Source organism: Bombyx mori, chromosome 5, assembly GCF_030269925.1.
Source record: "Bombyx mori chromosome 5, ASM3026992v2".
In the NCBI taxonomy this organism is placed as follows: domain Eukaryota; kingdom Metazoa; phylum Arthropoda; class Insecta; order Lepidoptera; family Bombycidae; genus Bombyx; species Bombyx mori.
In genome coordinates this window covers 9,487,892-9,614,163 of record NC_085111.1, presented here as the reverse complement: position 1 = coordinate 9,614,163, position 126,272 = coordinate 9,487,892, and the positions used below count along the sequence as shown (strand labels likewise).

Below are 126,272 nucleotides of genomic sequence, written 5' to 3'. Positions count from 1 at the left end.
ATTAATTATATATCAAATTGAAGCTAATTTTTTTCTATTAATTATCATATATGGTTACCTAATTAAATCTAGCCGCAAATAAGGGTTGCTGGCTGTTAAAGATGATAAATATTTAAGGTAAAGTGAAAGAGAGTTAACGCGTAACATCATTTGTCAGACGAGGATAGCGATTGCCGGCCGTGCGACGGTTTTGCGTTGAATGTTATGCGGAGTTTACATTACGAAATTAGTGTCATGCATGTTGAACTCGGTTTCACGAAAGTAGTTTCGATATATGCGAAAGTAATTTCGTTAAAAAATTAGTGTCGCGAAATCCACAGTATCGCAGTAACCATGGCGCCATCAGCATCAAAGCTATAATTTCCTATATTCAATGTAACTAAAGAAATGCTTATATACCTATAAGGGTAAGGCCGCCAAAAAGTAACCATTTTGATGGATGACTCCGCGTCCGGCATCTTTTTTAGAATAAATACAATAATACTATCATGTTTTATTGTTTTCCTGGCAAAAGGCATCCTTTCTACAACTGTTACAAATACGCAAACATCTGTAAAACTACTTCTTTGTATTTAATTATGTAGTTTTTACTACGATAATACGAATTGCTAGAACAATTTCAAGTGTCCCAAATGATCCCCCATCATAGTTGGAATTAATTATATAAGTTTCAGTTTATTCCACCGGCAATAAAAAATTTTTTTTTAAAGGATCATTTATGTTAGGCAATATTTAATTCCTTCACAAAAATCTAGCTATTGAAATATCAATTATTTTCGAATTTTAACATCACGTCCTAGTATTTTAAGCTTTTATGCTACTGATTTTAAGTTACCAAAATTTTTACAATAATTTAAGAATTGAGCAGTAAAAATATGTTTTATAATTGGCCACGCCAATATCTAACTTACTTATGGTATGTCACGTACTTATCGGCCATTAGTGAGATGATACGTGAGTTAGTTTGGTCCGCATCGTGTTTTTGTCCGACAGAAAAAAAGTTTTTACTGATTTTAAGGTAAGTTTGTATCGTTTTGCTTAAATCGAAGGATAATTTAGTAAGTTTAATGTTTAAATAAGAGCTCTAAGCTATAAACGTTGTTAATTATTCATCATAGTGCCCTAGGTTCGAGCATCTTTTGAAAAGAGGGTAGGTTTAAGTTACTTTTATGTTACTATTGTTGTTAATTTTTAGTTACGTAGCATAAAAGTGATGTAAAGCTTAGAACACATTTGGAATTGTAGAACAAAGCTTTAATAAAATGATAAAATTATAAATTATACATTCGAACACATCAACAACTTTTAAGTTATCTGGTAACTTAAGCTTTTATGTTACATGAGTCCAATCTAACGGCCTTACCCATAAACTTAAAAAAAGACTATCAAGAAAAAAAAGATGGTAGATTCAAGGATGGTCAACAAGAAGGCATTTAGGTGCAATGAAGTTAGTCTCTGAATTAGCAGATGAAGATCCTGAGAGTTATAAAAACTATTTTCGAATGAGTGAAGATAATTTTGATTTTTTACTGTAGGTGTTTCGGGACCCTTGTCATTGATATTCATTAATAAGATCTATATTTTTTTCTGTACTCCATCGTTGGTTTGCCATTTTCAACGCTTGAAGCGCGTCCGACCTAACAATACACACGTCCGCACAGCGCAGGCCCTTTCGCGACATTAGTTTCACGTCGCGTCTACACTATGAAATTAGTTGCATGACACTAATTTCACCAAAAAATCGCGCAGGGCACGAAACTAATTTGCATGCATGAAACGCCACTAATTTCGTAATGTAAATTCGGCTTAAAGCGGCTTAAAGCCGAATTTACATTACGAAATTAGTGGCGTGAAATTAATTTCGTGACATTAGTTTTCCCAACAGTTTCACGTGTAATTTAATACTTTCGTAATGCATGCATTAATTTCATGTATGCAAATTAGTTTCGGGCCCTGCGCGATTTTTTGGTGAAATTAGTGTCATGCAACCATAGAGTTACTATTCTAACTGGAGTGCTTACTTCGTTTGACATAAAAACTAAAAATATACTTTATCTCTATGGCTTAAAGTTTATTTTTAAATAGCAAAAGATGTAAGGAAAAACGGTCTGAAAAGAGAATGATTATTAAGTGGTGGTGTCCCTCTCGCACATTTTACAAACAAAAAGCAGTGTTGCTAGCTTAGAGGATTTTCCATAAAATCTCGGAATTTGGACCCCCGTCTTAGTTATCAAAAATGGCTTTTAGTGGTTAGTGGATTTTTTAGTAGCTTGGGCGTTGTTGAAAATTATTGAAAAGGTTAAAATCAATCCACTTTACAGGATTTTAAACATTTTATGACAATAATATATCTAAATACATATTATTTAAACGATGTGACTTAAACTTAACTAGAAAATATTGCGACAATTTAGAATTTCCATCAACGTCAAAAATTAAATTGGTTCAACATAAACGTACAAAGTTATGGTGAATTTAGTTTCTGATGATGACAATTTATTAAAATAAATTATATAAGAAGTATTGATTATATGATATATATTGATTTTTAATAGAACATCATGTATTAATAAAGCTCATTAACAAAAAAAATATTGTTCTATATTAATAAGAACTCTGTTTAATGGAAAATTTAATGGTAGGTACGTAGATTTCTGATGGTTTTCATGTTGAATTTGGTGGGAAGCCAGATTAATTGTTGGCATCACCGAAAAAAAGCTATGAATGGATTAAAAGGAAAATGGCGTCTATTTACGTTTGTAGTGCGAAGTTAAAATGGCACTGATACAGCTTGTGGCTTGTTTTTTTTTCGAAAATCGTGAAAGTTTCCGTGTAATCATGGTGAACACTTTTAATATAAGTGGTTTTAAGCGAGAATCCTCTCCAGTTTGTGGAATATCCTTCCATATGTCAGATTCATTGATAAATTTTTACTAGTGTGAGCATATATTTTTAAAATGTGAGATATTTTTTCTCATTATAATATTTAATACCATTTGTCTTGTAAATTGTACTTAATCTATGTCATATACTAAATTTGAAAAAACAATCGTGAAAACTATAATTTTGCAATGTATTTTTCATATTATAAGAGCCATCACGTGGTATTTCTTGAACTTTTTTTATTGTATTGAATAGCGTCGCACGCAAGCATGTATATCATTTGCCTGACGTTAAGCGAACGAGGAGGATCTTCTAGTAAATATGACATTGGAATTTCTGGAAAATGTCCTTTAAAAAGGTCAAACAAGAAGAATCAAGTACTCAAACGCAAGAAATAAAAAATACCCCGAGAAAAGCAAAATTACGACAAGATGTTAAGGTATTGAAACAAAAACTTAAAAGTCGTGAAATAGTGATTGTAAATATAAAGTCGATTTTAGATTTATTAAAGAAAAATGAAAGATTTTTAATTGAATTGAAATTTAAATTGCGAAATTTTAATGATACTCATGGTCCACTTAGATATTGATTAAAATAAATTATGTATTTCGTTGATAAAAAAGAATTTACTTAAAAATAAATAGAGGAAATGTTATATTATAAGATTACAGAAAATTTACTGAACTTAATAATAATAATATAACCAATATTTTGTAAATAGAGATCAAGTACTATGTGTATTGTGTTATGTGTCATTTAAGAGTTATTTAATTGTCTACATATAACAAATAAATGAATTTCAGTTCATTTCATTTTATTACCCATTGTGTTTTATTTCCTAAAATGTAACTACTAGTTAATATACTTAATGTAACTACTAGTTAATAGACTTAATATACACGTGTCATGAAAATAGCACAGAAGTAAAAATACAAGTAATTTTAAATCAATTGAAGATGTGAATGTAGGAAAAGAGCACCCGATACGCGCAGACCATGTGTGTTGCAGTGTCTCACTCAGTGTGTCAAATATTAATTTGCACGGCCCACTTAGCCAGTACACTAAAGTAGGAATTGCGTAATTAAGTTCAACATAATATTTAAGTCGCGGTTGAGTATTCGGACGTTAAACAAGAGTTTGAGGAAGTTTAAGTAATAGCACTGAGGTAATGATGTTTGTAATAAAACTCAGTGCTAGATTTTCGACAACGCAGCAACTTCCAAAAAAAACCGTCGAAAAAAGGCACCATGACGACGAAGCAATGTTTAGAATTGAATTTACATAAATAAAACGTTGCAAGCACGTGTTTTGTATTTACATAGGGTTACACAGAATTACTTAAGGTAAATTCAAAACTGATGCATGTGTATAATTTTATCCTATAAATAAATTTTATATGGTCACCACATTAGACAAGGACACCGCGACCAAAAAGTATTCTCTTTCGAGACCGATTTCTCGGCATCAGACAGCACTCCAGTTGTAGGTACTTATTAACTCCATGCATGCAACTAATTTAATAGTGTAGACGCGACGTGAAACTAATGTTGCGAAAGGGCCTGCGCTGTGCGGACGTGTGTAGGTATTGTTAGTTCGGACGCGCTTCAAGCGTTGAAAATGGCAAACCAACGATGGAGTACAGAAAAAAATATAGATCTTATTAATGAATATCAATGACAAGGGTCCCGAAACACCTACAGTAAAAAATCAAAATTATCTTCACTCATTCGAAAATAGTTTTTATAACTCTCAGGATCTTCATCTGCTAATTCAGAGACTAACTTCATTGCACCTAAATGCTTTCTTGTTGACCATCCTCGAATCTACCAACTTTTTTTTTCTTGATAGTCTTTTTTTAAGTTTATAGGTATATAAGCATTTCTTTAGCTACATTGAATATAGCAAATTTTAGCTTTGATGCTGATGGCGCCATGGTTACTGCGATACTGTGGATTTCGCGACACTAATTTTTTAACGAAACTACTTTCGCATATATCGAAACTACTTTCGTGAAACTGAGTTCAACATGCATGACACTAATTTCGTAATGTAAACTCCGCATAATGGAATCATTAATATCTAAAAATATGAAATAATTCATGGTTTTAAGTAATAATTATTGTATAAATATGGAATTGAACAAAAATAAACTAAAAAGTTTGAATTATTACCATTTTTTTTTTATTTATTACTTAGATGAGTGGACGAGCTCACAGCCCACCTGGTGTTAAGTGGTTACTGGAGCCCATAGACATCTACAACGTAAATGCGCCACCCATCTTGAGATATAAGTTCTAAGGGTCTCAATTATAGTTACAACGGCTGCCCCACCCTTCAAACCGAAACGCATTACTGCTTCACGGCAGAAATAGGCAGGGTGGTGGTACCTACCCGTGCGAACTCACAAGAGGTCCTACCACCAGTAAAAAGCTAATTAGCATTTTTTTTTTATTTGTTGTTCAAGTCACAGACAACTCTTTCGTGTGGCAGCTTATAGGTTTACTATAAGGCTGTATGGGCGAAGCCCTTTGCTTATTGGCGAATTTAAAAACTATGGCACTCAGTTTTGGGATGTTATCAAATAAGTAATTTATTTTTTTGTAAAACAATGCCAGGATGAAAGAAATGTTGATACATAAACTAAACAACGTGAAAAAATAAGGCATAATTTTTCAAATACAAATAGTTTAGACATAAAGTTGGCCCACTTTTGGGCATTGTCCTTTGGTTTTTAGCAAATAACCGATGAGCGCATTAATCCCGCAGTCGGATCTTAGACTATAATTAAAATTCACTTCAAGAGGTTTCATACACACGTTAGTATTAAAAAATATCATAGATGGCACTGTATTAAAAAACACTAAACCGAGAACGTCTAAAGCGCCTTATTCACGTTCCATCTTGCTGTACGTTCCGCCAAGGCCATGCGCGATGCATTTAGCGCTTTATTCACGATCCATCACGGCTCTACGTCAGCTCAAGGCCGCGGTGCTGGATGTATCAAGCGCGAACAGAATAAATCGAACGAATTAAATGAGGGTTTTAATTTATTTAAAATTACAGCTGTTTTATCAAAACGCCAAAAATGGGAGTCCTTCTGATGTTGTCAGCAGCAGCAGAAGAGAGGCAAAAAATAGCAAGAGGTTTTGGATGATTTTTTTAAACGTGCAGAGTATACTCAAATAATTAATATCATTTTTTACGCCCGCTATCAATCCTTGCAGCTTCCCCTAAAATGGGCTTAAAAAATTGTAATACGTTTATTATTTTTGGTTTATTCATATAGTCTGCGCTTGAGACATTCCACAAACATGTGGAATTTATATCTTTTAATAAATCTTGAAAGTGTTTCACGATCCATTTTGACGTGCAGTCTCCTCTCGAAACAAGCTCTAAATGTTAAATCTGCTGTACAGCAAGTCTATACACGATCAAGCACGCACGGCGCAGGAGCGCTCTGACGTACGTCAGCGTTATTCACTGTCTATCTGCACGACGTACGCGGTGGTGGGGGCGCTCGCTGGGTGCAAAATTGGTCGTGCAAATCCAGCAAACAATTAATAATAATTATCGACGTACGTCAAGCCTATTCATGATCCTTTTGCATCGTGCATCGTGCATGGCCTTGGCGGGACGTACAGCAAGATGGAACGTGAATAAGTCGCTTAAGTTGAGGAAAAAATGCTACCAACAAAACAGAAATGGAACCTCTGTTAGTGGCGCATGTTAGCACGCACGCCACGCCGCGGCGCCGCCTCTGTTCCTTGTGTATTTATATTTATAATACTTATCCATATGCTTTGAGTTTCTACATTTAAAACACGTGTTTTCATAATTTTTTTATTGCCCTTGTAGGCAGACGAGCACACGGCCCACCTGATGGTGAGTGGTTACCGTCGCCCATCGACTTTAGCAATGCCAGGGGCAGAGCCAAGCCGCTGCCTAAATACTTGCATGCCCTGTCTAGCATGACTTGTCATTTAAGAATTATCTAATTGTCTACATAATATAACAAATAAACGAATTTCAGTTCATTTCATTACCCATTGTGTTTTATTTCCTAAAATGTAACTAGTAGACCTAATCTGCACATGTCATGAAAATAGTACAGAAGTAAAAACACAAGCAATTTTAAATCAATTGAACATGTGAATGCAGGAAAAGAGCACCCGATACGCACATACCATGTGTGCTGCAGTGTCTCACTCAGTGTGCCAAATATTAATTTGCTTTTAACTGTGCACGGCCCACTTAGCCAGTACATTTAAGTAGGAATTGCGTAGTTAAGTGCAACATAATATTGAAGTCGCGGTTGAGTATTCGGACGTTAAGCATGAGTTTGAGGAAGTTTAAGAAATAGAACTGAGATAAGGATGTTTGTAATAAAACTCAGTGCTAGATTTTCGACGAAGCAATTCCCAAAAAAAACCGTCGAAAAAAGTCACCATGACGACGAAGCAATGTTTGGAATTGAATTTACATAAATAAACTTTTGCAAGCACGTGTTTTGTATTTACATAGGGCTACACAGAATTACTTGAGGTAAAAACTGATGCATCTGTATAATTTTGTCCTATAAATAAATTTTATATGGTCACCACATTAGACAAGGACACCACGACCAAAAAGACCAAAAAGCTTTCTCTTTTAAGACCGGTTTCTCGGCATTAGACAGCACTCTAGTTGTAGGTAGTACTTATTAACTCCATGGAGATAACCATCGGAGCACAGAGTTAAGTAAGGAATGTAGATCTGCCAAAGAGCAAAGAATGAATCTTTGATTTCTCCTTTTACATAATGCCGCCAAGACGCTGCAATTAATTACCTATAATATGTTAATTACGAATTCATCATTTAATACCAAGATTATTAGAGCGCATTGTTTTTCTATTTAATGATTAATTACATGTGAATTCTTTATTTATCAAATCGCCAACTTGGGTTAAGAGTAGGAAAATCTGCCGAAGCTGTTACTGAACTCACTGAACACTTAAATTGGTTGTGGATAAGGTCGGCAGATAGTTCGTATTCCTATGGTTTTTAATTATATTAGGAGGTCCTTGGTTTACAAATGTATTCAATCATTAATAATATTGTATGCTGATAATACTGCGTGTCATGTGTAGGTATAAAGCTGATATTTTTTTTTTATGATTGAAGGATTACTGGTAGCCCGGAGGCCTTTCCAGTTTCACCAGGACAGGTGGGCGAGCAAAGGCTCACCCAAGAGAGGTGGGATTTGCTAACAGCTACCCGAGAGCCTCCGAAGGAGACCTAACAGCTCAAGAGCAGCTGCTTCGCGAATGAATCTACTACCGGATTGGAATCGCGACCCGCTGAGAAGATCCGGCGAGAAACTCAGCGAGTTGATTCATGGGTGAGGTTGCACGGCGAACTCTTTGTCGAGTTCGACGAATACGGTTACCGGGGTCCCTAAGCCTGCTTCTAGTGTTAGAGCTGAAGGCGTCTAATGCAAAGGTTATTGGATCTGATTGATCCGTAAGGACGTGTCTAGGGCGTCGACGGTGACTGGCTCCTGCATGATCAGGATTCGGGGAGTAGTTAGCGGCGGCAACGATAAGGCGATTATCATGACGCATAGCCTTATTGAAGTACCGTTCCGACGCTGACTTCATGTATTTCTGGATAGATTCGAGGCCCAAGTCGTCGTGTAGGTCAACGTTTCTCACGAACCACGGAGCTCCTACGGCTAACCTGCAAAAAGCGGGATTGTAGAGATTGGAGGGTGTCTATGTGTGTGCGGGCCGCGTGATAATAATATGTAGCGTTGATACAGCTCACGAAAAATATAGGTGTGTTAAAATTTTGATTTATATATGAATAAGGCGTTAGTTTTCACCATCCAAATCACACGCATACACTTTCAGCATAATACTCAAAGAGGAAAAAGAAACATTTTGGATTTTTTAATGTATTTTATACCATAATTTCATTATTTTTTTAGACTGACGATCTTGTAGATCGTTTTGTATGTAGCACAAAATTACATTCTTATAAGTAATAGTGAATTATTATTTTTTACAAATATGCTGTGGAGTGGGTGTAGGAAGTTAAAAAACCTGAATATTCATAGTATTTTATAACGTGACTAAAACGTGACAGCAATTATGGTTTGCAATATTATAAGCGGAGACATTTTTTGTATTAACCTGAGTTTATTTCTTTCTCAGGTGATTTGAAGACACATTGCACTCTTATGTTTTTTTAGTATTAGTTTTATAGTGACCCCTCCCTTATTAAGCAGAAGTATTAACTTCAACAGATTTCTTTTCACCCGATGAATTCAAGACAATGGATTCATTATTTTCACTCTCAATATTCTTAGCTTTTTTGGTATCGGTTTTTCGGAACTTTTCATATCTGTGAACATAAATAAGAGATAAGAATAAAATTAGCTATATTTTTACTACATTGTGCGCTTTCTATGATTCATATCTTATTGTTTGTATTTGGCGCTAATAATAAACATTATAATTAGATTATTGTGACCAGTGTTGTGGGATACAATTGATACAAATATATACACCATTATAACACCAAGGACAGGAATGGGCAACTGTCACCAATTTACTATCCTGTGGGTTAATATAATTATATGCTCTAATGAATAAAAAAGTGACCTATTTTAGTTTATGCCATCAACTGCTAATAATTTATGTTTATATGTTTACAATCACACTAAGAACATGGTTTATTATAGAAGCTTAAGAGAGGTTCATCTGTTAACATTTATTTCTTTTTTCTAAGATTTTTTAAATTGCATTACCTGTCTAGGTCCTCTTCATCATCAGTTCCTTCATTTCCTTGTGGGTCCACTTCTCGAAGAAGTTCTCCAATGTCTTTATCAACATCAGCCCACAATTTGTCTTCATTTGCTGAAACCGCAATATTATTAAAGTCAAATAATTTTATATTAATCTTTACAAATTTAGTATTTGCATTCTCATCTTTACAAAATCAGATTATTTTAGTTGTGTATTCGTAAAGCAATAAGACCTCACCCGACATATTTGAAGTTTCAGTAGTATTGTCCAGTTTTTTCTTAACTTCATCAATAGTTTCCTCTTTTTCTTCTTTACCTTTAGCAACAACATCATTTGCAGATTCTTCCACATCTTCTATTTTTGAAAAACCAACATATGGTTATTATATTTCAAAGCTTTATAGCTTTATACATATTATTAATAAATCATATATAAAATGTACAGCATTAACACCCTGAGACTACTAGAGGTTTTTATGAAAAATTTAAATGTTGAAATCTGTAATTGCGAGGAACTACTTTGTGCTACTTTTTATTGTATATATTTTATTGTAACAAATTAAAATTGAACATTCTCAACATACGTTTCTGCTGATGAAGCTGTCGATGAATGCGCTCAGCATGCTTCCGAAGCGTGCGAGTGTCACGGTACTGCACATATCGCCCGAGATGGAGACGAAGTCGACAGTGGCGCCGCACAACCTCTGTCAGTTCGGCACCACCGGTCTCGGCGCGCGTTAGATATGTGCGGCAAAGCTCACACCACCACACCTAAATAATATAACAGAACACAATATTTGAATATTTTAAAACTCATTTTATTTGAAAACTTAATCTGCATTATAATATTGACAAATTCATGTAGAGTTAATAGGTACTAGGAGCGAAATTTACATTCTGATGGCTCGAAATAAGGAAATATGTAAGATATGTGCGCGTTTTCAACAATATACTACCTGTTCATAGATTTAAAAAAGTAAGTATTATATACGTTTACTATATATTCGTTCTTATTTAAAAGGAGTAATATTACTTTTTAGGACTTAATTACATTATAATTATTTTGAACTCAAACATAAGAGTTAAACTCAAAATATAAGCTCTTAAGCATTCTAAAAACTTGCAATAAGAACATTCTGAATTTCGAATCAAGGATTATTGTCTGGCCATATTTCGAAAGAAATTCTAAATAATAACAGAAACAAAAATCTTACCTCCAACTTCTTAATGTGTTCACTTCCAATGTTAATTTCTGCTTTTGTTTTTTTTGGACTACCTTCATCTTTTTTTTCTGTTCCCGAGTCATCATCCTCGACTTCTACAAATAAAGTATGTTTCACAAAAATAAAATAAGACAACTTTAATGAAGTTGAAAAAAATTAAGACTTTACTTTAATTAATTTTATTTCACTAAAATGAGTCATACTTGTTACGAAATTTTTTGTTTTATTTTCCAAATATACCCAACATAACATTAAATGAACTCACCATCAACATCACCAACAGAATCAAGTGTCATGAAATTATCCAAATCAACATTCATGCCCTCATCACCACTACCCTCAGCTTTTGGACTCGCATGGCGTAAAGACTTGTTTGCTTTTTTCTTTAAAAATTAATTCTAAGATTAAAAAAAACACAAATCAGCTCAAATACTTTGTCAATAAAGCGAAAATTCAAGCATACCTTAAGATGTTCGAGCGAACATATATGATGTTCATAGATCATAGGCGAACGATATGTAGTGCGACAAATTCGACAGAAGGGCATAAGGAAGCGCTTCATAGCTCGATGAGTATCGGTGAGGTTGTGAGCCTCGCGCGTGGTGCGATGGTTGAGGCGACATACGGGACAGAATGTCGTGCGCTCGGCGAGATCAGCGCCTGCTGCTGCTTCCAGTTCACGTTGAGCCACGCGTTGGGCCACGCGCATGCGGAGCAGCTGAGTCTTGTGGCGCCGTGCCACCACACCCATCGCTGCGCGGTGTCTCACTGACACCAAATGTTTTGTGTACCTCTGTAATAATTGCAGATTTTAGATATAAGAGGTGTCTTAATAAGAGTGTACCGTTTTATCTAAAATTTAACGACTCGTTTTTGAGCAAGATGTGATTTTTATTGCATTGTAAAGTAGAAGTGTTCCCATTAAGTAGATATGAAATAAAATATTGCAAATGACCACCATGGCTCTGATAACACACACCTTGACATAAAATTGACATTGCTCTGGACATAAAATTTTTGGATCCCTACAAATCGTTCGATTTATAATGGAAGTGAAGTGAATGCCTATTATTGAAGAAAGTCGTCTTCGCCTATGAGGTGCATTTCCATCCGAATAGCTTCGTGAACAAAATTATCAGATAGAGAAACATATGCGTCCAAAGCGGGAAACGGTTTTATATGAATTTTTTTTCCAGCGGCGTGGAGCCCTCTTATTTGAGTTCAGTTTGTATTGGGTGCGAACGGCATTATTTATGGGAAAATGCTAACAGTTATTGTGGCCTGTGGGAAAGTCTATCATAAAATTCATGTTTTTTTTTAAAATAGTAACTGATATATTGCATAATAATTAAGACAGCTGTTATGAATAATTTAAAACTAATAACTCACTGCAACTTCGACGAATACCTACCGCAAAAGTGGGGCATTTTTCTTTGCAGTGAACACACATAAGATTAACAAAGGGCCGCGTCGCAGTATCGGAGGCGGCATCGGGCTCCTTATCTGTATCATCACCAGCAACTCCACCGACAACAGCAGCTTCAGCATCAGAATCTTCTGCCTCCACCTGTATATATGTAATTAAAAAGTTGCACTCATACAAAGCATCAGTTATTGATGCTGTTTAATGAAGGGGTTCCTTGAATAATCAATGCATAAATAAAGCTTTAATAATTATTATACTGAATCTGTTTTTACACATGAGTCGTCTATTATCAAAGGTGGCAATCTGTGCATTTGGACAATTTTTTTTTATTGATATGTCAATTCACTTTGATTTGAATATAATCGTCTCCTTCAAAGAATACAGTTCAAAACCTGCATTAAATAAAGGTTAATAGTTAACCTGTTATTTATATAAGATGTCGTTCCGAAGAGTTTTGTGACTGCCAATGGAATACAAAGTCAATAATTCGTTTTTCTGATTTACCAATCATTGTCCAAAAGTCAGATTGCCGGCTTTGATAATAGACGACTCACATATGAGTGTAGGATGAGGTGTGAATATATAAGTAATGTTTTAAATTAATAAATGCTTTCAAGAAATCCCCACAAGTCCCACCATAAGCTTTATAATTTTTAACAATTCCCGTATGCAGTCAATTTAGATTAGTTTACATTATTTTGTTTTGAATACAATTGAATCATACTCAGTTTTGTAATTTTGTGTTAATAAATTATATTTTTTTAATTATTCTGACTGACTCGATGGTCCTGTAGTTAGCGCCCCTGACTGTTGCCCCACATCATCCATGTAATGAACAGCTTTATTAGGACTATATACATATCGCTCATTTGGAGCGACTGTGACACAACTGTAAATTTGTAAATTTTACACTATGCCAGTTTTCGTAATACTAATGAAGTTTCTAAATATTTCTGACAGTTAATGACTATCTCTATTATTTTACTCTTGTAGTTTGAAGTCTAGGCTTGAAAGGAGACGAATTTTTTAATAAAATAATAAAACCATAACTAAGTGGAAAAAATGATTTTTTTTGTGGTATAATTAAATAAATTTTACATTTTTTTAGCAATTATGTCACTGTCGCTCCAAATGAGCGATATATATATTTAAACGTATACGAGTATGTATCTAGGATAGTCTCTAGTATGCATAACACAAGGAATCGTAATTTAAGGCCGGATGACCATGCCTTTTGTTCCTAGTTTTATTATTATTATTTCTGTAGTTAATATTGATATAGATTTAAACAAATTATAATATCTTACAATAATCAAAATATTATTTATACTATTACTATTTATACTATATACTAATATTTTTTTATCCTAACCCCTTGTGGTCATAAGACTAATGGAAGACTAAATAAACTATATATATGTTCAATACACATTGACCCTAGATCTCAGGGTTAACAATTTTATTAGTTGAACTTTTAAAATTGGATAAAAAAAATTTTATAACCTTTATGTTACTATTCTTTTAAAGAGGCCCCAGTAGAACAATTGCATGGGTAACTACAAAATGTAACATTTACATAAGAGTGAACGGTTATCTCATTGTGGCGACGATCGAAATGTCGTTAGTATTTAAAGTCAAAGATACGACTATTCATCATCTCGGACTTGTGAGCTTCCAACAATCAACTCTCGATGCAAGTTCCCTTACTCACATCCCAAAAACGCAACGATTGCCAGCAATTTGCATAACCTACCACTGTTAGTGGAAAGAATGATACTATGACACTACAACAAGATAGAAATTTGAGAGCGAGAGCAAGGCATTTTAATTGCTTTAGATGGGCAGACAACGTTACAGTCTTTTAAAAGATTACAAAGTGAGTGTTACATAATATTGAGATATAATCTAGAAGTCACAATAGTAATATATAATACGCTTTTGACTAGAACGCACTATTTCGCAACAGAAATTAATAAAATTGTGGTATCAACCCTTACAGATTTTTACGCATACTTTACTGTTATCCATTGAAGAAATGGCTACTGTCACGAATATAATAATATATATGAAGATAGTTTGTACTACTACCAGAAAGAGATGATGTGGACAAAAGTAGCAGTAACTTGATATGGTTGATGACAGTCTTCTAATGAATATCCACAAACCATGAAAAACTTGGCTGACAAGTATGATAGATTTGATACATCCCTATTGTCTACGAATAATTAAACTATAGAAAAGTAATTACGCTTAAAAAAGGGTTCCACGTAAATAGCTACCGCGAAGGGCGGGGCTTAAAATAGCTACAGAACGGTGCGCCAGTTCGCTGTGGCACTCGTGTCGTGCGGTCGTGTTGCGTCAGTTTTCGGTTGACCAGATAATTATTATTTTGCGCTTTTTAATTTTGCAAGTATGCAATCGTGTGTCGTGCAATGGTGTAAAAGCCATACAGATATGAAAAACAGTGGAATTATCTTTCATAAGTAAGTATACAAACACCGTAAAATTTTATACTATTGATGATGGATAGTGTTATGCGATATTGTTATGTACGATTACGTTTTCTATGCAGTAGTAGTTCTTTATACTGCTCAGATAAAACATAGGTTTTATTTAAGTAATAACTATGATATTATGCAGCGATAACAAATGATTTTATTACTGCAGATTACCGACAAATGAAATTTAACGTAAAAAAAAAATTGTGTGTGCAAGTCACACACGGTAGAAGTGAAAAAATAAGAATAATCGCAAGGTTCAACCACCAACCACTCCGCAGCGCAATGGAGTAGCCTCACCCTGGGGGAACCGCCTGCATGACCACGGTATCATGGCTAAGCATGATTTAGCAAGAGAAATACGAGAACCTCTATCAAATGTGTAACATCTCGTCATCGCGATTCAGGAATTGTTGAATTTACGTGCAGCGACATTTGTTGATAGCAAACTAAATAGAAATAATTGTAAATCATCTTTTATAGTATGAGGTAACGCCCTCTGTGAATTGATATTTTAACTTCACGTTTAATTTTTTCGTTTCATCGAGTTTGAAATCACATTACAACGATTCTACAGAAGTTTCACTTAAAAAATGGATAGCCGCTTGTGATAGAAAGCTAGCTTGGAAAGAAATGAAACAAATTGGACGCATTGCAAAAATAGCACAATGTACAGCATACACTTTCAAAAAGAGGCCATGTACATACTTGAAAGTGGAAGTCGTGTGCCTTACACCTTATATACTAGTAGTAGTCGTCGTATTGATTTTAAGTTTAATTATCATATTTTCATCTTATGTACTAACTTATAAACTGCATTTATTTTTATTGCAGTAATAAAGTCATTTAATAAAAAAACGAGAAAATATTTCATGAATTCATTACTACTGCATAACGTCATCGTCATAAGGGTGCGCTGGGTGGCGCTTGCGAACCGTGACCTTGGCGTGACTAATCGCGTGCAAGCGTTTGTTTATGAAAGAGTGTGAGTGTTCGTTGTATTTGCTTTTATTTGTGTGCGTAAATGGAACCATAATTTAAAGTGCAATTGAAGGCGATTTACTGTTCTATAGTTTTATTATTCGTAGCCTATTGTAATCGCCAGTTTTTTTCCCTGTAAATAATGAAGGAAGAAAGTTGTGTAATAATTTGTCTGCCGAATTTACAGTAAATTAGGGTAAATCTTAACTCAATGTGGGCTATAAACATTCTACATCTACCCGTCAACATAAATAAAAAGGAAACATGCTCACTTATATTAATTTTTAGCAAACCATTGACGTGCCAACTAGTCAATTTGTTGATTGTTTGAGAAATGATATGGCGACACAAGTAAAGCAATGTCGTCAGATAACCGAAAGGGATATTCAAACAACTAAAAACACCCCTCGATTACCCTAAAAAATCTCGAGAGGGAGCGCATTCCATAGCAGAACAGACTGCACGACGAAAGAGCTATGAACCATAAGTAGAGCTATGTGTGGGACAACAAATTAATAGGCTATGGAGGGAACGTAGGGCTCGCTCACGGCTGGAGTAAAGACATTGAAAATAGGGAATTAGATAGGAATGAGGTTAGGGAGACATAAGGAAGGAATGTAAAGTCATCAGTGCAAGCAAATTACGACGCTGGCGTAAGATACTTGAGCTCTCCAGTCGAGTCGAGTCCTATATAAAGGTGTAGGTTCTTAACCACCGAACTTAGGAGAATCGCTGTACCATTATAGATTACTGATGGGAGTAGTAGTTCAGCGGTGGACAATACGAAGACTACCCAAAATAATGGCTTGACATTTCGTTGGCATTTAATGATCTTTAATGATGATAAAGTCAATCAAAATAATAAAAACATTATTTTAAGTTTTTTAGCATTGTGCAACCTCCATTAGCTTAGCTTAATGAATAGGTAATTTCAATAAAAATTCATAACTTTTTGTTATTACAGTAGTTAGTAAAGGGCTGCGCGAGTTTGGCGCCTATGCGACATTTGACCAGAGCGTTGGCTTTTTTTTATTTTGTTGCAAATTTATTGTGACAAATTTTTTAGGAAATTATTGTTTCATACAGCAATATTAACAAGGTGGAGCATGAATTGTGTCTAATAAATCTAACTTTTTTCCATCATGTACCTATGGTATTTTTTACCTATCATTAAATGTGTTATAAGTATACTATCATCTGTCTGTCCATCTATGTATAAATATCATGATAATTATCATTAAAACGTGGGTTTTAAAAAAATCTTACCTTTGGTGACTTATTTTTTGGTTCTTTCTTTTCTTCAGTTATTTCTTCTTTGTCGTCAGCATCCCAATCTTCTTCAGTTGAGGATGCTTCTTCTTTGGATTTGATGGAACTGTTTGATGTTTTGATGACACATTGATGAATTTGTATTTAACATGTACAGAGAAAATATTTAAAAATATTTCACACTTCAATAAATAAATAACTTCTTGAAGTCTATTTGAAGAGAGGAAAAATAATATTTACTTTGAGTATGTATATCTGGTTTATAATTCTCATACATGAAGCTATTTGAATTGGAGGATGAAGTAGATAGTATCTTTGTTTAAAATTCAGTTACAAATCTCTTTTATTCCTATTGGTAAAATTTTATGTATGGTAGATGAAAAATTTATACACATTCGCTATTTTTCAGATGTGATATTTGCATTTTAATATTTATCACCCATTAATGATGGTATTACATCCGTTACCAATCATCATCATCCAGCCGCTAAGCACTCATCTCATTCACGAGTTCATCGATGAGCTCATAGATCATTATCAGATCATCATTATCGTTCTAAATAAATATATTTTTTATCATCTTTTCAATTTACCTGCGTCCCTTGACGCTTCTAAAGGCACGGTTGTAATTGAGGGTTCTATCAGCGAACCGCCTCGTAAAGGAGGCACGCGAGCGCGGTGTGCCGCGATAGGATGCTCGCGAGCGCAGAGTGCGGCCACGGAAGGGGCGGCGCGGGCGGGTGCCGATGCGCGGCTCTCGCGGGGGGCCCATACCGCTTGGTTTGCGGTAGCTTTCTCTGGCGGGCGATCGTCTTCGTTCATCCCCACCGAAGGACCTCCTTTCGCCTCCGTAATTTTCCTGCCTTGAGCTGTAGGACCCGCCGTAATGACCGCCGCCGCCGTCATGGCTACGTCTTTCGGCTGGTCCCTGTACATAACTCTCTATGGTTCCCTTCATCTTTCTTTTTTTGTGAACAAACTAAATTTAGTATTAAAATGTGACAAAATTTAAAGTCTTCTCATGATGACTTTTTTAAGATCCTTCTACTGGCCCCTGTTCAAAATGAAACTATTTTTCACTAGTCATTGTAGTTGATGTATTGCCAAAATTTCATTATTATTTTTGACAATTTCTTTAAATTAGATTGAATTAAGTTTGCAATAAAAAGGCATTTTGGCATATTACACATTTCATTTGAATACCATTACTTATTTAAAACCTCCAATAAAACAATTTGTGAATTTTTGGTGTTTGCTATATTCCTGAACCGCCAGTGGCTATTATGTTTTATTTTTCCTATGAAGTAGAAAACAGTCCAGATACATGAATTCTTAAAATTTGAAAACTCTATTTCATCTACATATTTTAGAAACTTATAATATTCTTTATTCCTTACTTCTGGTCTATAGTTTGTCTTTTACAACAATCTTGTTTCTAACATTTAAACTTCAATGGTTATCTCCACTTATGTTACATGATAGATATTCTTTTCTTAACATGCTTTCAGTGTTTCAAATATACTCATGGAATACAGCTGCTGGCTGATAATTTATTAAGTTTTGCAATTCATTTGGGCTTCATATTGCAGCTAGCAAACAGGCTTTTAAAATGAGTAAAAATATGTGATCAATTTTACAATTTTAATCTTTACTAAAATTTACCTCCATCCTCATTCTTTTTCTTTCTGGTGATCCTCCTCTACCTCCATACTCTCTGTTTGAATAGTTAACAGAGCTTTCCTATTAAAACAGACATTCATTATGAAATGTTCCCATTGGCATTCAAATAAGTTTTTTTAAGAAAACTTACATTTCGATATGTTTTTTTGTAAGATTCATCTACTCTGTCACGACTGGTGTTGTAACTCCTTCCACCGCTATTATAACGAGTATCATTATTGTATGATGAATAGCTTGCGCCACCACCACGGCCTCCACGGCTTTCATAACTGCCTCGATTGCTACTGCCTCTATAAGAACCTCTGTATCCGCTACCTCTACCACCACTGTAGCTCACTCGTCCATAATAACCACGACCTCGGGACGACATCTAAAAATTTAAAGATCCAACATTTAAATAATTTCTTGTACATTTATGGTACCTGGCTGTACTGTGAATATTTTGAATGGTATGAAACAAATCATCTGTTAAACTGTGCATCATCTACGGATAGCAGTACTATGACCAAGAAATTATCTGAATTGGTAACACCACTGTAAAGTTTCAAATTAATGAGTGCCACATAATCGTTTTACATTAATTATTTGTTGATCATAATATGTCAATGCAAGGTTAGTTTGGTATTACGATCTATTCTTCTCTGAGAGACAAGCCCTTTGCCAAAAAATATAAGAAATATTTAGATTAGAAAAAAAGAATGCTATTTGTTCTGAAGAAACTAAAATGAACGATATACCAAATTTTTAAATTTTCTTTTGCTCTTTCCTCATTTAAGAGTTCATAGTTTCATTTAGTTTACTTATAAGCTGGTAGTAATATAGGTGATAACCGATGACGCTACATACAGCAAAATAACCAAGTACTATTTTAAACTAACAATAATGAAAACTCGTCTTCGCTTAAAACTTATTTCGGTAACAAATTTTAATAATTATTTTGCAATGATTATGATTTTTGTCTGTTGAATCAAAAAATCGCAGTTAAATGCTCCACGTTACTGAGCAACAAAAATGGCGGTAGCGGCATCTTAGATGCTGGACTTTCGCCGGGTGGCGACAAAACAGTATTTTCTCTCAAATTTGTCATTTATTTTCTGCCTATTTTCTTTTCGAGTCTTTTAGGTCATTAAACACATTAAACGTAGTTTTAATAAATTTATTGCGTAAAAATACTTACACCTCAAAGTTCCTCCTACGGGCAATAATCACGATTGACCATAGATAATGGTAGATAATACATTTCATATTATGGGATTTTATGACCTGGTAACTAAGACTTTTAGGTCAAGTCTTATTTTAATTTATGTTCTTATTTTTATGAAAAATGATAATATGCAGTGAAATGAAATGAAATGAAATGAGATGAGGTGATATAGATGAGATATAATTTCAGTATAATGGTGGTCATTTACTGAGACTTTTTCAGTGAGCTTTTTGGAGGATCCCGAGAAGTTACGTTCAGTGGCTTTGTTTGATTTTCCCACATTTGTGCACTTTCACAGATACTAAGGAGTTAATAAACTACCGTTATTACACACTAAAACCTGAAGAAACCCTAAATAGACAAATTAGAACAAAATACACAACTTCCCTCCTCGCGTTCCCGTTAAAAAGTCCCATTTAATATTAGTAACATAATAGGCACAGATTATGAACGGGTAAACAGTTTGTCACATTTGAAAGTGCACGAAATGGTTAAAATCTTACTGGTGGTAGGACCTCTTGTCCTCTTGTGAGTCTGTGCGGGTAGGTGCCACCATCCTGCCTATTTCTGCCGTGAAGCAGTAATGCGTTTCGGTTTGAAGGGTAGGGCAGCTGTTGTAACTATACTTGAGACCTTAGAACTTATATCTCAAGGTAGGTGGCGCATTTACGTTGTGGATGTCTGTGGGCTCCAGTAACCACTTAACACCAGGTGGACTGTGAGCTCGTCCACCCATCTAAGCAATAAAAAAAAAATCACTGAAGTATGAAACCTATATAATAATAAGTGAATAATCTATGGTAGGTACATACATAGTATGTACCGACTTTTTTTTTGGCGGGAACGCGAGGAGTGGAGTTGTGTGATTTCTTTTATTTTGTCAATTTAGTGTTTCTTCAAGTTTAAATGTGTAATAACGGTAGTTTGTTAACTGTTTAATATCTGTGAAAGTGCACAAACGTGGAAAAATGAAACAAAGCCGCTAGACGTAACTTCTCGGGATCCTCCAAAAAGTCAATTGAAAAAGTCTCAGTAAATGACCACCATTTTACCGAGATTACATTTCATCCCATATCATCTAATCCCATTTCATTTAATTTCATCCCGTTGATTAATGTCTCAAATTAATCATCTTCATTCATCTCATTTCATTTCACTCCATATTATCATTTTTCATAAAAATAAGATTATATGGACTTAAAGGTCTTAGTAACCAGGTCATAAAATCCCTTAAAAATTTTTTACTTCATATAAGACTTTTTGGCGGGAACGCGAGGAGTGACGTTGTGTGATTTTGTTTTATTTTGTCTAATTAGTATTTCTTCAGGCTTAAATGTGTATTAACGGTGGTTTATTAACCGTTTAATATCTGTGAAAGTGCACAAATGTGGGAAAATGAAACAAAGTTGCTGAACGTAGTTTCATGGGAACTTCCAAAAAGTCTCAGTAAATGACCACCATTTTACTGAGATTATACTTCATCCCATTTAATCTCATTTCATTTCATAATAATATATTTCATATAAAAAAGTTATCATTAAAATTAAAATAAGACTTGACCTAAAGGTCTTAGTTACCAGGTCATAAAAGCCATTAAAACCTACTTCTAACTAAATATTATTAATGTATATGTAGGTGTAGGTAGGTATTTATAGTAGGTTCATTTTATTCGTTTAATAGTTTTTAACAGTTTGAGACTTGTTTGGGGTGAAACAAATTTTGGTATTTATTTCTACGGTTGTGAAATGCAAGCGAAACGACGATACCTACTACTTTTCATGTCTTGTGCTTTTCTTTTGTATTGCTACTACGGAAATACTAGTTTCAAGTCAGACACTTGTAAATCGAAATTAAATGAATTGCCATCTTTTGCAACACTTGATGATCTGCACCTTAAACCATCTAGACAAAAACGCAATCCTGCTTCTGCAACACAGCCTTGTCGTATGGATACATGTTTCGACTTTTCTAAATGTGGAAGTGATCCAAAAATTTTTGTGTACCCAAGTGATGGGACTGTCAGTGCTTCATATAGGAAGGTATTATCAGTAATAAGAGAGTCCAGATATGTAACTAGAGATCCAAATGAAGCATGTTTATTTGTGCCAGCTATTGATACACTGGATGCTGACCCCTTGTCATCAGAACATGTATCTGATGTCGCTTCACGTCTATCGAGATTACCTTATTGGAGAAATGGTAGAAATCATCTCATATTTAATTTATATGCTGGCACTTGGCCAGACTATGCTGAAGATTCTTTGGGATTTGACCCAGGTGAAGCTATATTGGCCAGAGCAAGTGCTTCCGAAATAATGTTTCGTGAGGGATTTGACATTTCATTGCCATTATTTCATAAAGAACATCCAGAGAAAGGAGGAGTTCCACCTGCTGCTACTGTCAACCCATTTCCGGCTCAACGTAAGCATTTGGTAGCCTTCAAAGGAAAAAGATATGTACATGGTATTGGTAGTGAAACCCGTAATTCTTTGTGGCATTTACATGATGGAAATAACTTGATCTTAGTAACCACTTGCCGTCATGGAAAATCTTGGAAAGATTTAAGAGATGAAAGATGTGAAGAGGACAATAAAGAATATGACAAGTAAGGTTTTTTAGTCTGTTAGTAGCTAGTGTTGTTAAAATGTTATGTGCATTTAGAATTATTTGAAGTATAGATATGATATTATTAACAGACTTAATTCTCAAATAACTACTATCAAACCTTCAAACTGGAACATGATTCATTTATGGCCGAAATAGGCAGAAGAATATAAATACTGAACATGAATTTGTAAAATCACGAAGGTGATTGATGATTCTAGTATTATTTTAGTAAATTAACATTTTAGTATATTATATTTATAATTATTTTGAACAATTTACATTTATAAGTTAAAATACCACTGACGTATTACTAATGTGTCAAAACATATTTTTAATAATTTGTAGAAAAATATGATTTGTCTCAAGAATTCTTTAAACAAAATCTAAAATTGATCAAAGTATTGCAAGTTTCTTAGACTGTCTAGGTATCTAATTTCTAGACTAATATAATTTGAAATGACTTTATTATTTTAAGGGAATGATTTTTTTTACTCTAAATACATAAACTCAACCAAAACACAACACAAAGTCAAGGCAGCACCAAGTTGTCTCGCCGGGACGCCTCCCTGGGACCTGGAAGCGGAGGCGCTTGCTGCGGATTACGCGTGGCGATGTGATCTCCGCTCCAGGGGGGAGCCGCGTCCCGGCGCGGCGGAAGTTCGAGCGCGGAAGCTTCAATCTCGGCGTGCCGTGCTCGAGGCGTGGTCTCGCCGCCTGGCGGACCCCGCCTACGGGCGACGGACCGTCGAGGCGATCCGCCCGGTCCTCTCGGACTGGGTGAATCGCGACCGAGGACGTCTCACCTTCCGAGCGACGCAAGTGCTCACGGGACACGGCTGTTTCGGTCGCTACCTGCACCTCGTCGCCCGGAGGGAGCCGACGCCGAAGCGCCACCATTGCAGTGGCTGCAACGAGGACACGGCGGAGCACACGCTCGCGTGCTGCCCCGCTTTCGCGGAGCAGCGCCGCGTCCTCGTTGCAAAAATAGGACCGGACTTGTCGCTTCCGACCGTCGTGGCTGCGATGCTCGGCAGCGATGAGTCCTGGCAGGCGATGCGAGTCCACCATCTCGCAGAAGAAGGCGGCGGAACGGGAGAGGGAGAACTCTTCCTCCCTCTCGGCGCCGTGCCGCCGCCGTCGAGCCGGGGGTCGGAGGAGGGCGTTTGTCCAGCTCCGGCCCCTATGAGGAGGCAGTCTCCTCCCGGTGATGGTCACGGGGCGACCTAAGGGGGCTGAGACTGCGCCGCACGCTACCGTCACTCTAGTGCGCTGGCACCAGGAGGACGGGACGACGCGTCGGCGGCTGCGGACTGCGATGCGGTCCGCATTTTCGTCGTCGCTGTCGTCGCCGAACATACTGTGGAAGAGCAACCCGGTCAGCGGTGTATCGTGTTCCGACCCGGCAGGCTGGTTCTGGCCCAGCGGGGTATCCCGGAACACCAGCGGCATCGCCCGGGCGGCCTGAAGGGCCGCCGTATCGCAGAGACTGACGTCGACTATCGCCTCGACGACCCGTCGGTCGGGCGTCCTCGGGGTGGCGCCGCGTGTCTGGTTGTAGTGTTGACCGCGGGAACCCCCCTACTGTGACCGGGTTTTGACCCCGGACGGAGATCGGACGCCGGGCGTAAGAGTGCAGGGGAGTCGTTTAGTGGGTGGGCCCTAAATTCCTTGGGCCCGCGGTCTGCTCTCAACACCTGCAGATCGTTGAGTCTCACATACCTCGCGCGCCCCCTAGGCGCGGGGACCTCGTAGGAGGTTCGGCCCTCGGCCCGGAAAAAAAAAAAAAAAAGCACCAAGCTGTCTATCATAATTAAAGTACTTAACATTATTTTAAAGTGGAAAAAATTACAGTATGAATAGAAAATGGTGAATGAAAACTGTTTTTTCTCCTACCTACGCTGAAAGAAGTCGTCGTGGCCTAACGGATAATACGTAATAAATGAAACCCGCACAATTATAATTTGCGTAATTACTGGTGGTAGGACCTCTTGTGAGTCCGCGCGGGTGGGTACCACCACCCTGCCTATTTCTGCCGTGAAGCAGTAATGCGTTTCGGTTTGAAGGGTGGGACAGCCGTTGTAACTATACTTGAGACCTTAGAACTTATATCTCAAGGTGGGTGGCGCATTTACGTCGTAAATGTCTATGGGCTCCAGTAACCACTTAACACCAGGTAGGCTGTGAGCTCGTCCACTCATCTAGCAATAAAAAAAAAAAGTTCGGTTTTCCTCCCGCTGTACAGGGAAGAAAGTCTAACTTTTCCTCCATGGGTACAAGTGCGCATGTGCATTAGTGTTTACGTCTGCTCTCACGCCCCTAAAATTCTCTGCCATTGTTGTGCTCGGGTAATTTGCAATATTGTGTTTAGTGTAAAAGTGAAATATACAAAATGCAATAAAATTTAATATTGAAGAATTAAACAAAGATGAGTTCATCAGACAGCTTTTATTCAATTAGTAGCAGTTTATTTAAAAATTAAATAACAGTTAAATTGTTTTTTTATGAGTATGGGGGGGCTCCGCCCCCCCTACCCCCTGCCAGAGCTTCGCCCCCCTACCCCCTGCCAGGGCTTCGCCCCTAGACCCCGGCCTGATTCTCCACGAACTTTCGGCCTGGTAAGAGAAGAAATAGTATGTGAACCGCGGGAAAAAAGTAGGACATCTCATCCCGCGTGTTTGCCATTTTACAATGTACTGTTTCTTAATTACTACCATTATCGCTCACCTGGTAGTGAACAGTCACTGTTGCCCAAGGACATCAGCAAGGCCAGGGCCATAGAGGACTCTTGACAAATCATATTTCAATAGAGCACTTTACCATTTAGGGGACAAAAATCATGTCATAGAGATCAGGAAACACTGTGTAGGGAAGCTCATTCTAAACCAGATAGTGAATTTCACAAGGTTCACATATTCAATGAAGTCGTCCTTGGGCTTTACAACACTCATGCGCCTATCAGAAAAATTTAATTGAAGCGCGCTCCAGCTCTTTGGATGAGTCAAAGTATTCGGATGGCTATGAGGCGCCAGGATCGGGCTTTCCGAAAATTCAGGAGGAATCGGTGTGATGATAGCTGGACTAAATTTAAGGTGTCGAGGATTCGGTGCAATCAGATGATACGTAACGTTAAACGACGCCCCGTTCTAGAAAACATGAATTCCGCTTCATCTGCTAATATTTGGAAATGCCTTGGAACTCTGGGTATTGGTATACAGCCTTACTCTGATTTTCTGATAAGTTTGAATGACATCAACTTTCATTTCTCTTCTACTACACCACAATAATCAAACGAAATGACCTTGAAAGAACCTTGAATAATCGGAATGGTTTGTCTTCACTGAACATTTTCACACAATTTTCTTCGTTTGCTGTAGATGAGATCAAAAATATTATCCTGTCCATAAAATCGAACGCCGTGGGTTGTGAAAATATAAGTCGCCGTATGATCGTCACAATCCTGGATCATCTTCTGCCAGCTATATGGCACATCACAAATTTCTCCCTATCTTCAGGCTCTTTTCCGTCATTGTAGCGTAAGGCCTATGTTATTCCTTTATCTAAAATTCCTAACCCTTCCCTTCCAAATCACTTTAGGCCCATATCTATTCTTCCCTTCCTATCTAAGGTGGTCGAGGCCTGTGTACACAAACAATTGTCATAATCATAATAATGATCATAATTATAATAACAGCAAAAATGTGATACTATTGGTGCATGAAATTTAATAGAAATAAAATGTTGCAGGTTTGATTATGAGCAGTTGTTAGCTAACTCAACTTTTTGCATTGTTGCACGAGGAAGACGATTAGGATCCTACAGATTTCTTGAAGCCTTAGCAGCTGGATGTATACCAGTTTTGCTAAGTAATGGATGGAGATTACCTTTTGATGAAAAAATAGATTGGAGGCGTGCAGTTATTTGGGCAGACGAACGCTTATTATTACAGGTAAATACACAGTCATTTTAGCCAAAAATTGATAATGATTGAATCATAAATAGAAATTAATCATCTTATTCATGGGTAAAGTGGGTGATAGATTTTGTTCAATAACTTAAATGCAGGATTTCCTTAACCCGGCGTCATGGGGGTGAAAAACGACTACACGGACACGGGTGGGTCATAACTACCCGATATTTTGACTTAAGATGTTCCAATAATTATTTATTATTTTATGGTAATTACTTTATTGTCTTGTGGTTTGGCAAATAAATCAATAATTTGTATTGCAGAATATTGTAATTAAATCTTTAAACCTTCCAAAACATAAACACGTAAAAATCAACAAAATTTGTGTTCCTTAGCCTAATCTCACATGAATGTCTTCGCATTAATTAACAGTCTTTAATTATTTATAGCACTTTTTATAAACTAAATTACGATATATTCAGATAAAACTTACTTAAAACTAATCAGAACCGTTGTGAGTGCAAACACTGCCGAAAGGTTTTTTTTTATGATTGAAAGATTACTGGTGGCCCGAAGGCCTTTCCAGTTTCACCAGAACAGGTGGACGAGCAAATGCTCAGCCAAGAGGTGTGGGATTTGCTAACAACCGCCCGAGTGCCTCCGAAGGAGACCTATCAACTCAAAAGCAATTGCTTCGCGAATGAATCTACTACCGGATCGGAATCGCTACCCGCTGAGAAGATCCGGCGAGAAACTCAGCGAGCTGATGCATGGGTTAGGTGCCGAAAGGTACGACATGTTCAAGTCAGATAAATTTGTTGCAACCATAACATGTGTGGGTTGTTTTGCGGTTTTTCTTCGCAGGACATACTTTGACTATTGGGTCTGTAAACTGGAGGCTCCTCCTAATCTTCGCTAGCAAATGGTCCTATTTTTTTCGCATTTCTCGAGCCCAACCTGTCACATTCTGGCGGACTTTCAAATGATCACTCACAAGGGCAAGGCCTAGTTTCTTCAGATAATGTCATCGCTTTTATTGTTTTTCGACTCATTATTGATTCGATATATTATAATAAATGATATATTATAAAAAATTCGATATCCGTTGACAGCAAACATGTTCGAAACGGCGTAGAAAACTGTGAAAGATCAGTTTTTTGAATTGCGACACACGTCATATTATGTAGCGTACAACTCATCAGCCACATCCACTCCACATTTTGTTGAGTTGTAATACGTATTGATTTCCAACTTTTGCTTTTCTTCAGTTGAATCATCAACACTGTTGTCATGGTGCAGACTTGACATCAGCGGACTCCTGATCAGATGACATGACATCCGAGTCATATTCTTTAAAAATGTATAAAATACGTTCTCGTTCTCCTTCGTCTCGGTCCATTTTTTCGATCTACCCATAAAAAGATAATAGATTAGTAAGAAACGATAAATCAAACATAAAATGTAGAGCAACAACACTTAAAGCAATGAAAAAACATAAAATCCATATTTGGAAACAATGTTGCAAAATTGTTACACCTAGTATGGGGATGAGTCATATTTACCTTTTTTAACATTGGTCACAGTTAGCTCCAAGCATGGTCGCAGCACAACTGAATATTTCTAAACAATGCTTAGTGAAAGTCATAAATTCCAGCTATTGAGAGGTATGGCATCTGTAAGGTAACAAAAACTTCTCAGGTCATTTTGACCCAATGACATTGTCATTAGGATGAGCCTGCTATAGCCACAAAATATTGTCATTATCTTACAATACAGTTAAGTCTGTCCTCATGCCCCAATGAAGGTGACAATATTCATGTTGTGATGTCCATGGAATCCGGTGCCACAGAGAGTAATAATTAATAATAAAATATAAATAGGTATGTGTATAATACTTTTTACGGCGTCAATAACTCAAATTTTAATAAATCAAAAATTTAAAATAACAGGTTCCAGAGCTTGTACGTTCAGTACCACCGGAACGCATCCTTGCACTGAGACAGCAAACTCAGTTTTTATGGGAGCAATATTTTTCATCAATTGAAAAAATCGTCTTCACAACTATTGAGGTATTTACAGGTTCACGCATTTTGAAAATTTCAATCTCATAACGTTTTGATAAGTTCAAAAATGTATTATATATTTATAGATTTTACTGGAACGTGTTCTCGCTCATCGAGTTTCAAAGCAACGAGATCTTCTAATTTGGAATGCTTCACCAGGAGCCCTCGGAACACTGGCTGCATATGGCGATTCTAGATCACATTACCCTATTTCATCTCCTGTATTAGAAGCGCCCTCGGCTCCTTTTACCAGCCTCGCCCCTCTTCCTGTTCCATCAATACCTCAGATGGCACCTCCTCACACTCCTGGTAATTCTTTTACTGCACTGTTATATGTTCAAGCAACATCACCAGCTTTACACAAACTCCTTGCTAATATTGCCAGTAGCGAGTTTTGCGAGAAAGTAAGTATAATCCCTTATATCTAATCTATACTAATATATAAATCTACGGTGGTTTTTACGGTTGTTCCGTTATAACTACTGAATCATGCATCCGATTGTCTTGAAACTTGTTATCCATGTAGAAAATACATGTACTTAATGGATATGCTAATATTTATATAAGTGTTAGACTCCCTACACCAGTTGCAAGGGCGTTAATGATGAGAATCTTTGTTGGGGTGAGAAATAATAATGTTAATTTTAAATGCCCAGCGAAGCGGACGGGTACGGCTAGTTCTTTTATAAAAATGTTACGTATTTATCTTGCCCAGCTCATGAACACCACGATGTGAGTGTCGCCGTCCGCCTTGAGACGTGAGGTTGAATTCTGGTACGGCCCAAATGATCTCTAGTACTTTGATTCGCTCATTGACTTCAACTATGCCAAGGCCAAGCATTTGCGTACCGATAATATCAGCTACTAACACTATGAATCGGCAGATGGACTTGTAACGGATGCCACGACCAGTAATCAGGATATGAATTAGGAGCCGGGTTAATTAGAATATCAAACATATTTAAGCTTTCACAGCACAACAAAACTTAAAACAAAAATATTGTTTTTTTTAATGCCAATAAAGACGCGCTGTTCATCAATGTTATAAATTCTTAGTCCACTATGGGTATGCATAAAATCGCTATATTTTATAATACTAGGTAGTTCTAGTATGGGACAGTGAACGGGCTGCGCCTTCTCTGAAGTCTTTGTCACGTATGGCTGGAGACAGCCGGGATCCACTCCCAGTAATAGTTGTCGACGCTACCACTCACTACCCTGGGTAAGTTTAATACATTTTTATTGCTTTAGATGATAAGACGAGTTCACAGCTAACCTGGGGTCTGTAGATATCATGACGTAAACTCAATCAATTTAACCAATAATAAATTAGCAAAATTGATAGAATGGCCTTATTGACTCAGTCTTTTAAATAGCTTGGTTTTAGTACGTGATTTTTGGTTATATAGTCATTGAATAAATCGTTATTCGACATTTATCCCATGCATAATTTTATTGAATCAACTTTTTTCGGCTTTTGTTACTTCTGCAGTTTTTTGTCATCTTTGCATTATTATACATACAAGAATAAAAAGGCACGTTGTGGGCTAAAAAATCATTTCGAGAGAAATATCTCATAAAACATACAGGAACTACGGCCATACCTAACAAACTAGTTTACTATTTTTAAAGCATATTTGAAATAGGTTACGTTAAATGCACACACCATTATTTTTCAAGCAAAAACTGACGCATAAAAGTTTGTTCAACTACTACATTCCAATCAGACGGATCAAATTGAATCATTTCAGTCCATCAAACAGCCCTCTAGTCGAAATACCCTCCTCACCAGGTCAGGATTCAAGAGGTCTATCAAAGGATTGTCAAACGGAACTGATAATAAAACTATTCGTGTTCCAATTTTGGACCCTGTGTTAATTGTGGTTGGATCGTACTAATTCCAATTACTACAATCACAAATAATAGGTCTTGACCTACGTTGCCATTTTATAATACTGTCCCTGTTTTTCCTACACGACAACCCTTGACCTTATATGGCACAACAGACCGTCTCTAAGTTACAAGAGTAGAAGGTTTTGCGTCATCCACTATACTCACCAGACCTTGCGCCGACAAACTTCACTTTTCCAAAATTTGGAACTTCATGACAAGCAAAAAGTACAATACCCGAAAGATATTAAAGTATAAAAGGCCAAAATAGTAGTTCAAGAAGGGAATTGAAAAATGATCAATGCATCGATACCGTACAGATTGTTAAAAATAAAGAATTCTTTAAAAAAAATCTCAAAGTTTCTGTATATTAAACGGTAATTTCATAGGTATAGTAACCGGCAAACTTCTTGAGCAAATGACCTTGACTGCGCAGAACCGAATTTTAGATCACTTTGGTGGTGAGGGTGAGGCGCGACGGCAGGGGAAATCGTATCGAGCGCGTTATTGGTAGATCAGTTGAACCTTGCGCCCCGCACCGCGCCCTCGTTCCGCTTGCTCCCAAAAGTACGCTTGCGTACAGTGAAAAGCATAGATTATACACTTAATATATTCGAGTGAAAAGTCTATCGTTATTAATCGTTAAGTTATTTGTTATAATTGCTTGTTGACTTTGTTGCCATTGCTATTTGTTGAATGTTTGTTGATTTTTTATAAAAAGTACACTATGCCGCGACAAACTGGTGTAGTATACAAAAGAAAGGGTAGAAAAATTGTGTACGACGTATATTGCTTCATTATAAAACAGGGGAAGAATGATATGGAAAAAGTAAAACAGATTTCGGAAGTAACAAAAACATCAGTGAGTACTGCTAGGTGCATTATTAACGAAGCTAAAGGCTCTGGCTTGCTCGCCGTGTTTCGGACTCCGGTTAAGAAAAGATCAGGGAAGAAGAAAGTTACCGGAATGGATAGTTTCGTTCAATCTGTAATAAAAAGATGTAATCATAATAACTACATAACAAGCAGCGAAACTCCGTACCGTAGAAACGCTTCGAAAAATTTAAAGAAGATATAAATTTTAATGGCTCGGAATGATGTTTACGACGAATTATGAAAAAGCTAGGCTTCAGATGGAAAAAAAACAGAAAATAATCGGAAGCTGGTAATTGAAAAATGTTACATTCGATTACTACGAATCGAATATCTTCAAAAATAATTAATTATAGACAAAAAAGAAGACCGAACCAACCGAGTTGTAAACTACACCGATGAGCCCTATGTTGACTCATCACGATGATAGCGACTCGGGTGATGAAAACAGTGATGATGATGATGGTCAAGATTATGATAACGAAAAAAAAAATACAAATACCAGCTTCGCTTCAACTGAACCAAGACCTGGCAACAGGTCTAGTTTTGATTTAATAGAAGGAATATCTATTTTACCCCAAGATTGAATTATTACAATTATTAACCTATATTTTTTGGTGATGTTCCAATAAATATATAAATAAATGCATATGTTGATTTTAATAATTTAATTGCATTATGACGCAGAGTAAATAATGTTTTTGCACGTGAGTGTACCATGCGCGAACTTACCCCCACTACGTCAACAAATGCTCAAGAAGTTTGCCGGCTATTATAAAGAATTTTAAAGTTTTAATAGTTTGCGCCATTTGCCCTATTACTAGTATTTAGTGTTACTTTTGATCGAAGGCAAAAGCAAAAACAAGAAAAATAAATGCTTAGTAAAAAATATTCTCCATATCGGGTTTGTATATAACACTTTAAAAACTTAGAGCAAATCCTTGAATCCGACATGGGAAAAAAAATTCAATCCTTTCGAATATATGAAGGTTTCATCAGGGAGTAATTTTGAAATTTTGTTTTTGATCTAGTGAAGGTGTTTCTGCACGATGGCAGCCATTGTGGGCTGTTCCGACCGCAGCTGTGTTTTCATTAGACGGCGACGCTCCACTTCTGGCTGAAGAATTGGATTTTGCTTTTCGCGTATGGCAACAATTCCCCGAACGTATTGTTGGGTATCCAGCTAGAACTCACTTTTGGGACGAATCAAAGGTAAATAAAGTAATTAATATCACTTACTTATGTAATGTGAACGAACGAATAAAAAAAAATATATATATAAACTAGCGACCTGCCCTCGCTTCGCTTCGGAAACTATAATTTATTATTGATTTCTCCACTATTAAATGGATGTTATTATACATATAAACCTTCCTCTTCAATCACTCTATCTATAAAAAAAAAACTGCATCAAAATCCGTTGCGTAGTTTTAAAGGCTTAAGCATACATGTAGATATAGGGACAGAGAAAGCGACTTTGTTTTATGCTATGTAGTGATATACAAATTTGAAGCGAAGAGACAACATTACAGGTTTCGGAATGTTTCAGGGGTCATGGGGTTACAGCAGTCGGTGGGGCAGCCTGTACTCCATGGTGCTGCCGGGTGCGGCACTAGTGCACCGCGCCACGCTGGCGTTGTACGCGGCGAGCGGGCCGGCGCTGCGGCAGGTCGTGCAGCGCGCGCACAACTGTGAGGACATCCTGCTCAACTGTCTCGTGGCGCACACCACGCGCCGCCCGCCGCTCAAGCTGGCTCAGCGCCGCCGCTACAAGCCGCCCCTCCATCACAAGTAAGCTACACCATCCCTTTCACTTTGTTTAACGTCTCTGTGAAATATTCGACCAATCATCTGATGCGTCCAAAAAATTCTTGAGTAATGTACTTTCATGTATGGTACCATACATGAACGATAATGTGAATAACAATGCCGGCATTGATAAAAGAGCTCGAATATGAATTGCATTGGAATAATTGCTGTTTTACAAATAATTTGGAACAACGAGAAGATCCGAGTATTCGTCTTCAGCCTCCTCGGGCCCCTACAGCCACTACTGTCTCCCCATCATTCATCAGTAATATTAATATTTTCATTCAAACATATCCAATTTTCTTTATCATAAGATGTTCCATAAGAATTTTTTATCTTTAGTACGGGTAAGTTGTAAGTCCAAACTGGTTAGTACCACGAGTCTTTTAGTCACCAGTGAACTTTTTCTGAAATTGAAAATTGAAAAGTTTCAAAACGTCAAAGTCAAAGTCGGGAAGAAGTTTCTTGTCTCAAACGGAAAAAAAAACATATATATTATTTTCAGGTCGCTGTGGAGTGATCCTGAACATTTTGTTCAACGACAATCATGCTTGAACACATTTGCTACAACTTGGGGTTATATGCCACTGCTTCGATCGGTACTACGTCTCGACCCCATACTTTTCAAAGATCCCGTGTCTACCCTCAGGAAGAAATATCGAAAAATGGAATTAGTTTCATCTTAGAATATTTTGTTCTGTATGTTTATTAGAATACCAATGCGTCGATACGTAAGCTCGATTTATTATAATAAGAAATAACTTATTTATAATTAATGAATACCTACGTAAATAAATAAATATCTTTTATTCTATTTTTCCCTAGTTTCATTTAAATTACCACAACTTCGGGTAAAAGAAAAACATATAAAATATGTAAATCCAATCGCATCAATATTCATCAAAATCAAAATTATTTAATCAAAGCCTCTGATTTGGTAGTGATAGTATTTACATCGAATTCTGAATTGATAATTGGTGGATAATTGCCTAATATCAATTGCAATTAAATAGATGAAAGAGATACATTTTATACATACAGACATACATTTTATAACTATTATAATCAAAAAATACAGGAACCAGACCGGGCAGTGTGTTTGTCAGCAGTTCGTTTCCATTTTTTTTTGTGGACGAGCTCACAGCCCACCTTGTGTTAAGTGGTTACTGGAACCCATAGACATCTACAACGTAAATGCGCCACACAGAGATTGAGATATAAGTTCTAAGGTCTCAGTATAGTTACAACGGCTGCCCCACCCTTCAAGCCGAAAGGCATTACTGTTACGGCTCATAGGTATTTAAGTGCTAATATTGTTCGGTTACAGTGTATTGTATTAATAACTTGTAGTAATGCCGGCCACTCACATGCGCGCAAACATTCCTACATTGTACGAATGTTCGCGCGCATGTGAAGGGCTGTCAGACATTCATTCGCAAACTTAGCGGCTGTGCAAATGGGTTCGGTATTCAATTTGCGAACCCGTTTGCGCTTCCTCCTACACTTGTTTACGAATGTCTCACGAATTTCTCTTCTTTTTTAATTCGTCAATAGAACATTGAAGAGAAAAAGAGTTTTTCATTCTTTCCCAGGCGTCATTAACGGCCATTCTGTTTTTATGGGATTTCTTTTGAGGGTCCCATATGGTCGATTCATTTTGCAGGAGTTCAATGAACTCCATCACTTTGGTGTTGTTCCAATCCATGATGAAGGTACGCTACACAGTAGACGTCACGAACTATGAAAATGGCGAAACGTCCGTTACCTTCGCAATCGTGGGCGCAACTGGTCACACGAATGTGTGGGAGACTACGCGAAGGATCGCGGTTCGCGCGCTTTGATGTCCGTTAAAAAACACGACACAGCTTGGAAAACCACGAATGCAGCGAAAACTTTGCATAATCATTTGCAAATGTCGTCCTACACTTGTGGGTTTGCGTATTCGTGCGAATGCGAGTGACCGATATAAGAATTACTTCTAGTTCAGCGGTGGAGGTGGTTTTCGTGCATTATTTTATGGCCGGCATAGATAATACACAAACTAGATGGCCGTACAGGGCAGTCTCTAATACTGCTTTAGTGTGCCCTCGATTGTAATTATTATTATTTTTTTATTGCTAGATGAGTGGACGAGCTCACAGCCCACTTGGTTTTAAGTGGTTACTGGAGCCCATAGACATTTACGACGTAAATGCGCCACCCACCTTGAGATATAAGTTTTAAGGTCTCAAGTATAGTTGCAACGGCTGTCCCACCCTTCAAACCGAAACGCATTACTGCTTCACGGCAGAAATAGGCAGGGTGGTGGTACCCACCCGCGCGGACTCATAAGAGGTCCTACCACCAGTAATTACGCAAATTATAATTTTACGGGTTTCATTTTTATTACACGATGTTATTCCTTCACCGTGGAAGTCAATCGTGAACATTTATTGAGTACGTATTTCATTAGAAAAATTGGTACCCGCCTGCGGGATTCGAACACCGGCGCATCGCTCAACACGAATGCACCGGACGTCTTATTCGTTAGGCCACGACGACTTCAATTAGTCTTGTGTTTGGCCTCCCGACTTCACGTCATAGATTAGGGCCATTTTTTAACGTGTAAGGCTAAAGGCTTATTCTAATTAATTTGAAGTTTCAATAATATGCCAATGACCGAGGTAGTTACACCATAGACACCGTAAATTTACGAAAAAGAAATTTTAAGTTTCAACCAAATAGACTTTTGACTAGAAATCATAATCGCTTTAAATATTCTTGATCTTGGTTTTGACCGGAAACATTCTAGAGAACCCAAAACGCGGGTCTAAATTCACATAAACTTTAAAACTTTATTTTTGAGCGGCTTTATCTTGCGCGTACGCTGTATCACTAGTCACTACGATTTCAAATGACACTTTTAATTAGATTGATATTGATTTAACAAAAATACCGCCACAACCTTATTCAAAATGACAATTTTCATTTTGTTTGTAGTGATCTAAACTTGTAAAATGTTTGCGATTTTCAGTAGTTTGAGATTTTTCTTTTCGAAGTGGTATCCTCTTCTAAGTTTTGGAATAATACCAGCTTAAGAATATAAAAATTCCGATAAATTCATATAGGCAACATTCCAAATAATTCATGAATGCGTATTTTCTCTTGTTTTTACTATGGAAGACTACGCATTTGTATTGAATATGAATTTTTAATTAATTTATGTGCGTCACAACATCCATACTAATTAACGGTCACGAGTCACGACTTGCCCATAGTACAAAAAGGGTTGTAGAGCCAAACATCTATGAGCTTACCTGAATTTAAATGGTTGGTGTAACCTATAGAAAACGTGAACAATAATGTAATTTCCACCGACGATCTGACACAGACACAGCCCACTGAGTTTCTCGCCGGATCTTCTCAGTGGGTCGCGTTTTCGATCCGGTGGTAAATTCTGCGAAGCACTGCTTTTCCTAGGGCTAGTGTTAGCAACACCTCCGGTTTGAGCTCCGGGAGCTCACCTACACGCTAGGGTAACGCTGATATAGCCTCTGAAGACATTTTTTTAAATTTATTGCATAGATAGGTGGACGAGCTCACAGCCCACCTGGTGTTAAGTGGCTACCGGAGGCCATCGACAACGTAAATGCCGCAACTCAACTTGAGATACGAGTTCCAAGATCTCAGTATAGTTACAACGGCTGCCTAACCCTTCAAACTGAAACGCACTACTGCGTTTTCTTCCGCTTCAACTGCTGCACGGCAGAAATAGGGTGGTAGACGTTACCAGTAATCATAGGTATCATCATCATAGGTAGGGAAAAAAATTCGGACGATCCAGGAACATAAGGTGTCAGCTACATTTGAAGGCATACAAATATCTTTCGCGGCAAAAAATAACAGGATTGTGGTGCTATGCATGACTATATCAGTGTTTCCCGAGCGCTATGACATATCATTCTTCAAACGAGGCTTGTGGAGAGTATTAAGCAGTAGGCAGCGGCTTGGCTCTGCTCCTGGCATTGCTGAAGTCCATGGGCGACGGTAACCACTTACCATCAGGTGGGCCGTACGAACTTCTGCCTACAAAGGCAATAAAAAAGAAGAAAAAAAAAGAAGCCGTCACTAAGGGTAGAGCAGTCATTAAAACGTTATGTCGACGTTATGTCTCATGGTTGGGTTGATGGGTTTTACAATAAGTAAGTCCTGAGATCTTTCACCTAACTACTTAAGAAAAGCATGAACTATTACAAATTAAACAAATAAATTTTAAAATTAAAATATTGCGCTAAGTTTTACAAACTAGAATTGACGGGCCATCGAACTGCACTGCGGCGCATTGCATAAGTAGAACGCAATCTGACATAACGAATACCTACTTTGTGCGGCCTTGGCCTCGTTAGTGCTGTGGTAGTAAGTGGTGTGGGCTTTAACGCTGACGGATCAATATACTGCCAGTGCCTCCGATTGCTTTGCGTGTGAAGCCGGTGCGTCAGCGCACCTCCTAGTGCTGTTATTCAAGCTGGGTTTGTGCTTTAGGTAAACCTAGTAAATCTATCCGATGAAGTGAATTATATAAATCATATTGCATGTTTAGAAAATTAAATTGTTTTTTGCCTTCGAAATATATTGGAGCGCTAATAAAGTAAAACAAAAATTAAATAAAAAAATAATAAAAACAAGGAGCCCAGTATGTATTACAAAATAAATTATACTTTTAAGAACAAGGTGGGGATTAAAAAATCTGAGTAAAGAACTGACTAACCAGCTTACTTAGCATTTTTCATTTTCTATATAAATAGTTCCATAACAAAATTTAATATAACATATTAGACCAAAAATTTATCACCAAAATACTTTTTTTAAAGATTTAAGATTTTGGATTAAAAGTAGTTGAAACAAGTAAATACCTTTTGAACCAGAGTACATAATTAAATTATGTGGACACCTGTAATGCATAAGCAATGTAATCGTTTTCGTCATTTTTAGGAACTTGAATTGAATTATTAATTAGGTAACTGGTTCTTCAACATAACTCGAATGGTATTCTTTTTTTTTGCTCTATATCCTTAATTATACGATATTTTAAAGTCTGAAGTGTGAAGAGAATTAAAGCTTCTATTGTCAAAGAGGAAAAACGTCTGATGTAACGACCATCTGACGACTAGTATGACTATGAACACATGCTGTAGTCAAAAGCTTCAAAACGGTATTTGTGAAAACTGATCTTAAATCTTATTTGTCGATGAGAGCTTATTTAGCCTATATTTAGGCTTTTTTAGCCTAATCTTTCTCTTTGATGCTATTTTTACCTGCTAACCGAGACTATTCTTACTGCACTGTGTAGCAATGTATCATTCGTTACAATTTTGACCGTAAAATGCTACAGGATTTTTTTCTCAGATAATATAAAAGTACTATGTATTCATTAGTTATTACTATATAGGCATTTGTTAAGGTGGTTAATTATTATTAAGAAGGTACTCGTAATATCAAGAAACATCACAATATTATTTTATTAGGTAAAATAAGTCTAAAAATCTTCGCTAAAACATAGAGAACATCAATTAATTGTGAGAATAGACGCATCTTCTACATTAACAATTACAACAATATTTTGTAGCTAGATCTTTTGTATGGCCATGGTATTCATGAACAGTGAAACTATAGTAAAGGCAGGATGCCGCCTCCTGTTTCCTGGTGAGACTTTGGACCCCGTGTTTTAACTTATTTATAAGTACGGTTGAATATGTCCAGTGCTGGAAGTATAAATAATAGAGGAAATACTACAGTAGTCGTAAAATAAGATTTTTGCATGACGTATAAAACGCTATAGTATCAGAAATCACAAGCGGCAGATATATAGGTACTGTTTTTGTTTTATGCCATGATTCCTGTAGGTTCCCGGCGTTGTTCATTGAAGAGTTCTTTAAAAATTGCGATGAAAACACTTGACGTACGTTATGTTAATCGGATAGTTGTGAAATGTAAAATAACTACTATATATCTGACCTTGTCACAGTTAAGAGTACAAAACAACGTAGCGATTTTTTTCACAATGTTTATCCAAGTAATATTTTCACATAGGCGTAGCAGCGGAGCTTGCGAAAAAATCAGAATGGCTTTCCGGAACTTCGCACTAGTCGCCATTCTCATCGTTGCTATCATAGCTCCACACTTCACAGCACAACCAGTATGTAGCAACTTTTTTTTGATGTTATAACAGAACAAAACATCGCTTATGTGCGGGATCCGCGCTGTACTGAAAATTGGGGACGTCGACGGCTTACTTTAGTTTTTAAGAAATATAATATTGTTAGGCATTGAGGTTCGGGATAAATAAAATTCTACCCAATTACAAGTTAACACTGTATTAGCACTTAGAACACTTAAAACACTTCACAAACACTAAAATTCTCAATTCAGTTCTTCTGCTTCGCTTCAGGTGATCCGTTTGCTGTTTCGCTTCGAGTAGTTCCGATTACTGACTGACTGCGTGCCATCTCTGCAACGCTTTTATTGTCGATACGACATCCCTAGAATCGTCGAGTACATTCGGCGTTTCCGCTATTTGACAATAGATGGCGTTACTTTTTTATTGCTTAGATGGGTGGACGAGCTCACAGCCCACCTGGTGTTAAGTGGTTACTGGAGCCCATAGACATCCACAACGTAAACGCGCCACCCACCTTGAGATATAAGTTCTAAGGTCTCACGTATAGTTACAACGGCTGCCCCGCCCTTCAAACCGAAACGCATTACTGCTTCAAGGCAGAAATAGGCAGGGCGGTGGTACCTACCCGCGCGGACTCACAAGAGGTCTTACCACCAGTAACTACGCAAATTATAATTTTGCGGGTTCGATTTTTATTACACGATGTTATTCCTTCACCGTGGAAGTCAATCGTGAACATTTGTTGACTACGTATTTCATTAGCAAAACTGGTACCCGCCTGGGATTCGAACACCTGTGCATCGCTCAACACGAATGCACCGGACGTCTTTATCCTTTAGGCCACGACGACTTCAAACTCTTACTCCTACCAGTACAGTACAGTAGGTATAATGTATAAATGTACCACATTAAACGCAGAAAAGAAAAGAGAGAGAAAGATTATTGTTTCCTTAACAATTCGATTTTATGGTACCTACTGTAACCAATGTTAATAACCAGTAGATCAACGGGGCGACTTAAAATTAATAAATGATGAGTTCTTGATTTGATTTATAAAATATTTGCCGTGTGGCGTCGGCGGACTCGAGTAGCACTACCGCATATCTGCCCGTGGGTGATTAAGGGACTATGAAAAAGTACTAACTCCCTGTTAGTTTTTACCATAATATATCCATCTGTCCGAGTCTTTCCACAGCTGTAACCGTCTCCGTTCCAGTGGATCGAGAAGGACAAACATAAGTGCACTTATGTCTCGCGCGTAGGATATACACCTTAATATACCCTGCGCAACTGACCGCTTTTTTGTGCAATACTTACCATCAGCTGGTATGATCGTATTCGGAATACAGAAGTGCTACGGGGAGCTAATATCATGGAGATTAAAATATATATCATGTGACGGCAACTCCGTTGGTGTGGACACGTATCGCGGATATCAGATAACCATACAACAAAGTGCATCTTTTTCTCTGAACTTGAGGAAGGCAAGCGTAACCGTAGCGGATAACTCCTCAGGTACAAAGATGTGCTTAAGCACCACATGAAGAAGTGTAATGAATAATTTTGTTAGGAGATCGTACTTTGTGATTTTAGTTTGGCGAACGGTTCCTTTGCGAAAGTTATATCACCTGAATCAAGGTTGGATTTTTATGTGGCTGGGGCAGCTTCATATTCCGTCGCGCAAATAGGACCAGTTACGATGCCGACACCGTGTCCTCGTCGTAGCCACTGAAGTGATGGCAATCCCTTCAGATGGCTCCCTTCGGCCGACGTCGCGATTCACCAAGTCCGTGAGGACCGGGCCGATCGCTTCAACGGTCCGTTGCTCGTAGGTGGAGACCGCCAAGCGGTGAAATCACGTCTCTACCACGGCCCTCCTAAATTGGAGGCTCCAACATCTTCGGCCACCGAGGAGTACCTACCTAGCACAGATTATGAGTGCTCGCTAGGCGATAACTTTGCAGGAGGTTCGGTTCCGAGCCCTAAAAACAGAAAAAGAGTCGATTTTTAAAAACAATGCTGTAATCAAATCATAATTCGATCAGTCTAAGCCACGTCCATTTTCTTAACGCCCCGAACCTTCTATGATGTATGCATATATTGGCAATATTACTTGGACTGGTCTTTTTTAAATTTTATTTTTAAGTTCGAGCGCTCTTAATGAAAACCTTTACATAATCAATCAAAAATTGCTGAGTTTACACAGTAATATTGTTGGAAACAAGCATTATATCAGCAAAAAATACATTCTAATAAACTCAATGAACGTGGCTGTGCATTATGCCCTTATTAGCTTCAGGAATTGAAATGTTGTTGTTTAAATTATTTATTTAAATAATTTGGTTGGCAATGTAATAAGTTTGTATTTTGCGCTTGTATATAGTTATATTCTAGTAGTAGTCTAGTAATAGTACGAGTTTTTAGATGTCTTTGATTTTAATTTATTAACATGATTAAAGAATAAAACGAATATTTCTTTAAATTTTATGAAAAGTTTCGGGTTAATACCGCATTTATGATTTTTTTTTATCATTGCTTAGATGGGTGGACGAGCTCACAGCCCACCTGGTGTTAAGTGGTTACTGGAGCCCATAGACATCCACAACGTAAACGCGCCACCCACCTTGAGATATAAGTTCTAAGGTCTCACGTATAGTTACAACGGCTGTCCCACCCTTCAAACCGAAACGCATTACTGCTTCACGGCAGAATAGGCAGAGTGGCGGTACCCACCCGCGCGGACTCACAAGAGGTCATACCACCAGTAAGATTATGTGACATGACTATCTACAATATGTGAACGATTTTCAATATTTGTCATTTTTAAACGCGACCCTTCAAGAAATCATTTTTGAAAGATAACGTTGCTTGCTGACGATTGGTTCTTGCAACAACCACGGCTACTTTATTCGATCTTTATTATTTATGTACTTAATAGCTGCTTTCGTTTGGTATCATGCCCCTGTGTCCTGGATCGAATCTCGATCGAAGTCAGTACTTTTTTTAAACATATTTTGTATTTGTACAATGAAACGTGTTTTTGTTTTAAGTAATTGTTTTCTTGTTGCGCAGAACACCGCAGAAAATCGTAGCTTAATGCTGTTTAAATGCGGAACGTTTTTTTCTTATCAAACTAATCATACTAAAACAAAATAAATATAAAATCTTAAAGACTAATAAAGGCGCAACTGTTTTTTTAAGTTTGTTAATGGTCTTGTCTTCCTTTAGCCAACAGCAGATGATATAATAAGCAAGGACCGATATCAGAGACAATCTGCAATTAAAGCGGGTTACTCCATTGCAACGAAGCCAAAATGGGGTTTCTTCGGGACTGTATTTAATCTTATTAAAGAGGTAAGCCAATTAACATTTTATAAATATCCTGCTGCCTAAGGTACTGTATGTGGATTTTAAAAAAAAACATGAATATGACAGTTGTAGAACACAAAAGGTCATTTGTGGCCGTCAGCGCAAAAGTGACCTAAGCTTATCATAGTTAGTATGGAATTAATGAGATTTGAATTTACGTTTACACTACTTCGTAAGCAGAAACAATATGTGCAAAAATAATGTTTACAAAGGCATCTGTTATATATGGGTGGAACTAGGGATAGGCCGGTTTTGCATCAAATTTTATTAGGTTTTAAGTAAATTGCATTATATAAGCACAAATATGAAAACTGTAGGTAAGGCCACTTTTGCGCTGGCGGCTTCATTTCTGTCCCGGGCGGAAACCGGAAAACAATATGTTTGTATGGCCGAAACCGTGCTTTCTCATAATAACAATAAAAATCTTGTTTCAGCAAGTCAACGATACCAAAAGTGCATACAGTCAAATTTCTGATTTAGTCAACAATCAATTTTCCGATGGTAATGTAAGTGTAATATCATCAGGTTTATTTCTATGTAAGTAGATTAAGTATAGGAATAAAGTTATTCTATGTACTATTTAAACAATCATACATTTTTTAACGAAACAATCTAGAGCTTTTGACATTTGAGTTTCGATTTTAAACGTTAAGTTCGTCAAGGCAATTCTGGAATAACTTTAATTTTAGTACCTACTGTTTCCAGATACTTTACCGCTCAAATATAGATAAAATACTGTTTGAAAAAACTTTGAATTTTTTTCATTATTATTATTAACTTTATTATTATTTTTTTTACTGGTGGTAGGACCTCTTGGGAGTCCACACGGGTAGGTACCACCACCCCGCCTATTTCCGCCGTCAAGCAGTAATGCGTTTCGGTTCGAAGGGTGGGGTAGCCGTTGTAACTATACTGAGACCTTAGAACTAATATCTCGAGGTGGGTGGCGCATTGACGTTGTAGATGTCTATGGGTTCCAATAACCACTTAACATCAGGTGGGCTGTGAGCTCGTCCACCCATCTAAGCAATAAAAAAAAAAAAAAACTAGATTTTACCCGCAACTTCGTCCGCGTGGAATAGTTAGGTACTTTGGCATAACGCTAAATTTTACCCGCAGCTTCATTAACGTAGAAAGTGAAAATATTTTTGAATAATAGAATGTTAAGGAGCTATTTATTTAAGGTACCAAAATCTATCAATTCGACCACCATTTTTTATCTATGTATGTTCACCGATTTCTCGATAATGCTTGAACCGATTCTGATAATTCTCTTTTCTGTTTTTTGTTCGAAAGGGTAGACTTCGAATTGTTCTTTAATCATCAAGACCTGATGATGGGATCCTGGAGAAATCCAGAAAAATCTATAATTGTCGAAGCCTATCTTGAAGTGATTTGGGCGTTTCAATGTTGTAATGAATACGTATTTATTTGGATAAGGATTAATATCATCTTTACAAAAACACCTTCACAAATAATGCTTTGTTTTAGCACACATTTTGTTAGCATAAAAAACGTTATAGTGAACCAACCTTAACATATAGACATATGCTGTCAAGGACTTTTTTTAGATCATTTAAAGGGGAACAATTCTGTCACACATTATTTTAGCGAAACTTTAACCGTTTCCGCAGCGCACGCAACTGAAGCTCTCAAAAGGGAAAAAACCCCGATTTTGAAACATTATTTAATTTTATTGGTGCTCTTATCTTGACGTGATGTTATGTAGCCTATAACCTTCCTCAATAAATGGTCTATCTAACACTGAAAGAATTTTTAAAATCGGACCAGTAGTTTCTGAGATTAGCGCGTTCAAACAAACAAACACTTCTATAGTTACCAGAAATATTAGGCAGAAAACCAATATAATCTTGAAACATCACAGATTTTGTTCATTATTACAATATTCTGATACGTATATCAAAAATACGCAAATACCCACGAAAACCCAAAAAATATTTAACGATTATTTATTATGTATTTAACAACGAAACACCTTACGTTTCTGAAGAATGAAAATTCGTCTAAAAAACGATTACCCCTGCAACGGAAGACGTGAAACCACCTCTCTGGGGACCATGTAAAGAGGGTTTTTCTTAAATTTGAAGTCATTTGCAGACTGCGACGACAGAAACTATTGCTGTAAATGGAACTACACCAACACCTAAGATATCTAGAGCAGATTTCCTGAATATTCTTGATAGAAATCTGAAAGGTTTAGCCCGTCTTCGCGCATTAGAATGGCGAGAAGCAAAAAAGGTATTTCAATTTCATTCATTTACCAAAATCAGAATATGATGCTTTTTAACAATATATAGAATTTATAGCTATTCAGAATGGATGTTATTTATAAGAAATCAGCGATATACATAGTTTAAGATAAAATAATTTTTATTTGTTCAATTCTCAGGATTCGGCGGCAAATTTACGAGAGTACAAAGATGAAATATTTACCGGAAAACGATTAAAAAACAGTAGATAAGCCGGAAACTTACTTTATTCACCAATCAAATTAATAATTAGTGCTTATTTTCATCTCTGAAGAGAGACGGGGCTAGAAAACAACATTAAACCGTAACGTGATTTCAATGAGGTTTAAATGTTTGCTCTTTTTATTTTGTGAAACGAACTGCGTAATTAGAAATCGTTTTTTTTACCACCCTTAGGATTTAAGTACCTATCAATATAATTGTTATTAGATTTGTTGACAATCTGTATGTTCCTGTATATACCTATGCGATATGTATTTAATTCAAATAAAACATCCTGTTTAGTTTTGTGATTTATTAAAGTTCATATTATCACAATATTACTCAATTCTTAACAATAACTACGAAATAATGTTATTTTGTGTTATTTTAAACTTCTTCTACTTGTTTTTGTTTCTTATTCGTGAATATATGCAGTATGGCCCGACAACCCGGATACAATTCATACTTTTGACGTAAAACACCTCTCCGTGTCCACTTTTGTACACTTTCTTCGTTAAGCATGACTTGCAAAGCTCTTTCTTCGTGTAAATTATTAAGTTCAGCCGCTTTAATTTTTAATTCACATCTATCTGCTCCGTCTACCTGCAATTTAACGTTATACAGTTTTGGTGTAGGATGACAAAAGACCTCACGGCATCCGTATCTAGCGATGCACCGGTGTTCGAATCCCGCAGGCGGGTACTAATTTTTCTAATGAAATACGTACTTAAGTAATCTTCACGTTTGACTTTCACGGTGAAGGAATAACATCGTGTAATAAAAATCAAACCAGCAAAATTGTAATTTGAGTAATTACTGGTGGTAGGACCTCTTGTGAGTGCGCGCGGGTAGGTACCACCACCCCGCCTATTTCTGCCGTGAAGCAGTAATGCGTTTCGTTTTGAAGGGTGGAGCAGCCGTTATAACTATACTTAGACCTTAGAACTTATATCTCAAGGTGGGTGGCGCTTTTACGTTTAGATGTCTCCAGATGGCTCCAGTAACTACTTAACACCAGGTTGTGAACTCGTCAAACCAATCTAAGCAATAAAAAAACAGTGTAATGTGTTTACTGACGTGAATTTCACCACCCACTTTGAGAATAATATCAAATTCTGAATTCTACTGTTGAACGGCTGTCCCTACATGCCGAAACTAAAACCGCTTTGTGGCATAAATAGCCGGGATGGTGGTATGTACCCGAGCGCGCTTACAAATACGTCCTGTCACTAGTAGTTACGTAAAATTTGTATATTAAGCGAGTTTGATGGTTGAAAGATAAAAAAATCCTTCTTTGTGGAAGCTATTTGTGCACACGTATGTGACGGCACATATTAGATTAGACTTCTTATCCTTTAAGCTATGACTTAATTATAATTAGTATTTAATTTAGTAAATTAATAAATTAATAAAAATTTAGTAAATTAATTATATTTAGATACCCACACTTAACATTATTTTATTATTTATATCTGGTGGTGTATTATTGTGTCTAGTTGCGAGCCGGCAACATGACTTCTCATAATTAGGTTAGATTTCTGTATCTGTTTAGATATCATATTTTTTCATTCGATATTCCGTTACGATAAAATCAAACTTACTTTGCACAAAAATGACAATTTGTAGTGATCATCAACAACGGGCCAGTTCTGTTCTAATACATTGTTCTCCCAGTTAATTGTAGAATTATGTGAAGAGATTCGATGCGGAGCCGATAATAATCCAGCCCACAATTCAGAACAAAAGTGTGGAGTAATAGGAGATGCCATTATAATAAGAGCCGCCAAAGCTAATTCGAATTCCTTGCTTCTCGCGTACACTTCAGGTGGAATATTGTTCTGGAATTAAGGGAAAACACATGTTTATGCGGCGATATTAATTTAGTTAAAAGTTTTTTTTTTTTATTATACAGAATATTTCATTTATTCGTAGACTTTGCAGTAGACAGAGATTAGGTTGTGCCCCTGGCATTGCTGAAGTCCATGAGCGACGATAATCACTTATCATCAGATGGACCGTCTGGCTAAAAAATTAATAAAAGACGAAACAGAGTAATCGCATGAAAAGCACAGTATATTAAGCAGGCTATATGTGTGCAATTGTAAATAATGAGTGAAAACTGATCAGCTATCGTAATCAGCTGTCGCAGAAACGGAGAGTCCTATTGATCGGTACCGCCGCCAATACTCACCATCAATGCTTGCGGGATAGGACGTGATGAGATACTGCCTAGGTTTTAAAGTGGCATATAAAAACAGGTAAGGATACTTCTACTACAAGTAGGCGATAAGGAAATAGAGGCAATAGCTTGAGGTATATGTATTGGATTTTTTTTTATAAAAAAACCAATCTTGCCTTACCCGTAGAGTACTTGTTAAGCTTTGAAGTCGGGAAATGCCAACACTGAGTTTTTGAGTGTCCCTGAAATGATATGTAGTGGTAGCAGTAAAATAGTTTCGGTTTTCCCAGATTTTGCTCTCAATTTTTTTGAATTCTTCAGGACTCAAGCTATTACTTTCAAAGTTATTCGCACGATATTTTAGAAATTCTCTCATAGTCATCCAAAGACGATGTTGCCAGTTCAAACACCCAGGCAATGCTAAAAAATATAACAATTTGTGGGGTATTCATTTGAAATTTTTCTGATATTTAGATCTAAAATGAATGGATTTAAAAAGAAAAATAATATCATGAACTCACTTGCATCAGACCAACGCCTGGGTGTACCTGGTGGTACATCAGCTAGTATTAAAAGTCTTGTCATATCACAACCATAAGACTCAAGGAGTCTTTCAGGATTTTCACCATTGTATTTTGATTTGCTCATTTTTTCCCACTGAACTAATACTGGTTCACCTGTGCCTTTTTCTTTATAAATTTCTCCAAATTTTTCTACATTTTCAGGTGGTAAATACTTACCAGAAGATTTAACTTTATAAGATTGTCCCATTACCATCCCTTGTACCAACAATTTTTTAAAAGGCTCTTCAACATAAGTCATTCCCAAAGAATTTAAAAAATAACTCATAAACCGAGCATAATATAAATGTAGCACTGCATGTTCCTTACCCCCAATATAAATGTCAACTGGTGTAGAATTTTTCAATTTTTCTTTATTAAAAGGAGCAAATTCGTTTTTAGGATCCAAAAATCTATAAAAATACCAGGAAGAGTCAACAAATGTGTCCATTGTATCAGTTTCTCTTTTAGCATTCGAGTGACATTTAGGACATTTACAATTGACCCAATTATCTAATGATTGTAATGTTTGGATGCCTGAGTGAGTATCAAGTTCTGGTAATACAACTGGCAGATCTTCATAAGGAACAGGAACAATATTGCATTTGGGACAGTAGATTATGGGTATTGGTGTACCCCAGTATCTCTGTCTGGATATGAGCCAATCTTTAAGTTTGGAACTAACAAAGTGACCACCTACATTCTTGTTCCTAGCAATCTCTATAGCTTTTAAACTGTCACTTTCAATAGCTATGTCTTTTTTATTCTCTTGATCTATGGAAATTTGCAAGGCTTGTGCAATTTGATTATCTGTTTCATCTTGAGTTGGACAAGCAATCAAAACATCTCTACCTTCTGGATATTCAACAGTATCACACATGTAGACAGGCATTTCTGAGTCTGTTATTGGGTTTAGACAGGACAGGCCAGAGTTGTATGTATGCCCTTGTAACAGAGGATGACTACTTTTCATTACTATAAAAGTACCATGTATATATTTATAGGGATTTTTAGTCCATACATCAAATAGTTTCATGGTTCCATCAACATTTAACTTGAATGTTACTACTGTGCCATCACAATCACCAATCCAGTGTCTTTGCAAATTAATTATGTCCTTCCAGTTTTCTAAGCTTTTGTCTTTTAATCCATCTAATAATTTTTTGGCATACTTAGTAGTTTTGATAAACCATTGAGTCAGTAACTTTTTTTCTACTTTCACCCCAGATCTCCATGAACAACCAAGATCATCCACTTGTTCATCAGCTAATACTGTTTGATCTACAGGGTCCCAGTTCACTTCAGCCTGGAATTAAATAACCAATCTTACTGATCATTGTCAACACTGTGTATAAACTTGGTCCACAATATAACAAAATTATATTTAATTGAATTTTTTTCGTATTAGTTCTCATCCAAAAATATTTATTTTATATTTCTTTGGAAGATAAGTCTATGAATTTTTTTATTAAAGTATTGTGAATTTGGTTCTATTACGCACATTGTATTACTTTAAATGATTATAAGATGTGTGAGATTGAATTCTTTTAATATTAAGATACCTTAATTGAATAAGTACCTTACATTGATAAGCTAAGCCATTTTCCAACAGCTTCAAGAATATGTACTGTGTCCATTTATAATAATGAGGGTTACAAGTTGATATTTCTCTAGTCCAGTCAAATTCAAAACCCAACTGTAACAATTGTTGTTTCATCTTCTCTATATTAGATTTTGTCCATTTATAAGGTGGTATGTTCCTTTCGATTGCAGCATTTTCAGCAGGTAAACCAAATGCATCCCAACCAATTGGATGTATTACTTTGTATCCATTTAACTTGTGAAAGCGTGTTAATGCATCAGATATCGAGTACACTCTAACATGTCCCATGTGCAGGTTACCAGAAGGATAAGGGAACATAGGTAAAACATAGTAGACAGGATCGGCATTACTGATTTCTCTGTGCAACACTTCATTTGACCAATATTTTTCTATTTTAATTTTTATATCTCTGTTAATATCTTCATGCTGTAATATATTTAAAAAAAACTATTTCTATTTTTACTTTTTACTATTTACTTATGTTCTTAGTTCTTAGCGGATTTAAATAAAAAACTTATACAACAACAAAAAAATCCATTGCACTTTATTTTTTCGTTACTTAAATCATAGCAGTACGTTTCTATTTGTAGTTATATTTCAAAGAGCAAAGTAAAGGCTTTCAAACAAAATCTACTGTTATTTAATAAATGTTACACCACATCCATACCCATAATCCTAAGCTTGTTTTCCTTCTACGAAAGGTTATAGTTACATTGTGCATAAAGTTTGAGAATGTCCTAAAAAGTTTTAATGAATACATTCCGAATTAATATTGGTATTGAATGAATATTTATGTGTAATTTTCTTTGACAAAGGTTCCATTCACATTTTTTTAGATTTACTTCTAAGTTCTAAACATAGGTTCTAAATAATTTTTTTTTTAAGAGATTTTATGACCTGGTAACTGAGACCTTTAACTTATGTCTTATTTTAATTTATATTATTCATATTTTTATGAAAAATGATATTATGGAGTGAAATGAAATGAACATGATTAATTTAAGACACTAATCAACTGGGATGAAATTAAATGAAATGAATTGAGATGATATGGGATGAAATATAATCTTAGTAAAATGGTGGTCATTTACTAAGATTTTTTCAGTGGACTTTTTGGAGGATCCCGAGAAGTTACGTCCAGCGGCTTTGTTTCATTTTCCCACGTTTGTGCACTTTCACAGATATTAAACAGTTAATAAACCACCATTATTACACATTTAAACCCGAAGAAACACTAAATAGACAAAATAAAACAAATCACACAACTTCACTCCTCACGTTCCCGCCAAAAAGTCTCTAAATAAATTACTGTGTGATCAGCATAGATTATACACTTAATATATTCGAGTACACACGCTCGCGTACTGCCCCGCTTTCGCGGAGCAGCGCCGCGTCCTCGTTGCAAAAATAGGACCGGACTTGTCGCTTCCGACCGTCGTGGCTGCGATGCTCGGCAGCGATGAGTCCTGGCAGGCGATGCTCGACTTCTGCGAGTCCACCATCTCACAGAAGGAGGCGGTGGAACGGGAGAGGGAGAACTCTTCCTCCCTCTCGGCGCCGTGCCGCCGCCGTCGAGCCAGGGGTCGGAGGAGGGCGTTTGTCCAGCTCCGACCCCTATGAGGAGGCAGTCTCCTCCCGGTGATGGTCCCGGGGCGACCTAAGGGGTTGAGACTGCGCCGCACGCTACCGTCACTCTAGCGCGCTGGCACCAGGAGGACGGGACGACGCGTCGGTCGGGCGTCCTCGGGGTGGCGCCGCGTGTCTGGTTGTAGTGTTGACCGCGGGAACCTTCCTACTCTGACCCCGGACGGAGATCGGACGCCGGGTGTAAGAGTGCAGGGGAGTCGTTTAGTGGGTAGGCCCTAAATTCCTTGGGCCCGCGGTCTGCTCTCAACACTTGCAGATCGTTGAGTCTTAACACCTGTGGGCTGTCAGCTCGTCCACCCATCTAAACAATAAATTAAAAAAACCATAGCACAACAATATCGCACGCCATTGTTATGGACACGTTCACACTGTACTGTACTTTAAATTATTGACTAAGTATAGGCTGCTACACTATATGGCACTATAGTATAGCGTAGTCTGAAAGCAGCTTAAAAGTGCACAAATGTGGGAAAATGAAATAAAGCCGCTGAACGTAACTTCTCGGGATCTTCCAAAAAGTCCATTGAAAAAGTTTCAGTAAATGACCATTTTACTGAGATTATATTTCATCCCATATCATCTCATCTCACTCATTTCATTTAATTTCATGCCATGTTTCATATTAATCATCTTCATTTCACTTCATAAAATCATTTTTCATAAAAACAGATATATATATATAAAATGTGTGTGTGTGCAAGTCACACACGGCAGAACTGAAACTTATAAAAAATATAAAATATAAAAAAAATCGCAAGGGCAACCGCAACCCGGGAGAGCCGCCGCATGATCACGGTATCCCGACGCTAAGTAAGAATGTTTTAGCAAGAATTTTACACAATGTGCACAAATGTGGGAAAATGAAACAAATGAAATAATTGAAACAAACAAAACAAAAAAATGACCACTATTTTACTGAGATTACATTTCATACCATATCATCTAATCTCATTTCATTTAATTTCATCCCAGTTGATTAATGTCTCAAATTAATCATCTTTATTTCATCTCATTTCATTTCACTCCATATTACCATCATTCTTCATAAAAATAAGAATATATAAATTAAAATAAGACATGACTTAAAGGTCTCAAAAACCAGGTCATAAAATCCCTTAAAAAAAATATGACATGATAAGAAACGCTTTTGGCGAATGCGGTTCTGTACCTACGCGTTAACTTTAAAAAACACACCTAAATAATAAATATATAATCACCTCGAGTATGGATATGGAAATGGCAAAGATTTTTACTAATGTGCCAAAAAGTGCTTTTCAGTTATATATTAAGTTGTACTGCAATAGAAGGGCTCAAGATGGTATACCGGTAAGAAATAAAACATTCATTTTGGTACTAAGATTTGATGTAATGTTTATATTAGCATGTAATAACACTGTTTGTTCTACACACTTGGACTGTGGGAGATGTGCAAAACAACTGCTCTGACTCGGTGGATGTAGCACTAACATATATTGCTGTATTCGGTATATATTGAAGCTTCGGCGCTCGAACTTCCGCCACGCCGGGACGCGCCTAAGACCCCATGTCATAAGGGCTTAAACCAATAAGCACTACTTGTTCCTAACTTCATGGCCCATGTACCCTCTTCACACATATCTACAATAAATTTTTTGGTACTGATAATAGATTTCATTGTAGAAATCCATTGCCATGACTGAAGCAATCCAAACTTGGGTATCACTCAAAGAAACAGAGAAGTACCAATTTTTGAATAAATATAATGAATGTAAAGAAAGAAATATAAAAAAATTAGGGGAATGCATTAAACAAGCTGAAGTTTTTGTAAAAAAAAGACATCGGAAAAGGTACAATAAATTTTCATCAATGATTTTAGTTGACCGACATAAAATTTTGTGCAGTTTGCATTAATAATTTGGCATAACATGGTTTTTGAATACTTGATAAGGCATTGCTATGTAAAATAATCCTGCTATTCTTTCATAAGGATTTTGTATTCAAGCTACAGTAGGTAGGAGGCAATTATATTAATTCATATGAGTAGTTTTCTTATAAAGGGTTAACACCCATATTAAGAAAACTACTAAACACATTACATTGCATTTGCAAAGAAATATGTGTGGTCTGAGACACACATCAGATATGAAATTTCTTATTATAAAAAGTTTCATTTAATATTTCATGGTGGTGCAAAATCATTAACAAAACATCTGCCTAATAAATACGCTGCTAAAAAAATAACCACAAGATAATGTTCTTTTAGCAATCTTATTTACTAAATACAGATGATCCTGTTAATTTCTCAAAAAAAATATTACGAATCGGAGCTTTCATGCAAATGAAACTTAATTAAATCTAAATTATTCAACTTATTGCCATTTAAAAAATTGTGAACTTATGAACTTTTCTATTCACAGTAAAAGTTGTTATTATTTAATAGTTATTTATTATTCAGGTCACCGGATAACACAAATAATGAATCAAGTGTATCAAATATTCTAGAAACAAGTAATATTGAAGAAATCCATTTGAAATCTGCAGAAACACTGAAAGAAGTACAAATAGGTGATGTGGAAGAGGACAATAACCTGCAACTAGAGAGTATTATGCATGATGAGTAAATGTTAAATTAATTCACAAATAATCAAATAAACTGAGTAAAGATTTTATGAAAATGTGACTGCTCTGACCTTCTGTGTATATGTATATCATTAGAAAAATTGGTTTCTGCCTGTAGGATTTCAAGACTAAAATAGCATCTTTTGATCTGAGCACACTATCTTATTATTATCCTAGACTTCTAATGATTTAATATTTTTGCATACAAAGAGTTCATTGATATTATTCATTAACTGTATGAACAGTGCTAATTACAGCTTAAAAAATAAATTATTCTCACCCGATTTAGGATAGAGGAGTTACTTACAAAAACGAATGAGGAAAACCAAGAATTTTTAGAAGAATCTTCTTTAATGCCAAATCCAGAACCAATGCCGCCCACCATTAAGTAAGGGTTTTTAATTGTTATCGCATACCTAATTATTAAAAGTATGGCTTTAAAGCAGTGATTGGTAAAATTATTAATATCTCTCTTCAATTTATATCAGCCTTTTTGGTTTTGCCTTCGTCACAAAACTCAACTTCATTTACATCTGTATTGAATCATATACATGCAATTTTGGTCTGTTTGTTGTCAGAAAGCATCAGACCATTGCACTGTGTTTTGTCTCTACTGTGGGTGTAATCTAGGTCTATAATTCACAGTTCTCATAAGTAACTAACTCAATATCAGTCCATCTGATAGAATACAAAAATATTCTTAAATAAAAGATTAAATTTGTACGAAAAAGGAACATGTACCACATAATTATTAGTTATTGTATGCATTCATACGGTAAATAATAACTATTTAGTGTCATCGAATTACTTATAAAATAAAAGTTGTTAATTTTAAAACTGCCTAAAAATTACAGAATAAAAATTGTTATGTACCGTCCGTACCGTACCGTACCGTATTTTAGCAAAACAATAACACGAATGCCATAAGAAGAAAAAAGGCATTTTGGCAATATAAGCGATCGCGCAAAATGTTTAGGTACCTACTCAATATCATAAATATTTTCCTACTAAAATGAAAGGACAATGTTATCCTGAAATTTTTTCTCTTCTTCATACATACGGTACGTAGCGATTTAAAAGTTCTAGGGTTGTCACGTTTGAGTATACAGTCTTTCAGAGTAGGTGAGTAACAAAATCAATTTTTAAAGTGCAGTTATTTACTAAAGACTTCAGTCAATTAAAATCAAAGACTAATTTTTATAACAGAAGACGTAAAATCTGATAATTAGATTTAAAATTTGTTCTCGGGGGTCTACTGGATGCAAGCAGCACAGGACCGATCATTTTGGCGAGACTTTAAGGAGGCTTATGTCCAGCAGTGGACGTCTGCGGGCTGAAAGATACATAGGGATACATAAAATCTCAACAGTAGTAGTAGTGTTCTCAATTCTCAACAAACACAATAGACATATGTACATGAATCCTAAAAACATTACCGCCAATTGCACTTTTTGGTGTACAATAAATAATATTCTGTCTCTCTCTCGTGTCCTGTGATATCACATATCACAATATTTGATTTTCTACCAATGTTATAAATGCTGTCGTAAGTTTGGTACTTTTTACTATATTAGTAGATTTCCTTAGAAAGTGTGTTTTGGGCAAAGATTCCCCTCATGGCAAAGTTGGCGTATTTCTTCTTCCTATTCGTACACTCTTGACAGAGTGGTCGTGGTCATGCATCAGTCGGATCCTGCGATACCGATGCTCTCGCGATGCGACGCCATGTGGCACGATGTTTCGCAGAGTGAGAGCAAGCATTTAAGTTGGAGTGAGTAACAGATTTTATGAGGTCGGTCCATCGTGTTGGAGATCGTCCGCGAGATCTTTTGCCCTCGACTTTCCCTTGCACCACCAACCGCTCAATGGAGTCCTCATTACGAGTGATGTGCCCGAAGAATTTGAGGATTCGTAATTGGACTGTTGACGATAGTCTCTCCTTGATGTTGAGCTCTTTCAGGATCGAAATGTTGGTACGGTGCGCGGTCCACGGAATTCTGAGGAGACGTCTCCAACACCACATTTCTAGTGCGTCGATCTTACGACGGTCTTGCATCCTCAGCGTCCACGTCTCAGCCCCATACAGAAAGATTGGAAAGACCAGGCATCTCATTAACCGAACTTTTGTATTTTTGGTTATTCTGCGGTCTCTCCAAATCTTTGTTAGCCTCTCAACTGAGGATCTTGTCACGGCGCAACGTCTTCGGATCTCATCTTCGCAGCCTCCAGCGTTGGTGATAGTGGAGCCTAGATATACATAGCTATTAACTACCTCGCATCCCGCTATATGTTGGACTTCCGGTTGGTTGATGTTAGCACGATCTACGATCATCATTTTGGTCTTATCACGATTGATCGCAAGTCCAAAATCCAACGCTGTAGTCTCCAGCCGGCGAAGAAGCACCTCGATTTCGTCTCTGGTTGACGCCAAGAGGGTAGTATCATCGGCGTATCTCAAGTTTGATATTTTCCGACCACCAACGGATATTCCTTTATCCCAATCATCAAGAACTATCCGCATTATATACTCTGTGTATATATTAAATAAAAGAGGAGATAGTATGCAGCCCTGCCTAACGCCTGCCTGTGTGCTGAAGCGTTCGGAGTCAATACTGTCAACACGAACAGCGGCCGTGCCATCTTCGTACAGACGTCTGATGGTGTGTACAAGATGTTGCGGTACACCCATTTCCGTCAGTACCAACCACAGCTTCCACCACTTGACGGTATCAAAAGCCTTTCGGAAATCCACGAAGCACACATATAGGCTAATATTAAATTCTCTGGCCTTTTCTACAATTTGCCGCATTACGAGTAGTTGCTCTCTTGTGCCTCGACCTTTTACAAATCCTGCTTGCTCGGGGGCGATCTCTCGGGACAAGTAACCTTGGAGCCTCGTGTTAATTATGTGCAGCATGACTTTACTGGCGTGGGATACGAGAGAAATTAGTCTGTAGTTATTGCACTTCTTCGTTGATCCCTTTTTGTGAAGTGGAATGAATATCGAATGTGACCAATCGCTCGGCCAAACTCCAGTGACCCAAATTCGACAACAGATGATGTGCAGTATATCCACTCCGATTTCCCCCATGGCTTTTATTGTCTCGATGGGGATTTCATCAAAACCTACAGCCTTATTCCGTTTAAGGTGGTTGATTGCTGCTCGCACCTCGTCCTTCAAAGGCATCGGCTCCAGTTCCGAGGGTTCACTGTAGGTCATTGAGATCTTTGTTGTGGTGTCAGTAAACAGAGACTTGCAATAGTCTTTCCAAGCACTAACAATCTTTTTGATCTCAGTGACAGTATCTCCAGACGCATTCTCAATAGCCCAAGTCTTTGGCTTAAATTGACGGGTTATAAGTCTGATTTTCATGTGTAAATCTTTTGTTTCAAAATTTTGAGAATGCCTTTCAACCTCTTCACATATTGATTGTAGCGCTGTGTTTCGGTCACGACGGCAAGCAGCCTGTATGGCGGAGCTCATGACGTTCAACTCCTGCATTCTGACACCGCCAGCCTTAAGCTCTCTACGCTTCTCAATTAAGTCGTATTTAACGGTACATAAATGTTTCCTTACATAAGAATCCATCTATTTGTCGAAGAATCACAATGTCGGATTTTCTTTTCTTATGAATGCGGATTTTTTTTTGACCATTATTTCAAGAAACCTTGTCCTAAACATGGTCTATAATTGTCCATTATAAATAAATTAATATATATAATAATAATAATAATAATAAAGATCATTTATTGCCTTTCACATCATAAAATGAAATACAAAAAAAAAGAAAAGCAAAAAAAAGAGAAAAAGGCAAAAGGAGGTGGCTCAGCTATTGCTGTTCAAGGTTGATAAATTGAACTGCGCTGATTTTCAGTCACCCCCGTTTCCCTTTGGTTCTTTGCGGGAATGAAGACTCTGTACGTGTGTACATACTCAGAATATGATATAAATTAGTAAAATTAGTAAATTATAAAAATTTAAGAAAAAACAAAATAAAAATCAAATTAAATGGTGAACCCGAAAACAAAACCAAAAATTTAAGAAAAAAACAAAACAAAAATCAAATTAAATGGTGAACCCGAATACAAAACATAATAAGCACACAGTAATAACAACCTGTGGGCAGCTTAAAAAAAATAAAAATAAATAAAAATTTTATAAAAGGAAGTTTTCACAAGCAAGAATTAAACTAGTTACTATAAATACTATAAATTAAATTAGTTTTTGTGAATCCAAAAGAAATGTTTTTAAACGATTAATAAAGCCATGCTTTGTTACAATGTGACGAATAGGTGGTGGGAGATCGTTCCAGCAATGCGTAGCTGCGTATTTAAACGCTCCCCGAAAAGCAGCTGTTTTATATTTGGGCGTCAACAATGGCTTAACAGCAGCTCGTGAGCCAATATGATATGATGAATAAATCACGATTATTAAAAAAGAAAACATTTTCAGCTGTCTCTGATTGATATGCAATTCTGTATTTCAATTTCAAGCTTAGAGATTTCCAGTTCTTCACGTCGATTCTTGAAAGAGCTGGAATGTTTTACAAAAATTATTGATTTAAAGTGGACGAAGTGAGACATCTTTAAAACTATTATAATTTAATCTCGCGTTAATTAAACCCATTTTATCTTATTTAGAATGGTACCATCCAGTTTTCGTGGTCATGGAGGAGTAACATGTAATTTATCGCCATTTGTATATGCTGACTTCTGATTTTCTAAAAAATCAGTGACATTTACGTTTTTTCACAGAAAAACTAAGATTAAGTATTATTTTGAAGTCAGAGCGTTTCTTTGATTTGGGAGTTTTTTCACGGTCTTCACGATCAGAGGCCCCATATGTTAGGTCTTAGTTATTCAAGAATAATCGAATATTTGTTATATTAAGCGATTATTTGGAGACCGCAATAAATATTAACGTGTTTATTTGATTAGATTGATATTTTTTTAACAAACGTAACTTTTTGGTTTCAGATCAGGAAGGGAATTGTTTGCTATAATTAAAACAACGAATGAAAATGGTGAAGTAACATGGGATACCTTATCGAACAAAGAGAGAAGTTATTACAGTCGAGCCATTTTAACATTGAAGAATGACTACATTCACAAGTATAAATTATTTTTAGAAAGTTTAGGACCACGTGAGTTGTTTGACTATTACAATAAAACTTTTTGTTAAATTAACCCTGGCCCCTTTGTGTTTTATTTCGAAAATACCAACTTACCTAACTTATCACTAGTTAGTGTAACATAATAAGTTAAAATAGGGACTCGAATAAATTGGCTGATTAACTAAAAAAAACAGTAGTTGTTGCTAATTTAGCACACACCTTTTTATTACCTTGAAATGATACCTATGTTCGTGACAAATTAGGCATAAAATTTAAAAAATTCAATAACTCGAAAATTTTCGCACGTGCCAAAATTATCGACATTTTTTTTTCAGTTTTCAACGCAATCAAAAAATTAAAAGCAACTGACATCTTAAAGTAGGTAGTTAAAAAAAATCTTCTTGTAATCTTAGGTCGGGATATGAAAAAAGAAAGTTTTATTTAAAATAGGAGGCACCCAGTATCGTCTGTCTTCTCCGACGTCTGAGTTTTTGATATAAAATCCATAAGCAAATTGCCTCTTCCATGTCCATTCTCCAATGTTGATGCCAGATTGTCGCGCGTACATGTTCTGTCATGTGAATGCTTCCACCGCGCGGTGACGGGCGGTAGGTATAGGCTATATGAATTTGCCTTATTTTTTAAAGTTAAAACCGACTATCGCTGAGAAGCTTTAAAAAAATTCTCTAAGTATTGCAGACACTACTTGGCTGTTATTTCCGAATTATTTAAGGATATTACACGAAATTTTAAAATACTATGCTGGTTGAATACTCTCTCTCTCTCTCTCTTCCCAGCTATTTATCCCACATGGTGGTGGGGTCAGCTTTCCTGACTTTACTCCTCCACTTCGCTCTGTCTTCGACATCCTCGTCAGCAACATTGCATTCTCTCTTGTCCTTCAGCACTACGTCCCTCCACCTTGTCTTGGGTCTGCCTCTAGGTCTCCGACCGGGGAGGTCGAGCAGTAGCGCCAAATTTCCGACGTAGTCAGGTGGCTTCCTTTTCACGTGACCATACCATCTCAGCCTACTCTCCTGCATCTTGTCGGCGATGTCCCGTACACCTAGACTTCCACGCACGTACTCGTTGCGGATTTTATCGAGCCTAGTCACGCCGCACATACACCTCAGCATTTTCATTTCAGCAACTTGAATGGTATGTACGTTCCTTTTGGTTGCCGCCCATGTTTCGCTGCCATACATAAGAACAGGCTGGTTGAATACTCTTATCAAGAACTATTTTTTTAAACATTATTTGAAATTTCAATGACAGGAACAATATACCTATTGCTAAAAGTACCATACTTTTAAATTGGTTCTCATTTTAAGTACCATTTGAATTTATCCGAACAGAAAAAAATTGTTGATTTTAAAACTGGTCTTATGGTATAAGAAACTTTATAAAAACCTTTTCAAATACGGGAATATATTTATCATAGATCGTGGACTAGCAAATTTGTAAAAACATATTTTCACATCCATCACTTTTCAAAAATTTGGCCTTTATAGAATTGTTTTGGTCTATTTAATAATCCAAGCAGGTAGGTATATAATATAATCAAGGTCACTGAACGAATAGGGCCACGAGACGATAATTTACCAGAACATGGACATTTAGAGAAAATATATTTTAATAAATATTTAAATTAATTTCTAAACGCGCTCTGTAATATATGAGGTAAAATGAAATAATAACTCGAATAAGTTACATACATGTTTATTTAATAATTATTATGTTTAGATCTATTAAACTAAAATTATAATTAAAGAAAAGATCTCAGGTTAAATACTACACGAAATTATTATTTATGTAATACAAGTGGTAGTTTAATTTAATACAACTGAATTACTTTCCGCAAATTAGACCAATAGCCATTCCAGCAAAAAATGCTGCCAAAAAGACATGTGATTCTGTAGCACGGTATTGGTCATCACCAGTGAAATTATTATACCATTTTTTTGCCTTTATTTCCTTCTTTTTTATAAGTTCTTCAGCTTTATCCAATTTTCGGTCTACAAATCTTTCCACCTGTAATGTTTTAATAACTATTTAGGTAACCTAATTAAATTAATCAATCTCATATGTATTATTACGGGCAAGCGTTAAAATGGATCAAAACTAAATTAAAATTTGGAATTTAACATTTACATTATCGTATCTATATGCGTAACATGCAATGTTCCATCAAAAAATAACTCATAAAAAATACTAAAAACAATATATATATATATATATATATATATATATATATATATATATATATATATATATATGTGTAAGTTAGAAGACCTAAGGAGTGTTTTTATTTTGATGTTCAATTAAATCTTCAACTGATATGATATGAAATGATTTTTAGAATGCATGTTATTCTTTAGTATTTCCTGTTTCAATTTCTCCAGTGTCCAGTTATAATGACTTTAAATTTATTATTTTAAACACATGTCTAACAACTCATACTCAATTGAGGGTTGCACCCTAACGTGCAGGCTCACAATACAGCCTACTTCCATTAAATTCTAGTTATTCATCTCAGTTTGTTGGTATAATACTTATGACACTGCTCATTCTTTGATTGAATAAATAGTTCAGGAAGCTCAGGAAGAGATAAAGCTATTCTAGACCGACAGCCAATGTTTTTATTCTAAGTTCAGACTATAGAGAGAATATAATTTGTTAATTCTTGATCTGTATTTTTTTAATAAAATTAGGTGATATAAGTACCTGCATGGTTATCTATATAATATGTTGTTTATATTATTGTATGAGTTATTTATGCTAAGTTATGTCCAACTGGTATCAATACCACGAAATTAGTAGTTAAAAAAAAGTGATAGCTAACCATAACACTCTTTAGTTGACTTACTTTTATGTAAGAGTATGATTACTTATTGACTTCATTGACTTTAAAATTACTAATTGTCATAAATTAAATTTAAAATGAATTGAAATTGTTAAACTCACATTAAGATATTATAAATTCAACTGATAATTATGAAGATGCAATACCAAATAAAAATCCTCCCGTAAACCCTGCTGAATAATATGAATTACTTTTGACAAAAACAAAGACCTGTAACAAAAAGTACATTGATACATGTAAATGGAACATATTTCAGGGTTCTGTAATCATACTAATACAAATCTGTTAACATAATTTTAAGCAAAATAATTCTATTTGAGAGAACATAGCATGTTTCTATTATTATTCTTCAATAAATTCAAATTTGAAGAAATGGTATATATATATTTTCTACAAGTCTTTAGTTTTTACCAAAATCAGTATTGTTGTTAATATGATTAAAGAGTTGTATGATAATACTACACATATATGTAAAAAATACTTGACTTTGATGAATGATATGATCTAAGAAATGTTATTGTTCACGATCATAACATCAATAGTTATACAGTTGAAACCCTAATAAACATAACTTTGCTACTTGACATATTTTAGGGCGAAAATAAGCAATGAAATAACATTAGAAAGGGAACTATGTACAATAAAATGTAATGTTATGTAAGGTTTTTTTGTACACAACAAAATCTTCAGTTTTTAAAGCTATGCTGGAAGTTTTTATTTTGAAATAAGCAGTATTATGTAGAATATGTACATTAAAAAGAAATATCTCTATATGGTATACATATACATATATATGTTATACATAATGATTACATATATGACATCATGTGTTGTGATTTGGTGTTAAGAAGTGGTTGAATTATTAAATATTATTTAGATTCAATTAGATTTGGAAAAAATACTGAATCATTGATGTTGAATAATAACTTTATGTAAGTTATTTAACCAGTGGCTGAATCTATACTACATTAGATTATATAGAATCTAGAATGTAATAGATATATTTTTGCATTGGCCGTGTCCTACACTATGTGGGCTTGAACAGAATTATATTTAACATGTTGAACACTTTGTGGCGCACCAGTGGGCCTAGCGTACCATACCATTCACGCCAAGTCAAAATCAGAGAATTAGTAATTTTTATGAACTTGATTTTCTTCATAAAAACCTTCATAAAAATGACAAGTTTCTATTGGATTAGAAAAACACTGTTCGGTTCAGTTGTACGGGGCATGCAAGTCACTTCCATACGCGTTTTGTTTGATAGCTGCTATCTGTGGCTTGTAAGAAGAGTTTATGTTTGAATCCCCATGTGACTCATGGTGACCCTCACGGCCCAAATGGTTCAGTAAGATAAGGCTCACTGATGAGCTCCATGGTCTGAATGAAAATACTGGATTTTTCTTATGGGGTCCAACATGTTAAAAACTGGTCAGTTGCAATAGCATGACGTCTCGATGAGACAAAAATGTAGTGGATGAACAAAGTATTTACCTTTTCAAACCAATCTGGGGATTTTCCAGTAGCTTCTTTTTCAATTTTATCACTGATCTTATCAACTTTTTTGTTTATTTTATCCCAATTAATATCAATGTAGCCTTTTTGGCTTGCAATGTGTAGAAGAATGACTCCACCTCCAAGTCCAACAGCTGCTACTTTTCCAATCTTCATAGAAATGAAACCAGTTATCCTAAAAATAAATTTGTTTCTTAATTCAACTGTCTGATTTAAGTAATGTTTCTTGAGGTACTATTACTTAAAGCTTAATAATTTTTAAAGTCTTTCATTATTATGTGGATTCCTGGAGATGTAGTTACCATTACAAGGTAGTGCCCATAAAAATCACTGACAATGGTGACGCCCAGTGAAAGCTATAGGCTAAATAGAATATTAGCAAACTCGTAAATGAAAATATTGCTAGACTGATTTAGTCAATGTTCCTTCATGATGGACGTACCATACCAACCATATACATAAAATTACGAAAATTGTAATATTAAATAAATCCGGTAAAGCGAATATTTTAATAATAAGAATGACAAACTTGCTACGAATTACGGTGCTTTCTTATTACGAATAAAAAAATAAACTTGTGACGATAAATTGCACAGAAAAAAAGGTTTCTTGGGTATCACAGTATGTATACAGTGAACTCTATTTCTGAACTTTTTCACAAAGTTACGTCATGAACAATGCAAAATCATCATTTGATCTATGATGATGAATCTATGGATAATAGCTTACCATCCTGATGCAGTTCCTAAAATTAGCTGCTTAGTTGCTGAAGTTTTACCAATATCTGCAATGGCTCTCTCGATAAAGTTTTTAGCGTCGTCTACAATTTTTTTAGCTTCCTCAGAAGCATCTTCGTTCTTAGGTTTGGCCATTACTGATTTCTAGTTTCTAATTTTTATAAGAAATAGTAACACTGATTAGCACTATACCTATTTGATCAATAAAATGAGATCATTTGGTAAGTATTATTGGACAATGGACAGTCAGTCAATTTTATTTTTTCGTTTAATTTTTCTATTTGGACCGGCAAAAGAAACATTGCTCATAAAGTCGTAAAGTTATTCGATGAGTAAAATTATTGTTTTAAGGAAGCATCTGTTGGTTATGCACGAAAAATTAAATGGAGAGACTGTACCTCAGCTTTAAATGTAATTATTATGTTTCTATAAACGGAATGGACTCATAGTCTAATGATCTCATTGGTTTGGTTGGTTGGAGATTTCTGCCATTTTACCATTTTACCGTACTTTTCCCACGATTTCAATTTCATTGTACAATAAATTTAAGGCACAAAATATTACTTAATTTCATTTTGTTCCATTTCGCTTTTCATACAATAGCGGGCTTCGCCTTAGTTTTAAGAATTAAAAAATATGTGCTATGCTCCGCTTGCCCGATTTGCCTGTCAATAATGGATGAATCAATAAACCAGCGAAGTGATTTTAGCAAAATAATAGTAGATACGGTACTAATTAAAATGTACGGCACATACCTACCTACCCTACATAATGTATTATCGACATCGACTTTTTTTTGCGGGAACGCGAGGAGTGTTCTATTTTGTCTATTTAGTGTTTCTTCAGTTTTAAATATGTAATAACGGTGGTTTATTAACTGTTTAGAACCTGTAAAAGTGCAGAATTGTGGGAAAATGAAACAAAACCGCTGGACGTAGCTTTTCGGGATCCTTCAAAAAGTCCACTGAAAAAATCTCAGTAAATGTTCACTACTTTACTGAGATTATATTTCATCACATATCGTCTCATTTGTAAAGTTAATTCGTTTTTAATCATTTATATTATGTCGCGATTAGTTTCCTTCGTTTCTTTTTATTATTCATAAACTAATTAATTAAAACGGCGAATTATAAAAATCTTATTACTTGACGCTGGCTATTGCACAACCGTGCCGGAGCCAAAAAATAAATAAATTCTATTTAGTCTATTATCTATGTTAATTAGACGAAGCCAGCTGACAGTAGCTAATGTCACTTTGTGAAATAATGTTGCTATATTTAAAGTAATAGTGATGCGTTCAGTTCTCGTTCAATCACATGAATGAACAATGAGTGTGAAGAGTTAATCATTAATTTCAAACTATAAAAGAATATTATTTATATTTTACAATAAAATTGTATTAAAGTGCTCCAATATATGTTACTAGTAGTATCAGTTTTTTTATTTTCATTACCTACCCATAATTGTAATATTTTATACGTCTATAATTTCAACTATATGATGTATTGGAAATAGGACAGTCTTACAAGCTTCCTCGCAATGTTTTTCTTAATGTTTAAAACACTCGGTATTCAGTACAGGTAGATACTATAGGAACATAATATTTCGTCGAAGACTCGTTGGTATGTACAAAGCACGCCTAAAATACGAACCCCGTACCCGATATCGGCAATTCGGCACACCAACTATTCACTAGACAATCGAGGCAATTTCATTAATTCAGGAGTTTTTTCATACGTTCACTTTGTCACAACACTATTTTTATTTCATCAAAAACTGACAACACAGTAAACGTCAGTTGACTTCGTCTAATAAAAAATCCGGCTATAGTTTATAAAACAAACATATTTCTATTCCCAATTCCCAATAGTAACAGCACTAACAACTCTAGGCACCAAGCAGTTACAGTAAATTCATAATAAATAAAGAATACATAAACCGAGTTAAATAATATATTATTACTATGAATTCCAAAGATTGACAGAGCAGAAATGGCATCAAAAAAGTAAGTGAGCTGTAACTAACTCTTACTTTAGTTAGTAGAAACTTAAACACTGAGAAGAAGGACCCATTTGTCACGATATACCCATTTTCAAGAAGTATCCACACAAAATTAATATTTGGATTCTGGGAGGGTTTTAGAACAGTAATCAGGAAGGTAAAGCCAAGTTGGCTTCTAAAATGTTGAGCCTTCAATTTGCGCGTGGACAAAGAGTTATGATATACAAAACACGTCTGCTCTAGGGTGGAGCTGCTCTCCTATCTGAGATGAAAGTCCCTAGCACCAAACTTTTTTAAAGCTAAGATGGATGGATGAACTTATGGTCCGCCTGGTGTTAATTGATCACCGCAGGCCATAGACATCAACAACGTTAATATCGCCACCCAGTTTTAGATATGAATTCTAAATCTTAGTTTTTACAGTACAACGATTGCCCCACCATTAAAATCTAAACGCATTACTACTTCTTCGCAGAAATAGGCTGGGTGGTGGTACCTACTAATGCGGGCTCAAGACACCGTACCACCAATAAAATCTACTAGAAGTAAACACAATTTCCTACTTAAATTACTTTCTTGTCCATTTAACTCTTTAAACAAGAGAGCCTTTCAGACTGTTGATCTCAGAGATTGTTTAGAACTTGTGGATCTATGGAGTTATTTTGATCTCTATGCTCCATGGAGAGTGCTCAGAGGAATAGTACTATGCTTATTGACAAATTTTTGGACAGTGCTTGTCTAGTATGACCAAAATAAAGAAGAAAATCCTAACATATGGCCCAATGTATACTGTTACATATTTTTGAAATATTATATTGTAAGTAATATCAAATATGGTGACACAAATTAGGCATAAATAATCTTTCATACTTCCATTATGTCTTCCCCATAAAAGTCTAGTACCTAAATCTGGTACCTCTAGCACCTCTGTAACTCAAACTTACACAAAATAATAAATATTAAATCCATAGATATGGTTTGATTGTACCTGAGAAGGGGGGTAAGCAGCTCAACACACTTAAATTCCAAGCATCTCGTAACGTCTTTGGCAATGAGTCTGATTCTGATGATGACACAAAGAAAAAGACACACTTATTGCGGCCTAGTGACAATATTAATAGACAGGTTTGTTTTGAAAATGTTTCATTAAATTCTATTTTATTTTACTAAAAATTAAACATATATTTATTTAACAATTAAGGAAATAATAAACATATATTAGATACAATGTAGATTTTGTTTCAATAGTTCCTATGTGCTAGCGATGGACGATATACATCGATTTATTTAAAATACTCGATGTATAGTAACGATGCATCGTCTTGAACCGATGTATTGTAAATACTTCAACATCGAATATATATCGATGTTTTTCATTCGATGCATCGATTAGGTACGCAAATTATGAGATTACTATACTATGAGTGAAAAGAGAAACGAAACGTTATAATCAGTGCTGCCAATATTAATTAAACCAAAACAACAATATGGCCGACCGAGTTTCTGCTGTGTAAATGTATATTGTGTTTTTGTTACGATACGAGTTTTTGCCTTGTTTAAATCTAAAAAAGAAACTAATTTATGAACAGGTATGTCAGGTATGTGTATTAATAAATAGAATAATGTATTTAGTGATAATGATAATGGTTTTGCTAGTGAAACTTTACTGGAAATGACACATTGTTTTGTTGTCAAAAAGTACAAAGCAATTATTATATTTTACGTTTTATATTGCGCGTGCTTATAACTAAGATATAAAAGAGAAGATTATGTACCTACTTTACGACGAATGCATTAATTTCGCAATATGATACGATTTGATTGAAAGGTTATATTTTTTACCGTGAAATAATAATACTATCTATTGTAGTGATGCCAAGTTATCGATAATTACTATATTAATATTATCGATTAAAATGCGGCTTATACTTATTTGTATTCTACTAGGCAGTTAATAGGTATTATTATAAATTCCCTGTAAACAGTCCTATATAGTTTTGTTTTTTACTTTCAGTTATAATGGGACCTAAGAAAAAAAGTTCCGTTTGGCAGTTCTTTAACAAAATTGACGATAAGAAAACGAAATGCAAACTATGTCAAAAGGAAATTAAGTCTGCTGGAAACACTACGAACTTAATTGGACATATTCGTAATGTTCATAAGGCTGCTTATCTCGAAATTCAGCCGAAACAAACTACATTCAATGCAGTAACTACTACAGACGAAATATCGAATCCTCTGGATCTGGATACCAAAGTTACGCCTTATAATAAAATGGATGATGGAGTACTTCAGTTTCAACCTGTTCCAAGTTGCAGTGGCAGTCAAAGATCCGGTGCACCGTTACCAAAAACCGTAAATGAAACCATTGATTCAGACTTAGACGAAAACGTTACACCTTTAAAACGCCAAAGAACAATACAGGCCGCTTTTAAAGATATTTCCTCTTACTCAGAATCTGGAGCGAAGACAAGGAAACTGAACAACTGTTTGTTATTCATGATTTGCAAAGACCATCAGCCATTCTCAATCGTTGAAAACGAAGGCTTCAAAACTCTAATGAAAACAGTTGCTCCTCAATATAAGCTCCCGAGTAGAACAACTCTAAGACGCTGGCTGGACGATAAATATGAAGTAATTTCAGAAACAATTAAGAAAATGTTGTCCTCTATAGAAGATATAACCCTAACAACAGATATTTGGTCGGATACCTTGAATATGAAAAGTTTTTTGGGCATCACAGCACATTTCGGAATAGACATTGAACTATATTCAGTCACCTTAGGTGTGTACGAATTGGATGAAAGACATACATCAGATTATCTTTCTGAAATTCTCTTAAAGGTATGTCAAGACTGGAAAATCGATCAAGAGAATGTAACAGCTGTTGTTACTGACAACGCAGCCAATATAGTTAAGGCGATCGAATTAGCGTTTGGTAGAAGGAAACACATCCCATGTTTTGCCCATACTCTGAATTTGGTGGCTGAAGGCACAATGATATGTATTGAGTGGAGAAACATTGTTTCTAAAGTAAAATCAATAGTGACTTGGTTTAAACAGAGTTGCATTGCTAGTGATGAATTACGTAAAGCTACTGCTGCGGCTACGGAGTCTTCTGCTGGAGCAGCTGAGGTAAAATTAATACAAAGCGTGGATACTCGCTGGAACAGTACATATTATATGTTACAAAGATTTCTAGAACTCCGTAGTGTCATAAATGATATTCTCTTCCGCCACCCTAGAGCACCTGCAATGCTGAGTGCATCGGAAATATCTACTGTATCGTCTGTCATCATGGTATTGCGACCCTTAGAAGCGGCTACAAAAGAAATTTCAGGTGATAAATACTGCACAAGTAGTAAAATTATTCCCTTAGTTCGTTGCATGCTCTCTAAAATAACTTCAGCTGTTATAGAAGATCCCGTAGCGAAAGAGGTGCAGAAACTTGCTATTAATGAAATAAATAAAAGAATGGGTTCAATAGAACATGTGAATGCTCTGGCTATCGCAAGTATTTTAGATCCACGGTTTAAAAGAATGCATTTCAATGATCCGATAGCTTGTTCGAATGCTGTTACGAAAATTAAAGATTTAATGAAGAAGAATTTGCATAGCAATGAAGAACCTGAGTCCGATTCTGACAAGTCCGATAAAAATGAAGAGGCCTTTTCATTATGGACTGATCACCATAAGTTAGTGCATCGTAACTGGAAAATTAACAAATCTGAAGACGTTTTGTCTGACGAACTTTCCGTTTATCTCCGAACTCCTGTTGGAAGACTTAAAGAAAATCCGTTAGAAATTTGGAGAGATTACAAAATACAATTCCCGAAGCTGTACAAAATAGCTTTTAAGTATTTAACAATAGTTGGCACGTCAGTCCCTTCAGAAAGACTTTTTTCACAGGCAGGGCTAGTTATGACTGAACAAAGAAACCGGCTGAAGGGGAAGAGATTAAGCAAACTTTTGTTTTTACATAGCATTGACAAAAAATATTGGAATATGTAAAAAAAATGTGTTGTCTCGGTGATTTTTAATTTTAATACATATATTTCCTGATTAATACATATTTTTGTTTTAATTAATGCCTAACCTAAAACAATCGATATATAAGAAACATCGATGTATTTCCCAATACATCGTATTACCATCGATGTGACCGATTGATGCATCACATCGAAAAAAACATCGATGTATATTTTAAACGTCCATCCCTACTATGTGCCCATGTGAAAAGTGGTTTGTAATGTAACTTTTAAAATAAAATTTTAGGCCAAGATTTCCCAAGAGAAAGCATTGTTAGAAGATCCCACTGTTTATCAATATGATGAAATATATGACGAAGTTAAAAGTAAAAAAGAAAAAGTAAAGATAAAAGAAGAAAGGAAGCCAAAATATATCGAAAATTTGATCAAAACAGCCAATAAGAGAAAATTAGAAAATGAACGCAGAGTTGAAAGACAGGTATTTTATCAAATCAGATCAGGTTTCATTTATTCTTAGCCTGGGAAACTGGCAATATCATTTTAATCAATTTAATGTGGTTTGTATTTATTCAGATACAAAAGGAAAGAGAAAAGGAGGGGGATGAATTTAAAGATAAAGAAGTATTTGTTACTTCTGCTTATAAGAAGAAATTGGAGGAAATGAAGATAGAAGAAGAAAAAGAAAAAAGGGAAGAATATCTTGAAAGCATAGGAGATGTCACTAAGCAACATGATTTGGGTATCTTTAACATACTATGTTTGGTTTAGTTATGTCTGGGGATTTTAGTTGCATTATTGGACATATCAGAAGACATGGAGTGAGTAGGCCTCTTACAAGATGAACAGACGACCTATTAAGGTTCACGGGGATCTGCTGGATGCAAGCAGAGCAGGACCGGTCTTTCTGGCAAGGCTTGGGTGAGGACTCTGTCCAGCAGTGGATGTCTGTGGGCTGATAGAATATTTGATATTAAATTATTTTGTACCCTCATAATAATAAAGTACTGTAACATACAATTGTGTGGAACACAGTATGTTCACAGTCGTTTTGAGTCATCTTGAAGTCATATATTTCCATTTTGTAGTTATACTTGAATAAAAGTTTTCTGTTACTTTGCTGTGGCGAATTTTTGGGGAAGTTCTAGCAGTAGGTCTTTCAGCTTATGATCATTTTGATGCTTGTTATTTATGTGTGTGACTGCCTGAACATTTTCTACTGTCTAATATTGCATATTAAATACTGTTTCAGGTGGTTTTTATCGTCATTTATATGAGCAAAAACTAGGAAATCCTGACAACAAGGAGTGTAAAAGTACTGAGACAATGGAGAAAATGCATACAAATAACCCATCAACTTATAAAGATCCAACAGAAACACTAAAGAAAAGAAACTATCGGAAAAGAGAAGTTACCAATGATAATGCATTATTATCTGATGGGGAAATTGAAGATTCTGATGAAGAAGTAAATCGTGTTAATCTTGAACAAATGAGAAAAATAAAACGATTAAAGAAAGATAATGAGAATATTGATGCTGACTCTGATTTTTCAATTGATGATCCTAGTGATGAAGAAAATGAAAAAGATCCAAAAACTAAAAAGTCCACAAAAGGTGAAGTTAATAAGTCTGAAACGGATGCTGAATTTGACAAACAACCAAAAACTGAAACAATAAAATTAGAAACACAAAATAAAAACAATAAGAAAAAGAATGCTGAAATAGAGACAAAAGAAAAAATTGACATCTGGAAAAAGAGAACTGTGGGTTTGGTGTTTGAAGAGGCACTCAAACGATATTATGACAGAAAAGCTGCAAGAGGACACTAGTATATATCGCAAAAATAGAATGCCACAATATTAAAAGTAACAAAAAAAAACTGGTTGATAATAAAATAAATCATTTTATTATTATTACTAAAACGAATCATATTATTATTGTTACATTTAGTTTATTATATATTTATTTATATATCTTCAAACAACGACGAAATGTGCCTTGCAATGAACTGCAACAAAGAAAACAAAGGAAGGTCAATGGTTTGACCATAATTTCATACTACCATACATACTAATATTATAAACAAAAGTAATAAGCCATGAACAAACTAAGAAACAGACCAAGACTAAGACAATTTTGGTTTCGGTGTTGCTCTTGCTTATTTAGTGTTGGTCTCAGGTATTCAGTTTTGTTTTTACTTAATTGATCTGATACTCAGGATTTTTTAATAATTTTCCTAAATATATTATATCCATTTTTAAAGGCGTAAATAGGAAATTGTACACAATCAATATTTAATTAGTTTTATTAGTAAAACACTGCGATCCAGAAAATGTTGACAATTAACCACCATTCATTATTTTTCATATATTTTTATACATGAGTCGACTATTATCAAAGGCGGCAATCTGACTTTTGGACAATGATTGGTAAATCAGAAAAACGAATTATTGACTTTGTATTCCATTGGCAGTCACAAAACTCTTCGGAACGACATCTTAGATAAATAACAGGTTAACTATTAACCTTTATTTAATGCAGGTTTTGAGCCGTATTCTTTGAAGGAGACGATTATATTCAAATAAATCTGTATTGACATATCAATAAAAATGTTTTGTCCAAATGCACAGATTGCCACCTTTGATAATAAACGACTCACATATAGATCAAATATATTAATGTATTTAATATTTGATGCCCATGAATTATTCATAATAAGCATAGAGCACACTTGTTACAATAACAACTTGTTTTTCAAATAGTGGTAAAGTTAACTGTTTTTTTTTGTTCAGTATTAAAATCTAGTGAAGCAAGTTACAAAGTTCAAATTCTTCAAAATATTTTGTTCCCTAAGAAAAGCATAATTATGTTTCAGTTGACTAATATTTAAACTTATAATATTCATGGAATGTTTGTATATTTTTTGTTTGAGCTTGGTTTTGGTCTCGCTCGTGTATCACAGGTCCTTTTCAAAACCATTTTACCCATCACTAAAAGTGACTCAGTCTGTTACGTTTTCACGTCCAAACCAATGAACCGATTTTGACGAAATTTGGTATGAAAATAGTTTGAAGCCCGACGAAGAATAGAGGTTACCTTTCATCTCATTGCTGAGCACTAAACCAGTGATCAGTGACCAGTGAACCGCTAACGTGATATTTAGTTTAGACAGGGAGCGAAATACCAGTAGTATAGTAAAATACTAATACTATACTGTACTGTAGTTTACTGTTGGTAGGACGTCTTGCGAGTCCGCTCGGGTAGCTACCTCCACCCTGCCTATTTCTATCGTGAAGTAGTAATGCGTTTCAGTTTGAAGGGCAGGGCAGCTGTTGTATTGCTAAAAGTGATACCTTACAACTCATGTCTCAATGTGGGTGGCGGCATTTGCGTTGTAGATGTCTATGGGCTCCGATAACCACTTAACTCCAGGTGGGCCGTGACCTGGTACACCCATCTAAGTAATAAAAAAAAAGGAAGAAGAAGAATAAGAAAGAAAAGAAAGAGCAATTATAATTATTACAGTGATATATACAGAGATACATATTAATTACGATAACATACCTATAAATTCAGAAACTGGATCGTTTTCACCTTCTGCTCTCATCGTTCCGGTTATTTCTTCATTCTCTACCATGGGTAGGACAAGTTGTACGAACTCGGGCGTGTACGGCGGTGCTATTGCGTCCAAAACCTATGGATATAAGACTTGAATTAAGTTTGAAAATAAAATTATATTCACAATGATGAACTGACCAAACACATCCCAGTCGTGGCCTAAAGGATAAGACGCCCGGTTTATACGTATCGAGAGATGTGACTCTTTCGGTATCTTAATCTTGTAGACAGGTATCCATTTTTCTAATCAAATACGTACTTACACGTGTTCACAAATCACTACCACGATGAAGAAATAACGTCGTGTAATAAAAGTCAAACCCGCAAAAAATCTATAGGTATAGGTATCACCACTATGCCTGTTTCTTTCGTGAAGCTGTAATGCGTTTAGATTTGAAGGGTGAGGCAGCCGTTGTACTGTAAAAACTGAAACTGAACCCCTGACTCAGGGTGGGTGGCGGCATTTACATTGTTGATGTTCCTGGGATCCGCTAACCACTTAACACCAGTTGGACCGTGAGCTCATCCACATATATAAGCAATGAAAATAAGAACATTTATTTTATTGCCCTTATAGGCAGACGAGCATACGACCCACCTGATGGTGAGTGATTACCGTCGCCCATGGACTTCAGCAATGCCAGGGGCAGAGCCAAGCCGCTGTCTACCAAAAACCTACTGAAGCTAAATGATCAAAATTATCTATAAGAAACTAAATCTATTTATTATTCAATTCAAATTCTATAGTATTTATTTTAATTAAATTAAAAATTCTTATTTGATCCAGAAAGGGTGGAATTTACTTATACGAACATGTAAATCATTATCAAAGTTATTATGCGTCTTAATGGGATTTGGAATACGTCAGTGTGTTGTGTTTTTTACTGCTGTAGGTGGAGTGACGAGATTACGATCCGTTCTCGATGCCAAGTGGCTACCAGTACTTCACATTGTTGTGTGAGAAGGAAGCACATCTAATCGACAAAGGGAATATTCATTAACCGAGCGATTGGCGTTTATCGGTAAACGAAACGAGTATTCATTTGTATACAGTGTATGAAAATGAGATAATGTATTTGCTTTGTTTTCGCCGAATACAATATTCATTGCCAAAGGGGATTGCCCACTCTCCATAGTGTGCTAGGCCCAAGATGGACATCAAATATTACTATAAAAATGTACTGATTCAAATTCTTAAATGTATTGGATATCTAAAAAAAATATTGAAATTGACGCCACTATTATAAAAAATATAATAAAAATAAAAACTCGTTTTGAGGTTAATTTTCTATATAAATAAGTGTCGGATTGTGAGATACTTCAAGAACTTTTCTTTTCTTAATGTTTAAGATGTTCCTTATGTATTTTTATCCAATAGGGTATAAAAACACACTTAATTCTTTAAATATCTATATTTTCTTCATCTTCATACACAATTAGTATCATCTAAAAATAGCAAAGGAGAGCATATACACGGTTTTAAATCTCGGTCAGGGTAAAACCACAATTCACACAATGTTTTTTAGTCGTAGTATGAAACGTTATTGATAAAAGTAAAATAAATCGAAGAAAAATCAAAACACATCCATTTTGTACGCAAGCACAACACCACAAGCAGCAAGCGAAGTATCAGTCAGTCAGATTAAATTCAGTGTTGTCAGTATAAAGAAAAATAATTACATGAAATTCATATATCGATTATTTTTTTAAATAACCGATAATTGATTTATATCTTAATCTTTTTTTTACGAGTACACATTATTTTTTATGTTTTTGTTTTAGTTGTACATATTTAAATAACAATACTAGTAAAGTTTTTTTTAATGCTTAGATGGGTGGGCGAGCTCACAGCCACCCTGGTGTTGCTAAGTGGTTACTCGAGCCCACATACATCTACAACGTAAATGCGCCACCCACCTTGAGATATAAGTTCTAAGGTCTCAAGTATAGTTACAAGTTAAAGTCCAATGGGTATGTCTTCGATATTATTTTATGTGCATAAAATCCATTAAAATCGTTTGATGAATGATAATACTTAAAATGATTTATTTATATGTTTTATTTATATACTCAAAATATTTACTTCATACGTAAAAGGATTTGAAGCTGGCAATATTTTTCCCGCAAAAATAAAAATCCTTGTTTTTTCAATAGAGTTACTTTTTTTAAACTACTTATTGTAAACTATAGTGGCGCTTATTTGCAAGAAAGTAAATACATATTTATTTATGACAAAATTAATGCACTAAGTATTTTTTCTATAATCTATTGTCCGCTTTGGGCCTAAAATGGGCCATCCCCTTTAAGTATTTCCTGGTGTCGGCAAATATATATTGTTATCAGTATAAGGGTGGATTCGACCAAACTTAAATTTATACATGAGTAACTATACGAGGAATAAATAACCTATTCCATGATTTTAATCTCGAGTAAATCCATAGGCGTTTTTCCACGTAAACGATAGTGTACTTGCGCTAGGAATAACAATACGCGAATAGCCGAGTGAATGGTGAACGAAAATAAAATCAGGCAAATAAATGTTGTACAATAGGAGTGGGTAATATCGGTTTTGCCGCGTATCGAATCGTATCTATATATCGAGGATCAATATCGGATATTGAATCTATATATTTTTTGAATCTATATATTGATGGATGCTAGTAGATTTTCTCGATTCATGATATTTGAGATTTGAAACGATACGCTGATATAATATCGTAGTAGATATAGATTTAAGTCAACGTTATACGATTGGTTTTCTGATATCAATTTATAATATGATTTTAAAGTAATAAAAAGAACATGAAAATAAAAATATCAAGAAAACTTTCCTTCATGCTTTTACCAGGCTTAGGACTGGCTACATTATTTTCAGTTTTTAGTATTTTGTGTCTTAATTTAAAATTACAAAATATACCAAAAGAGTGTAGATTTCAAAAGTTTAATACAAACACAAGAAATAAACTCAATTATTTGGATTCAACTAAAAATAGAAAAATGTGTACTTTAAAAATCAAACACAAAAAACTATTAAGTATTTATAAACACTTGTCCAAAAATTGTAGTTCAAGGTCTAAGCGCGTGAAATTAAATTCAACGATGCAAATAGGCTATACTGCATTCAAGTTAGGGTCGAAAATTGAAACTTCTTTCCTAAATTGTATCCTGCTGATACGCTAAGAATAATCTACAGACATATGGACTTAAATATAAGGTTTACAATTGTATGGATAATGCCTGTTTCTGTTTCATTCATCACATGATATCCCTATCGTGCGCTCACTCACTCTGGCCGATTCGATACGAACCAAACGAATATTGCTGATATTCACGAATCGGTACGATATGCCGATGCGCATCACATCGAGCAATATCGTGTATCGGCCGATATCGATATATAGATTTCGTGCGGGGCGATATCGGATTCAACGATATTGCTGCGATATATAGATATTGAATCTAGGTACGATTGAATTGATATTGAATCTAGGTACGAATATGGGGGTTGGTGCTTCCCGCTTCCGTAGGTTTAACCCGCGATTCCCTACAAGTGACCCCTGGGTGGTGCAAAACGGGAGCCGAATACATAATCGGTGGTAGGACTTGTCCGACTGGCTGGCGACCACCCTCCAACTAGAGTCCGCCGCCAAATAGCCTAGCTGTGTTCCGGCGTGTAGGTTGGAGAGCCAGTTCTATTCCTTCCCTTTCCCCTTCCTTGCTGGGGGTGAGTCTTGGTGACGCCTGGAACATGCGGAGCAGACGTGCGTGCGAGATCACGGGGCGTGATTGTTTGACGGGGGTATAGGGAGACCTAGTGAAACGGTATCCGCTGCCGCCCGCCGGTCAGTAGGGGACCTGAACCCGGGTGTCTCTACTAAACTCCGCCCCGGGAAGCTGTCCCGCCAACCGGTGTAAAATCCTGTCGTGCGGTCGTCGTGCCGGAGTCGGAGACCGGAGTGGATCCCGGCGATCGTACGCAGGGTGGACTGGGGGCCCTTCCATGCCCTGCGTCAGTCTCTCACGCAACCCGTGGTCGAGCACGTACTATGTTCCGCGCTTCATTCAGGTGTTGCCTCGATCTCACCTCCAACATCCTACCTCTCCTAATCCTACTCTCCAGAAATATAATTTATGAAGTCGAAAAAAAAGAAAAGGGTTTTACAGGCGGTTCCCCATTCCACATTTAATGTGGATTTCAGCAATGTCAGGGGCCTACATAGTAACCTTGACGCCGTACACCACCACCTTGAGACGGCGCAGCCTGCCCTGCTTTTTTTAACGGAGACGCAGATATCTGCTCCGGACGATACCTCATACCTTGAATACCCCGGCTACGTATTGGAGCACAACTTCCTACGTAAAGCCGGGGTGTGCGTATTCGTCCGGGCGGATGTCTGTTGTCGCCGTCTTCGGGGCCTCGAACAACGGGACCTGTCCCTATTGTGGCTGCGCGTGGATCACGGGGGCTGTATCCGAATCTACGCGTGCCTGTACAGGTCCCACAGCAGTGATGCAGGTTCAGCTCTGTTTGAGCATGTGCAAGAGGGGACTAACCGCGTGCTTGAGCAGTACCCATCTGCGGAGGTAGTGGTTCTTGGAATCTTGGTCCAGAACCACTGACCTCCCGGGTCGGACTGCCTACGATTTCGCCTTGGCCTACGGCTTCTCCCAGCTGGTGACACAGCCCACCCGTGTCCCAGATATCGAGGGGCACGAGCCTTCTTTGTTGGACCTTCTGCTGACCACAGATCCGGCCGGATACAGTGTGGTGGTCGACGCTCCGCTAGGATCGTCTGATCACTGCCTTATTCGTGCTGCCGTACCACTCTCTCGTCCCGGTCGTAGGACGACCGGGTATCGTAGAGTTTGGCGGTATATGTCAGCAGATTGGGATGGATTGCGTGAATTTTACGCATCCTACCCATGGGGGCGGTTCTGCTTTTCCTCTGCTGATCCTGACGTCTGTGCGGACCGTCTTAAAGACGTGGTGCTCCGGGGGATGGAATTGTTTATTCCCTCCTCTGAAGTGCCCGTTGGGGGTCGCAGCAGACCCTGGTATAACAATGCCAGTAGGGATGCTGCACACCTCAAGCGGTCCGCATACGTGGCATGGGATAATGCCAGGAGACGTCGGGATCCTAACATCTCAGGGGAAAGGCGGAAATATAACGCCGCTTCCAGGTCCTACAAGAAGGTAATTGCCAAGGCGAAGTCGGAGCACGTTGCTAGAGTTGGCGAGCGATTAAAGAGCTATCCCTCCGGGAGCCGTGCTTTTTGGTCGCTCGCCAAAGCTGCAGAAGGAAACTTTTGCAGGTCTAGTCTCCAACCACTGCGCAAGTCCGATGACACTCTGGCCCACAGCGCGAAAGAGAAGGCTGACCTTCTGGTCAAACTCTTCGCCTCGAACTCGACTGTGGACGACGGGGGTGCCACTCCACCGAACATCCCCCAGTGTGATAGCTCCCTGCCGGATATCTGCTTCACACAGTGTGCAGTTAGGCGGGAGCTCCGACTCCTGGACGTCCATAAGTCGAGTGGGCCAGACGGCATCCCCGCAGTGGTTTTGAAAACGTGCGCCCCTGAGCTGACACCTGCGCTAACGCGTTTGTATCGCCTCTCTTATTGCGCTAACAGGGTTCCGTCTTCATGGAAGACCGCCCACGTCCACCCTATCCCCAAGAAGGGTGACCGGTCGGACCCGTCGAGCTATAGGCCTATCGCGATAACTTCCTTGCTTTCCAAGGTGATGGAGCGAATAATAAATACACAACTCCTGAAGTATCTTGAGGATCGCCAGCTGATCAGTGACCGACAGTACGGTTTCCGTCACGGTCGCTCAGCTGGCGATCTTCTTGTATACCTTACTCACAGGTGGGCTGAAGCCTTGGAGAGCAAGGGCGAGGCTCTTGCTGTGAGCCTTGATATCGCGAAGGCCTTCGACAGGGTCTGGCATAGGGCACTTCTATCGAAGCTACCATCTTACGGAATCCCCGAGGGTCTCTGCAAGTGGATCGCTAGCTTTTTGGATGGGCGGAGCATCACGGTCGTTGTAGACGGTGACTGTTCTGATACCATGACCATTAACGCTGGCGTTCCACAAGGTTCGGTGCTCTCCCCCACGCTTTTCATCCTGTATATCAATGACATGCTGTCTATTGATGGCATGCATTGCTATGCGGATGACAGCACGGGGGATGCGCGATATATCGGCCATCAGAGTCTCTCTCGGAGCGCGGTGCAAGAGAGACGATCAAAACTTGTGTCTGAAGTGGAGAACTCTCTGGGGCGAGTCTCCGAATGGGGTGAATTGAACTTGGTTCAATTCAACCCGATAAAGACACAAGTTTGCGCGTTCACTGCGAAGAAGGACCCCTTTGTCATGGCGCCGCAATTCCAAGGAGTATCCCTGCAACCGTCCGAGAGTATTGGGATACTTGGGGTCGACATTTCGAGCGATGTCCAGTTTCGGAGTCATTTGGAAGGCAAAGCCAAGTTGGCGTCCAAAATGCTGGGAGTCCTCAACAGAGCGAAGCGGTGCTTCACGCCTGGACAAAGACTTTTGCTTTATAAAGCACAAGTCCGGCCTCGCGTGGAGTACTGCTCCCATCTCTGGGCCGGGGCTCCCAAATACCAGCTTCTTCCATTTGACTCCATACAGAGGAGGGCCGTTCGGATTGTCGATAATCCCATTCTCACGGATCGTTTGGAGCCTCTGGGTCTGCGGAGGGACTTCGGTTCCCTCTGTATTTTGTACCGTATGTTCCATGGGGAGTGCTCTGAGGAGTTGTTCGAGATGATACCGGCATCTCGTTTTTACCATCGCACCGCCCGCCACCGGAGTAGAGTTCATCCATACTACCTGGGGCCACTGCGGTCATCCACAGTGCGTTTCCAGAGATCTTTTTTGCCACGTACCATCCGGCTATGGAATGAGCTCCCCTCCACGGTGTTTCCTGAGCGCTATGACATGTCCTTCTTCAAACGAGGCTTGTGGAGAGTATTAAGCGGTAGGCAGCGGCTTGGCTCTGCCCCTGGCATTGCTGAAGTCCATGGGCGACGGTAACCACTCACCATCAGGTGGGCCGTATGCTCGTCTGCCTACAAGGGCAATAAAAAAAAAAAAAAAAAAAAAGATTTATATCGCCCACTCCTATTGTACAACGGCATAGTGTAAGAGCATACAAAGCGTCAACTCGATTTTGCCGTATTTTAGTGTGAAAAAGTAGCTGTAGTGTAAGATAGAGAGAGAGAGAGTATTCTTTATTGTACACCAAAAAACAAATAAACAGTTCTATACATTATCAAGATATCTAGCTGTCAAACGTGTTAATTTTATTTGTTGTTTGTTTGAGGGAATTGTCGAGTTTTGTCGTGTGGTTTTATCTTTTTTCGTTTAAACGCTGCATTATACAATGCCAGACTATTAATAATAATTTAGTGCATTGCGTTGACTTGAAATTAAAACAGAATAAATATTTATGAAATGACAGAAATCAGATGTTGGACTGACTGACGCCATTACTTTATTCTAGGAATAGCTCTATTCCGTGCGAAACGGCGGTATAGTAACAATACCCGAATAGGCCCATTATTCTTAGAATTGTAGATGGTAAAACGTAAAATTGATTTACTCTCGATTAACTGACGAGTTATTCTAAGAATAAGATTTACTCTTGTTTGGTCGAATCCACCCTAAGTTGATTATCCCATATTCGGTTTTGGGGTCTTGAACTGTCAAATATACCCTTTTTAGAGAATATTATACTGAAACGGTCGCTACAGCTTCAGTGACATTAAAACGACAACAATAAATATCTGGGAACAAATAATGCACGGTCATCCTTTCTTTACTTCTTTCCTAATTAGTAAGCTAACTGTACTAGCCATTATCACTTTCCTTAGTCCCGACTATAAAGTAGCACAATGACAAGCATGCGTTATAAGGTAACGCGTACCACTGAGTTATGAATCGTTTGGTACTACATATTCGAGTTATTCTTAAATTTACTTCATAAAGCTGTCTAATTTAGGATTTCCACTTTTATTATACATATTATGCCAAGCATTCTTCCAAAATTTGAGGAAAAGGTTTACACATTTAAATTTCAACATTTCTTATATATGGAACACCACACCATGAAACGAATTCAAAACGATGAAGGATAAGATCATTAAACATACCTCAGTTATGAAGTATCTAATCAACGAAATATCTGTATCTCCGCGCTGCCAGCACTGTTTAATGTATCTAAGAACGGGGACAACACAACCGCGACTTAATAAATTCACCATTCGATCCAAAAGCATCTTTTTCAATTCAAGCTGAAACAAAACGTTTCTTATTAAAATATTTTATCACTGGTAAATTTTATTTTCTAAATGTTAAAGGATGAAACGCCATAGATAAATCTTCCACCAAGCGGGTGTCTGCTCGTTAGGCGCAGGTTATCGTCGCTCCTCTATAGTTTGAACGTTAATGTTCGGGATTTGTATGTATTGTTATTCTGCATCTACCCACATACAATTTGTTTTATTTCTTAATGGGTCTGCCCCAATGAAGTAGGAAACCTATGGAAATGAAACGTCAACCAAAATTTCGTGCCACTGTGACGTCATCTGGCCACAAAACATGGCGGCTTTAGTGCTGTACAAAAGATTTCAATGTTATCAGGTTTTATCGATAAACGTTCTTGGCTCATTTTATTTTAAATATTGTTGAGTATTATTTATTTGTAGAATTTATACTTTAATGGGAAGTAAGTAGGTATATTGTTATGTGCAAATATGATATGATTTAGATGGGTGAAATCTAAGACAAGTTCGTCCTTCGAATTTGCCAAGTAAACGATATGATGATTTTTAAAAGTTGCTACACTGATTTTATAAAGTTGTCGTTTGTCGCAAAACATAAAGATATGGCGTAGTTCAAAGCCATCAGCCCATTTCTAGCATGCTAAATGTTATCGTATTTTGAGTAAGTGTTTTTCTTAGACTATTACAATCTATTTTAATTGTTTTGCTGACTCTAAAGTCCGTAACATACTACCGCAGCGCACCCCAAGGAAGGTGCGCCGCACCATTTGAATCACTTTCGCTTGAGAGTGATTCAAATTTTAAACTTATCAAGGGACCGCGTGAAAAAAAAAACACCTACAGAACATTTATTCATTAATTATAAACGTCATTCCTTGTGACTTCCTCTCTAAAATCACTTAATTATTAAAAATTTAACAAATTTACAATAGTGTTTTACTCACTGTGGAATAAAACTATTTTATTTAAATAGTTCCGAAGAGATTTTGTCGGTAGCCTTTTTCCCGAAATATCTAAACAGAATGTCTAAATATGTTTTGATGACATATTTTAAAGTGGTATTTATGATTAGTGTCATGATCAATAGATTCCGACCGAAAAATGGATTTTTCGGATGAGGGCTCCATAATGAATTTAAATACATATAGATAATAGTTTTAGGACATCGACTTTCTTGAGATCCTATAAAATACGTTTTAATTATTATTTTTGTATGTTTTAAGCATGATAAAATAAGAAATTTTATATAAGCAATCATATTAAATCGATATCATAGTCAATAAATAATGTACAACCCAAAACAGACGGCCGAACTGACGTGACAATGACATTTGGCGCGCTAAACATGGCGGATTTTCGGCCTCATTAGACGGAGACGGATATATTTACGTATATTCATGTTTCATTTTATGTACGCACTGAAATACTGTTATATTGTTTTCCTGTTGTGTTAAAGTGCTGAGTAAGAACGAGATAGATATATGTTTATGTATGTGCCTTCAAAATGGGTGCTATTTATATAAGCAATTGTACGTATAGAACAATATGTCGTGTCCCTACTATATAGGTCTATGGTCTGCCCGAAGTATTCGTGCAATTTGGCATAAAGTGGAGAATATCACTTCCATCTCATGTTTTAAGGCGGCAGCAGCATTAATTTTGCGGTATCTACGGGATCCAGGAACCACCATATGGATCGTGTGACGCCTGCGTCTGCATTTTATGGAATGAAAAGAATCTTACCTGGACTAATATCTCTAGTTCGTCTTGTGGCGATTCAAAGAGTTTCACTAATAATCTCAAGAGCCTGTGATGCAACAGTGGATGACAAGACGCGACCTCGTCTAATAGCGCCAGGTGCAAAGGACAATGTTCTGTACAGAGTTTGAAATACGAAGGTTCGGTCACAACACACTCCACCCAAACTAAAACTCCCATACCGACTACGGGGAATCTGTAAGTAATTTCATTGAATTTATAACTCATCGTAAAGAAATATGCTACTATTATTCAGCAGCCAAAATATATCTATTTATGTAAAATATTATATTAATTCAAAACAGTGTTGTTAAAGTTAAATATGTCTATCATTATATACACAATACATATTTACATAAAACATGGTTATAGTATTAAGTATTATACAATTTAACTTCACAGTTTTATACTCGTGTTTTTAGACGTACTATCACAAACTCCGTCATATTCTTTACGTGTTTATAAGAAATAATACCTTATACAATGGTATAGAGTAGGTAATTCGGCGATGAGTTCGCTGGAGCTAGCAGAGCTGCTGCACACGGCATGTACTTTTTCAATAGCTTGCACAGTGGCCTTTAGTTCGTCTTTAACAGGTTTACCGGGACTCGGACTTTCGCAAACGCTAGCAGCGTATGCCAAAAGATACATATATTTGGATTTGTGTTCCGGATTCAGTTTGCTTCCCAATTTGAACAATGAATCAACGAGTAGTTCTGTGAAACAAATATATGAAATAACTCAAATAGACCATATTAAATGTTTTTACCTTGAAAAAAAAAAGTAAGATGCAGGTCAAGAAATACTATGAAATTTTCTCGATTTCTATTACTTATGTTATACCATCGTTCCTATTGGTCCACGAAGTGCTCTGAGGAAATGATCACACTATTTGGCCATGACACTGCCCGCCACCAAAGAAGAGTTCATACATATTATCTAGAACCATTGCGTTTATCAACAGTGCGTTTCCAAAGATCTTTTCTGCCAAATACCATCCGATTTCAATTGAACTTTCCGCCACGGTGTTTCCTGAGCGCTATAACATAATATCTTTCTTCAAACGAGGATTTTGGAAAGTACTCAATGGTAAGTAGCGATTTGGCTGTGTCTCTGACATAGCTGACGTCCATGGGCGACGGTAAGCACTCACCAACGCGATCATCCATCACCATCACCATATGCCACTACATGGATAATAAAAATAAAAGAAACAATAATCTTCTTGTTCGTAGGGTAGGATAGTCGCCCGATGTTACCTTTGGGCGAGTGGCCGCATCCAATTCGTCATGTCAAGGGTTCTGCTTCGACTCAATGCCAAGAGAGCTCATCTGTGGAGTTATAAAAAATACAGCAGCAAGAAAGCCTTACCCAAAAACTGTGGTATCCTAAGTAAATGAACCGGTGGCGAGTCTGGTTGCGTGTAAGCGCGGAACAACACCGAGATATCAGCCGGATTGAGGGCGCCCCTCGATAGCATGGCTGCAAGTGCCGTCCGAGCGTTGCGCCAACTCTCACCAGAGGTCAAGGCCAGTGTTATTGGGGTCACATCGTGGCCACTGCACGAAACAATCATTATGATCTATTAAAGTATCACTTCAAATTTAAAATTTAATAGGCCACCGGACACAGGCAACATACCCTTGTTGAGCACAACGAGTTATTTCCTGGCTCAACCTCTTCATAATAGCGCCACCTCTTGGCTCTTGTGAGAGAATGTGAACAATAACTTGACTGTAAACGTATGTGTGCGCGCCATGACAAACCATTTTCTAAAACAAAAGCGCGGTTTACAAAGTGTTATTAAGCGTACATACAATACAGGGTTTACTGGAAAGACCGCGAAAATGAAGACATGATTCGAGAAAAATCACGTTTGAATATGTATGTTTTGTCACGTTCGTCGAGGTCGATTGATATCAAACCTGAGATATGCAGACGATACTACTCTTTTTACAACGTCACAAGCAAACGTAGAACGGTTTCTTTCGCTTTTGGAAATAACAAGTTCCGACGTTGGCCTCGCAATAAGCCGCGATAAAACGACAACGACAAAAATTGTAAAAAATGTTATTTTGGTGTATGTACCGTATATGCATGTAGTAAAAAAGGGTTATTTCAATATTACAAACATACACTCCAATTTTATTTATATGTATAGATTCACTATATTCCTCTAATACGGGCTCTACATTTGCCCGCGAACCGCGGCCGCGGTTCGCGCATGAACACGACGTGAAAAACATAGCCCTCTACACACGCAACCTTTCGCATTTACGTTCGCGCATTTGACTGAAATGGACGTTGAAGTTGCTGCTGCTCTGACATTGTGTGCCTTAGCGTGTTACAATTCTACGTTTATAAAATCAAAAAAACAAATAAAAAATAAAAAATAAATGGAGGAGAAGAAGGTGGTGGATGACACAAATCCATCGCAACAATCCTTAACTTTTTTTCTATAGCTAGACATTAAGGAATCCTTTTTCTTCTTTAAATATGGCACAGGAATTTCCATAATTGCACTACTTCTCAGCCATGCATCATGTACTTTTTGTTTTTATGATCTCCATGTTGAGCTTGCTAAAGCACGGGCTCAGAATGATAACATTCAAGGAACGTTAGTTGCCGATCGTTACCAAGGGCGGATCCAGGGGGGGGGTCATGGGGGTCATGACCCCCCCCTGAGCTGGTCCCAGGACCTAGGTGGACCACATATTGAACATAATGATTTAAGGACACAATACTTAGTCTGGCCATAAATACTGTTACAATTAAAAATAAACAAAATATTACATTTGAATTTGGAATCTGTCATTTTTATATGATTGCTCATTGAGTTTTCTCATTTTGGCGCCAATACATTGTACAATATTTTGAGATATTAAAATGGAGTGGGGTGATAAAGAAAACCGAATCGCTGTGATTGCATTACGCAAAGTAGGTATGGAGCCAAATGCAATTTTTAAAACTCTCCATACGCTTGGTATTAGTAAAATGTTTGTGTACCGGGCTATTAATAGGTGCAATGAGACCTCCTCTGTTTGTGACCGAAAAATATCTAACCGTCCACGTAGTGTTCGTACGAAAAAGGTGGTCAAAGCAGTAAGGGAAAGAATTCGAAGAAATCCTGTCCGAAAGCAAAAGATTTTATCTCGGGAGATGAAGATAGCACCGAGAACCATGTCGCGTATTTTAAAAGATGACTTAAGACTTGCAGCCTATAAGAGACCTAGTGGTCATTTCTTAACTGATAATTTAAAAGAGAATGGGGGGTAAAATCGAAACAACTAGCAAAGGGAGGTCACAGAAAAATGTTATTTACGGATGAGATTTTTTTTACAATTGAGCAACATTTTAACAAACAAAATGACCGTATTTATGCTCAAAGCTCTAAGGAAGCTTCCCAATTAGTCGACAGAGTGCAACGTGGGCACTATCCGACTTCAGTGATGGTTTGGTGGGGTATTAGCCATGAAGGAGTGACTGAGCCATACTTTTGTGAAAAAGGTATCAAAACATCGGCACAAGTGTATCAAGATACGATTCTTGAGAAGGTAGTGAAGCCCCTTAACAACACCATGTTCAATAATCAAGAATGGTCCTTCCAGCAAGACTCGGCGCCAGGTCATAAAGCTCGGTTTACGCAGCTTGGTTGGAAACGAACGTTTCGGACTACATCAGAGCTGAAGACTGACTGTCGTCTAGTCCCGATCTTAATCCGCTGGATTATGATTTATGGTCAGTTTTAGAGAGTACGGCTTGCTCTAAACGCCATGATAATTTGGAGTCCCTAAAACAATCCGCACGATTAGCAGTGAAAATTTTTCCCATGGAAAGAGTGCGTGCTTCTATTGATAACTGGCCTCAACGTTTAAAGGACTGTATTGCAGCCAATGGAGACCACTTCGAATAAGCTTTTTATACTTTAAATTGTTTTATATTTATGTATTAAACTAACACACTGTAAAAGTAATAAATGTTATTTGCAATAGAATTTTTTTTTCCTTTGTTTCAGTATTTATGGCAAGACTAGGTATATTGTTGCTCCTTAATTAATTTAATATAATATAATAACTTTGTATGATGGCAAATGTTTGGGAACGAACGCATCAAAAATTTGAATTTTACCGCGCCACACTCGCGCGCGCTTGTCGACTACGTAACGTCTAGCTAGGCCTAGCCTCAAATTGAATCCTAACCTCAATCGGAATCGGAACGACTAAACTTCAACATATCATAACATAGTTCTAAGTTAAAAAACTAAAATTTCTTTATACCTTTAATGTGCTTATAATAAAATACCTACTTTTTACTTGTATCTATTGTTATCAAAATTAAATTATAAGTTCTTGACTTGACCATGACTATGTGACCCCCTCCTGGCACCAAAGCTGGATCCGCCCTTGATCGTTACTCCATTCGATACTCATGACGTCCGCTTGTCACTGCGTCTCGCACACAACTGCGAACATACCCGAGTGTGGATGCCTTCGCGTTCGCGCTTCGCAGGCCCTTTGTCGCGGACCAGAAAACCGCCACCGGACGGGGAACGCCGCGAAGCGCGACCGCGAAACCATCCACACTCGCGGTTCGCGCCCTTCGCAGACATTCGCGCCGCGAATGTGGAGCCGGCTTAATACCTAAGAGGTAAGTCCTATAATATTTAGCAATTTTTGTAAAATCTTCAAAGTTACTATTACTTACAGCACATTCATTAACACTGTTTTGCCAATCATCTGAACTTTGAAGGAAACCCACAATAGCTGATTTGAGTACTCTGGAGAATACTTCGATTTGTTGTGCAGCTGTTGATATGCTTGTTATCTCACCTTGAAAACCTGCATCAGAAATTAACTAAAAACAAATAGATTAGCAATTTAACTATGTTTTTCAAAATATTAACAAAATCAAAATTAATGTTGAAATCAATACCTTTATAGTAAAATTTAACATTAGACAATCTGGATATTCTTCGGCTAGTCTGTAAATTAAAGATCTCCAAGTAGGATGTTCAATCATCTCAGTAAGCCAAGCTGGTGTCTATAAAAATATTCACAGTATCAGTTCCTCATTATTATTAAAATGCATATTATGTATAACAAGTTAAAGAGTTTTGTTCTTCATATAAATTTATTTTCTAATTGTAATTAAAATGTAGGTTCGTAATCTAAATTAAGTTATGACTAAATTTTACAGTTACTGTTAGCAATAAAAAATCAAACCCGCAAAATTATAATTTGCGTGATTGCTGGTGGTAGGACCTCTTGTGAGTCCGCACGGGTAGGTACCACCACCTATTTCTCGCCTCGCCTATTTCTGCCGTGAAGCAGTAATGCGTTTCGGTTTGAAGGGTGGGGCAGCCATTGTAACTATACTGAGACCTTAAAACTTATATCTCAAGGTGGGTGGCGCATTTACGTTGTAGATGTCTATGGGTTCCAGTAACCGCTTAACACCAGGTGAGCTGTGAACCACCCATCTAAACAATAAAAAAAGAAATAAAAAAATATATTTTAATCTAGAAGATTAAAAATGTTTGTAAATTATTTTTTTACTTCTGGTACCATTTAATTAGATCCCATTTAATATATTTCACAGGTTTAAAACTACTTTATATTGTTTAACCTTTTACAGCTTATATTGGACATTAGAATAATAAAATAAAAATAATAATCTATATTTTATATTACCTCTCCCTCTTCAGTGAATATTGTATCAGCTTTTTTGGGATCAAATGTTTTTAGAATCATGTCTTTTAAATGATTTTCAACCATAGCTTGGACTTCACTAACTTTAACTCCTGTAAGTAAAAAATATATGATAATAATTTATGATTCTAATTAATAAATTCCCAATTTAATTCCATTTAATAAATGTTAAGTTACTAGTAGCTTATAATTTTGATTTATATAAAAATTTTATTACTGGTGATAAAACATATTGAGGAAACTTGTTATACTCTTCTGTAAGAACTATACTGAGACTGTTCCACACAATAATGTAAGCACAAATACTTCATTTTCACGTTTTACATTATCATAATGAAATTATTTTTTAAATTTCACTTGATACCCTAATTTGTTACAGTTACTTTTGAATTTCGTTTATATCTTGCGATCAGTTACAAAGTAAAATAACGCAATCAGTTTTGAGTCGATTTCAACTTTCCAAGAAATAAAACAGAGAAGAAAGTCGAGGTAAGCGGGCATAATGTACACATCTGGTTTTCTCACTCAAAATGTACAATTCTGGCTTACTCGCTCAAAGTTATACTTGTAGCTCACTCAGTGTATCCTAATTTTTTTTTACTAATTCAGACAGAACAGCTCTTATCTGAAGTTAAGCAGTTAATATACACCATAATGTGGGTTCCCACATGAATACTGTGTATCCATAACCATATATAACATATCCCCTATACTCCCATATAATCTACCATTCCCTATTCACTGTATCTGTATTTGCTCCATATTTATGTAAAATATACCTGCAAATAAAGAGCTTTTACTGTACTGTAGAATGGTAACAACTAACTAAATAATTCGGTAAAATGGAAGAAATAAACATTATTTCCTATATCAAATATAATAATTACCTCCAAGGATAAGCCATTCAGCTAATAAGTTGGCCATCTGAGCTACAGCATTGTAATTCATTGACAGTTGTTCAATAACTTGCTCTGGATTTCCACCAGCTTGGAAGTATCTTTTAAGCTGACCAAAAATACCAGGTTCCATAATGTAGTCTGGAGTTTTAAATTTTTCCAGACATTCATTTAATACCTCTTCAGGGTTCTCAATAACATCTTCATTTCCTTCTTCCTAATAAATGTTATTTACCAGTTTAATAAATCAAACTACATATCACAACAAAATGCGTTGGAGTAATTATTTGTAAGTACTTATTTTGATTAATAACATCAATGAAATTATGAATTGCCTGTTCTCAGTTCGTGTTAAGGTTTCAGTTTGTGTTCTTAATGTTACTCTGTTTGGCTAAGGATTAATTACATTTGTTCAGGTTGTAACTTTTATTTTAATCATATTAACCACTCTTCAATGGTATGACAAGGATTGGTAAAATAATATAAATATTCATTTAAATTAGTAAAAAGATAAAATGCTACTTTTAAAACAGATAATGGATATATAGATGTAAGAGAATTAGGTAGTCAGGGAAACAAAACATAAATCTTGTTTTTTTCTAAGTTTTAATTAACAGAATTTGTTTTTTATGGAATAATATAAATATTGTTCAGCATCAGATTTATTAAACAAATGATGAGTTTTTAAAATCAGTTTATATTCATAAAATGTATTTACTTTAAAATTGTAATAAGTCACTATATTAAAAAAAATACCTATTAGCACCAATTAAATTATTAACTTACTTCATATTGATTATTATGATTCTGACCATCCCATACACGTTCTTCCTCATACTGACTAGGCATGGTTGTATATTAAGTTGCACTCAACTTCTATAAAATATAATATTTATTAGATTTGATCAAAACAATTGCTACTGCTTATAACTATGTGTTTTTATTCGTGTTTACACGGAAATAAAGATTAATCGGAAAAGGTACACGTACAGCTTTAAACAAACAACAAATTTATGATGCTGAGGCCCTTGATTATCAAAGTTAAAACAACTAATATTCATTAAATATGAAAAAAACCTTTTTTTTCAAACTAAACAACATTTTAATTTTTACTATTATGAAAAATGAATTGGTTTGTACCATGGAGTTAATAAGGTTTGTACTAGACATGCGTAGTTCCGGACCTAAATAGTTCCTGGAACTATGTCCTCATATGGAACTATATCATTCAATCCGAGTTGTCAAAATTAACATGTTCAGACAGTTCCATTTCCATTCCAAGTGTACTGTTATGCAGGAACTACGAACGCGTTGAACATGACGGACATGCGGACATGATTAGAGCATAGGTACCGCGCGGCGCGGAGGCGTGGCGCGGCGAGTCCACCCGAACGAGTCTCGAAACGACACGAGTCCACGTAAAGAGATAAGGCGACATATGGCACGAATACGAGAGAGTGAGATGGAGCGAGTGCATGAAACTGCGTGTGGAGCTCTTTCATATTACATTTTTATTAATATTGAAGTTATGCTCTACGACCTACGTGTTACAGTCGATAGTTGAATAAATTAAAATGTTTTGCTATGGATTTTGACCTTGACCATGCATCATTCCTACGAGCACTTAACCTTAAGTGTTTGTGGACCATTTCTTAGAAAATCATAATTCAAAATTCGAGAATTTTAAAACATTCACCACTTTCGCTATTCGGTATCTCGGTTATGGGAAAAAGGTTGTAAGGCTACAACGAGCTTAATTTACGTTGTATATCAGAATAACGTGGTATTTTAATTAACAACTGATAGGTTATAGTTTCCGGTGCATCGTACAATACCTACATTGAAAAATAATGAAAGTAGTAGAGTAGTTGAAATTATGACAAAGTAATTACAGTACATTAATAAATTATGCAACCAGCTGTAACAATGAACCTAAAACTAAAAACCTTACAAAATAATAATTACAATAATAATTGCCATAAGCGGCAATCTATTTTTATATAGTGCTTTTAAAAAATTGTATTTTTAATACCTTTTTTGAAAAATATTGTGTAATTAATAATAACTTAATACGTGATTCGCTACACTACAAACAGCTACTAGACTTAACATGTCCGCGGAACTAAACAGCTTCAAACAGCTACTAGACTTAATATGTCCGCGGAACTAAACAGCTACAAACTACAAACAGCTACTAGACTTAACATGTTCGTGAAACTAAACAGTTCCGCGAACATGTTTACTGGAACTAGTTCCGACACTCAAAAGAACGATGTCATGTTCAATCCAGTTCCGAACATGATTAGCGCACGTCTAGTTTGTACCTATAGTCGGATTTTTTATTAGACGAAGTAAACTGACGTTTACTGTGTTGTCAGTTTTTGATGAAATAAAAATAGTGTTGTGACAAAGTGAACGATTGAAAAAACTCCTGAATTAATGAAATTGCCTCGATTGTCTAGTGAATAGTTAGTGTGCCGAACTGCCGATATCGGGCACGGGGTTCGAATTTTAGCCGTGCTTTGTACATACCAACGAGTTTTCGACGAAACATTATGTTCCTATGGTATCTACCTGTACTGAATACCGACTGTTTTAAACATTAAGAAAAACATTGCGAGGAAGCTTGTAAGACTGTCCTATTTCCAATGCATCATATAGTTGAAACTATAGATGTATAAAATATAACAATTATAGGTACATAGGTAATGAAAATAAAAAAAACTGATTGTAGTTACATACTACTAGTAACATATTATTATATTGGATCACTTTAATACAATTTTATTGTAAAATATAAATAATATTCTTTTATAGTTTGAAATTAATGATTAACTCTTCACACTCATTGTTCATTTATGTGATTGAACGAGAACTGAACGCATCACTATTACTTTAAATATAGCAACATTATTTCACAAAGTGACATTAGCTACTGTCAGCTGGCTTCGTCTAATTAAAAATCCGACTAATTTTTTATTAGACGAAGTAAACTGACGTTTACTGTGTTGTCAGTTTTTGATGAAATAAAAATAGTGTTGTGACAAAGTGAACGATTGAAAAAACTCCTGAATTAATGAAATTGCCTCGATTGTCTAGTGAATAGTTAGTGTGCCGAACTGCCGATATCGGGCACGGGGTTCGAATTTTAGCCGTGCTTTGTACATACCAACGAGTTTTCGACGAAACATTATGTTCCTATGGTATCTACCTGTACTGAATACCGACTGTTTTAAACATTAAGAAAAACATTGCGAGGAAGCTTGTAAGACTGTCCTATTTCCAATGCATCATATAGTTGAAACTATAGATGTATAAAATATAACAATTATAGGTACATAGGTAATGAAAATAAAAAAAACTGATTGTAGTTACATACTACTAGTAACATATTATTATATTGGATCACTTTAATACAATTTTATTGTAAAATATAAATAATATTCTTTTATAGTTTGAAATTAATGATTAACTCTTCACACTCATTGTTCATTTATGTGATTGAACGAGAACTGAACGCATCACTATTACTTTAAATATAGCAACATTATTTCACAAAGTGACATTAGCTACTGTCAGCTGGCTTCGTCTAATTAAAAATCCGACTATTACATATTTATATTTATTTTATTTTTAATTTTTTAAATTAAATTGTATACCAATTAATTGCTCCTTCAGGATTTATATTTGTTTTTTTTTCACGACTAAAACCGCGTAGAAAGTTTAGCCATTATAGTTGACGCATGCGCAGTACACATATTTTGCATACATTTATTCAACTAATAAAAATAGTAAATTAAACAAAAAACGAGTAACTTCGAAAGAGAACAAACGTGTTTTATATAAGAACAATCGAAAATGAATATTTACGAGTCATTAAGGATGAAAAATATTAAAAATTGCATTAGAGGGGCTAACTTGTAGGTATATTTTTAATTTTTTTTTTTAAATAAATAAATGCAGAACAAACAATTATTAACAGTGAACAATCATGAACAAATGATGAACAAACGAATTAATAGAAAATAAGTATAAAATAGGAAAAAAATATTTTTTTGAGGGGCTAACTTCATTCACCTGGCTATGTCAGCGTAACCCTAACTTTAGTAGGTGAGCTCACGGGGCTCAAACCTGGTGAAGTAGGTGAGCTCACGGGGCTAGTAGTAGTTTTATTTTTCCAAATGGAAAGGCACAGGTATCATACCACACAGCGTAATCTTTTATATGTATTTTTTATTTTATGAAATATGATACTATGAAATGAATTGAAGTTGATTAATCTATGAAACATGGCATGAAATGAAATGAGATCTCAGTAAAATGGCGGTCATTTACTGAGATTTTTTCAGTGGACTTTTTGGAGGATCCCGAGAAGTTTATGCCATAGATATGATATTTAAATATTTTTTTAAGGGATTTTATGAACTAGTAACAAAGACCTTTAGGTCAAACATTTAAACATAATTTATGCTATACACAGGTTAATTTAATGAAAGTTTATCTCATTTAGTTGGAGTTTGAATATAAATGTAATGGCAGGCAACACTTGACACATGATTACAGATTTTGAATATTAGAATTATTTTAAATGCTTAATAAACAGATGATTGTCTTCTCGTAAGAAAAAGTCAGTACTTTTAATCTAGATATGGTCAAAGCAACATGTAAGAGTTTTACAAAAATATAAAGATAATAATTTTATAATGGTGTAACAGTGTTCAAACTATCTGCAATATAATTATAATGAAGCAGTGTTTTTTTAAATAGCCCCTCATTACCTACAGAACCCAATCCCCTCAAATTTAAACGTCCAACATTTTTCATAAAAATAAGTTTATAAATTAAAATAAGACATGCCTTAAAAGTGTTAGTTACCAGGTCATAAAAATCCTTAAATAAAAAAAAGTTGAGAGCACTGATTGTCAGATTTGTCTGATGTCAAGCAATGACAAGCATTGAAGCAACAGCAGTAAAAAGTTGAAGCGATAAATTATCAAGCAAGCAAATTAAGCATTTGTCGCCTGGTTGATTGAATTTAATATATAACTATGGCCGAAGATCTACGAAATTATACCTTACAATTGCAACAGGTAGGTAATATACATTATACCCAAAATATTTTTGTTTACCAAATATTTTACTCACTCTTGATGGTATTTTTCTTAGGTGGAGGCAGCGTTATTAACGGATCCACATAACGAAGAACTTTTGAAGTTAAAGGCTGATTTAGAAGAAGTAATTGAATTGACACAAGATTTAATTAAGACTCAAGACGGTGATTCAAAAGTCTCTAATATTCATGGTTCTAGTAATAGTGATGATGTTACAGCGTCCCTGTTGGCTGCAGAGGAACGAGATCCTGCAACTAGGCACTATTCTAAATGGATTATTGGCGAAAAATGTTTGGCAAAATGGAGAGCTGATGGAATGTAAGAATTAAAAAATGCTTTATTTCTGGAACTACTGTACACTTTTTACATTACAGTACTTATAAGTTAAACATATTGTATGTGAATTAAACCGATATTATAGTGATCTTAAAATTCTAGGTTTTATGAGGCTCTCATTGAGGAGGTGCTAGAAGACAATTTAAAAGTAAAATTTGATGGATACACAACCTTGGAAGTAGTCTCATTGACTGATATAAAGCCTTTAAATTCAGGAAGTAAAAGACCACATAGTACTGATGAGAGCAAGTAAGTAGAAATAAATCTCCTTGTTTTATATTTCATGAGATACATTATAATGAATACCAAATTGACCCTTGAAATACAACTGTCATCAAATAACAAAAATACTTACAATGTACTTAATAAAATTATAATATTAAATACTTCAATTATATTTATATATATATTATTAATATTCCATTTGAATCTCATGACTACTGTATCATTTGGTCCATGTTGTATAGCTGTGCAGTGAGTTTTACTGTTTTTAGATATAATGTGATTCTTGTCAAGTCTCAATCGTTGTGTTTACTGAGTAAAAAAAGTTATTTTAAAAACATTCAGTTCATGAATAATGTTAGATAGGTTAGAATTAATTCTTTAATAACATTTGCATTTTCGCATTGGCAGTAAACACTGGTTACAAAATTTGTTTAAAATCAGAGTTATTGTGATTTACATTATTTTAATTGAGAATGACAATTTTAACTTGAAGATATGCTTTGTCATTGGTATCATTTAACCTGAAATAAAAATGGAATGGATAAATGAAAATGGAAATGGAAATTTAAATGGATAAATTTTGAATTTACTTGTAATTGTGTAAAATTTATTGGCAGCAGCCTTCTTAGTATTCTTTGTGTTCCGTACCATATTTTATTTTCCCTGATGCTGTAATGTACCAAGCAAGCACTGAAATAATACTTTCATCTACATCATTTTGTAATTTTTGCATGTTCAAAACATATTTAAAGCTACTTTTACAGTATAATCTTGTAATTACTATTTTCATGATCAAAAAATCAGTAGTAAAAAGTATTAAGAAACAACAGAATCAAAGATGAAATGAAAATATTCAATGTGAGATTAAACCGTAATTTCAATTAAAATTGTTATTGTTGTGGAAAATGATTAAATTTGAATATTTGTTTCAGACTTATTGTATGATTAATTTTTTTATTTAATTCTAATAGTATTGTTGTAAATTGTAGAAAGAAATACATTAATTGATGTTTTTCCACTTTATATTTAGTGCTTACTGGAGCCCATAGAAATCACATAATTAAATATAAACATTGACCTTACCACTAGTATATATAAGATAGGAATGATCCATATGAATTAGGAACTTAGGTAGGAAATAAAGATAAAGATAGTACAAGTAGTTCACTGAGTCTGGGGTCATATCTGTATCTGATATCTTTTGTGTGCTTTTTCCCCAACCTATTATGATAAGAGCATAAAAGATAACATCCACTGAAAGTCTAGTGAAGGAGAACTCCACTTTAAAAAAAAACAGATGGAATTTAAATTCACTAATATAATGTTTTTCTTTCCAGACATGGCAAAGGGTATAACAGAGAGTATTTAAAGAAAAAAAAACAGAAGAAACAACAAAGATTCAAACAGATTGAAGAAGAACGAGAATCTGAGAAGAATAAGTGGTTATCATTTCATACTAAGGCTTCTAAAAAACCTGGTGTCAGAACAAAAAGTATATTTGCTTCTCCTGATAATCTGACAGGGAGAGTAGGAATTGGTACTTGTGGTATATCAGGTAAACCAATGACTGAGTATACACCTGGCGAAAAGTGGAAGAAAGGAGGATAAAAGCTTCAAAATAATTATAATTGTATCATTGTTTAGTTTTAATAGTCAACATATAGAAAATGGCAGAATATCGTTAAACTTCATCAAAACATTTATTTACTAGTGCAAAGGTTCAAATCTGGCCAGAGGCTGAACATAAATAATATTGAAAACATATTTCCGGGACTATTCTTCATTTATGAATGCACAGATAAATAAACTTTATTGTTAATTTTGCTGTAACTCTTTACATTAATTTATTTCATCTAATGAAATTATCAGTATGGGTCTCCCGAAATATTTATACCATAACATGGCTTTAGATTTTTAATGCAGAAAATGAGAGCTCATGTTCTACCGATTTTTTTAAAATAATTGAGCAATAAGTTATAGTCTAGATTCCAGAGGATTATACGGCAAGGTAAAAGCATAAAATTATTATTTATCTCAATAGTGGCCCTTAAGACCAGCCTTAGCAACTATCATTTACAATATTTTCTCAATGAAACAATGATGAAATATCCTATTTGTCTGATTTGATATAGAATATAGTCACTTGAAGAGGAAAACGTCTTATCTTGAAAAAATATTGCTGATGATACCCTAAGCCTGTATATAGTTAAGGTAGTCAATAATCGGAGGTGACTTACAACGAAAGATCTAAAGTACTAGATTGTGTCGTAATCAGTGGTAGGGTTGGGATCGCATATTTTTTTCTCTTGTGTTAATACTGCAATTTTCTGTAAATGTTTTACAGTACCAACCTATTGTATTATATGAGCTCTGTTATTGTCTAACGATATTTTGTCGAACTTTTAGACAGGGTGTAAGGAAACGGCTCTTGAAGTTGAACCGGTATAAATTACTTGTTTCTTAACATAAATGAAGAATAAAAAAACTTGGCTAATTACAAAATATAATTATTGTAAATACTGCACAATATAGAACTAATGTGTTCTTGGTAATTGCGTTGAGCCACTCATAGAATGTTGATGGTTGCCGACGCCGGGTGCCTATAATATATGTAAACTATAAGATATATACCTTTTTTTATTTATTGCTTAGGTTGGTGGACGAGTTTACGGCCCACCTGGTGTTAAGCGGTTACCGGAGCCCATAGACATATACATCGTAAATGTGACACCCACCTTGAGATATAAATTCTAAGGTCTCAGTATAGTTACAACGATTGCCCCACCCTTCAAACCGAAACGCATTACTGCTTCACGGCAGAAATAGGCAGGTGGTGGTACCTACCCGCGCGGACTCACAAGAGGTCCTACCACCAGTAATTATGCAAATTATAATTTAGCGGATTTTATTTTTATTACACGATGTTATTCTTTCACAGTGAAAGTCAATCGTGAATATTGTTGAGTACGTATTTCATTAGAAAAATTGGTACCCGCCTGAGATTGCACCGGTATTCGACCGGTGCATCGCTCAACACGAATGCACCGGACGTCTTATCCTTTACGCCACGACGACTTCTAATGTGTTGTGATTGGTATTACAAAAGTGCTACAATAATATTAAAGGTTTTATTTAATTTAGTTTTTTAAAAGGTAAACGAGCATATGGCTAATACTATTGGAAGTTGTCATTGTGGCATGGACATCAGCAATGCTTGGGGCATATCTAAGTTGCTGCCCGTATATAAATAAAAATTTAATACAAATATATCTTAAAGCGAATGAAAAAAAAAACAAGAATGCTATAAAGTTTTTCGAATCAGTTTTTTTGTGTTATAGTGTTAAGAATCGCTTGCATCCCATCTGTGGCCCGGAGCTGTTCCCTCACACCTTGTGATTATATATGTTTGTAGTTTTGTAAAGGCCTAACTCACAAAGGTCAATAACAGTTAATGTGAGATAATTCCTTATAGGAATCCATTTAACTGTAAAACGACAAACTTTGGTTTTACAGCTTAATCACCACATGCCATTGTCGTTGTGTAACAGGTGATTAAGTAAACGATGTTTACGAATAAGCCGGTCATAAATCAGTTATGTGCGTGTCGAATATGACAGTAATACGCGTGTTTATTGAACTGGTAAAGCGGAAATAAAGTTTACATTTTACACAACTAAGTTGTTTTATTAAATCTTGCCTTCTTCCATCGCTTCATGGGTAAACACAGTAATAGAACATCTGCACAATCTTAAATGAGGCTGTTTTCAAGATGTTTGGCTAATGGCATTTTATTAAACGGGTCCTTCTAATGCCCTCCTAATGGTAATTTATTTAACGGGTCCTTACCACGGTTTTCACTTTTGATGAGTACCTACCCTTCATCACGATCACGGGTCCGCCGTCAGACTATCAGTTTATCTGTGATCATACCGCTTGCAACAGCGCCGAAATATCGGGAATTCATTAAAATTGAAAATCGTGGTAAGAAACTATGGTAAATAATAGTGTGCGTAATGTAGATAGTCACGAAAGTTTAAAACAATTCGTAATAAATAGCGTATTTTTTTTTGAAACAATCAATTTTTAAGCGGAATCTGCATGTTTTACATATTTTTTACCGAGAGAAATGGGGTATCTTCCAGGTACCATTATCACTATATAGTCAGCATACCTCTCAGTAGGTATGGACCATTCAACCTCAGAGTGAGAGAGTTGGCAATAAGGCAACAAAGTAGTGGTGGAACAATCCCACCCTGTAGGCATCGTCTTAGTATACTCATTCTATCACCATGTTTGAAATAAAACTTAAAACGCGATTTCCTTTTAGCTTTCCGTTTAGCCTCCTTATATTTGGTCGAGATTTTAAATTTCTACATGATATATGATAGGAAATTGCGTCGTAGCGAATAAATATGTCTTAAGTTTTGTTATCCGCTGTGATTTACTAGATTCCTGAATAGGTACTGCAGAAATTCGTTCTTTTGCCTTCCCTTTTAAGACGACCTCGACAGATGCTAGGTCCCTATTTCAGTCAGGAGATAAAAGGACGGTATCGATGCTATTTTTGTCACAAATGAACAAAATCTTATTATTTTCCGAACAGTTATGATAAATTGTCCCATTACAGTAATAATGTGTAACGATCTAGGGAGTACTTTAGTCCTCTAAATTTCCCCTTATGTATATATAGTTTCTAAATTAGAGCTATGTCAAATTTATTTGCTTTGAGCACACGCCCCAGAAGGGCTTGTTAACGCTAATCTAATATATAAAATTCTCGTGTCACAGTTTTCGTTGCCATACTCCTCCGAAACGGCTTGACCGATTTTGATGAAATTTTTTATGCTTATCCGGTATCTATGAGAATCGGCCAACATCTATTTTTCATCCCCCTAAACGTTAGGGGTAGTCCACCCATAAATATTTTTTTTTAATTTTTAGACAAAATTTTTAATTTCTATTTTTTTATGATACAACATACAAAAATACATACAATCCTCAATTTTCACCCTTCTACGATCAACCCTTATTTTTTAATAGCCATTTTAGTAATTTAATCATTTTTCCTCTCCGGTCGAAAACTGATTAATCGTCATTTAATTAGTTATCCCCGCCAGATGTCTACAGGTGTCACTTCTGACCCAGTAAACAGCACGGAGTAGGGATGTTACCTCTACAGTTTTCGGCTATTATTAGTGTTTATGCTTCAAGCGTAGTAGTTAAACATTTTTAGTTCATCGCCTTGCATGTCAGATGGAAAAAGTACAAAAAAATTCCCTGAAGATTTCACTAACGATACAATCACAAATGTCGACGGATATCCAATATATCGTCGAAGGAATCCAGATAATGGCGGACAATCATTTATTATAAACATCAGCAACACAGACATTGATATTGACAATCGTTGGGTCGTGCCATATGCGCCCCTGCTGAGCAAAACATACAGTGACATGGCGGTGTTTAGAGTGGAAAATATGAATGTACCATGGCACACAAACATTCGCTTGAGGCGTTGAACAGGATATTGAAAGATATTAAAAATAACGACAAACTATTTGGTGGCACTCTGTTAGTCCTTTCAGGTGACTTCAGACAAACACTTCCCGTCATTCCACGTTCAACATACGCTGATGAAATCAACGCCTGCTTAAAATCATCGACATTGTGGCGTAATGTTGAAATAGTACAGCTGAAAGTAAATATGCGCGTTCAAATGCTTCAAGATCCATCCGCTGAAACAGTCTCTAAACAACTCTTAGATATCGGTGATGGAAAAGTCACTATAGCTGAAACTGGATACATAAAATTAGCGAATGATTTCTGCACTATCATTGATTCGCAAGATGCTCTCATTGAACAAATATTTCCCGATGTACACACGAATTACATAAATCTCGAGTGGCTTGCAGAAAGAGCAATGTTAGCTGCAAAAAATGTGGACGTTGACATTTTAAATCTGAAGATACAACAGTTATTGCCAGGGGACTTTGTATCATATAGATCTATTGATACAGTTTGCGATGGCACTGAAGCTGTAAATTTTCCAACAGAGTTTTCCAGTGAACTCACTGGATTGGCCAGGCATGCCACCACATAACTTACAATTGAAGGTTGGATCTCCAATTATTTTGCTTCGTAATTTGAACCCGCCACGGCTACGCAACGGTACGCGATTAGTCATTTTCATCATTCAAAAAAATAATGAAAAACGTTATCGAAGGCACCATTTTAAATGGCAAGTTTCGAGGTGAAAATATATTGATACCACGAATACCTATTATACCCACAGATGTGCCAATTCAATTTAAGCGGGCTAACAAAAAAATATTTTTTTTTTTTTTTTATGATTGAAAGTTTACTGGTGGCCCGAAGGCCTTTCCAGTTTCACCAGGACAGGTGGGCGAGCAAAGGCTCAGCCAAGAGGGGTGGGATTTGCTAACAACTGCCCGAGCGCCTCCGAAGGAGACCTAACAACTCAAGAGCAATTGTTTCGCGAATGAATCTACTACCGGATCGGAATCGCGACCCGCTGAGAAGATCCGGCGAGAAACTCAGCGGGCTGATGCATGGGTTAGGTTGCACGTCGACCTCTTTGTCGAGTTCGACGAGTACGGTTACCGGGGTCCCTAAGCCTGCCCCTAGTATTAGAGCTGAAGGCATCTAATGCAAAGGTTATTGGATCTGATGGATCCGTAAGGACGTGTCTAGGGCGTCGACGGTGATTGGCTCCTGCATGATCAGGATTCGGGGAGTAGTCAGCGGCGGCAACGATAAGGCGATTATCATGACGCATAGCCTTATCGAAGTATCGTTCCGACGCTGACTTCATGTATTTCCGAATTGATTCGAGGCCCAGGTCGTCGTGTAGGTCAACGTTCCTCACGAACCACGGAGCCCCGACAGCTAACCTGCAAAAGCGGGATTGTAGGGATTGGAGGGTGTCTATGTGTGTGCGGGCCGCGTGAGCGAACACCACACTCGCGTAAGTCATGACGGGCCTTATGCAAGTTTTGTAAAGTGTCACCTTGTTCCGAAGGGACATTTTACTCCGCTTACAGATCATGGGGTAGAGTCTACCGAGAATAAACGCGGCACGGTCACGGACTGATTTTATATGCGGGCGGAATGTCATCGATGCATCCAGGGTAACGCCCAGGTACTTGACCTTCCTGGCCCAGGGTATGGGTTGTCTAAAGAGAGTAATCGGGGGTGTGAGATTCCTCCTCCTAATCCGGGAGGAAATCCGTGTGGAGCTTCCTCTCTGAAATAGCACCGCAGTACTTTTCGCTGGGTTGATGTCTATGCGCCATTTTCGGAACCACTGTCCTAGGGCTAGGGCTGCGCTCTGAAGCTTCTTCGCGATTAGGGACTTATTTCTACTAGAATAGTAAACAGTCGTGTCGTCGGCGAATAAAGCTAAATGGGTCGGCGGCGACCGGGGAATATCGTTGACGAATAAGCTAAATAGGAGGGGTGAGAGGACAGAGCCTTGCGGGACTCCAGCTGTGAGAGGTCGTGGGGAGGAGCGGGTTCCCTCGACTCGATATCGAAAAGAGCGGTTCGACAAGAAGTCCCGTATGATGAGCACGAGACTATCCGGCACGCCCATGTTGAATAGTTTGAAAATCAAACCATTGTGCCAGACTTTGTCGAACGCTTTTGCGACGTCGAAGAAGAGAGCTCCCGTGTATAACGGTTTTGGTCGATTAAGCCCCACAAGAATGTGCTCCGTGAGGCGGTGCACCTGTTGAACGCATGAGTGATTTGTACGGAATCCGAATTGTTCATCGATAAGAATGCCCTTGGATGAGACGAAGTCTCTGAGGCGTTTGTAGAGCAGACGCTCATACAGTTTGCCTAGAGACATGAGGAGGCTAATCGGGCGGTAGCTCGTCGGATGATTTTTTGGTTTACCGGGTTTATGTATGCCGATAACGTCCGCTTCTTTCCACACCGCGGGAAAGATACAGTTCGCCATAGCGGCATTGAAAATAGATGCCAACATCACGATGAGTTGGACGGGTAGAAGTTTAATAACGCGGTTGGATATACCGTCGGAACCGGGAGCCTTGCGAGGACGTAGGTCTTTGATCAAGTCTTTAACTTCCATCGGGGTGACGGGTGGTAACGCATCAGAGGGTGGCAAGGAGGCTCTGCGTTCTACCTCACTGTCTACTAATTCTACATGAACAGGGTCCACGGATTGAGTGCTGGGCGTGCACTGGGTTTGCAATGTATCGGCCAGCAGCTCTGCTTTTTCGTCATCATCGAACGCCGCGAGTCGGCCTGAGGGGCCTACGAGGGGGGGCATAGTTACTACCGTATCCGATTTGAGAGTACGAGCTAAGCGGTAGTAAGACCTTTGGGAGGGCGCGAGTCCTTCTAAGAAATCAGACCATCTGGCATCTCGGACTTCGGCGATGCGAGACTTTACGTCGCGTTGTAGGGCACGCATTCGAATACGATTTTCCGCGGTAGGATACCTGTCGTAGGCGCGTATCGAGGCGTTCTTAGCTCTAAGAAGTTCCCTAATATCGTCGGACAATTTGAAGCGGTGAAGGAAGTCCTCCGCTACAACTTGTTTCGATGACCTATCTAATGTCGAGGTGATGTGTGACGTTAAGATGTCTATGGCTTCAGCGGTATCCTGAGGAGACGGGATAGAGTCCGGGTTAAACGGGAGCGATGGTGGATCAGATTCAGCCAGGCTGATGCCCAGCGTGTGCCAATCCACCACAGTCCTCGTGACGGGAACGGAATCGGGAGCGCGACCGAGCTTCATAACGACGGGACGGTGGTCTGAATCTAACTCTGAAACTACTTCGATCGAGTGTAAGCGCAGAGTTACGTTTTTTAATAACGCTATGTCCAGTATATCCGGGCGATGCGCGATATTTTTTTTTTTTTTTTTTTTTTTTTTATTGCTTAGATGGGTGGACGAGCTCACAGCCCACCTGATGTTAAGTGGTTACTGGAGCCCATAGACATCCACAACGTAAATGCGCCACCCACCTTGAGATACAAGTTCTAAGGTCTCAAGTATAGTAACGACGGCTGCCCCACCCTTCAAACCGAAACGCATTACTGCTTCACGGCAGAAATAGGCAGGGTGGTGGTACCCACCCGCGCGGACTCACAAGAGGTCCTACCACCAGTAATAAAATTTAGCGGGTAGTGAGTCGGGGTTAGCGGAGCGACGATATCGAAGGCGAGATCATCGACTAACGCGTCAAGCCGCCTGCCATTCGGGGTTGTGGTGTGTGAGTTCCACCTGATGTGTTTACAATTTAGGTCGCCCGCCAGAATGACAGAGCTCCCCATACCGAGCAGCGCCTCGATATCACTGCTTAGAACGATCTTATCCGGTGGAAGATAAACGGACGCGATAACGATCGGCGCGTGTCCCGTCAGTGAGATTCGGCACACTGATGCTTCGATATTAGCGAGCGCGGGAGGATCGAGCGGGACGCAATGCAGGGCTCTTCTATAGTAAATGACGGTACCACCACCACGGGCAGAGAGCCTGTCGTTCCTGACCATGTTATAGTTCGCGATTTTAGGGTCACGGCGCGCGGGCTTAAGTAGGGTCTCCTGCACTAAAAAGATATCAATTTGGTGGTCACGCAAAAAGTCAGAAACCTGATCACGTTGATTTGCGAGACCGTAAGCGTTAAAAAATCCTATCGTTACGGATAGGGGCTTTATTCTACTTATATACGCCATTGATTACCGGCGGAGTGAGGGGAGGACGTACGTATTTAATGACGCGTATACGTCGGCGTATTCCTGCACAACGGCGATAAAGTGTTGTGCAGTGGAGGCAGCGCGAATGGCGTCGCCCAAAGCGTTAACGCGCTCAAAGTTGATCGACTGAAAGAAGTCGATCGCTAAAGCGAGATTTTCGGACGCGGTCGGAGGGCAAGCCGCGGGAGAGGGACGAGTCGCGGGGGCGGGACGAATCGCGGAGGAGGGAGTTGTAGCCGTGTTCGTGTACGGCAGCGGTTTTGCCCAGGCCGAGACACTGGGCACCGCCGCCGGAACGAACGCTGGCTTAGCCTGCGACGCAGAGGGTGCCGAGGCTTTGATGTCTGGGCCGGAAGCTCGGAGGCGGTTTTGGCGGGCGACGCGGCGATTTATTTTAGGGGCTCGGGGGCAACCACGGTAATTCGCGGGGTGACCCTGTGTTCGACACAGGACGCAGCTAGGCGGTTCCGTCGCGGTTATTTGGTCGCGAGCGCAGAGGGCCGTGGCGTGATCGCCCAAACACTTAACACATCGGGGGCGCGCGTGACAGTTACGGGAAGAGTGCCCGTACAATTGACAGTTATGGCACTGGCTAGGAGTGCCTTTTTTATGGGGGGCTTCGATGGCGATACCGGAGAGCCTACAGACGGTCTGTGTGTTGAAGATTTTCTTACCCTCGGGGGTAGGCTGGAGGGTGACTAGAACCATATTATATGGCTCCCTACCGCGACCGGTGTGCATACGGTGCACAGAATTCACTGGTAGGCCTTGTTCTAACAGGTCGGCTTTTACGAGCTCTACATCTAACTCTTTAGGGATTCCGCGTATTACAACGCGGAGTTCGCGCTCCTCCTGGAGCGTATACGTATGGAAACTTATACGCTCCTTACGGAGGTAAGAAGAGAGGGCCCTATGGTCGTCGGGTGTTTGAACCTTAATTTGAATGCCGTTCGCGAGGTTACGGGCATTCGTGAAATTTATATTTTTGGCCTTAAGGGCCAGGCAAACTCGATCCCAAGCTGCCTTCTCCTGAAGGATAACCGGGGGAGGGGTCTGGGTTTTATTTTGTGCCACCGGACGCGGCGACGGAGTGGCACGGGCTGGGGGCGCAACGGGAGTCTGAGGGCGGGGGCGCGACGCGTTCACGGCTTTGCTAATTTTAGCGGCCGCGGGAGCTCGAGACTCCGCGGCACGCTTCTTACCCTTCTGTACCAGGGTGAAAACATCCGTCGATGAGGCGGGGGCGAGGTCGACCTCCATGTCCGAGTCAGAGTCGGAGCACGAGGAGGCGGGTGCAGGCGACCTACGAGCAAGTGTAGGTGTTTTAGAGGGCGCGACGGAGGCCGCGGATGATCGCTCAGCTGAAACGATGGTCACGGCGGACGACGCAGCAGCTTTTCTCGCCAGTATAGGCGACACGGGAGCGGCAGGCACGACAGAGGCTGCGGTGCTCAATGCAGAAGCTCTGCACGCAGGTACAGGCGACGCAGGAGCAGCGAGCGCGGCGGAGTCCTCGAGAGGGCTCGCAGTGTGATTGGCCTTGAAGGCCAAAAACTCCGAGGCGAGCTGTGGGTGGCGAAGTCGGAGGAATTCCGCGAATACAGCGTCCATGATCGCTGAGTACCCAGGTGGGGCGGCCCCGGGTCTTGAAAACACTCGCCTTGCGGCGAGGCCCCAACTTCTCGGACCTGAGCGGTTCTATTGAACACAGGTGGCAATGCGGCGCGATTACTACAGGACAAAGAAAAAGCACAACAAAACAGAAATTACGAAAAGAAACAAAACAAATAAATACTTGCAGGAAACCACTTTGTCGGCAGATGTACCACGAACACAGAAACAACAAAAGGAAACAAAACAAATAAAAACTTCCAGAAAGAGCACTTAGTCGGCATATGTACCACAAACACAGGCCGCGCGAACAATGGCCGGGCTAACAAAAGCCGGGCGAACAAAGACCGGGCGATCGAGTGGACGATGAGCACGTCCGCACGTGACGGGTGCCTCTATCGGAATGAAAAAAAAAAAAAAAAAAAAAAAAATATTGTTCACGCTGCAGCATTAAGAGATTAATATTATGTAATGAATTAATTATATATATAATTATTACTTTTAATAAATTAAAACAATTAATGTTTGGTGTTTTGTTATTTTTAAACAACATTCCCTCATCGTTCCCAGCGCTCCAGGCCTTTTTCACTCATATTCCACATCCTTATATACACTTCCAATAAGTTAGTATTTTAGAAATTCTCTAGAAATCTTATATATGGCAAGACACCGTTTGCCGGGTCAGCTAGTTATGTTATAAATTTATTTGTACGCACCTCAGCGGCGTTTTTCGATTTTGTTCTTCTTCTTCTTCTTCTCTGTCGTTTCCTCATTACTGAGGGTCGTGACCAGCTTGGTCCAGTTTTTGCACCAGCTTCCTCCAATGCTGCCTGCATTCGGCCTGCTTAATGGCGCCTAGGATGTCTTAAATAAGCATTTTAAGACATCCTAGGCTGATCTTCTAGATAAAGGACATTGAGCCCGATTATCTCCCCGGGACACCGAAGGAGGCGATAGACCCACCCCTCGTATCCTACGAGGGAAATTTAGAGGATATTGTGTCGAACAATATTTTTAGCATCTAGACGAACCCTGGACCAGTCGAATATGACGCTGTGTTGCTTTCAAAACTTAACTTTGGGCTGTATAGAATAGTAAGATAAGTTTGAAGTCATATTGTTCTCCCAATCCCAGACCTCAGATTTTTAGGGCTTTGTCCACCAGACGTCCAACGAAACAGTCTGTTTTATGTATCTGAACCTAGTTATCGACGTCTTCTACAGATTTTAATGTGTTGATTGCTACTCGCTGATTTTTTACTCATTAGTCCATGAAGTACCGTCCTATACGATTTTAATGCATGAAATCTTGCAAAAATTTATTGCAAAGCCTTAGAAATGACTCAATGGACAGAAATAGATTTTGGTCTGACTTAGTGAGAAAGTACCTACAAATCAAATGAAATCAATTTTTTTTTATTCAACATAAATGAAAGTACATACTTGTTGAACGTCAAAAGAACTACCGCCAATTCACAAAAACTAGCCTCCGTCCTGAGAAGAATTGGCAAGAAACTCAGCGGACATGTCTTTTTTTTTATATATATAACTAGTCAGGTTATAAGTATTGTCACACGGTAAAACTTTTCTTTTAGAATGCTGGCCACAAAAAAGTTTATTGAATTCGAATTTCGAATTGTTCATGAAAATAAAAATGTATACTTTTAGAGTTTTACTCATTTTTAAATATGGAGTGGACGCTTAAAGAAGACCGTGTTGCAGTTATTGCGTTGCATCGTTGCGGTTACGCGCCAATTCAAATTTTTAACATACTGTTAAATTTGAATATAACCAAAAGATTCGTTTATCGTACCATCAAACGATACAATGAAGACTCTAGTGTAGATGACAGGTCAAGAAGTGGTCGCCCTCGGTCTGTTAGGACTCCAGCAGTGATAAAAGCTGTGAAGGCGCGAATTCAAAGAAATCCCAAACGTAAGCAGAAACTGTTGGCCCTTCAGATGGGGTTAAGCAGAACCACGGTGAAAAGGGTGTTAAATGAAGACTTAGGGCTTCGGGCATATCGAAGAAAAACAGGACATCGTTTGAATGCTCGTCTAATGGACCTTAGACTGAAGAGACGCCGCGCTTTGTTGAAGCGGTACGCGGGAAAAAAGTATCGGGAAATTCTTTTTTCGGATGAAAAAATTTTTACCGTAGAAGAGAGCTACAACAAACAAAATGATAAGGTGTACGCACGCAGTAGTGAAGAAGCGAGCAACCGTATTCCGCGTGTCCAATGAGGTCATTTTCCATCCTCGCTCATGGTATGGTTGGGAGTTTCTTATTGGGGCTTAACAGAGGTACATTTTTGTGAGAAAGGTGTAAAAGTCAAGACATCCTTGATTAAGTCAAGAGTCACTCAAGACATCCTTGATTAAGGCAGCCGCCGATATTGACATGGACCTCGTTCGTGCTGCGATAGACGACTGGCCGCGCAGATTGAAGGCCTGTATTCAAAATCACGGAGGTCTTTTTGAATAAACTTTAGTGTCATAAGAATCTATGTTTTGTTAAGTTCATTTTGGTATATGAATGGTTACATAATGAATAAACTTGTTTCAATTATTTTACATTAAACATGTGACAGAATTTATGACCTGACTAGGTATATAACAATCATTACAACATTGAAATGCTCGGAGCGAGAAACTCATTCCCACTTTGTGCAATCTTCTAGATAATCTTTAGCTTATAGATAATAGTGAGCTTTATTGCACAGATGTTCTTAAAAGTTTTCTTAAACCTATACCATACACGTAGGTTCTGAACATCTTGTAGGATTTTGTTGTACAGGCGCATAGACAAACACCCGAATGAATTTCGTATCTTATGTAACAGACTCATCGGCACAACAAGCTTGTGTTTGTTCCTAGTATTTCTATTATGTATGTCCGACTTTTTAAGAAACTCCTCAATATTTTTACGAACATACATCAAATTTTCAAAAATGTACTCGGATGGCATAGTGAGAACTTTAATTACTTTAAATTTTCCCTCAGGGATTCCCTTGAGTGCATGTTATAAATGCACATATAGCTCTTTTCTGCAGAATAAATATGATTTCTGCATCGGCCGCATTGCCCCATAGCAAAATACATGATCTTTAGGGGCTTTTAATGTTAACATTTAACAAATTAGGTGAATGTGTCTGTTAAAAAAGTAATTCCTGTTACTCCTGTTACGCCTCCATTGTGCCTATGTGGTTTTTTTTTGGTCAGGATGAAATCGCCGGACTTCCGCCCTCCCCTGGGGATGGAGGGTGGGGCATGTCAGAGTCGAACTGATTAAAACCTCCTGTCGCTCAACAACCCGCGTCCGAACCTCGCATGAGACAGAACCCATGAAAAGGCAAAGGGGGGAAAGTGAAGCGCTTAGTGCGGAGCACATCTCTCCCATCACCCTCCCCCTCGGAGCTCGGACGCTGGACCGGCGGTCGTCGGCGCCACGACCACCAGCCCTCTCGGTCGGCAGGCTATCCGGAGCCCGCCTAGATGGCGCCGGTTAGAATGGGCTATCCTACGGAATACCCCGCTGGGTCAGAACCAGCGTGGGTCGAGGATAGCCGGCCTTCCATCACCCGGATGTTCTTGCGTAAAACGCGTGCAGAGTAGCTTGCACGTTGTCTTCTTAGGCCCCCTTCGCTGGTCCCCAGACCGACATGTAAAGGGGACCCGAAACACTTAGAGGGCCAGGGCTTGGGCGAGATCCGCCTCCCTGGCCCCCGCTCGACAGCGGCGGGCTTGCGCGTCTCTCACGCGCCCCGCCGCCTCCTTCTGCGAGGTGGTGCACTGTGCCTATGTGGATAGATAGATTTAAGTAACTTTAGATACTAAAGTTAACCTTTTTCGCCCGTGGTCTCATTATCATCCCCAGTCGTTTACTGCTGGACTTAGACCTCTCCAAATTTACCATTGAGCCCGGTCTGCTCTTCATCCATATCTTAGCGACAACCTTTCGCAAATCATCACATCACCCCGTTCCGGGCCCGATCTAAATATTTTTTATATGGGTTAAGTAAGTAAAATTAAATGGTGGGTGCTTTTTTTATGTTTTTTTCCTGCCTATTCTAGTAACCTCGAGGGGTTATTCTAGATTCGCCGAGCTAGTAGGTGAGCTCAAGGGGCTCAAACCTGACGACGTTGCTAACACGAACCCTAACAAGAGCCGTGCTTCACAGAATCTACCACCGGATCGGAAACGCGACCCACTGAGAAGATCCGGCGAGAAACTCAGTGGGCTGTGTCTGTGGGTTAATTTACTCGCCGAGCTCTTCGTCGCAAGCGACGGGTTCGACGAGGACGGTGACCGGTGCTTGTGGTGCCTAAAAGCACCGTTAATGGATCGGGCACCTGCATCGTATTCTCTTCACATTGCTTGATAGGGGTGAAAGAGATAGAGTAGGAATCGTCGTTTGAAGAAGGATATCTCATAGCACAAAGATAGCACCGTGGTGAGGAGATCATTTCAAGCCGGAACGTCTGTGCAAAAAAAATCTCTGAAAACGGACGTGGTGTTTCCAGATAGTATGCATGAACTCTGAATCGGTGGCGGGTGGTGCAATTATAGGTATTTTCCAGAACACTTCTGGAAAATTTGTATTATTACAGTGCAAATTAAGTGTAAATAAATATAGAGTAAGGTAGCAACTAGCATTTGAAATATTTAAAACTGTTTTAGTCTATGATGTAATATTGAAGTGAGCAGTAGTAGGTATGTAGGTGTTTTATTAATGTGTCTTGTTATGCAGACGAAGTCATAGCTAGAAACCATAGTTGATATAATAAATTTTGTTTAACTAGACGATTGTTAGAGTGTTACCATTGCTAACAGATTTTCTAATAGGTACGAGTACCGAGTATGCGTAGGAGGTAACGTAATCAAATCACTCATGTGCGCCTCATTGTTTACAAATTTAAACCGTAAATTAGTACCACTCAAATGAAACAGTTACTGCACCATTATTTTAAGTTATTACTAGGCATCCGAAATGTGCTAACAACTATTAGTGGTTTTAGATTACATATAATGGTAATTATGCATAATAATTTATGCATTTTAGTTTTTCTTATAGAGGATCGTGATCATGCTTACAAATTACACGACTTTCTTATATTGCCTAGAAGTATGAATTAGTTGTGTTATTTTTTTAACGCGGAAGTCTTTAATGTATACTTAGTCTGGCCATAAATACAGCTACAATTAAAAATAAACAAAATATTACATTTGAATTTGGAATCTGTCATTTTTATATGATTGCTCATTGAGTTTTCTCATTTTGGCGCCAATACATTGTACAATATTTTGCGATATTAAAATGGAGTGGGGTGATAAAGAGAACCGAATCGCTGTGATTGCATTACACAAAGTAGGTATGGAGCCAAATGCAATTTTTAAAACTCCATACGCTTGGTATTAGTAAAATGTTTGTGTACCGGGCTATTAATAGGTGCAATGAGACCTCCTGTGTTTGGGATAGAAAAAGATCTGGCCGTCCACGTAGTGTTCGTACGAAAAAGGTGTTCAAAGCAGTAAGGGAAAGAATTCGAAGAAATCCTATCCGAAAGCAAAAGATTTTATCTCGGGAGATGAAGATGGCACCTAAAACCATGTCGCGTATTTTAAAAGATGACTTAGAACTTGCAGCCTATAAGAGACGTACTGGTCTTCTCTTAACTGATACTTTAAAAAAGAATAGGGTGGTAAAATCGAAACAACTACTGAAGCGGTACGCAAAGGGAGGTCATAGAAAAATTTTGTTTACGGATGAGAATTTTTTTACAATTGAGCAACATTTTAACAAACAAAATGACCGTATTTATGCTCAAAGCTCTAAGGAAGCTTCCCAATTAGTCGACAGAGTGCAACGTGGGCACTATCCGACTTCAGTGATGGTTTGGTGAGGTATTAGCTATGAAGGAGTGACTGAGCCATACTTTTGTGAAAAAGGTATCAAAATATCGGCACAAGTGTATCAAGATATCATTCTTGAGAAGGTAGTGAAGCCCCTTAACAACACCATGCTCAATAATCAAGAATAGTCCTTCCAGCAAGACTCGGTGCCAGGTCATAAAGCTCGGTCTACACAGTCTTGGTTGGAAACGAACGTTTCGGACTTCATCATAGCTGAAGACTGGCCATCGTCTAGTCCCGATCTTAATCCGCTGGATTATGATTTATGGTCAGTTTTAGAGAGTACGGTTTGCTCTAAACGCCATGATAATTTGGAGTCCCTAAAACAATCCGTACGATTGGCAGTGAAAATTTTTCCTATGGAAAGAGTGCGTGCTTCTATTGATAACTGGCTTCAACGTTTAAAGAACTGTATTGCAGCCAATGGAGACCACTTCGAATAAGCTTTTTATACTTTAAATTGTTTTATATTTATGTAACATTTATATAACTAACACACTGTAAAAGTAATAAATGTTATTTGCAATAGATTTTTTTTTTCCTTTGTATTTATCAGTGTTTATGGCAAACGGCTACCCCGCCCTTCAAACCGAAATGCATTATTGCTTCACGGCAGAAACAGGCAGGGTGGTGGTACCTACCCGCGAGGACTCACAAGAGGTCCTACCACCAGTAAGTATGTATTAAGTAGGTACTATGAAAAAAGTGGTACCTGCCTCCGTATTTGAGCATCGTTATTCGCATCGTTCGATTCGAGTACATCGGGTGTCTTATCCTTCACACCACGACGACTTTTGGCGAAATTCGATGAATACCCAAATCTGCGTAGTAAGGAATCTGAAATTTTGAATTCAGGGATTTAAATTCAACAGTGCTCGTCAACTAAAATTTTTTATTTGTCTCGCGAATACAAAAAAAAATGCTTGTCTCATTATTGCAGAGCCGGTGTTAACAAAATAGAAGAGATGTTACTACTAGTAATGCTAGACTAGAGAGACTATTAGAATTCTTGTGAAATTTAGAGTAGTGTTCTATATTTTAATCACTTTGAAAGTAAAGTAGAATTGTCTTCAAAAATGGCGAGATCCTCAACAGAGCCAAGCGTCTAGGATCAGAGAGAGAGAATTCGCCGTATCTGGGGGAGTCGACGCGGTTGTAGCGTAAACAAGGATGACAATTAACCCATAAACAACTCACTGAGTTTCTAGTCGTATCTTCTCAGTGTGTCACGATTCCAATGCGGTAGTAGATTCCACGAAGCACTGCTCTTGCTACGGCTAGTGTTAACAAATTATCTCAGTTTGGAAGCCGCGAGCTCACTACCTGTCCGCGCGTAGCTGGATTAGTGACTTAGGCTACCAGTGAAAGGGAAAAAAGGTGATAAATTAAATTAACCTGGTGTATTATGACATTTTAAACAAACTTTCGAGATTCCTCTCTATTAAAACTATTAAATTTTTGTGAAAATGTGCATAGTTAGAATTGCACTAATGTGAAATCAGATTGAGTTTTGATTTCGAAGACAAATAAATGCTTAATGTAACAAAATAATCTTGTCACATAAATTGATATTCAAATAGCAACTACCGAATAATCCTAGACAGCTGCGTCTCGCGAGGGTTGCTTTGTCGCATATCGCATTTGCAATTTCAGTGACGGCGTGTGACACGAACATACTAAGTATTCAACGAGTTTTGTTGAGATTCTGAACAAAGATTCAATCGTTACAATCTCAGGATACCCTTCTTTCTTTAAATAAAGGAAAAGAAAGGATCCAATTTTCTAAGCTATTCGCTAATAACTTTTTATGAAAGTGTAGGTATGTACCTAATCTCGGCATGAGTTGAATCACTATATTAAATATGCAAATTCGGCCCGTTTGGCGTTAAGGGGAGAAATTCGCATGCAGGTACGATGACCTGAATTGTCAGAGGTGGTCAACAATTAGAATTAGAGGAGCGCGGGTGGGCAGTGGGCGGCCGGGTGCTGGGCGGTGGCGCTGATGGCGGGCTGGTGGCGGGTGCGTCAGTCGGCGCTCGCGATCCGTGCGCTCGGCCGCCGCCTTGCAGTCGCGCCGTGATCTTTATCGGCGGGTATTATGCCGGCGCACCGGAGTCGCGCCCCACGTGCCGCGAGCTCGCCGGTGCCCGCCGACTACGCGCCGCCACCACACTACCACGCTGTCCTCTCATCCTCCAACAACATAACACATGCGATTATACAGCTCACGTCTACCGGAATGTAAATATTTATGGATGTCAGTTTTCAGTTGTTTAGATTGGCTGTGAATTTTAAGGTACGTAAGTAATGTCTTGTGTTTCGATTTTGCACGACGTCAGTTTTAGAGTCAGAACAGTTACGTTGTGATAATGAATTATAGATTTGAAAACATTATAACTGACCGATAATGAATTAAATATATAGCACGCTTGTTCGATATTGTATTGTTCTTTGTGCCTTTGTATATAATTGCTAACGATGACTTCGGTTAATGGCGTTTCAAATACCCTTTCTATATTTGGATCGATAGTTCAACATTAAACGTAGGTAACGTGGGTTAAACAGATTTTTCGCATTACATTACGTGATTAAAATATGACGGCATCAAAACTGTGCGCCGCCGCGGTTACAATTCACTATAAATTGGTTCATGAACAGTTTACGATTTTTAGCTGAAATTTTATTTAGGATAAATAATTTAAAATAATTTAATGAAAATTTAATTATTGTTTAAAAAGGTTTTTTATGTGCAAAAATAAAAAAGTAGATTACAAAAAGCTTAGGCAATTTATTTATGTTTGATTTGCTGAAATATCATAAAATTGACACACGGAGTGTTAAAACTTATCGGATAAACACCTTATTTTCTAAAATAAGAAAATCAGCTTAGAATCTCTTAGGGAACAAATGTATTTACTCATATGTGTACAAACTCACCATACACTACTACTACTAAATTCGTAGTTCTTTATTATTTTTGCAGCAGTTAGGTAAACCTTTAAAAAAGGAGTAAACAACCCTAGGAGTGAAAAAGGTCAGAGTGCTAACAGAGAGCTGAGTATTCATCAACATCAACAACAACAGTCGACAGCCGAGGCGTGTGTTTTGTCCGGTCTACACATTTTTTAAATTGCCACATAAATTCACAGTAGAGCGAGACCGTGTCTTTGTGTCTGCAACAAAACGAAATAAACAACGAACGATATCGAAAATTCGTAACTTTTTCGTTTTTTCGCACATAAATATTCGGCCCTTCGTAACTGATATAACTAACATAACTCTGAAATGTTTATCGTTATTGTGAAACCTAACACACATATTCATTGGCGTAACATGTTTAGGTGAAAATGAAATCGGCAAGGCGTGTTCGTGTACATGAAGATGCTATACGTCATAGGTAATACATGATCTGCATTATTATTGCAATTTCATTTCTTATCCTACTCATGCGTAGTGTTTTACATACGTAGAAACAAATTAATATTTATTTAATAATTTACACATCACTAATGATCACCACTTTAATAATAACAGCTTAAAGATTTAACCAATTAGTAGATAGTTTACAAATTTTGTAATAATAAAGTCCCTGTTCATAATTATTATTAAAATGCCTATCTAAATACAATCGAACGCGTGTATATTATTCTGTAAATATTATTGTCCTATCACATTTCTTAGACATGAACAAACACAATTCAGCAGCAACCTTCTCTGTGAAAAAATATTAATATATCTTATAGGTACTTGCTTTATCTTAATACTATTCGTCAGTTAGGAATTGATACCAATTTATTTTCTATTCTTTACAATTGATGTCTAAATTTAAAATGGAACTCATTACGTATACCCAGAAACCCAAACAAATATGTAGGTAGTTAATGGAAATTCCGACCCGTATTGTTCAAAAATTGTGCAAGATCACACAAGACAGGTACACATTCGATCCAAAACTATCTAATTGCGGGGTAACTAATTGTGATTGAAGTCATGATCGCGACTGAAGTTCACATTCTTTTTTTTTAAATAAAATATTAGAACATTCGTGTTATTTTTGGTTACAGCCTCTCATGAATATTGGCACTGCTAGGAATATAGCCAACTTCTACTAAACATATTCGTTTTATCTGAAAAACAAATACAGGAAAAGCACAATCATAAATACAAGGCTCCAGCATTACTTATTCAAGTCATAGAGCTATCAGACATGGGTAGACCGTGAACGGTAAAACTGAAAACAATTAACGTATTTAATATCCATTGTAACATTACTGTAATAAGAATGAATAGTTTATAAATAAAATTAAATCAGACTTTCAACGTTTAACAAATTTAAAAGGGTTTTTATTAGGTGATGGTAGCTATGACATTTAATTAATCGGCAAATTCAATATTAAGAATTTATTCACGTTAGGTAATGAGACTTTTAGATCCTTTATTTAGGTTCAAACCCATAACTTTAGATTTTTCTAATCTAGTGAATAAGAGTAAAAACATTAATTACAAAATAGCTATTACATGAAAGCCTCAATATTCAATTTCCAACCATAAAACAACTTTCTAAAATTGTACTGCCTCAATTAAATGTCCTTCGGGAAGATGAGTATAAGCTAAACTGAGAGCATTCCGGGATTGTTATAAAAGACGACTGTGCGTTGAATAAGAAATATTTGTAGTTCCAAGCAAATCATAATCCACATTTGCCTTGGGGGCCTTAAAATATGAAGCCGTTGGCGGAAGTGAGTATGCACTTCGTGTAACACTCTTTGTTTTAGCAGTAACTGTGATTAGTCTCAAATATTTTAGTCCCTTGTCGTCTGCCTTAAAAAAAGAGTTTGAGGGTGGTCCTGTTTTGGCGCTTTCTTTTACGATGTCGATCTTCCCGCACCACGATAAATTGAACAAGCAATGTGTAAAGTTTCGATTGAAGAGAGTGATCTTAAAACCAATTCTAAAACTCCTAACATTTCTACTTCACCTAAATGTCAATGTCATGAGACCTTAACGAGTTTAGTTAAAGTCTAAATTAAGCTATAATTTATTGGTGAAAAACTACAAAGGGAAGATCTTCCACAAACATTGTGTTATTGCTCGATTGACTGACGATCCGAACAATAAGTTTAAACCTTATGTACATAATATGCTAACTTGTTTTAAAAATGTTGTTAGGGCGTTTCAGGTTTTTGTTAAATATTTTCCAATATATCTTAGCCACAGCTGTAGCTTACAACAGGTTATAAGAGGTATCCCGAGAAGTTTTATTTTTCTAAAATAAAAAATTGTCTATGAAACACAAAGAAAAACTTATGTTTATAATATGTAAAACTAATCCGTTATTGTTTTTTTTTAACTAATTATCATAAATAAAAGAAGTCTATAGTGTGGTTTCAGCCTTACTAATTTCTTATATTTTTAATTCCAAAACGATGCCTCACGAGCCATTTGTTCGGAATGAAAAGTGGCCTTCATCATTCACTTTTCAGCTCATAAATTAAAGAATAAAAGCTAACTTTGCAAAAATCGATCTGTTGGTTCAAAGGTCAGATTTACAAACGAGTGAATGTACTCATGGCCCACTTAACTTTACGTGAGTACCGTAACCCATAAATATCATGATGTGTATACCGCCACCCATCTTGAGACATGAGGTTAGTCCCATCCTTGAAACAGGAATTCATGTGATTTCATGACAGCGACAGCGTTTGCCTACATATACGGGCTTTTAACACGGCCACAGACACGGCCTACAGTTGGTAATAAGTAGGTACACTTTTTTTAAGAGGTATTGAAAGTTATTTGTCGCGTGTTAGGGCATATAAAACCATTTAATGCGCTTTTCATCTGATTATTATTTATTATAAATTTTAACACTTTAATTTAACAATTTCGTTGCCTGGATAATGGTTATTTATTTAGCCTGAAATTGTCTCTTACCTCTGAGTCAGTGTAGGGCAGCGATCGGCAACCCGCGGCTTGCGAGCGCCATGCGGCTGTTTGACTCCTCAGATACGGCTCTTCGGCGAAATATTCAATACAGGCACGGAAAATTACATACTAACTATCTTGCCTTTTTAGAGAAGAGTAAACATTTTTGAAACACAAGGCTATAAAAGTATATGTTGAAAAAAAAAATTGGCTCTTTGAATAAATTTCAATTGTGTGTTATGTATATTTGGTTTGTTTGGTTGAGGTGGCCGACCACTGGTGTAGGCCACAACCAATTGAATCATTCACAACATAATTATGGAAGATTATTTCATTAAACCTTTTACTATAGGTACGTGACACAAAAAGGCTTTGCTAGATAGTTAAGTGTGTGGTCAAGGTTAACTGTAGCTATAATGTGACACCAAGTGTCACGCAAACGCTCAACTTGGTAAACCAAACACGATATTGTCGATTAGTGAGGTAAACTTAACTAGAACAACCACAGTTTTTAGTTACTTCTGTTGCGTTTGACCAAATGGGCCATCTAACGCTGAATTACCACCGCTAATCACAAAGATCAGCAATGCCATGAGCAAAGCCAAGCCGCTGATTACCAGCTTACTATTTTTTGGCATTTTTTATGAATGCCTGGAGACTAGTTTCGAGCTTTATAAAGCTTTTCCAATCTTATATAACGACAAGTCATCGTTATTGAGGAAAAAACAAGTCCTGGATAAATAGACTGACCACTTCAGGGACGATATCTATTTTGCTCATTGATACATATAAAATCCTGACATGAGATCATCGTTTCAGTATGCCTGAAATTATAGTCGGGACGAGAACTTATCGTCGGCGCCGACGAACTGAACCGCTTGCTCCTCAGGGTAAATACAAAGGTAATAAAAAAATCGACCAAAGAAAGCAGCGTCACTATTTATATCTACAACTAGCAAACTCGGCGAACTTTGTTCCGCCACACGGTTTGTTTCAAACACATCAACCAGTCAACTTCAAAATTCTACTATAATTAACACAATGAAGCATAGAATATATTATTACGTTTAGCTGTCAGTTGCGTTTTGTTATAGTTACCACGTTTTATGTCACGTCCCACGGGAATGTGATAAAAATCCTATGTCCTTCTCCTGGTTCTAAGCTACCTCCTCACCACTTTTCAGCCAAATCAGTTCAGTTGTTCTTGAGTTATAAATAGCGTTTTGGGTCCTACATTTCGTTTAGTTACAACGGCTGCCCCACCCTTCAAACCGAAACGCATTACTGCTTCACGGCAGAAATAGGCAGGGTGGTGGTACCCACCCGCGCGGTCTCACAAGAGGTCCTACCACCAGTAATTACGCAAATTATAATTTTGCGGGTTTCACTTTTATTACACGATATTATTCCTTCACCGTGGAAGTCAATCGTGAACATTTGTTTAGTACGCATTTCATTAGAAAAATTGGTACCCGCCTGAGATTCGAACATCGGTGCATCGCTCAACACGAATGCACTGGACGTCTTATCCGTTAGGCCACGACGACTTCAAACCTCTTGCATTGCTGATATCCATGGGCGACGCTGATCACATACCAGCAAGTGAGCCCCAACGCCATTATCTAACGACATTTAAAATAGAACAGATGCGCATAACGTTACAACATTAAACATTTCTAAATTTTATCCATGAGATAACCACACTTCTTTCGGTAAGAACGCGCTCCGACAAAGTCAAAATTGTATTATTGAATATTTTGAAAACCTAATTAAAGTGATGTGCTAAATAATCTTGTGAATATCGTTCGTTCTAGGCGCGAATAAAACGTAAACTTGGATTGTAATTCCTGCTGTAGTGGAATGTACTCAAGCGCTATCTTTATTACATGCATAAAAAGCCTATAAAGCTCTTTGTTACGATTACCTAATTTAATCAGAACTACAAATATTTTAAATGAAACAGCTGTTGGAAGGCCATTTGTAATAATCAGATACAAATAGAACATCCTAGATGCAGTACGTGAAAAATACACTACAAAACCATAATACCCATATATTTATAATAACAATTAAATTAATAAGTACTTTTCATTATGAATATATCGTCGTATATACCCGTCAAGCGCCTAGGGCCATGGAACATTTCCGAGACAAAACTTTTAAATCTTGTTGACAAAATACGACATTTTAAGAACTAAAATATCATCGTTGTCTTAGTAAATATATAAAAATAAAATATAGAAATACCTAGTATAAAAAAGGAATTATAACCGTGAAGTAATTTTGTTGTTCTCAATTTTTAGGTGTCCTCAGTCATAACCTTGTATAATAGGTATGACATTCTAATAACGTTAAAACAAAACGCTATTATTTATGACCTTCACTTTAAATAAAGAAACTATTGCTATGCTATAGTAAATAAGCCGGTTTTTCTAAACTGCTGTGAAGAGGTAGAATAATAACTTTATTCAAAAAGTCAAGTAGGTAAATATTCTTTTGGTGTTTGTTCATTTTGGCGTAAAATATGGTGAACGAATATGTACATTGTACATAATATTCCTATTCTTTTGTTTGCCTCAATAACTTTATTTACTCTATATCGAGGATTAGGGATATTGTGAGAGATGAGTAAACCTAATCTTTATTGTGTGCTCGTAAATCGATCATCGGTCAAGCGTCTTCCTGTTTTGTTTGATTTTTGGAAAATTTTCATTCGATTTATTGTTTCTAGGTAGATTGAAACATAAACAAAATGGACTTCGTTAAGACAAAATCATTGAAATATTGCACACGCGGAATCCAGGAAGAACCCATATCTTCAAACAAACTGCCCTTTTGTAGACGAGCATACTGACCACCTGGTAGTGAATGGTCAACATCGCTCATGAACACAACCAAGCCTCTTGCATTCAATAAAGTAAAATGATGAATATTAAGGAATAGTAGACCTATTGGCTAAGTTAAGTAAGTGGTGGCATAGGTTACAATACATTGTCTTTATATTCTATTTGTCTTCTTTAGTAAATGCATAGTGGTACAGTCTCAGGAAGTAATATTTCGACCTTCGGTCGAAGAAAAATAGGATAGGATAGGTCACCGATATACAAAATATAGAGCCGCTAAAAATACCGACGATTATAAATATACCGACATTATGAGGGTTTGTTCTGGAAATATTCCTACAGATGGTTCTGTTTTTAAATGGGTTAAACATCGCCCCAACTTGTCTCTATTGCTGTGTATCTAAAGGTGTACATGAAATGGTGGAGTGGGTTCGAAGCGAGGCTCCTAGACTGAATACATGCGAGCTTGTGTTTCAGAACTCTCTAGATTGCAGCATTGTCGTGGCAAAGTCTCTTTCCAACATTTAAATTCTGTATGAACTTTATGTGTTATAAATATATGCATTTTTTTTTTTTTATTAATTATAAATCATTAGGAAATAGTTTGATATTAAATTTAAAATTTCAATTGAGACAAAAAGACCAACCACATACGTACTCTTTAAAAAAACATAATAAGCACTCATTAAATTCTAAAACTTCTTTACTATCTATACAGCGTATTGTGAGCTTCCACTGGTAGGTCCCATCAACTTGCCTATTTCTGACACGAAATAGTCGTTGGGCAACCATTGTAGATTACAATTTAGACTTCAAGTCTTAATGTGGGTGTCGGCTTTTTTTGCCTACAAAATTACTCTAATCTGGTTTCACCTAGAATGTGAGGGTGAGATTACGGAGCTCAGATTACGAGATATTGCTTGCATCTGGGCAGTGCTTCATTGAATCTACTACCGGATCGGAATCATGACAAACTCAGAATATCCAGCGAGAAACTCAATGAGTTGTGTCAATTTCAAGTCAATTTGTAAGTCGAAATCTCATATTCAACGAGTTACCGAGTTATGAGACATCGAATATAAACGCGGCTCGGTCGCGGACTATCTTCATGTGGGGACGGAATGTCATCCTTTTATCTAGAGTGACCGCCTTGGTACTTGACCTTTACAGCTCAGGGTAAGGACTGGCCAGAGAGAGTGATCGCAGGAGTGGTGTTACTGTGCCTAACTGGTGGGAATGCTTGAGGTGGTGTCGGGCGGCGAACCCTGTTGTAGAACACGGCTGTGCTTTTTGTAGAGGTGGTGTCGATGCACCTCTTTCGGAACCATTGTTCTAAGGTGGTGGCCGCGGCCTAGAGTTTGCGATGGATTAACGACATATTCCTACTGGAGTAGTAAGTAAACAGTTGTGTCATCGGCGACGAGAGCTAGCTGGGTCAGCGACGACCGGTGTATATCACTGATATACAAATGTCTGAATTCACGTTGAGATATTTATCCGGTAATCTGTTTTATGCTCTTATATCTACGTTAAACAAAAATTTAATTAGATATTATTTAACAAACATATAAACTTAGATATCGGATAAATCATTTTTAAAAACCTGTTCACAATAATTGTCAATGCTTAATACGTACTTAACAAACGTTCACGCTTGACTTCCATGGTGAAGGAATAACACGTGTAATAAAAATTAAACCCGCAAAATTATAATTTGCGTAATTATTAGTGGTAGGACGTCTCGTGAGTCCTCACGGGTAGGCACTACCACCCTGCCGTGAAGCAGCAATGCGTTTCGGTTTGAAGTGGTTTATAGGGGGGGGCAGCCGTTGTACTGCAAAAACTGAGACCACAGAGCTCATATCTCAAGGTAGGCGGCGGCATTTACATTGAAGATATGAATGATATCAATACTCCAGTAACTACTTAACACCAGGTGGGCCGTAGGCTCGTCTACCCACCCAAGCTATAAAAATAAATAAAAAATGTTTGTGAGGTTTTCAGACAAATTTTCTTAAGGAAATTCTAACTGCAAAATAATTAAATTTTACTACTTGTGAAATTATAAATATTTGAATACAACACAAATTGAGACTATAACAATATTACTGGGTAAAACTGCTTTTACTGAGTACAACGTCGATATGTCTAGACTGCGCCAGACAACAGACAATCCCTTTGATCCCATTGTCATAGGCTAGAAGCCAACAACCTGACAAACTATGAGTACACGCCGGACAATTACGTTATCTAATGTTGATACGTATCTTACATTAAATCGCAATTAATATCTATCTGTGGAACACAATGTAATTTCCCACTACATATATCTCCTTATAGAAAGGTATCTCACTAAATGCTGTAAATTTTTTTTAGGAAAGTTCTGATTGCTTCTTACTTTCGGACCGATGTTAACGGTAGAAAAACTTGTTTGTGTTCAACTTAGTCAAGATTTGTATAGTACTTCAATGTTCGAATTGAGTGCTGTTTGCCTTGTTTTGATTCATTTTATTAATGTTTCTTATAAAACTCGCTGGGTTTATAATAGAGGTTAAAGTATGAAATTGCTGTTTTATTGTAATAGGTACTTCGAATTGACATAGAAACTTCATGGTTTGAGATTTTTCAGTGAAACTTTTTTCAAATGGTACCTATTTGGTTCTTCTTTTAAAAAATGTGCAACATTTGATTATCGACTTTCAATTGTTTTTTTAATTCAGCTTAGACAAGAAAGATGGATACTTTGAAAATTCGAGTGATTTTTGAATACGAGTTCCGACGCGGAACTAACGGTACAGATACAGCTCTCAATATCAATGTTGCGTTTGGAAAGGGGACTGCTAGTGAATGCACCGTGCGATTTAGGTTTAAACGCTTTTGTGATGAAAATTTTGATTTGAAGGACGAACCACGTAAAAGACCGTGTCCACACATGTGAATAACAATATATTGAAATGGTGGAAGTCGATCTGAGCCAAACTACCCAGGAATTAGCGGCATGGTTTAGCGTTACCTTATATAATAATATTGACTCATTTGCGTCAAATCAATAAAATAAAAAAAAAATAAAAAAAAATGGGTGCCTCATGATTTAACTGCAGAAAGAAACGCGTGTTGAAACTTGTGTTCTCTTGTTGAATCTATACAGAAATGAAGGAATATTGGATCGAATTGTGACATGTGAAAAAAAGTGGATTCTGCACGATAACTGTAAGCGAAAAATGCAATGACTAATCCCAGATCAAAGACCGCAACAATGTCCTAAAGCAAAGCTTATAAATACAAAGGTAATGGTAACTGTTTGGTGGTTTCAGCATGGTGTTATTTACTATAACTTTCTCCGATCTGGTCAAGCAATAACGGCAGATGTCTACTGTGCCGAACTCCGAACAATGATAGCAAAACTTGCAGGAAACAGCCCCGACTCATGATTCGATCTTCACCATTATTGCTCAATGATAACGCGAAATCTCATACAGCACGAGAAACTGTTTTAACTCTACACGAACTGCAATTAGAAACATTCGTCACCCTCCGTCTTTGGCAGATCTTTCTCCAACGGATTACCATTTTTTTCGTGATTTCGACAATTTTCTGCGTGATAAAACGTTTTCTTCCTAGGATGCAGTACAACACAGAGTTTGTAGAATCTAGATCACAAGAGTTCTATCGCAAAGGTATAAATAGCCTTCCTATTAGATGGCAGCAATGTATAGATAAGAATGGTAGATATTTTGATTAAATAAATATGTTAAATGAAAAATAAACGAATTAAAATTTTCAGTACAAATCGGCAATTTTATACTTTAACCCCTAATATTTGTACCTATAAAAATAATGATAAAAAAGGAATGATTTAAAGAGATGAGTCTCTGGTATTGTTTTTTAAGTATAGGAATCATGATAAAATCAAATGGCCGAAATCAATTTCACATTTTTTAAGCGCTGGTAATAATATAGTTAAAAAAACGTAATGATTTGAAGAAAAAAAAAAAACGCAGTGAATTATTGAAAATAAGGAGAAAAATTAGTGGTTTGTAACAAAAAAAACCATATGCAGTAAACACGACAGTAGAACTAAATAATTTAAGTATTGTGAACTGTTCTACATAATGTGCATATAAAGGCAATACGCAGTTGCCATATAGGACAGCTGTAGAATGTAAAACCACGATGTATGCACGCATTAATTCACTGAAACTCATTTACTGGCAAGACTAATTTTCACGCCAAAGGTAATTAAGTACGAAGTATACATGATATTAAATTCATCGCGGGAGAATAATAAAGGGTGAAACTTTGACAGCGTCTTTGATGTTGCCTTGTATCTTACTTGTTACGTTCAAAGAATTTACAAAACCAATTTTCGGA

The 126,272-nt window shown here is 37.0% G+C and overlaps 12 protein-coding genes across 23 annotated transcripts in view; 8 read left to right on the top strand and 4 right to left on the bottom strand.

The window, feature by feature from the left end:
• Nucleotides 1-8,799: 8,799 nt before the first annotated feature.
• Nucleotides 8,800-20,360, bottom strand: LOC101735936 (zinc finger protein on ecdysone puffs). 3 transcript variants are annotated; one of them, XM_004930143.5, is made up of 13 exons: nucleotides 19,922-20,360; nucleotides 18,875-19,114; nucleotides 18,727-18,804; nucleotides 17,658-17,992; nucleotides 17,062-17,170; nucleotides 12,302-12,457; nucleotides 11,354-11,683; nucleotides 11,156-11,273; nucleotides 10,882-10,985; nucleotides 10,252-10,438; nucleotides 9,906-10,022; nucleotides 9,671-9,779; nucleotides 8,800-9,264 (listed from the first exon to the last, which is right to left on the bottom strand). In XM_004930143.5, exons 2-13 carry the CDS (start codon nucleotides 19,112-19,114, stop codon nucleotides 9,141-9,143), a joined length of 2,007 nt encoding a protein of 668 aa, XP_004930200.1. In that variant the 5' UTR covers nucleotides 19,922-20,360; the 3' UTR covers nucleotides 8,800-9,140. The 3 variants fall into 3 exon arrangements, with proteins under 3 accessions (XP_004930200.1, XP_062524664.1, XP_021206199.1); XM_062668680.1 differs by having other exon boundaries at nucleotides 19,623-19,929; XM_021350524.2 differs by lacking the exon at nucleotides 19,922-20,360 and adding an exon at nucleotides 19,482-19,917.
• Nucleotides 20,361-21,536: 1,176 nt separating this feature from the next.
• LOC101736061 (exostosin-1) lies at nucleotides 21,537-33,911 on the top strand. The gene is made up of 8 exons (XM_004930144.5): nucleotides 21,537-22,553; nucleotides 26,300-26,501; nucleotides 28,412-28,531; nucleotides 28,612-28,929; nucleotides 29,626-29,747; nucleotides 32,320-32,500; nucleotides 32,838-33,079; nucleotides 33,603-33,911. The coding sequence occupies exons 1-8, from the start codon at nucleotides 21,694-21,696 to the stop codon at nucleotides 33,781-33,783; spliced, it is 2,226 nt and encodes a 741-aa protein (XP_004930201.1). The 5' UTR covers nucleotides 21,537-21,693; the 3' UTR covers nucleotides 33,784-33,911.
• A 3,506-nt stretch (nucleotides 33,912-37,417) lies between these two features.
• Nucleotides 37,418-45,396, top strand: LOC101736330 (uncharacterized). The gene is made up of 6 exons (XM_004930146.5): nucleotides 37,418-37,618; nucleotides 39,167-39,272; nucleotides 42,483-42,608; nucleotides 43,058-43,129; nucleotides 44,742-44,882; nucleotides 45,034-45,396. Exons 2-6 carry the CDS (start codon nucleotides 39,198-39,200, stop codon nucleotides 45,103-45,105), a joined length of 486 nt encoding a protein of 161 aa, XP_004930203.1. The 5' UTR covers nucleotides 37,418-37,618; nucleotides 39,167-39,197; the 3' UTR covers nucleotides 45,106-45,396.
• LOC101736198 (leucine--tRNA ligase, mitochondrial) lies at nucleotides 45,393-50,722 on the bottom strand. Its single transcript, XM_004930145.4, has 6 exons — nucleotides 50,104-50,722; nucleotides 49,413-49,862; nucleotides 47,795-49,139; nucleotides 47,455-47,693; nucleotides 46,696-46,932; nucleotides 45,393-45,697 (listed from the first exon to the last, which is right to left on the bottom strand). The coding sequence occupies exons 1-6, from the start codon at nucleotides 50,194-50,196 to the stop codon at nucleotides 45,482-45,484; spliced, it is 2,580 nt and encodes an 859-aa protein (XP_004930202.2). The 5' UTR covers nucleotides 50,197-50,722; the 3' UTR covers nucleotides 45,393-45,481.
• A 1,442-nt stretch (nucleotides 50,723-52,164) lies between these two features.
• Nucleotides 52,165-58,868, top strand: LOC101736452 (uncharacterized). The gene is made up of 5 exons (XM_004930147.5): nucleotides 52,165-52,409; nucleotides 52,743-52,909; nucleotides 53,518-53,679; nucleotides 53,971-54,069; nucleotides 58,659-58,868. The coding sequence occupies exons 1-5, from the start codon at nucleotides 52,308-52,310 to the stop codon at nucleotides 58,861-58,863; spliced, it is 735 nt and encodes a 244-aa protein (XP_004930204.1). The 5' UTR covers nucleotides 52,165-52,307; the 3' UTR covers nucleotides 58,864-58,868.
• A 1,630-nt stretch (nucleotides 58,869-60,498) lies between these two features.
• On the bottom strand, nucleotides 60,499-64,250 carry LOC101736581 (FUN14 domain-containing protein 1A). Of its 2 annotated transcripts, XM_004930150.5 has the most exons (4): nucleotides 63,903-64,228; nucleotides 63,153-63,348; nucleotides 61,760-61,868; nucleotides 60,805-60,826 (listed from the first exon to the last, which is right to left on the bottom strand). In XM_004930150.5, the coding sequence occupies exons 1-3, from the start codon at nucleotides 64,043-64,045 to the stop codon at nucleotides 61,788-61,790; spliced, it is 420 nt and encodes a 139-aa protein (XP_004930207.1). In that variant the 5' UTR covers nucleotides 64,046-64,228; the 3' UTR covers nucleotides 60,805-60,826; nucleotides 61,760-61,787. The 2 variants fall into 2 exon arrangements, with proteins under 2 accessions (XP_004930205.1, XP_004930207.1); XM_004930148.5 differs by lacking the exon at nucleotides 61,760-61,868 and having other exon boundaries at nucleotides 60,499-60,826; nucleotides 63,903-64,250.
• Nucleotides 64,251-65,526: 1,276 nt separating this feature from the next.
• Nucleotides 65,527-71,820, top strand: LOC101737367 (nuclear speckle splicing regulatory protein 1). The gene is made up of 5 exons (XM_004930155.5): nucleotides 65,527-65,915; nucleotides 66,883-67,036; nucleotides 70,187-70,378; nucleotides 70,474-70,639; nucleotides 71,150-71,820. Exons 1-5 carry the CDS (start codon nucleotides 65,902-65,904, stop codon nucleotides 71,725-71,727), a joined length of 1,104 nt encoding a protein of 367 aa, XP_004930212.1. The 5' UTR covers nucleotides 65,527-65,901; the 3' UTR covers nucleotides 71,728-71,820.
• On the top strand, nucleotides 67,149-69,981 carry LOC105842192 (E3 SUMO-protein ligase ZBED1-like). Of its 2 annotated transcripts, none has more exons than XM_038010838.2 (2): nucleotides 67,149-67,500; nucleotides 67,926-69,981. In XM_038010838.2, the coding sequence occupies exon 2, from the start codon at nucleotides 67,931-67,933 to the stop codon at nucleotides 69,920-69,922; it is 1,992 nt and encodes a 663-aa protein (XP_037866766.1). In that variant the 5' UTR covers nucleotides 67,149-67,500; nucleotides 67,926-67,930; the 3' UTR covers nucleotides 69,923-69,981. The 2 variants fall into 2 exon arrangements, with proteins under 2 accessions (XP_037866766.1, XP_037866765.1); XM_038010837.2 differs by having other exon boundaries at nucleotides 67,149-67,509.
• LOC101737028 (negative elongation factor D) lies at nucleotides 71,782-93,137 on the bottom strand. Of its 5 annotated transcripts, none has more exons than XM_012693721.4 (13): nucleotides 92,516-93,137; nucleotides 90,978-91,067; nucleotides 90,183-90,408; nucleotides 89,278-89,387; nucleotides 88,520-88,627; nucleotides 88,292-88,441; nucleotides 85,229-85,359; nucleotides 84,959-85,146; nucleotides 84,063-84,303; nucleotides 83,573-83,783; nucleotides 81,698-81,838; nucleotides 73,463-73,592; nucleotides 71,782-71,906 (listed from the first exon to the last, which is right to left on the bottom strand). In XM_012693721.4, exons 2-13 carry the CDS (start codon nucleotides 91,038-91,040, stop codon nucleotides 71,875-71,877), a joined length of 1,731 nt encoding a protein of 576 aa, XP_012549175.1. In that variant the 5' UTR covers nucleotides 91,041-91,067; nucleotides 92,516-93,137; the 3' UTR covers nucleotides 71,782-71,874. The 5 variants fall into 5 exon arrangements, with proteins under 5 accessions (XP_012549175.1, XP_062524663.1, XP_004930209.1 ...); XM_062668679.1 differs by lacking the exon at nucleotides 92,516-93,137 and adding an exon at nucleotides 92,224-92,486; XM_004930152.5 differs by lacking the exon at nucleotides 92,516-93,137 and adding an exon at nucleotides 91,332-92,198.
• A 1,930-nt stretch (nucleotides 93,138-95,067) lies between these two features.
• LOC101736899 (survival of motor neuron-related-splicing factor 30) lies at nucleotides 95,068-99,536 on the top strand. The gene is made up of 4 exons (XM_004930151.5): nucleotides 95,068-95,281; nucleotides 95,358-95,620; nucleotides 95,741-95,887; nucleotides 97,201-99,536. Exons 1-4 carry the CDS (start codon nucleotides 95,240-95,242, stop codon nucleotides 97,469-97,471), a joined length of 723 nt encoding a protein of 240 aa, XP_004930208.1. The 5' UTR covers nucleotides 95,068-95,239; the 3' UTR covers nucleotides 97,472-99,536.
• Nucleotides 99,537-101,351: 1,815 nt separating this feature from the next.
• LOC134198855 (ATP-dependent DNA helicase pif1-like) lies at nucleotides 101,352-101,963 on the top strand. The gene has a single exon (XM_062668489.1). The coding sequence runs from the start codon at nucleotides 101,352-101,354 to the stop codon at nucleotides 101,961-101,963; it is 612 nt and encodes a 203-aa protein (XP_062524473.1).
• Nucleotides 101,964-115,121: 13,158 nt separating this feature from the next.
• Nucleotides 115,122-126,272, top strand: part of LOC101740880 (potassium voltage-gated channel subfamily KQT member 5) — a 51,147-nt gene continuing 39,996 nt past the window's right edge. The window contains exons 1-2 of one of the 4 annotated variants that reach the window (XM_062668678.1): nucleotides 115,122-115,429; nucleotides 116,475-116,530. In XM_062668678.1, the coding sequence (XP_062524662.1) occupies nucleotides 115,385-115,429; nucleotides 116,475-116,530 (101 nt within the window). In that variant the 5' untranslated portion in view covers nucleotides 115,122-115,384. The remainder of the gene's footprint in view (nucleotides 115,430-116,474; nucleotides 116,531-126,272) is intronic. The other 3 variants (XM_021350521.3, XM_012693720.4, XM_012693719.4) reach the window with 3 other exon arrangements.

Bases quoted from the DNA above. Each gene is read 5' to 3' on its own strand.
- LOC101736330 (XM_004930146.5), top strand. From the start codon at position 39,198: ATGGCTTTCCGGAACTTCGCACTAGTCGCCATTCTCATCGTTGCTATC. The intron at 43,130-44,741 runs GTAAGTGTAATA...AGTCATTTGCAG, and splicing joins ATCAATTTTCCGATGGTAAT to ACTGCGACGACAGAAACTAT. The intron at 44,883-45,033 runs GTATTTCAATTT...TTCAATTCTCAG, and splicing joins AATGGCGAGAAGCAAAAAAG to GATTCGGCGGCAAATTTACG.
- LOC101736581 (XM_004930148.5), bottom strand. From the start codon at position 64,045: ATGGCCAAACCTAAGAACGAAGATGCTTCTGAGGAAGCTAAAAAAATT. The intron at 63,349-63,902 runs GTAAGCTATTAT...ATTTATTTTTAG, and splicing joins TTAGGAACTGCATCAGGATG to GATAACTGGTTTCATTTCTA. The intron at 60,827-63,152 runs GTAAATACTTTG...AAAACATTACAG, and splicing joins CCCCAGATTGGTTTGAAAAG to GTGGAAAGATTTGTAGACCG.
- LOC101737028 (XM_012693721.4), bottom strand. From the start codon at position 91,040: ATGCCTAGTCAGTATGAGGAAGAACGTGTATGGGATGGTCAGAATCAT. The intron at 90,409-90,977 runs GTAAGTTAATAA...AACATTTATTAG, and splicing joins ATCATAATAATCAATATGAA to GAAGAAGGAAATGAAGATGT. The intron at 89,388-90,182 runs GTAATTATTATA...TTTTACTTACAG, and splicing joins TGAATGGCTTATCCTTGGAG to GAGTTAAAGTTAGTGAAGTC.
- LOC101736198 (XM_004930145.4), bottom strand. From the start codon at position 50,196: ATGTATTCATTAAAACTTTTTAGGACATTCTCAAACTTTATGCACAAT. The intron at 49,140-49,412 runs GTACTTATTCAA...ATTTAATTCCAG, and splicing joins GCTTAGCTTATCAATGTAAG to GCTGAAGTGAACTGGGACCC. The intron at 45,698-46,695 runs GTAAGTTTGATT...GTTAAATTGCAG, and splicing joins AATTGTCATTTTTGTGCAAA to GTAGACGGAGCAGATAGATG.
- LOC101736452 (XM_004930147.5), top strand. From the start codon at position 52,308: ATGGATATGGAAATGGCAAAGATTTTTACTAATGTGCCAAAAAGTGCT. The intron at 53,680-53,970 runs GTAAATGTTAAA...CACCCGATTTAG, and splicing joins GAGAGTATTATGCATGATGA to GATAGAGGAGTTACTTACAA. The intron at 54,070-58,658 runs GTAAGGGTTTTT...TTTTGGTTTCAG, and splicing joins CCAATGCCGCCCACCATTAA to ATCAGGAAGGGAATTGTTTG.
- LOC101737367 (XM_004930155.5), top strand. The intron at 70,379-70,473 runs GTATTTTATCAA...GTATTTATTCAG, and splicing joins AACGCAGAGTTGAAAGACAG to ATACAAAAGGAAAGAGAAAA. The intron at 70,640-71,149 runs GTATCTTTAACA...ATACTGTTTCAG, and splicing joins CACTAAGCAACATGATTTGG to GTGGTTTTTATCGTCATTTA.
- LOC101736061 (XM_004930144.5), top strand. From the start codon at position 21,694: ATGCAAGCGAAACGACGATACCTACTACTTTTCATGTCTTGTGCTTTT. The intron at 26,502-28,411 runs GTAAATACACAG...TTAAAATAACAG, and splicing joins ACGAACGCTTATTATTACAG to GTTCCAGAGCTTGTACGTTC. The intron at 29,748-32,319 runs GTAAGTTTAATA...TTTTTGATCTAG, and splicing joins GCTACCACTCACTACCCTGG to TGAAGGTGTTTCTGCACGAT.
- LOC101735936 (XM_004930143.5), bottom strand. From the start codon at position 19,114: ATGTCGTCCCGAGGTCGTGGTTATTATGGACGAGTGAGCTACAGTGGT. The intron at 11,684-12,301 runs GTAGGTATTCGT...CAATTATTACAG, and splicing joins AAAAATGCCCCACTTTTGCG to AGGTACACAAAACATTTGGT. The intron at 10,023-10,251 runs GTATGTTGAGAA...TTTCAAAAATAG, and splicing joins ACAGCTTCATCAGCAGAAAC to AAGATGTGGAAGAATCTGCA.
- LOC101736899 (XM_004930151.5), top strand. From the start codon at position 95,240: ATGGCCGAAGATCTACGAAATTATACCTTACAATTGCAACAG. The intron at 95,282-95,357 runs GTAGGTAATATA...TATTTTTCTTAG, and splicing joins ATACCTTACAATTGCAACAG to GTGGAGGCAGCGTTATTAAC. The intron at 95,621-95,740 runs GTAAGAATTAAA...TTAAAATTCTAG, and splicing joins AAATGGAGAGCTGATGGAAT to GTTTTATGAGGCTCTCATTG.
- LOC134198855 (XM_062668489.1), top strand. From the start codon at position 101,352: ATGGCACACAAACATTCGCTTGAGGCGTTGAACAGGATATTGAAAGAT.